Raw genomic sequence first — 138307 nt, forward strand, 5'->3', positions numbered from 1 at the left:
TAAGACAGATGTTTTTAATGAAGAACAGACATGAACTTATCTTCTAAATCAACAATTTCTTCTTAGGTGTTATTTTCAGTTTGTTGTTTTAATCACTTTTAACATATAGCAGAAAAATCACAGGTGTAGATAATAAGATAAGTCACCTGCTAGTATTAGTATTATTATTAATAGGATTATAATGCTTTAGGATCATAATGACAGCTTATATGGAATGTACTTAAAAGGCATAATCCTAACCCACAATTAAATTACAGTACTTCTCTATGGGAGAATATGGAGTTTGAGATCATTAACAATATTTTATCAGTATAACGACATGGGAAAAGTGTGTGTGAGCATGTATGTACTGTAACTACACACATGTATAATCTCACATGTTTATGTTGTGATTATACTGTATGTTAGGCTGTTTATGTAATGTATAATGACTAAAAAGTTATTTTGTAGTAACAACAGATATTAATGATTGATTAGGGTGTTTTTTTAAAATTCATTTTAAATGCTGTTACAAGTGATAGGATTAAGAGCTCACATAAATAAATATTAAAAAGTAAAAATAAACTGTGTGCTGTGGAGAAGTAGAACAGTCAAAGCTAAACCCCGCTTTATCCTGCCGACTGCTACAATGGCAGAATCGTTTCTGATTGATGGCAGTGCTCTGTGACATAAAGTTACCGACCTTTGTGACCCAATTTTGATCGAAAGGTATACCTGAAGAACTGTGTGACACTTTATTCTTTACCTGTTGTGGTATTTCAGCTTTGCATTCATGAGAAACATACAGACAAATGCATAGTCTGATGCATAATTACATTTCTCTGATTTTATGTAACCTCATAATTATGAGATGTTTATAGTGTAATAAGGGCACACCTTGAAGTAAACATTCACTCACTGGATTTATCAAGTAATATATTCAGATTAAATTCAAATGTATTCTTTGTAATCAGGTTGTTACAAGTGTTTACACATACTGTTTGCACATATTTGCCCTAGGAAGTTTATCCTGCTTATGGAACATAAAGATTGGCCTGATATCTTATAATATAATTTTCCAGGGATTTTTTTTAGGATCAATAACACACTTTTGATGCTTCCACACAAGAGACTGCTGCATACTGACTTGTAATACAAACCTAGAGAGCAGGGCCTCAAGGCAACAGTGTGGTTAAAATAACTACACCTGATTCATATTAAAATCTCGCTTGAATTACAGAGTTAGATGTCTTATGTAATACGGTTCATAGGCATGCTAGCATAATTAGACAGAGTCCTATATTTAGACATAATTACAGCAATAATGAAGCATGCAGTGAGTATTGCAATATCAGATGTAACTTTTAGTAATGCAGGATTGATGCACCCTTACCGATTATGTCTAACAGTCATGGATGTTGTGTATTTCTGCTCCACACAGGTGCAGGTGTGCAGTGTAATTCTGCTTGTTGTGAATGTGTCTGAAGGGGCTTGAATAGTAGGCCTATGTCACAGGCATGTTCTGAGCCACATGTATATTTCACGCAGCATCAGCTGTCATTACAGAGTTATAACAGGGCTCAGTGGGAGAAAACCGCTTGATGTAAGTGATGCATGTCAGTGGAAGTGGACGCCTAAAGAGATGACCGTAACTGCTGTGATGATGTTCTCTCAGTGGCAGTCATGTGAATAAGGTAAGAGAGCTCTGGGCTGACATGGCTGTAGAGCCTGTCAAAGGGTTCAGAGATATGAGTGGGCCCACAGTCCCTGACAGGGGCTATGATTTACAGCCGGGGAAAAATGGTAAATGAATATTTTATTGAAAGGCTGCCGTATGCTATTGGTCACAGTAGTGACAGGCTGCCATGCTCAACTTTTTAACATGGAAGTTCAAATAACCTAATATGCATCACAAGAGTATACATTTTTATTTACTAGATGCTAGAACCCAAAAGCATTATCACTGACTATGTGTCTGCCTCACACCAATGACACAAACTATGATTTTCACTTCAGCCTACATCTTTTAATAACTGTGATTTTGCTTCTTGACACATTTCAATAGGGAAAACTGTGAATATGTTCTTATAAATACACTTTGTTGTTCATCTCACTTCCATCCCACGGCACATAAAAAGACTGGGGGTTTCCTATCTGAGCTCCCAGCTGCTGTCTACCTACAGTATAAGGCCACGGTACTAAAAGCCCCCCACATCGTGTCAACTATAAATTCTTGTCCGTGTGAGTGATGCTTTCGGTAGCTATGGTAACCTAATATAATAGACACCCCCTCCCTCCCTCCGTCCCTCCCTCCCTGTCTCTCTCTCCCTCCCTCTCTCTCTCTCTCTCTCTCTCACTCTCTCTCTCTCCCAGTCTCTGCCTACGTCTCTCTCCCTCTCTCCATCCAAGCCAAAGCTCTTTAGGCTACTTTGCGCATGTACAGCCAGTCAAACCGAGCATTGCATCGACTCCAAGATGGCGAAAACACGTCTGGCTTGCCTCCTGACTCTCCTCTCAACTCACTGTAAGTACTCAAATAATTCTAACGGGCAACAATTTCCCTTTTTTCCCCCCTAGAGGAACACAACCGTCAAACGCTGTTTACTTCTGCATCTGTTTGGTTTGAAATGTTCCCCCGCTGCTCTAGCTCAGAAGTATGTGGACGCAACTAGCGTTAAACTCAAGCCACACTGACAGCAAGCGCTGGCTCTTCGACGTGAAGTAAATATAGTTGTTATTTCTGTGAACAAAATGATGAATATAGTCGCCATTGTTTGTATAACTTGCTGTCAACACGACTGGTAAAATGTGCGGGTCGAGCAGTGCTTTTAAGCAGCTATTGTTTCATCAAATCCATCGCTAACTCCCCCCCCTCACTGTTTTAATGGGAATAATACCGCCGTAAGTCAAATAAACTGTCTCTATGTAGCTGCATATTAGCATAGCAGGGACTTGTTTGGGCTTTAGCATCCATAGCGGTACATTTTTAGAGTGAGGTAAACCACGTTTTTTTTTTATTGTGTGTGTGTGTGTGTGTGTGTGTGTGTGTGTGTGTGTGTGCTCACTTTTGAAAAAAAAGTTTTAGCTTCTCAAGTTTTACAGACTGGCTTTGTGTGTTCGTGGATTAAATATGAATAAATGTCGTTTCCTTACAGTTTACAGTTTGGCGCAGTTAACTATTTAGCTTTGGTTAGGAACCGCGAAGAGATGTTGGAAGTAGTGATGCGAGATAACGGGCTTTTTTCCTGCGGCGGAGTACAGCAGGCTGTCCGCGGGAGGAGCCAGACCAGCTAGTGTCCTCCTCCTCCACCACCACCACCACCACCACCTCCTCCTCCTCTTCTACCTCCTCCTTCTCCTCTTCTTCCACCGGCTGCCTTTGCTGCTGGACCCCCCCCCCCCTAAAAACGCACCAGAGCCGAGCTGGTGAACAGAAACAGCCGTCGGAAAATCAATTCAGCATCAAAGATCGTCTATTTATCAAATCGTACAGTTGGAAGAGATAAACGCACACCTGTAAGAGCGGGGCAGCTGTTTTATTCACGTCTCCTTATCACGCTGTTAACTACTTGAAAGAAAAGTAAAGTTAAACCATTACTTATGTGTAACAATAAAAATGTATAGTTACTCTGCTGGATTTAGTGACGCAGTTTTAGAGGAAAGCAATGGAGCCACTTGTTGCAGAGATTTTTGTGGGCAAATCAATCCTGTTGCTTTTTTTTCTTTAAGCTTCAGACTCATTTTCTCCCTTAATTATTATGTATTGTTTCTAAATTCAGCGCCATTCACTTTACACATTGTGCATTTACATATATTTACATGGCTTATTTTGAGAAACTATTCATCCTAATTAAATAACTGGTGGTCAGCAGGGATTTTCCTTTTATAAAGTTTTATAAGTCTCATAATTAGGGCAATGCAGGTAGTTGGTTTGGCCTAGTTTGTGGGAAACTCAAGGTGTTTTGTTTGTGTAATGCATATTTTCTTTATAAAACAGTGTTAGGAATGCAATTACAAACTTTGTACTTGTTTTTCTTTTCTCCTCCTATCCACGCATGAATAAGCTGCACTGTGGAAATCACTTTCAGCACAGCAGCCTGGCACGAGATTGCGGCGCTTGCGTTTCTCTTTGCATTTCCCCTCGGACGCAGATATAAAGCGAGTTGTGAGAGAGAGGATCGACGCTCAGATCAAAGGGAAGCACAGACATAAGAACCTGCTGTGATCTTTCACGTGTGCACCAATTGGCTCATTCTCTCCTCTCTCTTTTTTTTTTTTTTTTTGGGCTTTAATTAGGAATAGCAGTGGAAGCTCGTTTGAAATCTGTTGCTGTACACACACTCCTCTCCACGCTGTCTCTTGACATACCTCGAGGATGTGTGTGTGTGCTTTTTCTTTTTTTTTTTTTATAAAGCGATACATTTCAAAGTCAGTACTCTTAATGATGTTCCCCTCAGCAAATCTGTGACAGGGCATTTGGTAGCAGCACAATTGACATTTTTAGTGGAGGAGGAGGGGATGTTTTTGGGGGCAGTGAGTTGGCAAAGATTGAAGAATTTCTTTTGTCTTGCCTGGACAGGGTTTAGCCATGTGGCCCACTGGCTCCCAGCCAGCGTGGACACTGTCTTTAGAAACAGGACAGATCTGGCTGGACTGAAGCTGGCCAAAAGCTGTGTTATGAATTACTAATTGCCGCTGATAGGCTCTGGTTACTAATAGGTACTGACTGTAATTAGAATGCTTCCTGTATTTTTGGAATAGCTCTGCTCCTAATTTGGTTGAGAGAGAGAAACGAGTGTGTCATTTTGCTTTTTTTTTTCCATCTATAGGTCACACACACACACTATGTTGTTATTTTGGTATATCTGTTAGATGCGCCTGTTATTTTCAATTCCCGGCATTCTTTTGGGTTAGCGAAGTGAAGGCTATCCCGGGCACGGCTGAACCTAGCTGCAAATATCAGCCTCGGTCATCTGCCGAAGAACGGGGGGCCATTGTTATTTTAAGTGCACTACGTTCACAGCACAGACTTTCCAATCCCACCTAATGGAACGGGTTGACATTTACCATTGTCGGCCTTCACCTGAGCTGTTCTCCCCGTCTAAAATATTCCAGAAAGAAAGTGGTACGCATTAGTAAGAAGAGGGAACGTCTGCCAGAATCCTCCTCCTCCTCCTCCTTCTCCTCCTCCTGCCAAGAGCGCGGCCAAGATATGCGGGGAAGCTTGGAAGATGCTCAAAGTGGATTAAAGACTGAGCAAATATAAACTTTGAGATCAGCGTTCTGACTTTTGTTATAGGAAACACCTGTGGACGTCTGCTGGTTTCAGGAATATTTTTGCAGCAACTTCATAAAAAGATGCCTCTCATAATGTTTCAGACGCGATTAATCAGCTCAAGCGTCGAAACCGCCTTCCTGGAAAATTGGCGTTTTTATAGCTTGACATTATCTTGTGTTTTCCCTCACGGCTGTCGGCCCTAATCAAATTAGATAGTCAGTGTTTATCTGAATGAAAAAGATAAGGAGGGAAGCTGTCCACTAGATGCTTGTTGAGCCTCTCTCTGTGTTCTCCGCTGATAAGATAATGGGACAGCTTTGAACGTCGACGTTACCCAGCGCGCTCTCTCTTCCAAATGACTTTTTCTCATTGTCTGGCATGTGCCCGCTGCGCCAAAAAACAGCCACAGCGGGACTCTGCTCACTACACCCCCCCGAAATAAGTGCCGATAGCGTCTCCCCAGAGGGAGCCGCGCGTTGTCAGATGTTCCCCTGCCCACCCAAAGCTTTGCGAGCAAATGTTACCGAGCGCTTTCTCTTGAATGGCATGTACGGCCCCCGTGGGCAAGTCACATACAGTCTGACATTTTACTCTCAGAGACAGTAAATGGCAGAGTAGAACAGGACGGGGGGACGGGGGGTAGACAAACAGCAAAGCAAAAGGAGTCACTTGATGCTCCAGCGTTTATTTATTACAAGTGAGTAGTTCTTCTCTTCATGAGGTTGTGAGTGAGAGGCGTCGGCGGCGTCACACTTTTACGATAGCTGTCATTTTGGTGTCAGACGTAACAGCGAGGGGAAGGCGTGTTTTTAGCTTATTGCCTCACAGAGCTGTGTAATCATTCCGTTTAGCTATGTGAATATTTGTGCAACAGCAGTCACTCAGTGGGGATGAAGTCAAAGTAGCACATGGCCCTCGCTGTGGAATGACCACCCCCCTACACCACCCCCCAAAACAGCTGAGCAGGAGTGGGCGGAGGCCTTTTTTACCCCCTCTGTTGAGGAGCAATCGCATGCGTAACCAGAAATATCCGCGGCGTCCCCCTTCCCCAAAAAACCTGAGCGTGCACACGTTAGCAAATGCAGCATTCCAAACAGAAAACACATGGAGGCAGAGAGAGCTCCCTCCTGGTCATATGCACGCGCTGACTAACAATCATAACCACCTGTTTTCCCTGAGAGATAAAAGGCACCCCTGTTGATGAGTTGGCTGAGGTCAAGAGCAGGGGAAAAAAAGGGAGGATTTAGGAGGGGTGGGGTGGAAAGAAAGCTCAGCAGTGTTGCTTGTTGAAGGCGTTCAGAAATAAATAAATAATTTAAAAAAACACACACACAACCAGGATGCTGGGTGTGACGATCCATCCAATCCACTTTAACTCGACACAGACCAGGATTCAGCAACTCGTTCTGCTTTTATCTTTATTTTTCTTTCTTCTCAGCTTGTAGCAGACACCAAGGTTGAAAGGCAAACACTACTAACACGCTCACGTTCCAGAAATGGCATCGGCATGTGCATGCTTCAAATGTCAATAAGATTACCATGTGAAAGAACCATCGGTCATAAAGTAGAAGCAGCCTGCGGGCAGCGCCGAGCCGCCCAAAAAACACCATGTGAAAATATTATAAAGGCCTCGGTGTGGAAGAGGAATGCCTCTTTTTTCTTCTTTTCTTTCTGATAAACAAACAGATCGACAATGAGAGGACTGGACAACAGCGAGATGGAAATGATGGCTTTTTAAGCAGGCTAAAGTAGTTGTTTGTTTTGACAAGACATTATTATTGGATGTTTTAGGCCACTCTAGATCAACAGGATAATCCTCCAAGATGCCTGTGTACTGGCTGTGCTGAGCTCTGGGCAGCACTACAGTGGCTTCCTGTTTGATGATCTTTATCTGTTGTCACATGGTCCCTGGAGGGAGGAAGCGCCACAGCAGCCCTCTCCCACTCCCGCTCCTGCTCCTGCTCCGGCTCGTGTGTCCACTGGATACTGACCGGGGGAGTACGTCAATAGGTCAAAAGAGAGCGACATCGATCAAACATCGGGATGCTGTCAGCTTAGTGAAATAATTAGGCTTTCATTAATGACACTGGGCCCATGCGATGAACTACACGTGGCTGAACCGCTGTGGCGGAGAGGGAGAAAAATGGAGGCTGTGCTCCTGCTGAGAGTCATAACCAGATAATCGCTCCGGATTCATCTTTTGTTTACCGCCGCTGTAACAAAAGGGCAATTACTGTCTAAAAATAGCCACGAGGCACACAGTCATATGACGACCTCAGGTGTTTGATCACAGTTCATTCCAAGCCATCAGGCCCACACCAGCTTTATAATATGATTGTTATTGAAGTCCCAGAAAACTTTGTTGAATGTGTGTGGTAATCACAACCAGAGCTGCTGCCGCCATTATTTTCATTATTGATTTATCTGTCGATTATTATCTCGTTAGTTGTTCGGTCTAAATGTCAGAAAATGTCAATCAGTGTTTCCTAAAGCCCAACATGACATCCTCAAAGGTCCCCACGACCCAAACATAATCACTTTACTGTCATAGAAGACTGAAAAAAGCAGGAATTATCACATTTCAGAAGCTGCAATTTGAGTATTTGGACTTTTTATTTCTTTAAAACACCAAACAGATATTGGATTATTAAAGTATTTGACTAGTTTACCTCCTGTCTATCAATCAATCAATCAATGACTAATCATTGCAGCAAGAACAAAAACAATAGATAGAAGATAAGATTACAGCTCAGCCTGTGGGGCTTTTAAAGACCTACTAATGACAGGAAGCAGGTTAGCCTTTCAAACTAAAATATTAAAATCAAGTCTAAGGGTAGTCTGTCTGGCTAAAAGCCTTGCTGCTGCAGTCTGAAGGAGTCAGGAACATGAGGAAGGCTTTTACCTTTCCTCAGAGTTGACAGAGTTTAACTAATGAAAAGAAATAAAGCAGGAGGACTTCTGGGATGAAAGAGGATGTAAAAGACATTTCTTGGCAAGAGGAAATACGACTGCTGATCTTTTTGACCCTTCATCAGGAATGATGAAATGTGGATTAAAAAACTCGACTCAGGATTATAATGAATGGAATTCAGCTCATCTGATGACACATGGGTGTGATAATAGGGAGATATCAGAGTGGGTTGATAAACACAACAGTGTGTACGTGTGTTACCTTGGAGACAAGACCTCCGCTCTCCACCTAAAGTTCCCAGAGATGTCGAACATTATGTCCTGCCTCCAGCACATGTCAAGAAAGCTGAGGACTTTCAGTTGTTGTCAGCGTGGAATTTTTTGGAGTCTCCCAGTCTGTGTCATTCCAAATTCATTATTCCAGATACCAATTATGCAAATCAGATTGCTATAACACCAGTTATTATTAAAACAAGAGCTCTCTCTGTTAATCAGGAGCAGCTGTGCTGGAAGCTCATTTTCTTTTCTTACATCTGGTAGCCTGTAATTACCACACCTCCATCTACAACCTCCAGGCTCATGTCAGGCCCGCAGCGCGTTACTGCGGAGGCGGTCGTGGGTGTGGACACACCTGTCAGGCATGTGGCTTTAAAAATAAAAAGCAGCGAACATGTACCGGTTAAAGAAGTCCAAGTACATGCTGTGAGGATGTTCGACAGGAGGGTACATTAATACAGCCAGTTTAGCAGACACAGTAAGAGTCACACAGAGGACTGGATGGTGAATTACTGGCATCGTCTGGGGGGGAGTGCAGAATGAGTTGAAAACAGCACAGCATAGAAATGATAGATGAGGCTCGGTCAGCACAGCAGACTTGGACCTTGATGTCCTCAACTTAAAAATAAATAAAATGAGGAAATTATTTATCACATGCTGGCCAGCTCTGTACTTTCAGAGTGCAGCATTGACATGAAAAACAAGTTTTAGACACTGAAATATATCTTTAAAAAAATACAGTTTTAATTGACAAAAACAAACGTATCATTTAGTGGTTATAAATCCATGTTAAAGCATAATCTTAAGACTTGAAGTCATTAATGAATGAGTGAGTCAGTAGCTCTACACTTGGCAGCACAGTGTACAGAGAGGAGGTTTCAGAGTGCTCGGGGATACATGACACACAAATCCTGCTGCTCATTCATATGAGTTATTAGTCAAGATTAACAGGCCCGTCACATTCACTACTTTTGGACAATATATTGTACCAGGAATAATGGCAATATACAGTATTATTGTCATTTTAAGACCATTTTATGACACTGATATAATTATTATACAATAGCATTATAATGCAAGTTCAGAGAGCAATGGACTTTCAAATGGGAGATTCTGTTTGAATAGAGGAGACGTTGCCATTGAATGGACGTTTTTGTATGTTTTATTTCTTTCATAAACCTATACTAAAGGTTTGTTTATTTCAAATCTCTGTCAGACACTGTGTCACATTCAAGCTCACTTAAGGTGGATTGATGTTTAAGGTGGACCAGATATTCTCATTTAGTGCCAGTCTCAGCTGCCCCTAAACAGATAACTGAGAAACGTTGGCTGCGGTTGCATTGGGCACTGGTGATCTCACAGGGTGATTATAGGACGATCTGACTCTGGATAACATCGCCCAACTCTCATGGGCACTATGACTCTGTAAAAACCCAGATGCTTATCACGGGCCAGGGCGGAGTTATTTATGGTTAATGTCACATGAGCGGTATGTGCATAAAGAGCAATGGCGGCAACTACTTAGCCAAGGTGATGTGAATAGCCTATTAGTTGCCAGTCTGGAATGTGACAATGTCGAGTCTGAAGAAGAGCGAACATGAACTTTTAAAATTTGAACAGCAGTAATTTACTCATTGAAATGTTTCCTGCTGGTTCTACTGTATTTTAATTTGGTAGTTCAGTGAAACGTTCAGTGTTGAGACATAATAAGGGACACACTCATCATCATCATTCTTAACACCATCTCAAGTTCAGCTTAGAAAATATATAACACTGCTGTCTTGAGGCAAAAATAAATCACAAATTAGATTTTGGTTCAAATGAGTTTGCTGCAACAGTTTTAACTGCTCCACCGTCTGATACATCAGTGTTAACAACCTTTGACTACACTGTTACAAGACAATACACCCAGGAAGATGTTCCTATTTGACCTCAAAGACACATTCTAATGAATGACAGATGTATAAAAAATATATTGCTGTATTTTACCTATGATCATTAGGGATGGATATTGAGTATTGGTACTGAATTGGTACCAGTTCCTTACTGTTCAGTAGTGGAATATTGATTAGCTCAGTGCTGCTGTCTGTATTTATGTAACGTTAATTCATTCTAGCTGGCATAGGAGGCTGTAATGCAACTTAACTTGCCATAAAATGTAAAAAAAAAAAAGAAAAAAAAAAAGAAGAAGAAAGTGCCTCACAGCCAGCGACCAGGATGAGTATGAAACAGAGGCAAAAAAATGTTGCCGACACTAAATATCAACATGAAATCACCCGCTAAGTAGTTAGCACGTATTAGCTTGGAGGGCTAGCTTGGCTTGTTTAGTATATTGTGTGGATGTCAATATTTTCTTTGGTTGACTACAGCCTGAATGGTTATAACAGTAAGTCTGTAGTTATTAATGAGGACACTGCATTACTTTTAAGCTCTTTTAATTTCACTGTGGTGTTCATATATAATTAACAGTAATAATAACTGTTGAATCTCAGACTTTGTCAGGTCATGTTTCATTAAGTATCACTATCAGTAAGCAGTATCAATATCAGTATCTATAACTTCCTAACTCTACTCATCCCTAATCATGATGAGCTGTAGTGCTGCAGACGCTCCAGCAGTGTGGTTGAGAGTCAGCGTGCATTCAGCTGACTGGACAGATAGAGCTGGCAGACTGTAACCAGACCATCTGGTCATATGGTGCGAGGGCTATCCCGTCTGGACGACTCAGTGGTAAATATGTTGGGATTGAACTGGAAGTGATATCACTGTTGGGCTGTTTCAGAGTTTGCCAAATATATTTGGGTAGAACGTAATCCAAATGGCATTGATCAGAGTGGTATTGATCTCTCCCACCAGTGATTGTAAAAGTCCAGACAACAAGATGATTGTGAAGACCCACTGCTGGGCGTCCACCAAAACTCCAGCAGCTCTTTGAAAAACTGTCCCTGTGGAAAATGTTGTTGGGACGGAACAGGAATAAATATTTAAAGAGATGAAACTGTTGATATGTAGGAGCATTAATGGAATTTCCTGATCCTGTCAGAAAAGATCACGGGTGCCCTGACGCCCTCTGCTTTTTAGGCTTTGCTGTGAATCATATGCTAGAGTGAAAGCTCGGACACAGTGCTCGCACACAGGGCTGTTGCCACATGTGTGTGAGGGCATACTTTGGGTAAGTAAGTGCCTCAGATATTTGTCAGGATTCCAGACATAGGCGACGAGTTTGTAACATGGTGGCTGGCCCCCTCCCCCCCTGTCTGAGCTCCAATAGGAGAGGGGGGGGGGGCTCTGCATGTGAGTCTCTGTGCCATAGAAAGAAGAGAGAGAGAGTAATTTGGGTGGATTTCATCATGAGTCAGCGCTTTGTCAGGCATTGCTCATCATTGTAATAGGTCATTCAAACTGGCCAGACTGCAGCCTCAAAGCCAGTCACAGACTGAAGTATTAAGTTGAGATTGTCTTATCATTTTAGTAACAGAAGCCTAAAGTAAAGACTGTCCAGCTAACAGGAGCACTTAGTGAATCATAGCAGTTAAAATATCATTTCTATTGACTTGGTTTAAATGACGGAAAACAAGAAAGGAGGGGAGGAAGTAATGAAGCAGAGCCTTAAGATGAGTCGGTTGATGTTCCACAGCCCATCTGTGTCGAGGGACTTCCTGAATTTTATGCAGTTAAGGTTATAATGAAGCTTAATTGTCAGTTTCTCAACATTTAAAGCTCATATCCTGTAAGAGAGTCGAGTCATTCCCCCAAAACGGGCACCCTTATCTAACTCGGCCATTTCCTTTCACAAGACCCACTCCACTTATATATTTATACAACGCTCATTATCAAAGCTCACAAGGTAACCGTACGAGGGCCCAGCTAGACCTTTAGAGATTATTCACAGAGCCTTAATAATAACAGTGACTTATTACTGGGGATTTTCCAAGACTTAAACCATTTCCTCACTGGGAGGAGAGATACCACAACAGATGAAAAAGAAAAAAAAGAAGTTAAGCCACAGCGACCGTCAGAGATATTTCGTGGGATAACAACTGTATTTATTGAACTGAAACACGAACAAGCACTTACTAGGTTTGCAGTAATATGACTGCATTCATGTCCCTTGTGAGTTTTTATATTGAAACGATTTATAAAGGTCAGGAAATGAAAATAAAAATGAAAGCTGGATAATGAAACTGCTCTTTTTTGAGCTCGCTTGCATGGACTCGAATGAAAAGACGCATTTTTAGCTTAGATTTTTTGGGAAATTGGACACAAAAACAGCACAGGTGTAGAATAGTACAAGTGTGTGTACCTTAATTTGAAAAGTGAGCACGTTCTCCATTAAATTTGAGATGAAAATGTACTCCGTGATCTCGTTTAAGAGAGTTTTAACACTTGCACCTTGTCTTCCAGGTGCTTCTCAATCAGCCGCAGTCCACTGCTCGTCTAGCCCATCCCCTAAGCTCCATCTCATACTTATTCTCTCGAACCCGAAGAACACAGAGAGCACAGATGTGTGCTTCCTAAAATATTCAGCATACAAAAGCCAAAGAGCCAACAAATAATTTATTGAGAAAATAAAAAAAAAACAACAGCAAGAAAACAAGAGAACAAAAGCCATTTAGTCAGCAGGGGTAAAGTTTACAGTGTATGTGTGTGGGGCTTTTTTACATTTTTTTATTTATTTGTGGGAGGCGGACAAGAGGGAAAACACACAACAGGCCACCAACCTTTAACACCAGCCACACTCCACCCTAAAGTTGAACCCGGAGCTCCCTCGCAGCCATTTATTCTGGTCCGATCTGGTTTGAGCTAGAACAATGATCTTATGGTTTCATGAGCTTTCCGCCACACTTTCAGAAGGAATCTGTATCTCTGTCCTGATGAGTGTCTCTAAAAAAGGCCTCCGTCCAGCCAGCCAGCGCTCGGATGTAATGTATTCCTCCCTCCTCCATCCTCTACCCTTCCCTTCCCTTCCCTTCGCAGATGATCACTCATGCAGAACTGAGCAACTGCACGGTTTTTATCTCAGATCATCAACACTCAAGATCATCAGCGTTCACATCTGTGGGCGGCTTTCCTTTGGGGCGATTGTTAGCATGCGCAGCAATGCCGTTCAGTGAGAAACTCGGCTCCGTGGAGAGGGAAGGGGCCGAGGGAATGGTGATGTGCTCTGTATCCAACATAAAGGTCCGAGTCAGATCTTGAGCGTAACGGTCGTTATGAATGGGACTTGACCATTTATGGCCGCTCCATTTCATCTCCAAGATTGAAGCTGGTGTTTTGCTTATCAGGGGTGGGAGTCTGGAGTCTGGACACTCAGGCAGACTGTGACACTGACTGTAGTCTGTCATTTGGGCATGTATCATTTGGGTAGTGGAAAATAAGAGAGAAATACACTTGGTGAGGTTTGGATTTCGTTCCTGAATCAGGCGACAGATGTGTGCAGATTGTTGTTGTTGTTGTGTTTGCATGTGAACAATAGAAAGTGCATTATAATCTGCTCAGTAGGACATATTTGGTATTCTTACCTATAGGTGGAAGATTAAACTGAAACATGTTTTCATCAGTGTTGAAATGAAGTGAAGTGTCATACACATAACTACACACAGTAACACATTGCAGTCTGAATTATCAATGAAAACATACAATAAACAGTATAAAACAGAGCTATAAAAGCACTCAGTTATATTGCACATGTACAGGATGGTTGTGCTCATTATGAAAATGTAAACCTCTGTGATTAAGCAAATATTTAGGAAGGAAGCACATTTATCCTAAATTGAGCCGGTGAACGCACAGCGCAGCAGAGCAGATATGCGTGACGCAGGCACACAGACAGCAGGTGACCGAGGTCGCCAGCTGTCCTCTATTCTTACCATGAAAGCACTTTGGAACTCGGCCATTGTTTCACCCACAGCGGCGGGCCGCGCCGTACAAGCACACCTTTACTTCCTGTGTGAGCAAGGTTACTCGTGTTTGCATAGCTCCCATCTCAGAATGGGTGGCACGTAAAACGGCCGCCCCGTTTCGGCCCGTCTGATGCCTTTGTCTGGTATTTCCCACGGAAACCCATCGAGGATTCCTCTCGGAGCAGGTGACAGAAGTGCGGCTCCAGCAGAGTGTGGGGTGGTGGTGGGGGTGGTGTGTGTGTGTGTGTGTGTGGTGGTGGGTCAGCACGAGAGCCTCAGATGGTTTCCCACCCCCAGCTGTTGTTCAAGTAACATTCCCTGTCCCACAAGCTCAGCAAGCCTGTGCAAACTATTTGAGTCCAGAGTATGCTTTTATGCACATTTGTTGTCTGAGGGGAGGGGGGGGGGTTATGGGGTATGGGGGGGGGGTTTAGGGCCTGTTTGCAAATTCTTGCTGGGAAATCGCACACTTTGACGTCTCAATACTTATTTTTATTTTATCGCAGTCGCACACTGTTAATAAACAACTGTCTCTTACAACAAGCAGCAGCAGTGATTTATTCTCAGTTATGCGAGTTGCAAAACAGTATGTGGCTTATGACAGAGGGCGTCTCCACCCTTTTAATTAGGAGTTATTTCAGCCGTTTGAATAAACAACATTTCAACAGACAACCTTTTTTTTTTTGTTTATGTCGTTCATGTTATCTACAGATTGCGACGCCAACGTACTTTGAGTAAATATTTGCTTTATTACACTTTCATTCAAATTGCTTTATAGCTTTAATCTGTTCAAATAAATAAACCATTTTAATCATTTTAAACAAATTGTTTCCTCAGGGGAGAAAGTTATTTGTCTTTAGAGGGAGTGTGGGGGTCATGAAGTGACCGAGTCCCCCCCCCCCCCCCCCCCCCCCCCCCCCCCCCAAGTCCCCTCAACCACGCCTGCCTGTCAAAGCTTATTTCACCTGTGGTCAGTCGTCCCCCCACACAGTCACACACACATTCTGCACTCCTCTTCATGTACTCCACACCAGTGCTTACTAAGGAACAATGAAACAGTCAGAATTGCTTCCCACAGCATTATACAACAAACAGGGGGGGCTGGTGGACATAGTTTGCGAGGGGGCTGCTTTAAAGGAAATCTTTGTCAAAGAGTAGATCTTAACAGCGGTAACGTGTTTGACCTCCTGCCCTCTCGCTTGACCATGCTTTTTTTTTGTCAGTCAGATGGCAGCGCTTACTGTCTGCTGTGGTTCATGTAAAATGTGAGCAACAATCAGATTCATGTTTTTCTATATCAGCTGGAGACTGTCACCGTGGAGAACAGTTAACTGGAACGGCATGCGGGCCTTTCTCCGAACACAAGCAGGTTAGCGGAAGAGTCGTGAGTCATCTGTCAAAAAAGCAAAATTCACGCTAAGTGTTGCAAAACAGCTCTGAGGCATGAGAAAATATTTGATGTAGTAAATCTATTCAAGCTGGGGAACAATCGTCTCCGTCAGTAAGGCAGACATACATCATGTCAATCTCACTGGCGTGTTTCTCCAGCGCTCAGCCTGACACTGTACACAACATGGCTTTTGTTCAAGAGGGAAACAAAAAGAGCACTTTAATAGGCTGGACTGTGGGAAGCCAGTGTAAGAGTGTGACTTTAGAAATAGTGGGATTTGTCCAAGGCCTGCTGTTAGAGAGCTGATAGCATCTTGATGACTGAGCCGAACGCTTGCTGGGAGGCCTCATGATGAGGTCTTTATAGGCTTCCTGCTGCTATCTCATATTTATGTAGTTGCACGGCTCCAAGACACGAGGCTGCACTTTAGTTGTGTTACATTTGTTTGTTGGCGCTTGTGCTCAGTTTGTATGTGTCATTTAACCCTTGCATACTGTTCTGGGTCAAATTTGACCCATAACTATTGACATGTCTTTTAGTGAAATGAATAGTTAATAGTTTTCACTTTACATAAAATACATTTCCATCATTATTGCTATGTTATATTTTCATGTCTTAGGTAAAATAGGAAATGATATTGTGTGATAGGAGATGTTTAGTGGTGTAAAAGCTAAAAAATACACTCTCTCTGCTCTCTGAAACATGAATCAAGGTTTAATCACATTTATTGATCAGTCAGATCCACTATTGATGCTTTCTAAACACATCTGTGGTTCAACATTTGTTATAGACACTTTTTATGAGAGGATTCTTAGACCGCGTCAAAACTGACCCAGGGTGTAGAATATGAACAGTATGTAAGGGTTCATTTCAATGAGACTAGGTGAGCATTAGAAAAACACTGGACTCCTGTCTGTGCTGTAGAGACATGCAGGTGGGAGGAATGCGCAACTCATGAAAAGAGAATTAAAAGTCAGCAGAGTTGTGTAAAAAAAAAAAAAAAAAAGTTTTGTGTGTGTCCCTAAAGGCTGCATCACAAAAAACAAAAAAAGCACCCTTTCAGTTCGGCTCTTTTCAGCCCACAGCGGGGCATCCTTGCCTTGGAGCACGCAGGAAGTGAGGCAGATTAAACCTTTTGGACCCGCTAAGTCAACACGCCTCTGCCGTGCGGCCTCGCGTTATTGTTCAGTTGTCAGTCGAGCCTTAGCTCATCGCAGCCGGCTACGCTCGCCGTCCACGCACTCAACAATAAGCGCTTATCTCTGTGCGGACTGTGGCACAGTGGCTCATCTGGCCCCAAACAACTCCCCCCCCACCACCACCACCACCACCTCTCTCTGTCAGTGCCAAATAGGGCATTATTAGGTAAAGGAAGTGCTGGCTGGTCAAAAAAAAAAAAAAGAGGCATGTTAATATCCCAGCATCCAGATTAGCCAGATATGTGCAGATGTGAATGTTTCCAGATCTTTAGATGTAGTAGAGGAATTATTGGTTAATCCTGTGTGACATGATGATGGAAAGCTTTAGAAAAGGGTGAATATTTCTATTGAGGATGAATTGTGTGTGTGAGTGTGAGTACACAGGGTGGGGGAGGTTGGAGGTTTTGGTGTGTGTATGTGTGTGTGTATGTGTGTGTGTGTGTTGGAGGGACAGTGTGTTATCCAGGGATTTAACAGCATGTATTATTATCTGACCAGTTCATTGTTGACTCACACAGAGGATAGAGGTTAGTTCACAGTAGCAATAGTCATTTATAAAGACCCCACCTCCCCCTTTTGCTCCAGTGATCGGTTTTAAAATGGCGTCACCGGTCAAGCGGACTCTCCAAATCATGCAATAATATTACCCATAATCCAACAGCGGGGCCACACAAACGTTTATTTTCATCGTGCTCGGAAAAGGCCTGCGTGGAAATTGCATTCCTAATTAGGATTAAGGAAAGGGTCAGGCAGCCTGGACTAGAATGTGAAGCATTCGCAACGAGCGCCGCCGATGCCATCTGTGCCGAGTGCGGCGAGGAGCTAATTCTGGCACAGAGTGTGGCGCGATTTAACACAGATTTTCATGGCAGCAGCTCCAATTCGAATGCGGGATTTGACTTTGAGCGCAACTTCCCAACCCCCCCAAAAAAAAAACTGTTGCAGGCAGTTGAATTAGCTCCCCTCCTCCTCTCCCTCCTCCTGCTAGATCTCCTTTAAGCTGACGCCACGGAGCCCCCCCCCCAATTCATGTGGACATCCAACATGTGTGGCATGTCAGATTGTTCGCATAACAGAGATGCTGCGCCAGGGGAGGCCCACTCACCCTCTCGGCCTTCTGCTCGGATCTGTTTTGACAAGGCGTTCTCACTGTGTCCCTCACGAGGATGACCTGAGCTTTAAAAAAAACAAAAAAACCAGCAGCCAATTATTTCATCATGAAGTACGGTCACGGTTTCCCCTGGTAACCGTATAAGACAGGGAGAGGTACCACTGCTTACGCTCCTTACCTGGGAGGGATCCCAATTAGGAGGCTGCGTGGGCTCCAGCTGGTGCTGACAGCCTCTATAAATAGTGCCTGAGCATTTTAATGCTAACCTGTTCTCACTCCAGCCAGGAGCTGCTCGTAATTGTAGGATATCACCTGAGACGTCTACATCACCATCGAAGTGACACGGAAGAAGAAGTCGGTGTTGTTATACCACCTGTAGGCTTCAGCACTTGTAGATTTTGTATGGATACCATCAGTGATTGAGTGAGTAACAATTAGCTGACTTTATCTCAATTTTAAGGTTACGTTTTATTGTTAAGTTGTGAACAAGGGGAGGTCTTTTACTTTGATAGGACAAATTATTGATCACATCACACTAGCAGGAAATGCACCTCTGTTTTACAAAGAGAGAATCATGATTTGAGTTGAGTAATTGTTCAATATTTAGGAAAAATACCTTCAAGAAATCACCATCATTAAAATCAGTTTAAATGTGAGAGTTTTTGTAAATTAGTAATAATAATTTGTGGCCATATGGCAACTATATGCGATTATGGAAGTGACCGTGTGGATTCAACCTATTGACATTCAACCTATTGACTTACATAGCACTAGGCTACTCTGAGACTACATATATATATTATATTCAAAGCACCATAAAGTGACACAGTAAGCGGTGGATGTACAGATTCTTTTGTTTTTATTTCAAAGGGTGTGTTTTTGTTTTGTTTGTTGTATTTGTTTAAAGCAGAAGTTTGAGCCCCCGTCATGTTTCTAATGATCCACGTGCACACAGCAGCAGGCGTGGGCGCAGTTTTTCTCTGACACCGCACAGCATCTCAAATAGAACTCGGGCGTATCATGTTTTCCATGAGGTCTCATTACCGGATTTTTTTTGCGTATTAGATTTTAGCTCCACTTTTTCACAACGTGCACACTCGATGGTCACTGTGTGTTGTGTGCGTCCTCAGTCACAATAGCCATCGACCATTGTTGTGTTTAATTAAGCATTCATTCACTCCTACTGCCTGAAACTGTGTCACTAAACAAAGGTCTCCATTGGTCGGAGCATGTGAAGAGGCAGTGTGATTCCAAACAACAGTACTATTTTTATACAGCAGCCAGCATCTGATTATCTGTTTGCCAAGATGTTTCACATGACTTCATGAATGAGTAATATTATCATTGACGATTCAGTTAACATCAGGTCTTTGTAAATGCTTTACTGTCAGGAAGGACTTTGGCAGCATGGGAGAATACAGGAGCCTCATGTTTAGAAAGCGCACACTCATCTACAGTAGATGACACTATTGTAAAAGTAGTAAATTCATTTAAAATATACATCAGCAGTCAGACTGTCTGTCACTTTGTCCATAATGTGCTATAATGATAAATAGAATCAAAGAATGATAGTTATATAAGCATATAATATAAAATGCTTATATAATCTGCAATCAATTCTGTGTGTGTTAAAGAGTTTGACACCTTTGATCCGTTTGTTTTATGACTGGTGCAAATTGATAGAAATGCCTCAGGCTGTTTGTATAGACTGTAAACAAAATGCACATCAGTGCTGTCACTACATACTGTGTGACTGTGCTCACACTGTTAGTCATTAGTCATTAGTTTGCATTTATTATTTATTTTCATATAGAAGATATTGTTTAGCCAACTGTATTTTCCTGTTGTGATGTGGTGATGAATAAAAGGCCTAGATGGGAACTAGATGAACTAAACTTACTTAAAAAAGACCTGAGTGAGATTGGTGAAGCGTGAGTATTTTCAGTGAGTCTCCTGATGTGCAGTGATGGCTCGCAGTGGTGGCGAGTGAACGCGTGGAAAAAGGTGGAAAGTTGCTTCTCCCTCCTCTGTGGTCCAGTCCTGTGAGCTAGTCGTACTTTGCTTGAGGTCAAAGTGAGAGCAGGCCAGATGTAGACGCTAACACTGACACAAAGTGACAGGTTCCCAGGCATTCAGTGACACCATCGGCTCCTCCCCCCCTACCCACCGCTACTCACCCCCGTTCCACCCCCCCTCCACCCTCTCATTGGCTCAGGACTAGTCTTTGACCCCGCTGAGATCAGAGGGCTTCACCAGTGGTAAGGCACATGGGCCGGCCCCGGCCTCACCGGGCTCACAGATAACGGCCCGCAGCACCTTCATATGTAAATGCAGAATAAATGAATACACAAGCAGGCCCGCTGGGTGAAGATGAACCGTGTTTGAGTACACCTGGAAAAGATAGGACACATTTGAATTCAGTCCTGATACCAGGATACAAGTTGTAGTCAGACAGAATTAGTTTATCCAGCAGGGGCGGAGTGGCTGACATCACCCTCAGTTCAGGGTAAACACAGACACAGGATGTGTGTTGCTTTCATTATGAGGTAGTTCACCTTATAAGCAACCTTTAAGATGATAAAAAAGGAGCGTTTGGTATTCATGTGACTTACTAACATCCATACTTTACTTCTACTCTTTGCTTTGCCTCTGTGTTTAAAGCTGGTTGCATACTGACCACTTAGTATTCTGAACACAGTGTTAACTTGACCACTTTCATCTCTCAACATTATAATTCTGCAGGCTGTATGCTGCTTGGCCTCGGGAAGAAGCAAGAATTAAACAGCTAGTCTTAATTCATCAGCTCATATTCTCTTAATCGTTACACACTGATTCATGTCTATCAGTCATATTTAAGCGAGAAATCAGAAGGCAGGGAAGCGGTCTGAAAACTTTCCTGGAAACTGATCAAACTATGACCCAAATACCGACACGCTGTACTTAGCAAAGCAGGAATTCAGTGGACCACTCCGCCCCTGTTCAGCATGTGATACATTTATATGTAGGTTTAATATAGCTGCATATTTTACATACACTCAAAAGTTAGCTGCTCCTCCTGCAGTGACACGCTGCTGCAGGCGGATCAAAACGCGGTGACATTTGCTTGACAGCTGAAGGAGCGTGTGACGCATGTTTATTGTGGAGTTTCTTTGTTTTCTCACACTTTATGCTTTTGACACGGTTTCAGTTTTTTGGGTTTTTTTCATAGTGTTTGTTAAACAGATTTGACAGCAGACCCGGAGGCTGCTGTAGTCATGGAATAAGGTGTGTTTCTGTCCACCTGGTTTTTATCCACAGTTTGAAATCAAAAATAACCTTAGTGGAATATTTAAAAGATCTCCCAAAACAGCTTTTTGATTGGCTGACGGCTAAAATGTAATAAAGTGGAAACAGGTTTAGAGAATAAATCATGACACTCAAGCTCCACCTAAGAAACTAAAAAACCAGCAGATGAGAACATCTCAAAGATCAGCTTTTTATGCCTCCTTCCTCTGCAATGCTTTCAGATTGAATAAGGAATAATGATAATAATAATAGTCATCATTTTATTTGTATAGCACCTTTCATACAAAAAATGTAGCCCCCCAAAAAAAGAAGAAATTACGGCTTTGCATTAAAAGGAAGTCAAAAGAGCATAAAACAATGTTAGGCAAGGCAAGGCAGCTTCATTTATATAGCTCATTTCATAGACAGGGGCAACTCAATGTGCTTTACATAATAACTAAATATCAGGGGATGATTACACAGTACAAATTGGGAACATTAAAACATACAATTATAAAAGAAAACCCAATTATAATAAAAAAGAAAACTGAACAATATGAGAGTGCAGCATAAAATAATGATTTGCTTTAAAGTTATTCACTAATGTTAAAAAAAAACCATGAGTGTAATATAAGAGAAAAATAATAAACTAATACTTAGTAAAAGTAGCTCAAACTGAATAAATAGAATATATAAAATCAAGTAAGATACAGTTGAGTTTAGTTTAGCTTAGTTTAGTTTAGTTTATTGCTTCATTAAACTCAAATACACATGTATAAATTAAGTAAATAATCATATGTCCTTGTTTTCTTCATCTCCTTTAGAAATAGTGACAAACCAAAAAGGAAAAATAATAAAAACAACAACAAATAAATAGATAAATAAAGCAGTTTCTGACCAAAAAGGTGTAGGCTGAAACTTATAACACCGACCCTCACAGCATTTTAAAAGAAGTGCAGGAGTACATCAGTGTGAAGATGACTTCTAGAAAAAGCTTATGAATGTCCAGCAGTCTGTACAGAGCCGTCACACAGAGGTTAAAGGAGGTGTGAGCCGGGAGAAGAAAGTTGAACACACACTTGTTGGATAGGAAGAGTCTGACACAGTCGGATGACCACAGCTGTGACAATACAACCCCCGGGGTCATCCTCCCTGCCGGCTCAGCCCTAAAAACCCTCTCTCTCCCCTCTCTCCTCGCTGTCATTGTGTCACGAGGTTACTATTTTCATGGAAGAAGACTTCTGAGGTCTGTTTCAGTCACTTTCTCCCACAGCTACCAAAAAAAACAGGTGGGGCCCCCGTCTGGTGCCCGGTCACCAGTCACGGGGGGAGGGGAAGGAGGGGAGGGGAAAACAAGTAAGACAGAAAGAGAACCTAGTTACTATGGAAATATCAGCAGCAATATTGCTATGGGAACGGGAGCAGCAGAGCATGCTTTGTCTAGGATCTAGCTGTAATCGTCTCTCAGAAAGAAGCTTATGGTAATATGACGATGCTCTTATGAATTAATTTGTCAGGCTTTGTGTCCCGGCTGACATCATAGACTTTTATCAAATGGAAATTAGCATCTCCTCAGGGGGAAGAAGAGAAGAAGCAGCGCTGCAGCAGCACGCTGTTCAACTTCTCACTTGCTTCCTGTCAGCGTCACAGCGCATCACTGTAACATGTGTAATTACACAGACGCTTCACTAATGATTCACTATCATATCATTTTGTTTAGAACCCTGTCTTAACATGATACTCCCCGTGAAGATTGAAGATAGAGGCTACTAGATGCTTAACTATATTACATTCAAGTCAATAAGTATGTGTAAAACAACAATTACCAGCAGTTTAACAGTTTTTTAAAAACTTGATGACATCATTGTGACATAATCCCCTAAACCTATAATATTGATTGTTGAAGAGGCGATCGCTCATCTTGGTCACAGCTTTATTTTTTTGTCCCTTTAACTTTTTAAATATACCTCATAAAGTTTTTGCACATGTAGAATTCATACATAAAGGAAACAATGTCAGTACAGTACAACATTTAAAAAAATAAAAAGAATATAATAAATCTCAATTATAAGCCATCAGACTGTAGAACACCACAGCTCCCAGTACCTCCCTCTCCCACTAATAAGACTGAGGCTGTTTACTGTTTAATCCCAGGAACATTGCACACTTTTATATAGTAAGGAATTTATGTATATTGTAGATTCATTTAATAACAGATTATTTTAGAGATCGTTTATTGTATATTTCATTTTATTTAATTTTTATCACTTCACCATTACACAGCTACTGTTTGTCAAATTTGAATTTCCCCCTATATCAATAAAATGTACCTTACCTTACCTTACCTTACCTTACCTTACCTTACCTTATAGTAACACATCATCAACAATAATATATAATTCAATAATTTTAATAATAAAAAAAAACCTAACATTTTACAAAGTTAACAAGTGCTAAGGTGTGAGTGTCTTTCAACGCTTTGGAAATTCCTGGCTCAGCCACATATTGAACTTTTGCATACCGTAACCAGAATCTCAGCGTGTTGCTGCAGCAACTCATGTGTGCAGTGCCGGAAAACCCCCCCCAGCCTGTATGAAAAAAAATAAACATTTACACCCTTCAAAAGATGCTGTGTTTGCTTTTAGCAGAGAAATAAAAAACGGGGATGCACAAGTGAAAGCCCACAGGAGACCTGGCAGCCTCTTAACACACACTCCCATCTGAGGGCTCTGAAAGCACTAAAAGTCATAGAGCAAGAGGCTTTAACTGTGTAATGATCCAATCATCTACACTACACTCAGTGAAGAAGCTCCTCAGTTCCAACAAATAGTGAGATTTTGCAGAATTCTGAACTATTCAGCATTTTTTTTTATTTAAGTTCACTACCTGAAATGTATTAAACTGCAAATCTTATCATCTAAAAGTCTTGAGAACACACTTATAAATAAAACTGTATTAATGTTACGCTGTTGGAACATGTCTTACAGTTTTAATTAAAATCTAGTCTAATGAGTTTAGCTCGTGTTATATCAGCGTTAGGAGCCAGCGTTCTGTTTTTAGTCTCTCACCAGCTGCAGCACATTTACTGTAATGTTGTTAAAAATGGCGGCGAATACACATCTAATGAATCAAAGATGAAACGTGTTAAAAAGTAGACTTTGTTTATGAGTTGACAGTGATGTTAACTCATGCTAGACTCGCTGTCTTGTGATTGTCTTCATTTGATTATTATTAAGTCTCATAAGTCACGAGGACACACATTTATATTGCTAATAACCTGTCCTGTTTGTTTGCTTGCTTTTCATTGGTTATCTCTGCAGAGGTTATGGAGAGAATAAGCAGCACAGGACGATGCTGTGTTTCCACACGGTTGTTTGCATCCCCTTGTTTGCTCGTGTTTAAATTGGAAAACACGTCGCTGAATAAGTATCAGGAGTATCTAGGCCACGTTATTCATGTAACACAAGCTACACGCGGTGAATATGTAACACGTATGTTCTCATATCCACACGCCCCGGCCCACGACACACGTGTGCCCACAGACAATTTGAGACACACGCAGTATATTCTGTCACGTTGTCATTTTTTTATAAAGTATTAAAAAGCAGTTGGAGGACGCGGCCTTGGAGGAGTGAGGGGCGGTTTGATGTGACAGGGGTGTTTTATTGAGATGGCCGGTCATTTCTGTTGGACTAGAGGAAGGAAATTAATTGCTCAATCTGCACTTAGGGAGCAGATAGCATTCCTCTTTATGTGGAATCAGCTGAGAGAAGTAGTTCAGAATGAATAGAGTAAGAAAAATCCTAATAAATATGAATATTAACAGCTTCATGTCTGTCGACTTTCCGCGGCTCGGAATACGTGACGGGTTTCCAAACAGCAACTGGTGAAACTGTGCGTGTGTGTGTGTGCGCGTGTGTGTGTGTACTTTGATGTTTCAGCTTCCGAGGGGGCGTGGGAATAGTCTCCACAAGGCATGAGGCGTAGGTGCTCCACAGGGGAATATCATCTGGTTGCTTAATTGAACCTTTCTATTTATGATACGAGCCTCACCTCTCTGGATTCAGCGAGCAGCAGCAAGGGAAACAAAACGCGCTCTCTCTCTCTCTCTCTTTCTCCCAATGGGATAGAAAGAGAGAGAGAAAAAAAGGAGGGATTCATTACACAGTGCAGGCATCAAGAGATAACCAGCTCCTCTGTGCTTATTGTGTTATTCAGCAATGTTAAACCTAAGGAGGAGGAGGATGATGAGGAGGAGGGAGTTTAGGAGGGCATTACTGTAAGATTACAGAGAATAACCGGCAACCGTCAAGGAAGATTAAAAAAATAAAAACTTTGATACAGATTTGCAGATTGCCATACCTCACACAGCTGTGTCCAACTGAGTAAAGAAGGAAACAAACAGAAAGAGAGAGGAAAATCCCTCTATATGTAGGCCACTGAGCACCTGTACGGTTAAAAAAGTGAATCATCTTCCTCACACATCTGGTCACGCAACATTTTAGTCCTAGTGTGTCAGAGTGAGAACCGTCATGAAAGAAAAGTAAAAAGATGTCCCGTGTTAAACGAGTGGAAAAACACGGTTATATTATTGACCGTGTCGATGGAGAAGGGCGAGACCTCAGAGGCTATTCAAGGAGACAAGAACGCAGACAGGATGAGTGGAGGGAAGGATGTGTCAGACAGACTGGAGGAGAGATGGGGAAAGTCCGCTCTCATAACACGCAGTCAGCATTTCCCCACACTTCCATCAAGCTTCAGATACTTTACCGGCCAGGACGCTCCAGCTGTTTCTTCTTGTTGCCCGGTCGGATAAAGGTGCAGAGATGGTTTAGGAGAGGAGTGCTTTGATCATCAATCAGGAGGGGGGTCATCTAAATCCACTGTTTGTGTGTTTGAAGTAGAGGTTAACAACAGAGAAAATATGACTAACATCTGTTTGTGTTCAGTGAGGACATGATTTGTATGAAATGATGCAAATCACTGAAAGGATAAGTTTAATTAGAAGACACATCTGCTGGTCCATATCAATAAAGTAAACATAAAACGTCGTAGAAAATTAAAACTAAATCACAATACAGGGAGAAGACAGTACAGATATATACAGGGTCATGGCAGTGTTAAAACACATACAGACATGTGTTCTAATACCTTGTGTCACAGTGTGTAAGCTCAGTTAACGCCATTATGATTCCATTTTATGCTTCATTTAACAGAATCATAAATGTGTACATTAAAATGATCAACACAGCATGAAGGGTGAGCACATTTTTAGTAACAAACACACGACTTGAAGCTTAAGTAAGATAGTGAACGCATCATTAAATGCCACCTGAAGCTTCATTTGTCTTTGCTATCATTGCGCAATATGTGGGCTGTATGCTTTAAGAGTAAATAGTAATTGTGTTTTTACATAGATAGATAGATAGATAGATAGATAGATAGATAGATAGATAGATAGATAGATAGATAGATAGATAGATAGATAGATAGATAGATAAATAGATAGATAGATGGTGGTTAAGTTACACTGTGTCGTGTATCTCTGCTTAAATATTGACTCTCCAGTTCACATTTTTGAGTTTTTTTCCCCATTTTTCCCCTGGAAATAAACAATAAACGGACATGACTTTTGATGTCAGTCATCAGCGGTCTATTATTATGTTAGTTATGATATAGGCAGCCTTCAGTCCTTTAGAGTTCTGGTTTCATGTGGGTTTTTTTTCTTTCCTGGACAGCTGTTTCCACGCTAGACCTCTCAAGCTTTTTATCACTACGTCAAGCTCACTTAGGCACCTAATCTGCACTAATACCCTCCAGAACGAAGGATGAGGAGGAGGAGGAGGAGGAGGACAGGGACAGGGGTAATAAAACTCCTACAGCTCTTTCAGACACAGACACAGACACAGAAAAAAAAGAAAGAAACTAAAGCGTGTATTTAATGGAAAGCTGCAGCACTCAACCAATCATGAGGAATAATTTATCGTCAACTTTGGATTCTATTTCAACCTGGCGTATTCTGATATATTTTGAACTCTATGCATACTTGGCCTACTTTAGATATGGTATAAAGTTACACAGCACACGAGGTACTGTTGAAACCGAAGCCAGAAGTAAGCAGCGACATGCCTCACATACACTAAGCTTTTGTCAGAAACGGTGAAAATGGCTTTTTTTAAACATGATGAATTGAGGTCGTTGAATAGCAGGTATCTTCACCTCGGTGTAAACATGGATTCTGTCATGTTGCTGCCTTTTAGTGGAAAGAAAAGATTAGCCTTCAGTCAGTGTGCATTAAAAGACAGCTTACATTTATACTGCAGCACAGAGCTCACAAACTTTACTTCTCTCTCTTCTCTCTGCTGAGCTTTTGATTCTGACGGGTGTGTGTGTGTGTGGGTGTGTGTGTGTGTCTGTGTGTGTGTGTGTGTGTGTGTGTGTGTGCATGTAACACTGAAGTAGCTATTGAAGGTTTTTTACTGTCACATTTGTGAAATCCTCCCTACTCCTTTAAAACATATAGAAAATAGTCATGTTTTAGTTATATCCACATGGGACTGAGCTTTATTGTCTGGCTTGGTCAGTCTGGTGATGCAAAGCTAAATAAAATATCGGAATAAACGTCAGCAATCAGAACAATTATTATGAACAGTGAAACTATTATGGATTAGGGCTGGCAATAAGAGGGCATAAGTGTCTTTTCCTGCTTTTAAAGGCTGCATTACAGTAAAGTAATGTCATTTTCTGTACTTACCAGACTGTTCCAGCTGTTCTATTATTGGTTCCCCCCCCCCACTTTGTCATTATATCTAAATTATTGATGATTATTTTTCAATCTCAAAATCTCATTGTGTAAATATTTTGTGAAAGCACCAATAGTCATCCCTACAGTATTGTTGTGATATTGATATTGAAATATTTGGTAAAAAATATTGTGATATTTGATTTTATCTATATCGCCCAGCCCTATAAGAGCTGCACCCATTATTCTGGGCTGATACTGTACCCATTTTTATAATAAGAATTTGGCTGATTTAAAAAAAAAAATGTTTTACTACGTTATTATGTTTTGTTGTTATTAAATCCACAGGGAAACACAGAAATCATTGTAAAAGAATAACTGAATTGTTTTCTTTTTGAAAAACTAATGCTTCAAAATCCTTTTAACCGGCTTAACGAGAAGAATTGTCTTCTTTTTACTGATGTCCGATGTTAGTCAACAAGGAGGAATATGGGCAGATAGGATATTTGACCGATACATTGGTGCATCCCTAGAGATTATATTTCCCCACAAATAGCTTCACATGTCATACTGTACTTATATTGTATTATTTTGCTTGCGGGAAGAAAGTGTGTTGCCCGTCCTCTGGGAGGTCAGGGTCAGCTACAGACCCCCAGAGCTGCTCACAGAAGCATTCCACATGTTACTGTAAAAGGCTGCTTGAATCCCAGATTTCTAATTGAAAATATTCCTATTTACTGTTTAATATCACCTGAAGAATCCCATGTAGAATGAGCTTCTAAAAACAATGTTACAGTGTTAATACCTGTGTTATAGTCTTCTTTCTAATGAGCTTCCTGAGGATAGATCTCTTATTGTTAAAGAAGTTGTGACCTACTTTTGACCCTCGCACAACGTTGTATTACTGTCAGCAGTGGCTCAAAACAAGCTGCCGTCTTGTCATGATCTCCAGAAAAGACTGCGGGCTAATCAGCTTACCCTGTCTGCTTTAGCAGGTGACCCTTAGACACTGCTGTGGATCCAGATGACAGTTGGTGGAGGTCAGGTTATCCCCGTTTGAGCAATTTTCTTTAACTGAGGGGCCCAATAACACTTCCACTGCTAATTAGCAGCAGGCCGCACCTCCATACTGCTCCGTGAAGCATGACGTCAGGTGCTCAGGCCATGAGAATATGCTCCACAGTTGGTTTAGTGAAAATATGTGAAAACATAACGGGTAACTGAGATGTAGCATGACTTTAGAGGTCTGTATGCTGTATTGTAGATAAATGTGGATGCAGATTCTTGCTGATGTCTACGTTCAGTTTAAAAAAAAACTCAAGACAGGAGCTCATAAATCTTATCATAATTTAACTACAACTCCATTTTTAAGACTCAGTCCAGAGTTGGCAGCAGTAGTGGAGTTACACAAATGGAGATTAGGCCTTCAATATATTTTCAGTGCCAGCGACCCTGCATCCAAGAGCCACACCATCATTTTATGTCTGTGGAAGTGTTCACCAGCGTGTTCTGTCTTAACATTCATGTGGAAGTGACTTTGCGTAGATGTGTTTGTGGACTAATGGCTGTCAGGATGATTCAGCAGTGCCCCCCCCTCTCCCAAGGCCCTATCCCTCCACCGCATAACACAGATCTTTCCAGGGTGCTTTTGCACCATTAGTCCCACATGGGCAACAGCATCAGGCTCAGAGAGAGAGAGAGACAGACAGAAAGAGAGAGAGAGTGACAGAGACGGGAAAGGGGAGAGGGGAGAGGGAGTGAGGGAAAGCGAGACAGAGGAGAGAGAGAGGGAGGAAAGGGCTCGGCAGGCAGTTGAACTACTGGCATGGTGAGCTTGCCCTGAAAAGGGCACATGCCTCCCTGCGCAATTATCCACTGTGCATAGAAACAGCTCCCCCACCCTCAACACACACACACACACACACACACACACACACACAATGGTTTAACCAACACAACTAAAAATGGAAGATGGACAGTACAAGGCTAAAGAGCATCAACATGTTAAAATGTAGTGTTGATGTATGGTTGACATTTTTACTTGACTTGAATGAAGTTTGGGGAAATTTTAAAAAGGTGTGAGCAGGGTTATAAACATCCCCGAGGAGCGGGTCAAAGCAAGCGCAGCACATCAGTGGACGTCAGCCAGTATTGTGCATAGAGTGTGAGTTCATCACTGTATCATGAAAATTCCTGCCACGCAGAGTCTCATGTTGCATCGTCCTCCTCTCTGTCATGTTTTACAGGCTACTTCAACGTGTTGGCAGTGGTGCTGAAAACAAACAACGAGGCGCCGTGGACCGACGAGTTTGACAGTAAGAGCCAATCAGCAAGCACCATCACACAAGAAAAAAAGAAAGCAAGAACAAGACATGTAGTTTCCACATCCGTGTTGAATTCACTTCCTGTCCTATTTCTCTGTCTTGCAGAAATCGAGTTATCATGTTTGATCGAATCCATCTCAACGAACAATCCCAGAATCGAATGGAAGAAGATAAAAAACGGGGGGCCGAGTTATGTGTACTTTAACCAGAGGGTCTCAGGTAAAGTGTGAAAGCCACAGATTCAAAGTGTGTCTCAGTCTACACATGAATAAATAAATGACGTTGTTGATGTTTTCCCTCCAACAGGTGACTTGGAGAACAGAGCGATGATCAGAGAACCCGCCACACTTGTCATAACCAACGCCACGAGATCAGATACAGCCAAATACCGCTGTGAGGTCACAGCCGCTAATGACCAGAAGACCTTTGATGAGATTACGATTGACCTTGTTGTAAGAGGTACTGAACTGCCTGCATCATTGATTAATCTGTGCGAGTGTGATTTAGGCTGAGAAAAACATGTGAGTCAGAGATATGAGAACGATTAATGACAATATGATACGCGGGATTAAAAAACAAGCTATTATTGTGGCCTTAAAAGAGAGACCTTGCTCAGTGATTCACACTCTGGATGCAGTAAGATGACACCGTGTTGTAGGTCGCACCAACCCTTTGGCATACATGCGAGGATGTGTTGTGACCAGACCTGCCCAGCTGCAAAGGCGTGTTCTAGGCTATAAGAGGAAACCTCTGAAACTGCATCTGCTCCGAATTGCAGTGCTAAAGAAAGCAAGCGCCGCGTGTTTTGGTGGCGTTTTTTGGCACGGCCCAAAAATCATGTACCCGTCCGGTCCTGTCAATGCTGACAGTCCGGTGAACCATAAGCGGTCAGGGTGACATTGTTTTTTAAAGCATCGTGGTCAATCATAGGCCCAGCAGCATCATGAAAGAACAGTGTCAGTGTTGTTTTTATCACTGTGATGCAAACAGAACATCACATCTGAAGTGTTCAAGCTCCCTGTGAAGAGTCAGCATCATGAATGTGTTCATATGTTTTGTGTCACCGCAGTAAAGCCAGTGGTGCCAAAATGCAGTGTCCCCAAATCAGTGCCTTTTGGGAAGTCAGCTGAGCTGAGCTGCGTGGAGGACGAGGGCTTCCCCAAGTCTCAGTACCAGTGGTTCAAGAACAGAGAGGAGATCCCTGAAGACCCAAAGAGCAGCCTCAAGTTCTTCAATTCCTCCTACACGCTCAACTCAGAATCAGGAACGCTGGTGAGTATATGCGGGCACGCATTTGGACAAGGACACGCATGAGTAGCAAGGGCGGGGCAGCGGGGACGGTGGCCTGACGCCCAGGGGTGGGGGCAGATATTTTGGGGAGACAGTTGATGGTGCGAGAGGGCATGAGCCACGAGGGGAATCTGCTGTCCTCATTTGCACATTCCTCAATTCTCACTTGCTTTCCAGCACAGCTCGGTCCTCTCAGTGGCTCGCCTCAAACGCTCTCCTGTCAACCTCCACGACGGCCTCTAAAGATGTGACACGCCACAGCGTAGCGTAGTGTTTGTTTTCACGTAAAGTCTAGTACAAGTTCACCAGAACAAACTGTTCAAGTTTACAGTCGTAGCTGTAAACTGGCAATGTTTTAAGGAGTGTTTTTCTCCTGGGGTTATCTCATTTTGACATATTTTTAGACCGTTCACTCCCCTCTGCTCCTCTCATGTGGAATCAAAAGATATAGAGTGGAATTTACTGGAATGTATTTGTATTTTAGATTAGATTAGGTTACAGTATTCTGGCAGGAGTTCCTTCTTCACTATTTTGTCTGTCTGTCATTTCACATACACAGCCCAGAGCACAATTTATTAGTCTGACTAATGAATTTATTCTTCTTGTTGTAAGTTTCCCATCATTTTAAAGTATGCATGTATATGTTTTTAGAAATAATACAATGTAGAAAAACTGTATAATTCAGTGTAAAGAAAAAACAATAAATGTGTGATACAGTCTAAATATTGTAAGACTTTATAAATTCAATTTGTGATACAGTATAAATATAATAAGAATGCAGAAATAATACAATGTAAAAAAAACAAACAATAAATGTATGATACAGTATAAATATTGTAAAACTGCAAAAATAATCAAATGTAAAAAGCTTGTAAAATTGTGGTTTTACAAGAAAGAAAACAACAAGAATAAATTATAATTAACAGGTTTTCATAGTTTTAATGTTCTAATAATCTATCATTGTGATTTATTCATTCGAACATTTCTGCTTAAACGTAATGTGAGTGTAGTAGATGTGAATGTGGATCATTGCACAGAGCAGCAGTATAGCCACTGTTTTTATGTCATTATTAAAAGCTAATGTAATATAGCACCATAGACTTCTCTGGTATGTTGCTTTAAGATTGACAGCTCTATAAATAGAATTCATTTTCATTTACTGTGTAAAGATATTTACTGTATGCACCTCCCTTTTTTCACTGTATGCCAGAGAATTAAATCAGATATCAGCGAAGGTCACATCTGGACACTGAATTAGCTCATTTGTTGACATTTTGTATTAAAAAAAAAAGATCCAGGTGTGCTCAGTGTCAATATTTAACTGACATGCTAATGACACTTAGTCTGTCAATTAGTCAAAAAGAATGCAAATTTGGTATCAATGTCACTCCTTCTAACTCCTACTGACACAGTAATATGCTTACTGCACCTACATCCAGCCTCATTACTTTATACTCACTTTAAAATAACCCCACTAAAAAACAATAGTTGCCTAAAAAGCATTGACAGAATCGTTTGTGATGTCTCCAAATGTAGAAGTTCGTCGCAGTCAGAAAAGAAGACGCAGGCAATTATTTCTGCCGAGCAAAGAACGATGCAGGATACGCCGAGTGTCCACCTCAGAAGATGGAAGTCTGTAAGTGTGTCAGTCGAACATCACACTTATTATCCATCACACTGTGTCTAAAAGATCAGAACAACTAAGTACGAGTGTTTGGTTTGTTCTCCACAGATGATATCGACGTTGTGGGGATCGTACTGGGAGTGCTGGTGGTGGTCATAGTGCTTTTATGTATAACAGTGGGGATCTGCTGTGCGTACAAGCGAGGTTACTTCTCCACCCAGAAACAGACGGGGAACAAGTAAGACACATGAACACATCCTCTCAACTAAGACATGATAATCTGACCCACTGCATCATCTGTAAAAACCTTCACCTGCTTTGTGTGTTTTAGTTACAAAGTTCCAGCTAAAGGAGACGGAGTGGACTACGTCAGGACGGAGGACGAGGTTTGTACATAGGACGAATAAAGCTCATTTAAATTGGTGAAGGACAGTGTGATGTGAGTGATAAGTGTGTCACATCAGTCTGACGCATATAATATACGGTCAACGGTCTTGCAAAATGTGTAAATTATGAGTTAATGAGCCACACCTGGTCCACATCTACCAAACAGCAGAGGCCAGATGTGTATAAACAACACACATATGCCATCTTACAGAACATGGCACATCAGCAATCACATTTAAGCACTTGAAGGTATTTTAGAAGTTTTGCTTTTGAGCAGGCTTGCAACAGACTGTTCCTCATCGTGGGGGACAGAGAAGATGGAAGGCATAACAATACAAAATGAAACATAAACATGTATGTACATACACATGTGGATATACATTTGGTACATCTACATACATACATATAAAATGCTTGCATCTTCTATAATCTGATCAATCTATGATCATAATGAAAATAATAATAGCAGTAGACTATAAGGCCACAGTTAAAATTAGCCCCTCCAGAAATATCATAAAGCCCCAAATCTTTTTATAAGTATTATATTTCCCCTTTACTATATATGTAAGTTTTCCATATAAGACACTGCAGTAATCCTTCAACCCAACTCTGTTTGCTTGGTCTATGAACTGATTTCCATGACGCAGCAATTTTATGTTTAGCTTCAAGAAGATAAAATATGACCATCTTCTTTTTGATACTAAGTGTACAGTTCACTGGAAAACAACCAAAAATACAGAGTTGAACTTGCCATCCTTTTATTTCCCTATGTAAATATTATTTGAACTGTATCTTTAAGTATGAGGGTGTTTCATTAACAGCGCTAGAAAACAAAATCTTAGATTAACTCGATGCGACAACGAAGATACGCTAAGGACAACTGCTGCGTCGTCGCTGTAGAACCTCGCCGTACTTCTCTTCATTGACAGGTCTAAAGACAGAAGTATTGATATTGGAACAGCTGATGAAGGGCGAGTCGACATCTATTTACGGTTAACCGTATTTATGGCACATGCTGTATTAATGGCACATGCACCCAGAGATTTATAAAACAGTATAGAGAGAGTTGAAGTGGTGAATCTACACAGTGTTTTACACATCTGGCCCTTTGCTGTGGCTCATCACCAGGCTCACATGAAATCTGGTCTGCACACTTCCACACTTCCACAGATCTTTCCGCAGATTTTCCACCAATAAAAATGCCGTTTGTAAATCTCAAAATGTTAACACCCAATGAAATGAAACTTACTTTTTAGCTGCTTATTTATCTCTATAATATGCCAAATATGTCATCAAATCAGTATTTTTACATTATTAGGTCTTTTCTTTAAAATAGTTTTAACTGAATGTGCTCTGAGGCATTTACAAAAGTTCACCCAATCAAATGTGAGTCATAGTAGTTAATGGAGAAATATGAACAAAGACAGGAAGAGATGTGTTTTAATTTCAGTGAGCAATAACTTGTTTTCATTTCCAGAACAATGTGTCTGAGCTCTAACTCATTTCAAGCAATCTTTCTTATCTTAAATAAATATTATGTAAAACATTCCACAGAATAACACAGATTTCCATTCTAGACATAGCTGAGAACTCTTGTTACTTGTTACTTATTCCCATTTTGTAGAGCTGTAAATTGAAAGTTGTTAAACGTTGCCTCCGTCTGCTCTCCGCAGGGAGATTTCCGACACAAGTCCTCCTTCGTGATCTGAAAAGGGAGAAGACGACGATGGGGGGCATCGTGCCGAGTAAGAGACATGAGACGCGGGACTGCACTCCAACGCTGTCTGACCACGGAGCCGCCGCAGCTCATGCTCCGAGCTCTCGTCACGACCGACATCCAGCTACTCAAAGTTTGCCAAAGGTGACAAAGATAACACAGGACTACAGTATGTAAAAAAACTGATCTCACATCGCATACGGACTGAAAAAAAAAAACATTCGTCGACTTTTATCACCACCTACGAATTCTTTTGCTAAATTATGGAGTTGTTACTTTACAGTTACTTGCATGGTTTTAAAAAAAACAACACAAATGAAGGAGTCAAGGTGGAGGAAATGAAACCTTTCTTTGTTCTGCCAGGTAGAAAAAGGAGGAGTCTCTCTCTCCTCCTCCAGAGTCAGTCTATCATGACGTGTTTCTACTGTCAACATTTTTGCTTCAAACCTTTTTGTCATTTGTATAACATTTCTTTTCTACTGTTGAAATTTGTCAGACTATTTTTGATGGAATATATTTTAAAATGCCTATAGATAAAGGTTTACTTTTTTAAATATTTGTAAAATACTAACATGTGTTTTTTTTGTTTCTTCTTTTTTTTATTTGGTTGTGGATAAAAAAAAATGTAACACTTTAACCACTTTGCATCGAGCTGTAAGCATTTACACCTTTTGCAATCAGAAGGAAAAGGAAGACAAACATGACTTGTGTCAGCATATCGAGGCGTGCTTCTTGATCAGCGGTCTTACATATTTAATTTTTTTTTTTTTCTTCCCGCTGGGGGTCGTCACCCAGTATGTCTGTCGTGAGAGACTTCCATGTTAATGTTTGTAGATAGTCTTAGTAAAGAGGCTTTGAAGAGTGCCAGTCAAATGCTGTGAAACACTGTAACACAATCAGTGCTGCGTTTTCTTGATTTTAAGTGTCCTTCTATGCTTGCTGTTCATCTTGTATATATTGAATTTATTGTCCAGGATAGAGTTTTTTGCTGTCATACATACATACGTTCAGTATTACACTATTATTATTATAATAATAATATTACAGGGTTTGTAAGTTAACCTTCCAGACCTAAACTAAACTAGAGGATATGTGATAAGATGCTAGATATGGTACTATCAGATTCCACTGTGCAAAAGCTTCTAAATAGAAAAGACTCTGTCATTGAGTGACAGTTAAATTGGTTATTTTAACTGCTTAGTCATCTATTTTTAAATAATTAATAAAGGTACCAAACTCAGTGAAAGTTGACCAATTCTACACACAGTATTTGCCAATGTCCAGTGTGTTTACAGTTAGTTTTAGCAGGTAGACTCCACTAACATTTCTAATATTTAGTTGTAACTAAATGTTTTTAAAAAAGCAGAAATTAGGTGTGACTGAAGTTCACATTGTTCTCAAAGCCCACGCAAACAGAAAACGATGTTACACTTCAGTTGGTTACACACAGCTGGGGTCTGGAGGGTTAACAGTTGTACTGATTGTATATAGAGATTTGTTATAGAATTTTTTCTCTCTCTCTCTCTCTTTCTCTCTCTCTCTCAAGATTATGTAAAGTGGTGAAAAATGTAAAGAATTCCTATTTGAGGCTGATATGAAACTCTTTCCATTTGTAAGACTGACATAAAAAAAGGGTAACAATCATTCATAACGCTGAAATGAGAGCTTCTCGACAGCCGCTTGACATTTTTTATCTGTTCCTCGTCATCTTTTTTTTAAGATTTCCAAGATGAAATAACATCTGATGTGTGTCCAAAGCAGCTGGATTGAATCTGCTTGTTCAGGTGTTGTGAATGTTTTCTAATCGGCAGGTCTGGTGAAATGTTAACCGAACATCAGTCATGGTAGAGACGATCTGCCCGGCATTTGCACATAGGAATTTTGTCAACACCGCTCAAGTCTTTATTTTATTTTTTATTTTTTTCTTCCTCCAGGTTAACATGTTGCATTCAGGAACCGAGAGGAATATCCAAACATTTCTAACCGAATTTAAATCACAAGTCATGCAGCTCACAGATAAACATTTCCCTTCTCTTCATTTGTACAAACTTCATTCCTCTTAAGTGCCTTCTGCCTTTAAAGTAGACCAGTTCTCTCTCTCTCTCTCTCTCTCTCTCCCACCCCCTACATTTCTTAACATGCTGTCTGAGGGTTTGTGTTTTTCGCATTCATTTACCCACGAGCACTGGCGTTTGAGAGGAATGATGTCACACCGATAAAATTTCCACCTCCCGTCTTTACATATCTGCAAATTTTGTAAATAGCTTCTTTCTTTCTTTTTCCATAGATTTGGAAGGTTTAGACACGTTGAAGTAGACGTAGAAAATATATTAGTGCCTAAATATAGTGGGAATTATTTTTTTGGTAAAGACACATGGCACTATTAGGCAAAAAAAAGAGAAAATATAAAAAGACGAGTACCAAAAGCAGGATTCTGGTTTTAAAAGAGGGGGTTCTATGAGCTCTTCAGTATTTAAACCAGAGTTCAAACACTGTGTCAACCACAAAACATGAAGGCCTACATTTACCCCCACAGTGTTCAGCAATTTGGTGATAGAGATGATACTTTCACCGAGAGATGCTTTCCAGAGTGTTTTTGTATTAGGGGGAATGGGGGGGGGGGGGGGGGGGGGGGGGGGGGCTGATCTAACTCACTGTTGTCTTTCACCTGGACGATCCAGAACTGTCAATAATCTTTCATTCTCTTGACGACTGGTGCATCATCATGTAAGAACCGAACTCACATACAGTAGAATGTCCATTTATGGCCTGCTGGGGGTTGTTTTTGTTAATTCTAGATCCACTCTATTTGTGATTAATAAAACTCACTTCTAATATTACTTGAGACTTTTGTTCTTTCTTTAAAAATGTTTTGCTGGTGTGTATGTGTGTGTGTGTCAAGAGAGGGATTTGGTGCGATCCGTGCTGCCACTTCCAAATCCTTTCTCGACCGCTCCCGGAGTCTCCCGCTGCCGCTTCAGAAAATCCTATTTGGTATGGAAGTCCATCAAGTATCCCACTGACAGCATCTTTGTTGATCTAAAGCTGTAATCTATTATTGGCAGTTAAAGCCATTTCTACTTTCTACACCGAAAACAGCTTTCTTGTTCCTTTTTCTGACGAGCCGTGCCAACTGGCAGAGAGCTCCTGGATAAAGAGCATTCTAATCAATGAGCTCAGCGGGGATAATATATTGTAGTTTGCAGCAGAGCCTGTGGACACTTACTTAATTCGCAGAGAAATCAATTAGAGCGCGGGTCAACTATTTCGCTGGACGTGGGATGAAAAGACGCCTTTTTGACTCTGAGCCTGATGACTCATCTCAGATTATCATTAAGTGAATGAAGGACATTTTCAAACTTTTTGAGTCAGTGTTTTTATTGGCTGGATGGAAGTGAAAGTTCAGGACGCTGACTCATTGTAGCTGCACAGTGTTCCTCTGAAAGTTACACAATGTTTCTGTTGAGAGTTTTTGCTGGATAATCAGATAAAATAAGGAGTGTCTCACAGTTATGATCAACAGTCACATCTGTGATTTGTTATGATGTGCTGTGTTAGTTTATACTGCCAGTAATATGCTACCTCTCCTGTATCCTCCTACTGTCTTACAACAGAGTTTATATGTTGAGTAAATTCCACAAACTGTTCAGTAGTGAGGAATACATTTCTTGTTCATATCTGTAGTCGAAGGATGATGCACACTGTGTGAAGTCAATGGAGTTAATAGTTAGAATCTAATCAGCAGCTGAATATATAATAGATGTATATTTACAAAAAGTAATTTAAAGAGGTGCAATTTCAATGTTTTTAGGGCTCACAAATTTATAGAACTTAAGTGTTCAAGTAGTTTAATAAAATATAATAAATTCAGTCGGTCATTTACACATCTAAAAATTCAAATTTGTCAAAAAACTCAAAGTGGATTTTCAGTAAATATATTTCCAATGAGGATATTCACATGTAATTTTCACCAGACTTTGGGATTAACTCAAAAAATCCACACATATAAAAATATCAAAACATTAAAGTCTATAAATAAAGTTATATGTGATTAAGTGGAATGACACAAAAGTAACAAACACTAAGAAAAAGCAGTATGGAAAGGCAAGGAACCAGCTGAAATCCATGAGTAGTTAGAAAGTAATTCTACCTCCTATCTGTGCACATTAATATCAGCTGGGTTAGTACATGTTGATGAGCTATAAAAAGCTTTTTGTTACCAAACATTTCAATTGGTTACAGATGTATTTCGAAACTTGTGAATCTTCCAGTAAGGACTGTTGGGGCAATTATCTGGAAGTGAGAGGAGGAACATCACTCCACCATCAACCACACACAGGAGCTCCTCTCAAGACAGTCAGAGGAGTAGCTCAAGAGCCAAGGAGCATTCAGAAGCAACTTTTTGACAAGCCTATGAAATACTGGGTGAATGTAGTCTGGTCAGACGAGACCAAAGTGGAACTTTTTGGCCGTCATACTACACACCGTGTGTGGAGGAGAAATGACATCGCACCTCACATCACAGCATCTTGAAGCTGCCATTATAAACAAAGGAGTCTCCACTAAGTATATATTGTTCAATACTTTTTTTCCTGTGTTACTTATTTGTGGACTTTAATGTTTTGATTTCTTTATATGAGTGGATTTTCTTGAGTTAATACCAAAGTTGACCGTTCAATACTTATTTCCCCCACTGTATATTAGACAGTGTATCATATGAACATAGAGGGACAGAACCTCATCTGTCTAGGCTGATCACTTTCACTCAGGCTCGGCTGATAAAGCATGGTAGTCTGAATGATGAATTTAACCAATCAAATAACAGAAACCTGATTTTTTTTTCTTTTATATATCATGGGTTGACTTTTTTATTTTTTGATGCCTCAATAAAAATGCAACATCACACACACACACAAAAGAACAATGAAAAGCATTTAAAATCAAGTTTTTGAAATTGCACCTATTATGACCTATCGAAAATGTCAAAGTTATAAATTTAAACAGGTGTTTTTCAAAGTAAAAACATGAACAGTCAGTTGTATTTATCCTCACAAGCCTATTCAAATATTTCATTATGGTGTTGAATGGAAGCAAATCCATCACTAACTCTTTGGTTTTAAACCCTAAACATTAACCATCACTACTTTTTACGTTTGTTACTCTGAAATAGCTGATTTCTAAAAAAAATAATAATAATTCAGTGACAATAATATATCACTTATGTCATTGTTATCATGTAGGAAACACCAGCTAGACTTCATTACATTTGACTGAAACTGTGTATGTTTTGAGTAGTAAGAAAAATCTTCAACATTTTAATATAACATTAAAAAATATGATCAATATATTATCAATAGACATTTATAAATACTTTTCCATTTTTTTCTGCAGCACATGATATCAAACAGAGAAACCTGAGCAGAAGCACTGAGTGTATCTGACACCGGAGTGAGGTGAAAAGCAGACGGGAGGAAATCGTACTTGACAGAAGGATGAAGCCTATTTAGAAAATATCACAGCATGATGTGATGAACTGACACATTGACAAGATATCTGTCTGTAACCGAGGAGGGCTACAGCTGCCCCAACTGCTCCCAACTGTACATAAATAATTGGGTTTCAGCCATTTCAGGACAGCTAGAAGGCTTCTTGACTGTTAAAAACTCTGAAGTCATTGGTCCTAACATGAGAAGGAGATGTAGAGTTAACCACATGACACTCTCAAGATGTCCCAGTACGCCACTGAGGGACAATTTTAGGCAGAAAAAAGTGAGTCAGTGTTCTGAAAGGAGGAAGTAAAAAAAAAAAGGCCCGGGGGGAGTTATTTCATTGTTGTCAAGTTTGATCATAAAAGCCCTCATAAATGGAGGATTGTTATAATGTGTTTTCATAAATCACCACAACTAATTACACCGTCATCTGTTCTCGGACGAGCCTTGTTACTGTAAAATACACACACACACACACACACACATATACAGATATATGTAAACAATTTCTTCCTTCATACACATGATAATTCACATGCTTTTCAGTAAACATCTGATAGAGCCCTGTGCACACTGTACTTTCAGGTTTCAGCTGCTTTACCCTCCTCTCAAGAATTACACTGTTAGGTTAAAAAAAAAACACACAAAAAGTTACTCGTAATATGGTTGAGGATTAATTTTTGACATGGACATTTTTTTTAAATGCTGAATAATGGCACAAAAATATCAGGAGCTTAAATGTAAAAGCCCTCTTAACTCAAGTTGAAGGAAGGCACTCAGGTTGATGGTGTCCTGCTGTGGTTGCACTCTGCCCTCTAGTGGCGCAGCGCTGCCAGCACACAGCTCTCACTGTCTCTTCTCTCTGTCATTGGAGAGATAATGAGCTCGAGTGAATGCAGAAGAAATAATGAATGAGTTGCATGTTACTGTTGGTAAACACATGCATTCATTTACATTGTGACCTTTCCACAGTAGTTCTATCACTACAATGATCTTAATAGAGTTTGTATGAGAGTGTATAACTGTGCACTCCTGACCTCTTGTGCTTAAAACTAGTACAACATGATGTCAGTGTGTGGATAGCTACAGTGGATGTATGGAGTTCCTTTCTTTTGGACCTGCTGTAAGGACATGGACCCCTCAACACAGAAACATCTGGACCCCAAACTCAAGTAACAAAGTCAGAAACAGACTTCCAGGTACATTTATACACTTCAGTCACAAAGTCAGAAGATTTAACTTAATTTCTTCAAGTTTATCCAAGGATATTTACATTTTTATATAATTCTAAACAACTTCTTTTAAAGAATTTGGAGACGTTTAGTTGAGTCAAATCATTTTAAGTACCAACATGGAACTCATGGTTATCTTTTCTGAATGTTGATGTGATCTGACATGACAATGATATGATGAAATATTACAGAATATTAGATTTATTTTACACTATACTATACTTACTATAGAGAAGTCTGATCTAAACACGTAACAAACGCCACAAATAAAGAACTAATGTTCTAATGTTGATCACTCATATTTCTAAGTCATAACAACCTATAATCTATGTCTTATGTCAAAAAGTGTAAGTAGTATTTTTAAAGTGTATGACAGCCTGTCTGGCCCAGAGAGTCAGTCCTCTGTGTACTTAATGAGTGTAATGTGCTGTAAGTGCTGGATGATATTTTTGGTGTGAAGAATCATCCACTAATCAGACTCTGCCTTCATCTCAGTGTAGTGTACATGTGTACTACTTTATAATGCTGATATCAAAGTGAGAGATGCATAGTGCCACACATCTGAAGAGGTTGAGGTTGAGGTTGGTTGTGTGTGTGTGTGTGTGTGTGTGTGTGTGTGTGTGTGTGTGTGTGTGTGTGTGTGTGTGTGTGTGTGTGTGTGTGTGTGTGTGTGTGTGTGAGCCACTAAAGCACAAAAAATGTCATTACAACTGGTAAACATGCAAATTAAGCTATTTATTAATTATTAGCAACAATAAAACCTCTACTGATGATGATATACTGTTTGAATGAGGTCATTTGCTTAAAACTCTTAAAAGCTTAAAGTTTAGACATAGTTTTTTAACCATTCGGAGCAGAAGAAGTCAACATAATCTCTACTTGTATTATTAGATTGGCACAGATCGATAATAACTGATACATTTAACCACATAACAAAATAAAGCAGCATCATGAGAGATACACACATCCCAAAACACACAATGTCAAACAGCTGCAGCTGATTAATAGTTCTAATAATTCTCTTTATAGGTATCTTATATATACACGTTTTCATGTGTCTGGTACTGCTTCCCCTTCTTACGTGTTAAAATGTATTGTATAAATCAAGCAGCAGAGTGCTCTCACATCAGCAGGAGGGGAGCTATCTGTAGTGCACTGCCCCCCAGCATGGGAGGGCCAGGACTCCCCATGAGGTCCTAAAATAAATCAGGGTAATTGACTAGATAAGAAAGAAATATTTTTTCCCCTTTACATATTTTTTTAGCTTTTTATTGGATGCAGTCACCTCTACAAACTTCTAGAAATTATTTTAATGAAACATCTGAGAGAGAAAAAGACTCAGTTGAACTGCTAATAAGTTTAAGGCCAAATCCATATATGTTAATGGAGAGGACAAAATATTAAGAACACCATTTAATAGCCTACAATACAGCCTAATACACCACCATCATCCACTATGACCTCAATAATAAACATAAAGTAGAATTACAACTTCTTGACAATCTCAACAAAAACTGAACATTTATAAACTTAATAAAAGTAGAATGTATAGCAGAGCTGTTGTATTGGATTGAATTAGATTGCATATGTGTACCTAATATAGAGGCCAGTGAGTGTAGGGTGGATTAGGGTAATATTGGACATTGACTGATGTGGGACAACTAAACTCCAGTGCATTTATTTTTTTCTATTCAATTATTCTAAAGCTAACTAGTATATGTGTGCTGTGTAAGTTATATTGTTTAAAATGACACGTGAACATACAGGCTACTTGTTTTTTTTAACCTAAAAACTACAGGTACGCACATTAAAAAAGTTTTGTCAGATATAAGGCTGCTTTCTATAAATCAAGGTATTTCTAAGCCTAAAAAGTAGCGTCCCACATTACTAAATTTACAGAAGGGTCATGTTCCTTTTCAGTACAATATCCAAAAAATTGTCTTCTGATTTAACAAGCAAACATCTCAGGGATTTCATAATGATATAAGGTGTTGATATAATGTATTGGATTCATATGTAAATAAGGTAAACAAGTCAGAATTGCAAAAAAATGTCCCACATGACCCTCATCTACCCTATATGCAGACTACAGAAGGAGACAGCACCTGAAAGACTGCGCTCCGGGCAGCAAATACCCATACACACTCACACACTCATGTTCTGCCTGTTGATACTGCGCATTAAAACCGCAGACACATTATAACGATATTATGACTGTCAATTATTATAATAAACCACGTATTAGTTTCATCTTATTAATGAGAGTGTGGCGTATATAAAAGCAAAAAGACACGGAAAAGAAATAAAAGTCGTTCGATAAATACAGTTTTCATTCACATGACTTGTGTACGCATGCGCAGTCAACCGGTTGTAACTCGAAATATTGACTAATCTGGGAAGCAGTTTGCACGGTTTGCTCTATCTGAACATCTCACAGTGAAACGGGACAAACTCTACCACCGTGCTGCTTTCACACACAACCGGAGACACATTTTCCCGCTGCTGCAGGTTCCGGTGACGGAGGGGTTGTTTTTTTTTTAATAACAGCGAGCAGCCATGAGCTTCTTCGGTTTTGGTCAAAGTGCGGAGATAGATATAGTTCTGAATGACGCCGAAACGAGAAAGAAAGCAGAACATAAAAGCGAAGACGGCAGGAAGGATAAATATTTCCTCTTTTACGACGGTGAAACGGTGTCGGGAAAGGTGAACGTGACGCTCAAATACCCGGGGAAGAGGCTGGAGCACAACGGCATCAAGATTGAGTTTATCGGCCAGATAGGTGAGCGGCTGGCGGGCCTGCGCTTCACTCTCAGCCCGCCGACAGAAGCAGCACAAAGTGTGACAGGAGGTGTTATAGGAAGCTAGCTCACACGGTGGAGTTTGTACTATTAATATAAATAGAACTAACATGTTAACAACAGCAGCCCACCGCAACAACAGCAGCTCTGTTATGTTGTAACAAGTGTCAGTTAGTAGTGTCAGGTCTCGTGACAGATGTGAGTGCACGGCTAACACATCAGCTGACACATCATCAGCCATTGGCTATACGTCTTTTTGACCTTTCACCCTTATTATAACAAATGAAGGTAACACTAAAAATAGATATAGTCACATTACAAGGAGTTTACTAGATGAAAGTCCAAGCTGGAGTTACACATGATAGTGATTATAGTGTGAGGTTGGGAATAAAAGTTGCTGTTGTGCTGTCTTTCAGCAGATTGAGCCTGGATGGTTACAGATAAGAGTGCTGTAGTTAGAGTTGTAGCAGTTAGAAACATGCTCTCCCTTCTCATTTTTAATACATCCATCATGATTGCAGATAGAAGCTGAATCAACAAGTAAACACCCGCATGTGTGGTAGATATCATGGTGATCGGGAATGGAGGAGTGCAAGATAATGATCTGTGTCATTGTTTTAGGTGTTCAGAGGTGAGGAGTCATGTGACTGTACTACCTACACTGACAAAGCATTAGGATTATGGTCGACCATGTATCACTGTTTATCATACACAAAAGACTCCACTGGAAATTGATTGTGTAAGCGGCAGAATGAGGCAGGATCAGGTTCCAGTGATCCGTTCCAACATCAAGTAACATAATCAAATTTTAGGAACTGAAAGACAGAAACTAAATATATAGTACCCAAAAAAAAATAGGCCTGGTATAAAAAAACAGAAAAGACAGGAACCTGCTGTCACTCTCAGCCTGATTGATGGTGTAAACACAGACACTGATGTGAAATAAAACTCATTAGGAACAGAGTAGAGGTTTCTGGCACAACTTCACCTACTTCCAAGGCGCATGGAGAAGGGAAAAAAAGTCAAAGCTCCAGCAACACTTGTAGTATAGAAGAGCTTTATTAATAGACCAATGCATTTCGGCTTGCAGCCTTCATCAGGGTCATCATAAAACACATTACAAGCATTATTTAAATAGAGTATTTAAAAACTACTAAATAAAAACTCATTTTAAGTTATTAAGGTTTTCTAATGGAGATTGTTTGTTTGGCTGAGAGGCTCTCATATTGTTTTAGGGACTGTAATGATATATAAATAAATAATTTATTTCTATTTATTGTAACTGTTCAGGCAACACTAATACCTTACATTTATGCTATTCATGTAACATTTCACAATTGCTGATAAATGCAAACTTTTATTTCCAGGCTATTTGGTAGGTAGGGCGCATGTAGGGAATACAGCTACATACATGTAATGAAGTATTGTACTCAAGCTCAGTTTTAAGGTACATTACTGGAGTATTTCCATTCTCTGATTCTTACTTTTTTTACTCCACATTACATAAAGTAATTCTAATAAGTTCCACCATGACAGCCTGCAGTATTAAAAGGCTTAATACATGTTTATGCATGAGTTATAATAACCCCACTGACAGAAGTACTGTTATTTTGATAGTACTTTAAGTGCAGGTTGTTGATCATCCTTCCATACTTCTACTTCACTAAGATTTTGAATGCAGGGCCTTTACTTGACTTTGTTGTATACCTACTTTTATTTCAGTAAAGGCTCTAAATACTTCTTCCAGCAGCATTATTCCGGTTGCACCTTTACAATAAGCCATCTGACCTTTCAGTCAAATAAAACAAATGTACTGATTCCTGCCTTGACTTTGTTACAGTATCATAACTCTTACAAAGTCACTTTGTGTGTTGTTAAAGAATGAGGTCCGCTTCACATGGTGAACTTTCACTTTCAGTAAATGTTTTATTTGAAACCTGGAACTAATTACACAAAGGTCACAGTGTGGAAAGTCAGCCTGAGGGCCCACTTGATAAAGAAAAGATCATCCTTTCCAGGATACGTGCTTTCTATGTCTTTATTTCTTTTTTTAAAGATGCAGTCAGTCTATTTAAGGTTGTTACGGGTTAAAGGTGCAGTGTGTAGAATTTAGTGGCATGTAGTGGAACAGACTTGGCAGAAATGGATGATAATATTTATAAGTATGTTTTAATTAGTGTATAATCACCTGAAAATAAGAATCATTGTGTTTTAGTTACCTTAGAATGACCGAATATCTACATAGAGAGTGTGTCCTCTTCAATGGAGCCTGCCATGTTGCACAGCCATATTTCTACAGTAGCCCAGAATGGACAATCTAAACACTGACTCTAGAGAGGGGCTTTCATGTTTTTTGGAGTTTCCTGACAACTGTAGCTTCTCCTACATACTTGGAAAAGGAGGAAAAGATGAGTTGTATTCAGTTGATTGTAATCTGCAACCTCACCATTAGATGCCACTAAATCATACACACTGGTCCTTTAAACACACATTCTTCTGGGAATTTCTCTTACTCTGTCCTTGCCAAACACTAACAGCATAAATGCATTTTAAAAATGTAATTATCATAGTAACCCTCCTTTCCCCATCTCTGTCTTAACCGCTCTTTGTCTCTAAATTACAAGAAGTACTTTTAAAAGGGCAGCCTGAGAGTTTTCCATGTTAAAAAAGCAACTGAAGTCATCAACATGTTTATAATGTTTAGAGCTGCAGTGGATGAACTATGATGTCACTCCATCATTAACTTAATGGTGCAGGTAAAACACTTAAAGGCTTTGTATAGTCTGTAGTCAAGACTGTTATAGAATGAATAAAATAGGCTCCTCTTGCAGCTGTCTGATGCTACTAATGTGTCTTTTCCAGAGCTGTACTACGACAGAGGAAACCACCATGAGTTTGTGTCTCTTGTGAAAGACTTGGCTCGACCGGGGGAGCTCACACAGTCCCAGACGTTTGACTTTGAGTTCACGCATGTGGAGAAACCCTACGAGTCTTACACTGGCCAGAATGTCAAATTACGGTGAGCTACTACTACTATTAATTGTTGTTAGTTTTGAGCAGTTCAGCCTATCAGTGACACTCTCTGGCTATAATAATATGATCTTATTTCTTCTCTATTTGCTTGCAGCTACTTTCTGAGGGCCACAGTAAGCCGGAGACTGAATGACATCAGCAAAGAGCTGGACATAGTGGTCCACACGCTCAGCACCTACCCTGACATCAACTCCTCCATCAAGATGGAAGTGGGGATAGAGGACTGTCTACACATAGAGTTTGAGTACAACAAGTCCAAGTATGATATTGTTTGTACAATAACCCATTAAATTATTAATTTTCTCTTTTATCTGAACTGTGCTTGTTTGAGAAGACACATTTTACTGCCCTGCGTTTTGATAGATGACACTATTTGCTTGCAGGTATCACCTAAAAGATGTGATAGTAGGAAAGATTTACTTCCTGCTGGTGAGGATTAAAATCAAACACATGGAGATCGACATCATCAAGCGGGAGACGACCGGGACAGGGCCCAACGTCTACCACGAGAATGACACCATGGCAAAGTATGAAATCATGGACGGTGCACCAGTCAGAGGTAATAATAAGGGTTGAACTGTCTGCAGTGGGTAATTAGCTCTGTCTATGTTGTGACTACATCTGTTTGTGGCTTGTTGTGCTACAGGAGAGTCCATCCCCATCAGGCTGTTCCTAGCAGGCTACGAGATGACGCCCACCATGAGGGACATTAACAAGAAGTTCTCAGTGCGGTACTACCTCAACCTGGTCCTCATAGACGAGGAGGAGAGACGCTATTTCAAACAGCAGGTACACATGCTGCACTATGGCCTCATAGTAACACAGTGTCTGGTGGTGCTTCATTTAGTTTCCTTAATGGAGAACACTTGTATGATGGTCCTCTGTGACTGCGAAGGGACTTGATGTCAGTAAGGTCAGAGTGAGACTGAACATTTGAACAGAAAGCCTACATCACAAACTGGAGATGTGAGCTTTTGATAGAGGGGGGTATTAGGAGGAAGGAGGGCCTATTGAGTTTGCATTGTGGGAAATGGAGGATCCAGCAAGACTGAAAAATCAGAATATCTGTGTCTTTGCTGCTTCAGTTTTGATGCCTTTGTTTTCGACTTTGTGGAAGTGCAGTTCTAATCTGCTGGAATGCCACTTTAATCTGCTGAATGTTCTCAAGAGTATTTTCCATCAGTTTTGTTATGATTTATCAATTTGTCAGAATGAGATGCACATTAATTCCTGTGGAGCTGCAAAGATTAGTTGATCAACAGAAAATGAGTCATCAGACTATTCTGATAATGGTTAATACACTTCAGTCATTTCAGTCATTTTTCAAGTAGAAGTGCAGAACACTCTTTGGCTCCAGCTTCTTTAGTGTAAAGATGCTTTTTCTCTGTTTTATAACATAGTAAATGAAATATGTTTAGGTGATGATGTCGATAATTATTTTATTGTACAATAAGCGGACAACATAATTATTGTGACAGGCCTAGACAGGGCTGGACAATATGGACAAATCAATTATCACAATATTTTTGAACAAATACCTTGATATAGATATTGCGATTTTATTGGAGGAACGACTTTCACAAAATATTTACACTGTAAGATTTTTGATAGATAATCATCAGTAATGTGGATATAATGATTAAGTGGGTAAAAGAAAATAATAGAACAGCTACAACAGTTTAAGTTCATAAATGACCTCACTTTACTGTAGCCTTTAAAACCAGGAAAAGACAACACTTATTACCACATCACGATATTATGATATCCAAAACTTTAACGATATCTAGTCTAGTATCATAATATCGATATATCGCCCTAACACAAGATGTCCTCTACTTCACTGTGAACTCCATTCTCAGTGTTTGTGCACTCATTACACTTGTGTAAGTTGCAAACTGGACCATGATTGGCTCCAAAGTTGTGATGTCACAGACGCTTAAACTAAATTGAAAGTGAACACAAAGAAACTTTTCTTCTGAGTGGAAGGGAACTTTAAATTGTACTGAAAAAAATAGCTATCATGGCTTTTATTTTGTCAAGCATGTCATATATATAATTCAGACTTTAGAAAGTTTGATATTTGTTCATTTCTAAAGCAACATTGTATCAGGGTAGATATGAGGCACACTCTCTCTCTATACCATCATGTATGTAATGCATCTTGTATGATGTTTCAGGAGATCACCCTGTGGAGGAAAGGCGACATCGTGAGGAAGAGCATGTCTCACCAAGCGGTCATCGCCGCCCAGCGTTTCGAGGGTTCCTCCAACCCAGAGAGGACCCTGACCGAAGAAGACGACGACAGCTAAAGCCCAGCAGGCACTCCACCCTCGAGTTTAGTGTGTCGGAGCGAAGGCAGCGCAGACATTTTCAGTAACTTCTGAATGTGAATATTATCTGTTTGCATCAAGATAGAATGTGCTGCAGCGTTTTTCAGGATGTGTGTGTGTGCGCGTATGTGTGTGTGTGTAAGAGAAAGAGAGAGAGAGAATGAGCGAGGCTTTGAAATATGACAGTATGTGCGTGTGTGTCGGGAACAAACAGTCAGACCAGGCTCAACGTACTTGCAAGTAATTCTGAGTGTTTGTTTTAACCACCTTGAAGTATGAGCCGGTTGGAGTTTACCGCATAAAGACTGATTAGACCGTGTCGGCTAAAAAAGTGCTTAACTTACATTCATTGGCATTTGTTATACAGTTAAATGAGGCAAACTTCACCCATTAGATGCACTTAAATATCATTTGCAAATGCTGTTTGACCAATATCTTTAATTCACGTGTGTGTGTGTGTGTGTGTATGAATGTACAGTATGTATTTCTAACATGATCTTTCCTCCAAACTACTTATCCAGCTGGAAGATGGCGTTGTGCAGAAGATTTATAAAGTAAAAAATAGCTCCTAAAGTATATTTCTGTGTCTCCTCACAGGAAGGTGACGTGAATTGATTTAAGATTAATTTGCCATCATGTTCTCAGCTAAGAAATGAGTCCTCCTATTTGGTTTTAATTTAAAAATGCTCTACATGAAGAAAAAAAAAGGTGCATATTTGTTTAAGAAAATACTTAACATCTTTTCACACATTCCAAGGCTTTCATCAGAAAAAGGCACGCTTATTTTTCATTTTGAACAGACTGCAGTTTAATCAGCATTTTTTTCTACATGTTAGATGCATCAGCTGCTTGTGGTTGGGGTGTCAACACTCACCACCGCTAAAACAAACATGGCACTTGTGAGTAGAGCTGAAACCATTCATCTATTAGTCGGTAATCTGTTGTCACAATCAATTAAATCAGTGAAGGAATTTTTTTCAAGAATAAAATGATCAGCTGGTTTCATCTTTTCAATTTTAATAGACAGACAAAACAGGTGGTTTGATAGCGTCACCTTGAGCTCCAGGAAATTGCAGTCTTCATTTTTGAACTCTTTTTTTTTTTTTTGGATACTTCACAGATCAAATGATGAATCTGTGAAAGTGAGCTTCAGTTTCAGCTCTACTCCTGAGCACTGTGAGATGTTTTCATTCCAGTCGGCGGTCTCTGACAGCTGGACGCCCCCGCTCGCTTTTCTTATTTGCACTATGATCTGCTTCTTGTGCTCTCAGTGCTGCTCATGAACTGGACGCAAACACAGCAGGGTTCAGGAGCAGAGTCTTCCTCCCCCCCCCCCCCCTCACCCACCAGGCATCACTTCAAATAAAATATAGACAGTATTACACCTGTGTTTAGTGACTAAGCCGACACAGATGCTTGTGAGTCCTGCCTGTTAACAGTCTGTAGGCGGCTGGGCTGGGACCGGAGTGACTGCACAGTTGGTTAGTTAGCTGTGTGCCTACAGGGTTTCTTGCCAAAATAGTTTCAGTGCAATACAAGGGAACAGCTGCTGGTGCACTGCCACGCCCCTTTCTCCCCATATAGACTGTGCTCATCAGTTTATTTGCTACAGTCACTTTTATGAAGTAAAAAAAGGGGTTTAAATAATGTTCGGTTAAAAAATAATATATGAATGTATAAAAAACGCATCTCAATTTTAGGAAAAGTTTCAAATCTGAAGGATCCCAAACTAAATATATTTTCTAATAATCATGTTGAGTAGATAATGAAGTTCCTGTGCCATCTTTTAATTTAGTCTCCTGTTCTAAAGTGTAATATTTTCCATGTTAATAATAAAAGCACACTGAGTATAAAGTGTGAAGCACTGAAACTGAAGCCAAGCACTCAGCTCGCTGCCCTCGCATCGCGCTGCCTGCTTCCTGCTCCACAAGCTTTGAATCTATCACTGTGTATCATATTCTAGTTTATATCATATTTTTTCTTTACAGTTACAGTCGTATGTTTTTAGTATGCTGTTGTTGCACTAAAGCAACTAACTGTCACCAGACTGCTGTTCAGGTAACTGCTAAAATATAGGAAAACGTTTAGGATGACTGACATGTGTTTGAGCCAATAAGAAGCTTTTATTTAGATTCATGGAGCTTCTTGTTAAAAAAAAAAAAGAAGAAGAAAGAAAACCCTGCCTTGTAAGCTCTACAGTCTCAACTGGAACTTTATTTGCATTAAAAATGTATTGTGCATTATTTCCCTGCATTGCTCCTTTAATTTAGCAGTTACCTCTATTGACACAATTACACTTACACCTTTCAACAAACCCAAAGCAACTGGAGAATATACAATACATGTTTTTTGTTTTTCTCTTCATTGTTGTTGTTCTTTTATGTGGCTGTGATTTTAATATTTGCCAGTACTGGTAAAAACAAACAGTAGCTAAACTAACCCAGCGTGTAATAGAGAGTAAAATGAGATTAAAAAATAGGAAAGAATAATGAAATGTACAGTATAAAATGCACAATGTAAATGCAACCCTCCTTCCTTTTCTTTTCTTTTTTTTTTGGTTATGTTAATGTCATTTTCTCCTTCCTATCTATAAATGTTGATTTTAATCATTTTATATTCATGTTTTTTTTCTTCTTTGAATTAAAAGGGAGTAAGTGAAAAACACAGACTCTCTGTTTTTAACTGATGCCGATCTGCACAAAGTGAATTTCAAACCTCCTGAGGGTGTTTGTTTCAGTCGCTGGACTTAACCAGATTTCACAAGTTAATGTTCTTTAATGTGACCTGGATGCAATTATGTTGTTATGTGTTTTGCATATTTTTAACCCTGAAACATCAAAATCATAAATATTGGACTCACATTTTTACTTAATTGAAACAGACTTGTGCATAAGCTGCAGTTTCAAATGCACTGTTTACATCTCATTTCAAAGTATAAGATGTAGAATTACCTTAATAACCAAAAGTCTGTTGAGACGCACTTCCCCCCATGGTGACAGGCTCATTAGGGGTGTAAGTTTTGGGGGATGGTTTTGCTTTTATTAAACATTTTACTGCAAACTTGGAGAGAGATACAGGGAGACAACATGTGACACAGGTCCTCAAACTGAGTTCAGTTGGAGATGCTGCAAATATGCATGGATCTTTGAAAGATGAGTTATTTTAAATTCATATTTAGGCACTCAAAGCTATTTCTAAACTTCCATTTTTACCCTTTAATATCAATTTACCCCTTCTTTAAAACTAGCTATTTTATAGCTGGAAAAGCACCCATGACTGTTTTAAATAACTCTCACAGTAGTAAGCACATGCCGCCACTAGAGGGCAGGCTTGTATCAAGTTCCTCTATTTACCACATTATCTGGGCAGATAGTACTTTTTTGTAAGTGAAGGCAGTTATTAATGTGCATGATTTAAAGGGAAATGGATTGTAAATTAGAAAAATATGTGCTATAGAGATCTGCAAGGAAATACATGAGTGCAAAACAGACCTTTTTTCCTCTGAAATATTACAAAAACATCACTACGGGGAGGAAATCTTTTCTGTGGTATGCAGACAGCTCAAACTTTCAAATTATTATAAAAGCAGTTGAACGGATTCTGTAGGAATGATATTGTGGTGTGGTATTATGTGATAAATGTGCCTCCTCCATATCTAGACAGTGAAAAACAACCTTAGTGCTAAAAATAAAAAAAAGTTCCTGAATGAATACAGAGTGAAGGATCCATTATCTGCTGGAGACATTGCTTCTATTTGACAGACAGGGCTGGAAAAAAAAATCTCTGAGTAGTTACAGTTACATGCTGGACTTTGTTCACAAGACTGAAGTGACACCTGCCAGTTATGGATGTAGTCATAGATTGAATTAAGCAGTGATATCTAAACGTCTTTAGTCCTCTCATGGATCATAACACCCAAATGATTACCTCTTTGTAATAATCTTTGCCGTGAATATTAACAGATTTAATGACAACATGTCTTTAAGCTGCCAGAGGAGCGATTAACTTAGATGTAGAATGTCTATTAAAGTGAGTGGATAATATACAGTGCAGTTATTCAAGTAGATCATGTTGTGCAGGCTTATTGAAATATGACTCATACCATTATGACTGACATTATGTGACTGACTCAGCCTGTATATCCACTGTACAAAGTTCCAACATTGTGCTGCATCTGCATTGTCTTATATGACAATAGATGTGCTGCAGGAGTGTGGGTGTTTTTTAAGGTACCCTCCTGACAGTCATGCTGTCCAGAGCGGAGCCATGAGTTGCTTCCTTCAGGTGCACAGAGGGCTGCTGAAGGGAACATGAGATGGGGAGTTGTGTCGTCCTCACCGACGTCAGGAAATGCTGACCAAAACATATCTTTAACTGGGGCAGAGAACACAATTATCCTCGGTCAGGAGAAGAAGCTGCAATGTGTGCTGTTTCTGATTTACATTTTAATATCGTGAGTCATTTGCAGCATAGTCAGAGTCAAAGAAAAACTACTAGAGACTCAGAAGGAACAATGGAAAAGAGGAGATTTGCTCGAATCGAAGCAGATTACCACACAGAACCATATATAGACTTTAATTTACAGAGAGGGCAGAGGTCCCGGCAGTTAAGGAAAGTGTTCCTGAATAGCAGCGTTTATGTGTTTAACAGGACATTTCTGTTTTTTTGTACATGTGGAACTGTGTATTATAATCTGTTCTGTAGTCATTGAGGTTGCTGCTGCTGCTTTTCTAGAGTCCTGCAAACCCTTGTGAGGATCAATCTGCTGCAGGACACTCTTCTAAACCAATCAATGCTCATGCAGAGGTTCTTAGTGACTCTAGTTGTTTTGTTGATTGTGCATCTTGAGCTAAAGGCCAAACTCATACATACAAAACGCAGAAATCCTTTACTGGTGGCAGCAGGTCGTTTCTCTCGCTGGGAAACGTCTCTCCGGGCCGACAGAACCGACATTAAGATTCTTCTCGGTGAAGCCTGCGAGGTGGACGGTGACTTTAAACACGTCTGGGAGATGAGATTTAAACTCCTTCCTTACTTTTTTTTAGATGATCCTATAGTAGCTCCCTGGAACTATACGAGGGATTTTAATGATCCTCCATCTTTCTGAGGGGAAACTACCTCACCAGACAGTTGAACTATTTCCCAGCCGTGTAGAATTACTTTAAGTCCTAGCTACCTAACTGTATTTCACCGTGCAAAATGAGGTTATAATTTTCAAAGGGCATAACCTAAAAATGACTAATAGCGTGCATGTGGGGGTTTATATTCTCTGTATTTGATTATCAGACCTGCACAACAGCTGAAACTGATTTTGGACCTCTCCTCTTTCCCGCACTGTTTCAGATCAATGATAATTGGGAACATCTTGCATGAATGGCCTGCTTCTGGTGATTGGACATATACTGAAATATGAATTTTGATTATTTCACGTTCCTCTGTTGTAGATTAACTTCTGTGGAACGGCCTCTGTTCTTTCAAACATAAGAGGAACTTTGGTTTAATGTTGCTGGGGACACTGGGGCTGTACTGTAATAAAGACAAAGGATGTGAGGGTTGTAGAACAGAAGAGAGATGTGAGTGACACTGTCTGGTGAGGTGAAATTGAGGCCAAAAGCTACTTTGTTTTTATCTCTCTTATCTGTCTGCAGGACTCAGATGTGGCTTTAAATCCTCTGCAGGGAAGCACATCACACTGGCTTTGTAGCATCTGTGTGAAATCTTCCCACATTTCTCATCATCTTCACTTTGCGTTTGACAGGTCCAAGTCCCCCAACCTCTAAAATCTGCATTGATAATCACCACCATTCATAACACACTGACCCATGTAACACAGCTTCCCCCAGGCTGACCAGGACACATCACACCTATGTGTCCAAACTTTGGTTGCTTGTTAGTGTTTTGTATTCATTGTTACTAGTTTTAAAGCACTTTGTGTGTCTTGCATCAGCCTGCTCGTCTACTTGTGTGAACCAGAATGGCCCCTCGGGTCCTCTGGCACCAGTCCTGTAGTTGTTCCAAAGTGCAGGACGAAATGTTTTGGTGAGGCAGCTTTTTGTTGTTATGCTCGGCTGGAGCAGCGAGCCTGAGGATGTGAGAGCAGCTTGATGTGTTGATATTTTAAACCTCTCTGGCCTGACTTTTGATTAGAATGTTTTCCGGCCATTATTTATTTTCATCGTATTCATGTTTTAAAATCCTTTAATCCCTTTTTATCTGCTTTATTTGTTATCTTATCATCTATCCATTGTACTGTTGTTTAATCATTTTTTTGTTTATTATTCCACTTTCATATTTTTCTTCTCATTGCCATTAGTCTCAATTTGCTTTGTTGTATCAGATTCTCCATCACACTAACCGTTTGTGCTCTATAGAGAAACTCTGAGATGCCTTCACTAAAGAAAACCAAGTCTTACTTGAAATTCTTGAACTTGTCAACAGAAGTATGATCCATGCTCATCCCAGACACTTTAATGGTATGTTCCGCACTTCATGGTGTTGCAGATGGCAGCTCTGTTATATTGCTGTTCAGCCTTCTATAACAAATATAACCTCTTTCCCCCCCTCTCCTCTTTCTAAAGCCTTCAGGTGATGTAATGTGCCCTCCGGCAGCCACATTGGAAGTCCACAGCTCTTGGCCGTTAAGCCTGAGAGGAGTAGCGTTCATACATATGCATCAAGGCCTTTGATGGCGAGATCTATGTCTACACATGCTTGATTTCTGTGCTGTGTCTGGCTGGTTCCTGACAGTCTCAACACAAATTAAACAAACTCATGCTTTTACTAAAACACAGGAACAGCACTGTTTGCTTTTATAGTCTGGGTGATGTATTTAATTTGCATTAAAGTTTGCGTTAATGTGTTTTGGCAACAGCTAAATCAGTGGCCAGTCATTGCACATTAGCCTAGCGTGTTACCGGTACCATTGCTACATGTGCATACTAATTAGCCAAGAAAGCTCATCCAACTCTATATTTAGATGAATTGAATTGACTCTTATTAACTAATGAAACAGTTTCAGAGTAGACTGGAGCTACAGATTACTGTCACAACAACTAACATTTAGGGACAAAGATATGAAATGTTATCCTCTTATACAGTAAAATGTATATATAATTCCAATGTTATTTTATGGAGTTGCAACCTCAAATCAGGTCTGGTTTTGTCATTTATTTGTATATTTTTTTTTCAATTACTAGGAAATGGCACCAGCCTAATCTGTTTGGATTTCAAAACCAATCCCTTTTCTTTGTTTATGCTGGCAATGACAGAACGGATACCCTGATTATTTTAAAAATGAATGTCTTTGAAGGTCCTTTATCTTCCTGCAGCAGAAGCAGATGAAAGGTATGAACGGGAGAAAAATACTCTTCCGTTAATATATCTAAACAATGTTAAATTAACTATAATATTTGCATTCCTTGAAGAAAAAATGCGTGTGATTGCTACATCAGCCCAGCTTCTGAAAGAGTCCCCGCAAGAACTGCTGGTGGCTCACATCTGAGGATACCACTCAAAATTGGTGGTAATTGAATCATGCCTTTAAGAGTTATGGTGATGTTATAATAATGGCCACAAGGTGAAGATGTATTATGCAATGCTTCAATATGTCGTGCACATGCTCATGGAGAACTCGTGTACCAAGTTTCATTTAATAAACGACGACATAATTGGAGCAATATCATGTTAGATTGTTACTGTAGCGACCTGTTTGTACAATTTTATCAAATGTGATTTAAACATTGTTATACGGGGTCATTTAAATATGATATTGGAGAAGATTTGATGAAATATTTGTCAAAAGAGGCAACAAATGTGTTTACCACTAAATCCAAAATGGCGGGAAAAATGTGTATGCGCAGGTAGGCGTGGCCTATATTCAAATCAGCTTCATCCAAGTTTTTGTTGGGCCTCAAAGTTCATGAGTCATTAACCAAAAGGTAATATGCTTATAACTGACCACATATATTCATGCTTTAATATGTTTAACACATGGCCATAGAGCACCTGTGTACCGGGTATTAGGACTATAGCATGTATAGTATTTGAAATATAAATGAGTAAGTGCTCTCCCATAGTCATTCATTCAAAAATGAGTACAGTAAAATATTAATATGTCAGTTGCCTCCATGTAACAGACATCAAAAAGAAAATAGCCACCATGACGCTCATACGCCTTACATGTGAAAATTTGAGTGGAAATGGAAAATTGGATTATCTGCAAAAATATGTGAATGGATGGATCCAAAAAAACGAACGAAATCAAATAAAAAAGAATAATAATAGGGAGCAATGATAACCACACAATTAATGATTCGAATTTAAATAGTCTTAACCCTTTTAATTCATAGACAGACGTGTCCATAAACCTCCACTCCTTGGCAAGTGGAATATGATAGCGAGCTGCTTCTTTTCCCCGTTGTATGAATCACACGGTTGAAACATTTCCGGCAGTCCTTGAAGGCAGCACACAGATAGCGCTGCTCCTCTGCTCCAGCAACCAGCCTCCTCCACTCCGAGGTGTCCTCTCCGTTGAGTTGCACACGGAGGAGAGCCTCCAGACAAGTTTTAACGTGGAAATAAATGTCATGCGACTCCGGTAAAAGACGAATGTAAACTGGCTTTTGTTTCGACAGGCGAGGAACAGTTCGCGGGGAATATAGTAGTCTTTATTTCCCCTGAAAAGCAAAAAGAGACTGACTGAGCGCTGCCCGCCAGCCTTGCCGTCCCGAGGGGAGCCTTTTTGTTTGGGGTGAACCTAACTGTGAGTGCAACCGTCGGCGCGGTTATCTTCAGTTTGGAGAGTGATTGAAAAATATTCTCAAATACTTTCTGCCTGACGTGTGTGAGTCTGACGGGTTAAGCTGTGATGAAGAAGGACTTTAACAGGGGTGAAGCGCCAGACGGAGACAGCGAAAGCTAAGGCTTATCTCACCAACCAAACGACCACAGCCTCGACCACAAAAACACAGGTACACACGCTTTAAGTTAGCACAGTCATGTTGTATGCTAGTGATGCGTGCTCTGCCTAATTGTGCATTACTTTGTTAGATAACGTTGTGTAGAGCTGTAGCCGGTGTTTAGTGGGTAGACAGTGAAATCTGCTAATGTTAGACGGCGGGCATGGGTATTGTGTGTGTGTGTGTGTGTGTGTGTGTGTGTGTGCCTCTCTCTCTGTGTGTGTTTGTTTGTAGAGGGGGTATTAGTCAAAGCGACAGTAACGTTTAACCAGCTAGTCATGGCTTGCTTAGAGTTGGCTAATCCCCCGGCAGTGTAGTGTGAGATAATTATATGCAGAACCTCATTCAAAAATGGGTCAATTTAACGCCGCTTTGCCTCAGTTCTGCGCTTTTCCCCCAGCACACACATCAAAAAGGTATTTCAGTAATATTTAAAATGTAATTCTCATTCGGCTGTACAAGCAACTCCAACTAATCAGGATAACTAATATTGAAAGTTTGATCTAAATATTAAATAGCTATGTTCCAATGCTGCTTGTTGGATGAGATGATGCAGCATTCACCTGGTAACTGTATGTACTCAAGACAGGTTTTTATTCATGTGTTTTTAGCTGTTAACTGTCAACCATGGCAAACACTAAAATGCTTGATTTTTAAATGGAGTCTGGGTTTGTTTATCTAATTCTGTCTCAAACCATTTATTTGCCTATGTGTTGCTTTACCTTTTTTAAAGTCCCCTAACAGGAACCACTGAGTGCCTCTGTTTCAGTGATGAGACTGCATCTGTCAGAGAGGAGTGGGTCTACTTTTTTGGCATTCTCTTTTAAAAGGATTTCATCTGAAATGTTGAATTCTAAATTAGGCGTGATCCACGAGAGACTGTGTGAAAGCTACCCACTCCCCGCACCAGTCATTTGATCCACAGTTCCCATGGTCGACTCATCTGATGCCTATCTCCCTGTATTAGGTTCCGATTTAATCAGATATGCATGGATGCCTTTAATCCGTATCTAACTATGCACACCAACTACAAACAAGGAGGCATGTGCACATACACCCAATACAGCAACAGCATCAAACAAAGAAAGATTTTGGTTGTAGGTACATTGCTCGTGGGCACGCTGAGTGTAGTTTTTAGGAAGTATTTTCCTATCATCTCCCTCGTGCACCATTTCCCGGTTAGCATGACTGAATTAGTTCAAGCAACACGCCTCTGAACCACATTACATCGCTGCCTCCACCATGATTGGGAAGGAACAGTTTACAAGTCATGCTTCATTATGGATTTCTGTGCCAGGGTCACGGTTCAGTGTGTTTTCAGTCCAGCGGGAGGACACATATCTGGGTCAGTCTGTGTCAAATCAAGACCGAATCCAGGAAAGCGGTTGCTACACACTGTCTCAGATTTAGTTAAAAGTTTTCCTATGTAATGTTCAGGTTCCCAAAACCAAAGCCTATCAAATATTTTTGTTCAATTCCAAAGTTTTTATATCATTTTTTTGGCCCTTGATATTTTTAAAATTTTGACACTTTGAAAAACGCCCCATTCTGGGAAGTCACGTTTGGGCGTTAATATCTTAAAGTGTTAATCTGAGCCTCACCGAACTTTGTAGGATGGAAGACAAACATGTTCTGAGTATGACTGAAGCATTCAAAGTTTGCTGCATGCCTGTTGATTTTCTATGAGGCTCTAGGCACCCATATGTTATCAATCATTATTTTTTCTTTAAATTCAACCTTTTACTAATTCTGTGCCCATATTTGAGGTCTCTACTACTAATGGAGATGAAGGTATTATGAATACAATGAGGTGTGGTAGCATTTTTCATTTTCATAGGACTCAAATGGTATGTGGGGTCGCTAGAAAGAACATGAAAATATTTGTGGTAATAACTTAATATATGTTCATATAGTGTTGAGAGTACAGTGTCCTTTTATGTCCTAGTCATAGATAAATACACATATTAAAGGCTTTGTTTTAAGTCCAGGAAAAAGCATCCATAATGTGGAAGCAGAGTCTTCTCTTATTATCTGTACTGATGTGTTACAAGCCTCAGAAGTATTGATGTTTTTTGTAGGCTCATTTTATCACAGGTCATTAATGCAGCCTATATTCTTTACTATCAGGGTGTATAGCTCTCTAACATGCACACTGTAAAACACATTACACGTATAAACACATCCAAACCTTTCATGTGGAAACACATTTAGATACTCCCACTGGAGCTTGAGAGGCCATTTAGTATGCCACTCTTATTCCTCTGTGTACCAGAGGTTTTATCCAAATATTTCACTTATTTTCAATATCCAGGACATCACTGGAGACATAATTCCCATCCAATACTGAAAACATGTTTATCCTTTATTTCTTCCAGTCCCTGTGACTCAGAAATTCAGTAATCATGGAGATATGTAATGTTGAAATGGATGTTTTTCTGCCACTGGTAAAATACCTCTCATATCTGTCTGTTTTTTTGTATGAAGGAAAAACTGAAGGACATTGGCACTTGGTACCCTTAATAACCAAACATCAAATAATGTCCATGTACATTTCTATGTTCCTACTAGCGACCCCACATACTATTTTAATCCTATGAAAATGACCGAAATATGCTACCACGCCTTGTTTTATTCCTAATATCTTCATGTCCATTAGCAGTAGTGAGCTCAAATATTGGCACATAAAAAATAACAGATTGTATTCCAAAAAAATGTAATGATTGATACCATATGGGTGTAAAAAATGGGTTTATTATACAATGACAATAATGTTTGTCTTCCATCCTATAAAGTTTGGTGAGGCTAGGAACAATACTTATTAAGATATGAATGCCCAAACATGCACAGATAAGGTGTTTTTGAGGCTATAAAAATGAAATAATAGACATAGGATTTGAACAGAAGTGTTTTCACAGGTTTGTTTTGGGATCCATTCATGATATAGACAAGCCTTGAACAGAATGTGAGATGATGCTGCAACAATCCTAATCTGATTTGACACAGAATGGTTCATCTGTGCCAGCCAGGTTTTTTTTTGTTTTTTTTTGCGTATTTGTGAAAACAAACACCAACGTTTTATCTGTGCTAACATTCCTATCATGTCGCTGCTTGATGCTATTCTGATTCAACCTATTGTAGTTTGTCACATTGCATATGAAGGAATTAATCAGGTTGTACGCTATCACAATTCTGGATTGTTGTACGTGCTGCTATGTGATAGGCAGGAGAGTAAGCAGGTAGAAGTGAGTGTTATTTCTAATCAAATATGATATTTCAGCGTGGAGACCTTTGACCACATGACACATGATCTGTGTGAATATTACACCTCTCTGTTGGCCTCCATAAAGATCATGTCATGTGTAACCGCTCACACAGCCATACAATTATCATAACAATCAATTTCCATTTCAATCACGACTTCATTTCTCTTGTTCTGAGTTTTATAGGCAATCAGTTCTTCTTTTGTTGCAGCTTTTAGACAAAAATGTCTTTTCTTTGGAGATTTAGCTGATGACTCATGTTCAGTGATGCTGTAATAGCTATTATCATAAGTATTCTGTTGTTAGCTGACGAGCATTAAAGCCACACAATTAATTTTCATTGTTTCTTAGATTCTTCTACTATAAAGGAGAAATGTTAGAGCTACATACATATAGTAGACACAATACTAACCATTGATTACTCATTATATGATACATCATGAATGTGACTAAGCGCAGATATGGTTACATTTACAGCAGGGTCCAAAAGTCTGAGACCACTTGTCAAAATACGTCAGATACTCAGTTTAACAATTTGAGTGAAAAGCTGAATGTGAATTTCAGAGTATTTTAGTATTTCTGTGTCATTCACTGGAGCTGACGTAGACGCTACAGGTCTGTGTAAAACCTGATGAGTCATGTTAACCATGATGTCATGATGTGACAATGTCTCACAGAGCTTCTTGTGATGTCACAGATTGCTCAGCTTTTTAGTAGTAGCTTTATTGTCATTATATTGAGGGTCAGATAACAATATAAGGGAAGTTAGATAGCACTCCCTGAGCCATAAGAACATTTAAGACAATTAAAAACAGTTTAAGACATAAATAAAACATTGATAATCTATAAGGGCAATAAAGTGCAAACAGCAGCAATGCTTGTTGTAACAGCAGGCCATAGGTAAACAATTGAAACAATTTAAGGCACACTTTTATATTATTACACAAAAAGAGTCTAGATTTGTAGTCCTCCTTCAAGTGTCTACATAAAAATGCTCAGTGGGGTTTAGGTCAGGTGACTCAGGAGGAAAGGACAGTCAGGACTCCTTGGTTTGGGGGTCATAATCCTGCTGCAGTATAAATTCAAACCAGAGGCTGTAGCATGAAGAATAGAGAGCTGCTTTTCCTTCAGGGTGGAGTCAATATGGTGCAAGGTGTCCCAACTCCAAAGCAGACAAAACACCCCCATACTTGAATATTCCCTCCACCATGTTTCATTGTGTGTTTGATACACTGCAGTATCACATTACATTTACCCTTCTGTTACTGCCATCATCTCTAACTTGGATTCATCAGTAAATGGGATGTTTCCCCCCCCCCCCAAGTCAACCACTGTGAAATGCTGGTATCTCTTAGAGCCCACTCTAAGTGTTTGGACTTGTCTTGATAGGTGGTTTAGAAGCTGCTACTCATCCTGAGTCCACAACAACCCAGCCTTCATTTAAACAGTACGTCTGGTGATTGGAGTCCTTCTTTATTTAACAAATTCTGAAGTTGCTTTTCAATCTGTCAGTAAACTAATAAGTGTGTATTGATCTTCTGATGGTGATCTGCCTGATGGTTTGGATACACCTGATCCAGTTTCTGTAAAGAGTTTTACAGCTCCATGCAGGCCCCCTTATAGACCCTCTTTGCTTAGAATGACAATCTGACACTTACTTAGTTGTGATGTCATGTTTCCTACTATCATATTGCTACTTAGTGAGCAATAACCTGCTTGAAACGTGAAGCACACCCATATTTATAACAGGTGAACACTGCGAGTAATGAGCTAAATGCTTTAATGGAAGAGATACAACTCAAAGGAGTTCAGTTGGTCAGTGTCACACATTAGTTTAACTTTAACTGCTGACATAGAAATAGTGCAGAATCTTGAATATTTCTTCTTCATTTTACATCATAACATTCATTTTTGAACGTTTCTGAATCCTCACACTTAAAGGTTTAAACTGTTTGAGGTTTTTCAACATGGTATCAGACTTTTGGACCCAGCCTGTCATTGTATGAGGTGATTAGAGCCAGCAAACCGGCTCTCCTGCTCTCTGTATTAGTGTTGGTGGAGCAGATGAATGCGACTGGTTTTAAATGACAGCTGAGAGACACATAAAAGCAGCCACAGCCTCTTAGTTTAACTACACATGCTCGACTGAGTTACAGTCACAAAACTCTGTCTCTTTGCATAATGAATACATGTCATATCTCTTCTGCTCACTTTTCGGACCCCTCCTGCATAAAACGAATATAAGATATAGATATATTTATACAATTGTATTCCTGGTGAGCATAAATCTGTGAGATTAAACTAGTTTTCTCAGCAGGACTGTTCTCATTACATGGAAATGAAGGAGGAAAGTGATGCCGCTGTTACAAGTCTGGACAGCCAGCTGCAGCTGAAATAACAACACACTCTGCGGTGGAATAGATAACACTCAACCATTTCAGATTTACTGCAGCTGTAACTTCAGGATTAGTCCTATCTTCACACACAGAGGGGACGAGGAGTTGTCGCTGCGTACGGCTGATGGAAATCTCAGAGACTGCAGCACGTCTGTCACACAGGTTCACCTCTTTTTATCGGAGTCTGAGATTCTGTATCTGTGGAAAAGTCAAAGGAACAAATGAGAGAGGAAGAGAGACAGAGAGGAGAGAAAATACATAGCTAGAGGAGCAGGGCTGTGAAAGTGAAAAATGTAGAAGGAACTGCAGAAAGTGATGTGAACATGCTGGTGGTCACATCCTCCTTGACTTTGTGTTTTCGGGTTGACTTGGTGAGCTAGTTCAAACTTTTGTAACCCTATTCAAACACTTCATGTCTATGTCAGTCTGAACTAAATGGATTGAATGGATAAATGGTATCTGGGGCTATGAAGTTTGGTTCTTGCTCCTCAGATGATGAATTGTACTGTTGCTGGCGATCCTCTGAATGTCCAAACTATTCCATAAAGGGTTCATATGGCTACACGTTTTCATTTTAACCAATCAGGAGCACACCAGGCGTGACTTGATACCATGTAGTAAACATCTCCTGTCAAACGATATCTGCAATCCATCCTTTTTGCACCCAGAGCTAGAAAATATGTCTATTTGTATGGACTTGCTTACAGTCAATCAACACAATCCTTCTTCAGTTAATAAATATTAATAATTTGACGACTTTCAAAATGCATTTGTGTAATAATCAGATCATTTATATGTGGAGGAGTGGTGGCTTCTATTCACATGATGAATATAGAATGAAGTACTCAGTTGGTATCAGTATCACTTTAAGTGTACTTGGCTTGGTACTGGTATCATCATTTTTAAAACAATACGCAGCCTTACATACCAACATGCTAAACTACAATGGTCAACATGGAAACCATTAACTTGCTAAACACCAGTATGTTAACATAGTCATTGTGTTAGTATGTAGCTCCAAGCACAGCTGTGTCAGCCTCACAGAGCTGCTAACCTGACTGTAGACTCCTGTTATGAAAGCATTAATGAGCATGCAGTAATGTTAACTGTGTAAGTGATCACACACAGATGTTGTGCTCTTTGTTTCTAACTAACATCAGTGATCTTGACCTTAATTTGAAGCTGGTAGCTCTGCTTGTTTCTTTTCTGCTCTCTTCTCAGACTCTTTTCCTCAGAAAAGTCCTGGGCTACACATTTCTGTTGATGTGCTGTTTTTACAGCTGTTGCATCAGGCGTGTCACGAGCTCCTACTCATCATTCATCTGTCATCATTTTTTATTTTGCAACGTGTGCATCGTTCAGTGATGAGTCATACTTTGACACAGTTCAATAACTTGAATTTCCTTGGAAATGATCATTCTCCATCAGTGTTTTGCAATGTTTGAATCCCCTTTTAAACAAATCACCCTTAAAATAAAGTAAGATGTAGGTTTGACATGATTAGATTAGACATTAATATCTGATATATAGTCATTTACATAAGAGAGGCAGTTATAAAGTAGAACCAGGTTGTATGTAAACTAATAGTAACAGACTTTTGCACTATGACAGCTCTTCCTATGACAGGTTTAGAGTCATTTATTAAGTATTATGAGATTAAATCAAACAGAATTGAAAGTGGTCTTCCTCATGTTACGCAACCAACCGCTTTCTTTTGTTTTCTGGTTGTGCACATGAAAACCTCTCCTGCACTCTCAAAGCTCTCCTTGTTTGTCTCCATCCTCTGCGGCCACGCACACAAAGCCAGACGTCGACCTCTGACCCCCCCTTCGGTCTCAGATACTGACGCATTGCGCGGGGGCTGAGCATCCATTGTGTCCCCCCCCCTTTTCTCTAAAAGTTCATTAATGATGCATAATGCATACGCCACTATCCTCAGGCCTGGTCCACACACACACACACACACACACACACTCTCCATTCTAAGCGTGAAAAAGCACCTCTTTCCTGGCTCCTCGCGGCAGTCGCAGGCCTCCGAGGACGCAGCGACATTCCCAGAGGAGATTCCATTCCCCCGTAAACAATCCTGGCATTGACACAGGCGCTGATTAGTGAGTTGCCAGGGTATTCCCACAATGGCGCAGCGGAGGATAATGAGATGGCATCGGCTCATTCAAGACTTCGCTGGCAAACAAAGTTGTGTGAAACTACTCAGAAGCTTTGGAGGGGAAAGTCAAGGCCCGCAGACGACAATTCAACAGATTGTTTTGACAAGGTTCAAAAAGCGTACCTGAGCTCACTGATCTCTCGCTCTCGTTTTTTTTTGTGTCAGCATTTACTCAGGAGTTGTAGGAGGAAGGTGCAGTAAAAAAAAAGAAAAGGAAGTTGAGCCTCATTTGCCAGTCTTTACGACGAGCAGGAATTTCATCGATCCTCAAGAGGAGGAAACTGAGTCATTGCAGCAAAGTACAAAGCCGAGAAAGAGAGAGAGAAAAAGTTCTATAGCATATGAATACAGGCAAGAGCTCAAATGCGGTAAAGGATATAAATAAAATATAACAAAGTGAAATATTTAAGATATAGTCACATGTCACCCCCACGCCCCCCCCCCTCTTCCCTTTGTCTTCAGTGACTTTCCTGTGCCTCTCTTTTTCCTCATAAAGACAATGGCTCATTCATATTATTAGAAAGCCTTAAATAACTACTTACTTCTAAGGTTCCTTTTTTTATTTGTATATACAAATCCATCACAGAGGACTCCAGTGTATTTACTCTGCTTCTCTCACACAATACATTAATAAGTGAGAGCGTGGGGGTCAAGCTTTTACTCAAGCACACCTCTTCTCCAGCTTTTTTTCCCCTGAGCCGTTAAGATAAAGGTGAAACAAAATAGCTCCCTAGTTAAACTTTAAACCCAGGGTGTCGAGTATATTAGTTCACAGGGCAGCGCGGTCACATGTTCACGCTGAGAGGGTCGGCCTGCATCAGTTGACCAGTGCTTCTTATTTTTATATATGACAAAGGCTTCTGAGTATAAGGTGTGTTTTTTTTTTTTAGAAGAATGAGATCTGTCCATTAAGGAGATTATTGCAGACAGTTGTCAATGTCTGCGTTTCCTGTTGTGTTGACGTGTCGCCTCATTTATTTTTCTGAACTCCTTCCGAGCTCCAGGGGCGCCGTTTAACCCCCCGAAGGCTCCAGACACCAAAGGTCTCAGTCAAGGCGAAAACCCCCCCCACTCCCTAAAGCGAAGTGGGTCTAGTGGGTCACACTTGCTCATTCGCTGAGACCGTTCATTGGACACCCACTTTTCCAACCCCCACCACCCTCCTCTTCTCCATTCCACTAATTAGGTTGATGGGTGTCAAGTTGTCCGAGCGCATTAAGGTCAAATTCACCTATCGTGTCATAACAAGACGCCTGTCAATACCTTATTTGTACAAGCAAGAGATGCCTGGTGCATGTTTTTGCTGAAGGATTATTTACTGAGTAGAGCTCAGATAAAACGCCAGTGATCCTTTTGGGTGGGTTAAGTCACAGAGGCAAGAAAAGAAGGCAGAAAATACAGTAAAAACAGGGATGATTGCTTTTTTTAATGTTTAAATATGTGTAAAAATTGAGTTTATTCTTCTCTATTGTCATCATTTAAGTTGAGTTAAACTGCTTTTATCTTCTGGTTAGATTTTCGTCCCCTCTTTTGTTCTGAGGCATCATTTTATAAGTGATGTACTCTCAGTAGATATGAGGAATGTTACCTTCATAATCCTGGCTTTTAATACCAGTTATTTTCTGTGTTGGCTTATCTTGTTGCTGAACATGAACTCTGTGTTCTCTCCTCTCCGTCAGATTGTCACAAGATGATTGGATGTACTGTGCTGCCCATGTTATCCTAAAAAGAGCCCCTGTGAATATAAAACCTAGTGTTGCATTCACTGGAGCAGGACAGCTTGTTTCAAAAGGCTTTTATGTAGTTGTGTAACTCCAAGTCCTGATGCAACAGAGTTAGACAGATTGTTAAAGTTGAAAGAGGGTTTAAAGTCTTCTTCCACTGAAAAAAATATGTTTCTCTTCTTGTCCCTGTAGTTAAATGATGTTCTCTTCTCTGTGCAGAATGATGTTAGTTTTCTTTTATTCAGGAACATTTCTCCGTGCTCATCTTAAATCTGAGTTTGTCCCTACCAGCCTTGTACAGGAGACCCAGTGACAGATGGAGGGCCTATAACCTACTTTTTGACAGCATCCAATCCTTCATTTTCTACTTCTCTCTTTTTTTTTTTTTTACATCAAGTTGAAAGAGTAACTTGATTTAGTAAATTAGTAAATATGTACAGTCAGTTTATTTCACTATCTATCACTGCTGTTCTCAGTCTTTAATGTATATTGCACAAGACTCCCCAAGTCATATAAATAGAGGACTGAGCTGTCAGCAGTGTGGAGAAAACACACAGAGAGCTTGATAGTATGTGAACCAAGACTACTAGTACTACTACTAGTACTACTACTGCTATAACTACAACTACAACTACAACTAGTATCTTACTAGCTGTAGTTGTAAGCTACAGCATGTTTTTCACTACGTCAACATAATGTACAACACCATGATTCTCCTCAAGAAGATAGTCCTGTATCTTCATGAGAAAAAATCTTGAATTGAACATTATGAATCGATTCAGATATGTTAAGACAGTCAGCAACAGTATGTCAGTCATTTACTGTATGTGAAAAGGCAGATAATCACATCACAGCTATGTAAAATAGGAACACCAAGTAAATAATTAATAAAATGAGGTTGAATATAAATAATATTGAAAGAAAAATAATTATAATATCAATACCTTAATGTATCTTAATCATGAGTTCATGTGTACTATATACAGATTGAGTTCAACTAAAAAAAATTTGAAATTTGGGAGGGACTTAGAGAACTTAGCCTTTTTATATGTAAACTTTCCCTTTGGCAAGTATAAGCTTTGTCATGAAACACAAAGGTTTATTGTCAGATTCAAATTTAGTCATAATGTTTTAGGTATACCTAATTTGAGCAATGCCCTGTGTCTCTCTCCCTTGTATGATAGCTGGATTTTCACCCTGCCTTCCAGTGTGGCTATTCTAAACAGATATGAACACTTTAACCTTTAAGATGTGATCCAATGTTTTAGGAAGTAGACCTTTTGTGTCTCTTTGTCCAGGCTCACAACCTTCTTTCATTTACAGTTAGGAAGGTTTCACACTGAGCACTGAGCCTCATGTAGCAACACTCTCTTACATTTGTGTTTAAGAGAGAAGATAAGGCAACTTAACTCCAGATGCACCAAACAGTCTTAACCAATCCAAATCTGCTCTTAACCAGGTTGCTGAATGATAAATCCAACTTGATCTTAAATTGGAGGCATGTGGCCAATCATTTATTAGCATAGGTAACACCCACTAAACACTATATAAGGGACGATCTGTAAATACTCTGGCTCATGTCCAGGAATCGGAGAGATGCCACAAAAAATGCAACAAGAAGAAGAAGAATTTTATCAGTAATGAAATTGACGTACTGGTAAATAAACTTAAACTTGTTATTCATGGGTGGATTTATCTGGGCAGGTGCAAGGAGGCTCTTGAGCAGTAAGGGGCCCTCAATGATGGGAGAAAAAAAATGTGCACGCCCCCCCCCCCACACACACTTTTTTTGTGGGGCTTGATAGAAATACGACACAGGGCTCAACCCATTCTCTTTATGTCAATAATTATAGTCCGTATCGTAAACCTAGTATGTCCATAACCAAAGATGAAGTTACAAGGTTTCCACCAGATAGCAGTGTTATCCAATCGGGATAAAATAAAAGTTAAGTTAAAAAGTAAAGTTAACTATGTTGTTATGCTTGGCCCTTGATGGGAGGGTCAAAGGGATCCATGCACTAGGAACCCCCTCAATACTTTTATACCTGTGGAAATAAAAACAAAAAAAGGTTTTTATTGTACTGTATATAAGATATTTCTTGTGACTGCACTTGATAAAAGGAAATAAAAAGAAGTTACAAAAACAAAAACCAACGTTAAAATGAGAGGGGGACATGAGCTTCAGAGCCCATGGCCCCCAGAGGTACTAATGCAGCCTTACTTATTATAGTCTTAATTGGGATCAATTGACCAATAGTAGTACTTAAGCCCACAAATTTAATAATCCAGTTATTATTAATTTACCTTTCTAAAGTTAGCTAATAGAATAGCAAAAATTAGGAAACACTGGGAAATTCCAGAAATATATATATATATATATATATATATATATATATATATATATATATATATATATATATATATATATATATATATATATAATAAAAAAAATCATAGATAGAGACAAACAAAAATCAGGAATTAGTTGTTCTATGTCTTCCAGGCCCATTGTTTCTCAAACAGTTGTATTTGTAGACAGCGTGCATAGGCTGACTGAACAGAGACACACTGCATCAGCTTCACTTTAACTCACTGAGTTTGCAACTCGTTCATCCCTAGACAGCGGCGGCACAGCTCCATGTGCTTGAAATTCCATGTGAGTGATGTTTACAGGCCGAGCAGCTCCGGCTCAACAGCAGCTGATTTGGTTGTAACAACAGAGTGACGGCCAGTTGGCAGCAGTCAGAGCCATTCACTTCCTTATCATGTGGCACATCGCATTAAAACTGTCCGGTCAGTGAAGCACATTGTGTCTCTCCCTGCCTGCTGTTTTTTTATACTCTGTGTTATACTGCAGGCCTCTAGCTCCTAATACATTTATTATTTCCTGCCTCTTTTCAAAAAAGTGTCTGATTCTTTGATTTTAGCTCCTGTCTTCAATCTTTGCTTTTTTTAATCCAGAAGCTGTTAAATATGAGCCCCCCCCCACAGGAAAAGTAGAATCAGTCTTACGTGGGTGTTGAATAGCTTAGAATTGGCAAATGTGAGTGGAAACCGACTGTCCTGTTGCCTAATTGCTTTTTCCTTGTTGTGGTTGAAATCTCTCGCCAAGATTCAGGTACAATTCAGGACACACACTGCTCTGAATTCCAAGCGTGTCTGAATGTGCGCGTCCTTGATATCTGTGTGTGTACTGAGCCAAAGAAAGAAAAGCTCCACTTTCTTTTCTCTGACACCTACAAAGCTTCATAAAGGATGTTTTTCTTTTTTGGCGAAGTTAGAGATTTAGTCTTTTCAGTGCGGTTTAAGGACAAAAGGACGAAAAAGTAGTTGGTTATTTACATTTGACTCCACATCTGTGAATAAGAGGAGATGGAGATGCACTCAGACTGTAGATTAACTGTTAACTTCACTAAAGAACAGCTCATCTATCTTGTGTATAAGAATAGAATTGGACAGAACTAAAGGTCACATTTCTGAGGAGAAGAGGAGCTTGCATCGTCTTTCATACCAAATCTGCATTAGTTTTTTTTTTTTGGAGCAGCAGAAGCGCATTATGCCATCAGATGATCCAGTCCTTGTGTGTTCTCGATCAACATTGTCATTCCATTTTGCTTCCCCCGGCCACCGGAGGAATGTAACATTTTTTTTAGAGCCCTGGTTTGGTCTGGATTCAGAAACCACATCTCACATTTATTTATTTTTTCAGCAGTTTAAATAGGTTCTGCTGTTCATGTGCTCATTGACGGCTGTTTGTTAGGACTGAAGAAGCAGTTGACCTACATCGCTATAGCCGCCTCGCTACAGCCAGCATTTCTTTGCTGTTCAAGCTCCTCTTAGCTTTTTGTATTCATTCGTGTGTTTGTAAAGGAGAAGCTCTGAATGGATACAGATGTTTCAACTTTAAAATCACTCTTATTTTACTTCTTACATCGCCCCTCTGAGATTAACTTTACAAAGTGTTAATGGATGAGTACAGCGTTTTTTTAACGCTGTCATATAACAATAGTTGAAACCTGTTTTTCTTGTTGTAATGATTCCTCCTGTTCATACTGACCATTAGAAGATCCCTTTCATAATGTACTTACAATGTAAATGATGGAGGACTAAACCGCAGTCCTTCTGTGCTAATATATATTTAAAAGTTGATCTGAAGCTAATATGAAGCTTCAGTCGTCCAAATGAGTCAACTCAAGTCTTCTATGTTTCAACATTACAGTGTTTTTAGTACCAAAGTCTTTTTGTTACTATACTTCCACCACAGCTCAACAGAGAAACACAAAGGGACTTTTTTTGTACTAAAAAGACTACCAATGGAAGGTATCCACTTTCTTAAACTTAGCTCAGATGGCCGAAGCCTCATATCATAACTTTTAAATACATTTTTGTTCTAAAACAAAGTTGAAATGCTGTGAACACATTCTTTAACCAGTTCCAGTAGCTGTGGTTGTCCATTGATTTGAGGTCGGTGGGACTTTTTTTTACATGCTTCTGATTGGTTAGTTCAAGCAAAACTAAGATGAGTCAACATAATGGGAAATGAACTTGGTCCATCTGGGTTTTTTTTTAGATGTGTGACTCGCCCCTCTTGCCATTAGTTATTTACATTAGCTTTCTGTCCTTTTGTGCTGGCTAGTTAACATACAATACTAAGTAACCAGGGTAAGATAGTGACCTGAAATGGCAGCCTGCTATTGGCTGGGACTGTTGGCTGCATCCACAAACCAGAACAATGAGCTGGAACTGTGTGAAAGCTGCTGTTGATTCTCAGTGGGATAGACTGCACTACCAACCTTTCAACATCACAGGGAGTCATTTCAAAGTTGATATCAATGATTCAGTTTTAATATTACTACTACTACTACTACTAATAATAATAATAAAAATAGCTTTAGTCCGCTTTGCTTACTGAATGAGGCACAAAAACTCCAGCTTGTGTTACCCTGAAGGTGTGGAGCTGTTAGTCTCCAGCAGTGCCTGGTGCCTGTGTCTGATATGTGATACCCAACACCGCCCCTCTGCACACAGACTTTATATTCATCTAATGAAGGTGAATTGAATTAACAAGGTCACTGTCATGACATCCAGTTCCCAGCGGCCTGAAGACAGTAGACTTTAGAGGAGGCATCAGATGACGAGCATAAAGAGGCGCAGCGCTGGGAAAAAAAAGAACCATAAAAAAAAAAGGCTGCGTCACATTGATTTTTGTCTCGAGTTTGTCCCGGGACAGCAGAGCTCAGACTGTCTGACTCCAGCAGGGACACACGGACATGTGGACCTCAATATGGCACCTCGGCCTAATGACCACATCTGATTTACTTCTTCTTTTTTTTCACTCACCAGATGAATTAGCAGCTGAGAAGTCATCAGAGAGAGTAAGCCGAGATTACAAGCTGCCATTACAGCTAATACCCAATGATATATATATATTTATATACATATCACACTTCTTTTGCATTCACCAGCATTTTCTTTTTTCCCCAAACTTGGACGCGGGACTGCGGCACACGTCCTGAACCGCAGCGAACAACAAAAGGTGTTGTCAGTGAACGATGCTGAGCACAGACTGCCTTGTCATGGCCTAATTCCTGTAAAGCTCCAAATTACCTCATGAATATGCACCACTGGAGGAATTAGGGTCATCGCCTGTCAGTACGGTCAATATCAAGCCGGTTTGGTTAGCATGAGAACAAAACAACAGTAGGAAAGCGTATGAGCAAACACCGCGGGGTTGCTCTGTAGTGCAGGCTAAAATCAGCACAAGTAACTAGTGATGAGACTCAGTGATTTAAATGTAGAAGGATAACAATGGCTGATTAACTAATAGAATATAAAGTGTAAGTTTCTGAGACATTGGAAGTTCAGAAAGGCACTGTGATACCTGCTGTGTCTACATACCATTAAATCTCATCCTTCTTTGATTTAATGATTCTAATTTTACAGGCTGTCCCTCTGCCAGCATATTTCACACCGCTCTCTAATTTAAATTTGCTGCTCGTCTAGAAAGTAAAGTCACATCTCCCGCAGTCTCCTGCTTCAGTGTGACACTGCTGAAAAGCTTGTTTTTTTGTTCTTTATTCAAACTCTTCTTAGCTTCTCACATTCATTTGTGCATCTGCAAAGGACAAGCTCACTATCTTTTTTTTCTTTTCTTTCTCCAAAGGTCTGAGCTGTGGGTGGTCACGCTCAGCTCATATAAATTATTCATCCAAAAAACCATAGGAAAAACTCTTAAAGCTGTCACAGAGTTAAAGTTTGAATTTGTCCCTATTAGTGATGATTATGTTTTAACTGTAGTAGGTTTAGAAAACGTTATATTGCCCAATGAAAGAATCCTATGGAGAGGATGTCATTTTCATCTTGGTTAGTTTCCAAATACAAACTTTTATGATTGATTTTACATCATTTATATATTTTTTAAACCATTTGCATACCCAAACACACACTTTATGGTTAATGCCCTCTATCAGCAGGTATTATAAAAAAGGTTAGAAACTGTCTGTTTCTTTTCAGCTCTTTGTAACCTTGAACATGTTAGAGCAGCTGATTTGAATTACATTTCTAGTATCGTCCATTGAAAAGCTAACAGTGGCATTTCTCACATCTCTCTTACATGCTGCATCTTGATGAAGAAGACGAGAGCATACTTGAGAAAATATGAACCTCTCATTATGAATATTAATACTCTCCTCTCTACACATAGTTACATGGCAGCACTTTGTTTGATTTCCAGTGTAACTTGGTAGGTGGTGTGAATGATGCTCAAAGCAAATACATGACTAAACAGGAGTGTTAGAAGGTTTATTTTCTTCTCCTCTCCGGCCTGTTGAGGATGTAACATTACCAAGTTGTGACAAGCAGAGCATTGTGTAGAGGAGGAATCCATTGTTTTTCACTGGAGAAAACAGCTGCGCTCCGCTCAACAGCTGTGCAAGTGAAACTGGCACGCAGCACCTGCCAGGTTTAATACCCAGTGTTGACCTTTGACCTGAGAGGAGACTGACCTCTGTAGGGCTTGTACCAGTAACATTGAGGCAGACAGGAGGTGACTGCACAGGATAATAGTAACCCACAGCGTTGTAACACAAACACTATAATTATATTGGGGGTTTATTGGTTAAACAAAAGTCACAAAAATGCAACAGGATGTGGATCCTAGGTAAAAATGTGTATTGTCTGTTCAGCTACTATTCTATACTTTCTGATTTAAGAGAGCAAAACTTTACTTAAAGTTCAACCCTGCATGTCCCTTGTGTGTTTTTGGCAACTTATAGATAGTTGTCAGCTAGATTATTGTAACTAAACTACTAAGTTAGACAAGTTATTCTTCTTCTGGTTTTTTTTAGCAGCTATCAGACAGGTTCAGGTTCATTAGGTTCAAGGTTCAAGGGTATCTTTATTATCCCAGAGGGGCAATTCAGTTTACACCACTCTCAGGACCGGACTAGAGTTGGTCCTGATTAGCAGGTATGTAATTAAGTGTAAATGACGTGTAGCTTCAATCACTTTTGGAATTTACCTGGATATGAGACACTGATAGATGCAAATAATGACAGCCTGTAATTGATTGATTGATATAGATATTTGGTGTGATTTAGTACAGAATGACTAATATAACTAAAATAAAAACACATGTAGATAATAGTAATAGTACAGCAATTAGAGATGTATTGGTGAGATTGTTCATGGGGAATTTATTGTAGCATGGTGAAACAAAATGATGAAATTTAAATTTACACAGAGGCACTGAAAGTCTGGCTTCATATAATCAATAACAGGCTGCCATATGTTTAAAACATTTCACTCATGTTTCTCAACCAACATGCGTTTATTTTTTTAGTTTCTAGTGTTTTGGCAGTAATCAATATGATTTCTGAAAGCTTAACAGGATTTCCATAACTACCCAGCAGGCAAAATTCAGGAACCACTGAGAAATAAATATTTCTTACATCTGCCTAAAAGTTGTATACAGTACCATTAAAAGTACTGTTCACTTGAATGAGAAAAGGTGTCCAGACTTTTGATGAAGGACTATAGGATTTGAGTTGTGTTTGTGTACCTTACAGTACACAGAGCAATGTAAAGCTGAAGTCACTACCTTGAAGTTCAGACTACATGTGACCCCGTCTGTGCGCAGGTCATTCCATAACTTCTCATCCAGATTTATTCTCCAATCTCTCCTCCATCTTCTTGTCCCAGATAATCTGAGTCACACACAGAAGAGCTTTATACAGTCTAGAAATAGCTTTATAGAAAGGTTGATCACTGTCATAAAGTTCCACTAAGTTTTAAAGTTGCCTTTCAACTGTTGATAGTGGAGAAGAAGCTTATTAGAAAATTAAATTAAAAGAAATTAAATTGCTTAAAAGACATTCTGGTTGTAATGTCCTCTATGGCTGATGCCTTTTATACTAAGTTCCTATTCTTGAAAATCACTGGTAGTAGTAGTAGTCCAAATTTGCTGGAGTACATCATGCATGGACTGTATTCATTAATAAAGGATTTGATTTTTAGAAGACATTTTGATACATTTGGAGTCCCGTTTGTATAAAATATTGATAGGGATCACCTCACTCATCCCCACCCACTCAATGAACCTCATAAGTTATTAGTATTATTACATTTCTGGGATTCACCAATGTTTTCTTCTTTTTGCTCTTTTCTAAGATAAGACACATGAATATCATGTAATGTAAAAAAGTATAATAATAATAGGTGTTATTTATACAGCGCCTTTCACAAACCCAAGGACGCTTTACAATGGATAAAACAAATAAACAAAAAAAGTTAGATTATGTTTCAGAGTAATTATAATAATTGGATTATTAAATTCATGGGTTAAAGAAATATTATTGGCCAATTGATGCCAATTAGGACTATAATACATATAAGTTTATTTAGCAAGTACATCCATGTAATTACTGCTAAAGTTCATCTAATTCTTCTTGCTACTTTTTTTTGTTGGTGGCATCTCTCTGATTTAGATGGTGTTATCCATGGTTATAAATGAGATCATTCAGCACACCTGGGTAAGAGCAGATGTGGGTGGTTAAGAATGTTTGGTGCATCTGGAATTGGCTTCTTTTATTTTTTCTGTTAACGGAAATTTCAGAGAATGTTGCTGCATGAGGCTCAGTGTTAGTATCAAAGAGTTTCAGTAATGAGGTTTGATCACAGCTTAAAGTTTAGTCTCTTCAGGCTGACTCTGGATGTTTTAGAACGTCAGATAAAGTATCTGAGCTGTTTGTATGGATGATGTTTGTTGTTCATGTCATTAGTAAATCCATACAGATGAAGTGTCTGAGGTTAATGGAGTAAAACATGCACCTGGTGTGTGTTATGGATTGTGGTGTGAGAGGCTGGTCAGCGATGCACTGGTGCTGACAGAGTGACAACGTACAGCCATCCTGCCTCATTAATCAGAGCAGGAGGGAAGGTAATGAAGACAAGACATGCAGGGAGAGCATCCAATCAACAAGCCATGTGTCTGTGCAAGCATGTCTTCCTGTTGTTGCAAACACGTCAAAGTTAATTGAGAGGAGGGGGTGAAGACGCCACACTCGGACAGAGGATTAGTTTCTGAACCCAACCTGTATTTCCAGGAGATTTATGTGGAAGGATCCCTGATAAATCCCTTATTTATTTGTGTTTGTCACAGTGAGTCAGCACACCGCGGCGGTGGGGGGGCAGGATGACGCCCTCTCCTCCACACAGCGCCGCTGACACACCTCAGCAAAACACTTCTCTCTCTCAGGCAGGAGTCATTCCACAGCAGGACTTTACACAGATGGACTGCAGAGGCCATAAAGAGAGCAAACGTGAAGCTCCGGCCTCAGTCAGTCACCGCTCCTCTGTCCTCTCTCTCTCTCTCTCTCTCTCTCTCTCTCTCTCTCACCCCCCTCTTCTTATCTGCTTTGTTTCCGGAGTGCCGAGTAATTACAACATACAGCTTTTGCCAAGTCAACATCGCAATTAAAATGATAGTTTCCAGTAAAGCCACACTGAGTGGATGTAGGATGATAAGTCTGTTTGAATAATTCAAACAGCAGATAGAAAAACAGCTCTTTAATTTCTTTATTTATTTAATTTTACTGTTCCACTCCATGGAGCTTACAAGCATTAAGTGACATCCTGAAGAACTGAGTGATTTGTTAACATGCAGTTACATTTTGTAGACTGAGACCAGAGGCTTTGCTGGAGCTGATATAAGTGACAACCCCCCCTCCCTCCCAGCAGCTTTATAGTTTTTACACCGTTTTATAGAAACAGTCGTAAATCTGAGTTAACTGTCCTCATTTAACTTCAAAATCCGTCCTCTAGACCCCAATAAGAGCTCACCTGCCTTCACATCGCTTCCCATTAAACTTGCTTGACAGCTGATGGTTGAGCTGGGGACTAGAGAAATAAAGTCAATTGGCTCAGGGATGAGGGATGAAAGGTATGATGTATTTACTATACAAAAATAATAATAGAAAAAAAACACATTTAAAATGAAAAACCTCTCAAGAGGATTGGCAGAGTGGCTAAAAAAGTGGAACAGCACAGTGAAAATCCTCTCGGACAGACTGTCTGTTTCAACAGCTTTCAGTCACCATGTGGCACTGTCGAAAATATTACATCAGTGTTGATTTAACACTATATCACTGATGGAATGCACATCTAAAAATGCTCAGTTTTTTAGTTTGCAGCAACTTTCTGCTTCATTTTCTATTCTCATAGCGTCAAGAAGTTGTTTTCCTCTGCATGCTGACACTGCTCACTGCGGTTTACAGTCAACAGTGTCCTGTGCTGGCTGTTGCACTCGTCTAGAATGATAAACACAGGCTGTCAGCAGGTTTTGCTCTTTGGTTCGTCAGATAATGTTCAATATGATTCCTATTCTATCGTGTGTACACACAAAACAAAACCCGATGACTGTGAATATCCAGATCGTGGGAAATAGCTCAGTTCAGATGTTACGAAAGGTTGCACTGTCCCAACATCTGCCCCACACATCTGTCCCATCATCTCCACTAACATGAGTTTTAGTTTTTAGGAAGTTAAGAAGCCTGTGTGAGTCTACAGTGTAACAGTTAATGTGTAAAAGGAAAGGAGATGGATGTATTTAGTGTTGATGGATTCAGGCCCTCTTACTGTTTATTTAAATAAGAAAGGAGGATTTTGCCATTTCCTCCAAAAAATATGTCTCATTTTTCCACAGCCGCTCGCCAAGCTGATCCTTCTTCAAACAATCCAACTTTGCTTCATGGTGTGACTCGTGTGCACGCGAAGACTCAAAAACAGAGCGAGGTGCAGCCAGGCAGAGCAGCTCACGTGGCAAGTAACTTTTCTAGAAGATCCAGCTCCACATCTCACCTCTTTTTTTTATTTTATTGGATGGCTTCTCTGATGATTCACTGAGCCTCATCAGTGTGCTGCTGCGAGTGGGTACCTTATCAGATTTTAGCCCGATAATTACCAAGATGAGTTTTATTGCTCTGCTCCAACTCCAGTGCTGCTAAATCAGCTCCAAGGTCGTTCACGTCTTGTGTGTGAGCCTGTGTTCTGCCTGTTGAGTGCCTTCCATCCTGTTTGCTTACATTTTTTTAAAAGGCCAAAAGTTTTTTTTTTATCTTAAAGATTTTCTCTCTTTCAACTCCTGTATTCTCTGAGGTCAATATATATATATATATATATATATATATATATATATATATATATATATATATATATATATATATATATATATATATATATATATATTTTTTTTTTTTTTAAAAGGTTAGGATCTGTTTCGAGGCTCCCGCTGCAAACTTTAGTGGGTGGTTTGAGAGATTACTGATGTCTGCTGCACACAAAATGATGTTTTAATGAGCTCATCTCCAGCTATGATTCACAGTAAGGTGCTAAGTGTGTGTGTGTGTGTGTGTGTGTGTGTGTGTGTGTGTGTTTGTGTGTGTGTGTGTGTGTGTGTGTGTGTGTGTGTGTGTGTGTGTGTGTGTGTGTGTGTGTGTGTGTGTGTGTGTGTGTGTGTGTGTGTGTGTGTGTGTGTGTGTGTGTGTGTGGGTCTCACACTGATCTAGCTAGAAGTCAAATGAGGTCAGCCTCATTTAGGATGATTTTTTTTTTTTTAATTATTGATTAATCTACAGATAATTTTCTCAGTTAATCATTTGCTTTATAATATGTGAGAATAGTTCCATTGTCCAACAACAGTCCAGAACTAAAAGATATTTAATCAGCTGTGGATTTAGATTTTTTGATTATTGGAACAGACTTGGCAGAAATGGGACATAATATTCATAAGTATGTTTTAATTAGTGTATATTCACCTGAAAATAAGAATGTTTTTGTGACCTTTAGAATGAGCTCTTTATATCTACATAGGACGTGGGTTCTCCTCCACAGAGCCCACCATGTTGCACCATCATGTTTCTACAGTAGCCCAGAATGGACAAACCAAACACTGACTCTAGGGAGTTAGTTTTTTGTAGGGCTGGGTATTGTTTAAAAAATGACAATACCAGTATCAATCCAAGTACCCTTAAAGTGATACTAATAGAGTACTTCATTCCGTACCCATCATGTGAATAGAAGCATTATATTGCATAAAATGTCACCACTCCTCCACATCAAAATGATTTGATTTATACACAAATGCATTTTGAAAGTCTTCAAATGATTAAATGTATTGATCGAAGAACGCTATTTTGACGGGAGACGTTTCCATACTACTTGACATTGATTTATTTAGGTTGATACCTTTTTAAAGGTATAGAGTACTGATACCCCGCCCAAGTTTTTCATGAGTTTAACAGCCACTGTTGTTTCTCCTACACGCCTGAAAGGACTCCCTACACCATGTGTAGAAGAATACAGTTTAGTGTGCTAGCTCCTACACTGCTACATCCCACTAAATCATACACACTTGTCATTTAAGAAGCTAGAACCACAGAATGTTTGGCATTCTTGCTTAAAATATTATTATTTTTAATTTATTGCACACAACAGAAATAAATACATAATAAATGAAACACACATAATACATGCAGAGCATTGAGATTAGGAAAAGAGAATAATAACTAACAGAAGAGAAATGTGCAGGAGGAAGTGATCCTTCTATTGTAAGACATACAACATAAAAACGCATACAAAGGCAAAGGCGTGTGTTATAAGTGTAACGAGAAAGGTGACAAGTTAGAGATGGAATATGATTGTGTGAGCAGTTATTACATTGATCCAAAAAGAAAAGTATGGTTAATTTCTTTAATGATTTTAGACGGGTGAAATTTCTATTCTGATTTGGTAAACAGATCCAACAGAGAGGAACTCAGAATCTAATTGAAATTTTGAAAGAGTCCTTAAGAAGGTGAGGTGGAGATTATTGGCTCATCCTGCATTGTAATTAAAGATTTACAAGTTTTGAAAACGCCACGTAGTTGACTTTCAGAGCCTGAATATGTGCCTCAGTTTAATGAATCCGTTGGTGATTGATTTAACCAGTCCTCTTTCATAGCTTTTTTTTGTGTGTCTCTTTCCTTTTTAACAATGCAAACGTATCAATAGTCAGAGCCAAATGAATCGAGGCTCTGTTCTCTACACCAGCACTGAAACGTTCATGCTAGACTTGTTTGGCTGGCAGCCTCTCATGTTCCGCTGCCTGTGAGATTAGCTTTCCCGATGCTAACCCAAATGCAGTGTAGATCGTCAAATCCTCTGCTTCATCCCCCCGAGACCAAACCACATGCCAGTGTATTAAACGGGCTTCTATGACTAACCGGGGCTTTCAAACCAAGCACGGCATCGCACAGAGGAAGACCATTGTTTTCAAAGCAGAACGCAGCGATGCTTTTCTAAACTTCTGCACAAAAGTGATGGTCTAGGTTTTCCACCAGATTCTACGCTCTTAATTACATTCAACCGGACTCTGCATGAATCTCTCTGTTGTTTCTGGTGTGGAAGACCAGAAGAAGAAAAGCAATGACTTCTATAAGGCTGTGCATCTTCTAATGCCACTTTATTCACATGGGAATCAGACACTCCCCTCTATGAAGACACATTATAGAGGTTGTTAACATACCTCAAGGATTTTTTTCTGCTTCTCCTGCTCAAATATATCATTTCACCTCTCTCTTTTCTTTCCCCAAGTCTCTTCAGTAGTTTCTGCTCCAGGTCACACTTCCTCACTAACTCGTGACTGGTGTGTCATGAAAAAAAAAAAAGAAAGAAAAAACCAGTAGGAGGAATTGCTAAGTCACACATTTTCATGGTAGACGGAGCGCAGCATACTGTATGTCAAATCACGTCTTTCTTTAGCTTTCTTATGCTCACCTGTATTTCACTAGTTTTAGATGCTAGTACTTTGATTTACAGTCAGTGGATGAGTGCAGGTTCATTTTCTTGCTCAGGGACGCTTTGACAGAACAAATATTTTTCTCAAGGATCCAACAAGTAACCTTTGAGTTATGTGGAGTGACCTGTGAATACTGCACAGTTTCTCTCTAATCTGTTACTTATTCGCTGTACTACTGCATTGCATATAGACAGCCAGTTGGATAGAGAATAAAATGAGTAAGACTGTAAGTTAATCTAATAGCTACCATCACAATGGTTTGGTATGATAACTTTACTAACTGTAGCAAATAAAGACATTCCAGCACATTTAGTATTCTGTACACTGTAGCAGAAACATTTCAGGGTTGTTGCAAATGTTGAGGAGGCTGCAGAAGCTACAGAGCTCAGGGTTTGACACAGTTAGAGGGATGTTGAGTGATGCTCTAGTCTCATTTAACATTAAAGAAGAAGAAAAAAAGCTATGTGTCAGTGTAAATGTCAAGGTCTGACAGAGGCACGGTAGAGTTACAATAATCTGCTTAAGTAGAATTCAGTCCAAAAATGTGTTTCTGGAATTTATGTAACTTTAGCTGGAAGGCTTAGATACTCTGATTACTACTAGTGGAATCTACTGGTTCAATATGAGGTGTTATTTGTGAACTGTGATTGTAAGGGGATCAGTAATGTGTGCATTCAAAGGTATTAGCTACAACACAATACAATCAATCATTCTTAGTAGTTCTCAAATCCCATTTTTTTCACATTGGCAGATGCAAGATGAAAAATAAGATAGCGTAGTCCTTTATGAGTCCCATGATGGGGAAATGTACAGTGTTACAGCAGCAAGTGGATGGCAAAAATAGAAAGAGCATCAATAAAAGGAATAAATAATAAGCAGGTACACAAGCAATAAAAACAATGGTCATAAAAACAAAAAATAGCAATATATACAAGAGTAATATTGTTGTTGTGAGATTGATAATATACTTGAGTCTGATACTGATATTCCACAAAAGTGAAAAATAATATATGACACAATTAAATGGTAAATAAATGTGTAATGTAGAAGCTCCAATGTGATTCCAAGCCCTCTCTTGGTATTTAATCAGAACACGCTTTACAAATTGCTTCACCATCGTCCATATTAGAAAGCATGACATATCTACATACTGCTGACATTTAAGCAGGCAGCCACACACACACACACACACACACACACACACACACACACACACACACACACACACACACACACACACACACACACACACACACACACAGTCACACAGTCACACTCTCAGAGAGCAGTTCTATGGAAAGTTGGACTCTGTTGCTGGCTGCTCCAACAACCGTCCCACTAATGCCCAGGTGACATCATAGTTTAATTTACATATCAATAGCTTTTAGGTTTGAATAGTCGGTGCTTTCAAATAAGGGGTGAGGGGTTACACCGCAGTCATCGTGCTTTCTGTACACGTCCCTGCTTAATGTTGAACAACAGGAGACTGATTTAAAAAGGCACAGTGACACGTTGTGGTGCAGTAGCCGGCATCTTCTCTGCAGTGCATCTTTGATAATAATTGAAAAGTGAGTCACTTCAAACAGAGCGGCCTTTATATTATGTTTGCCCATAAAGCAGAGCTGCTGAGCTTCATAACTCCTGTGAGGTGTTTTTGTTCCTCCAGGTGTTTGACTCAAAGTTCAGCGTCTTTTATATAGAAATGCTCTTTATGATTCATCTTAACCACCTTCTCAGCAAAAAGTACTTCAAGTATCTAAATCATTAATTATGTGTTAATGATGGTTAATCTTGCTCAACTGTCTACACCACCTTCACATGAAACTATATTATTTTGAAGTAATTCACAATCATTTTTTACAGAAGTACTTTTACTTGAGTTATGTTTTACACAACTACTCTTACTTTTATTTGAGTCATTTTTTGTACAAGTACCTTTTACTATTATTTGAGTCATTTTTTGCACTAGTATTTTTACTTTTACTCAAGTCATTTCTTTTACTTTAGTACAATTCCACTCAAGTCACAGTACTTCTACTTGAGTAGGACATTTCAGTACTGTTTACACTTCTGAATACCCGCTGGAACAAACTGATAAATAAATAAAGCAGTATTAAGCACAGGATTGCCGTTCCACTTGAAAATGAAGGTCTGGCATGTCGCCACTAACTGACTGACTATAGTGGATGCACTGCTTTTTTTGGACAAACAAGTAGCACAAATGGTTTAATAGGTGTAGTGTTAAAGACAACATCTTATTGATCGGTTGCTTTTTATGTTCTTGCGTCTGAGAATAAAATCCATAGTTCATCTGAATGGATGTAAGTGTAGCAGGAAAGTCTCCAAAGGATCCAAAGCGATGGTGGAGTTTAACAGTAAAGCACACTGCATTAGAAGCGCTGCACTGCTGCACTGAATATATTCATTTGATGAATTGTACATCACAGGTTTGATCATTGTTACTAATAGTGATCATTTGTCTAGTAGCAATAGCAGGCCTAACACAGTGAAAGCCTACATTTAGACTGATGGTCAGGGCAGCAGGAATTAAGAGAAGTCACACACCATCTGTTGTTTGGGTGTAGTGACATGTTTCCATCTCAAATTGTTTTTCAATTTCAATGTCATCAGGGAATTAAAGCAAAGCTGGAGGAATAGCTGCCCACCTCCTAGATAGTGAAGTGAAAAACATCCACTGCAGGCACGAGGCCTTGTTTATAGCACGCGTGGCAGTATTCTCTCTTTAAATCTTAGCTGCCGTGTCTTAAACTGGAAGAGGTCGTTTAAAGTGATCTTCTCCTTCCTGGTATTGATTTCACACACACACACACAGGGACCTGTGTGCATTTACATGGCTCATTCCAAGACTTCAGAGCTGCTCTGTTTCTGAGGGAGGAAAACACAAGATTTATTCTGCAGCGAGAACTGAAAAAGTAGTTTGAGTCACATTTTAGTTATTAGATTTGTGTGTGTGTGTGTGTGTGTGTGTGTGTGTGTGTGTGTTTCATGTCAAAAATAGAGATATCAGTCTAGTTTGTGTCAGTGAAATCTTCTAAAAGTGTACACACTTAACAGGCTTGCTGGTGTGTTTCTCATCTATTGGGAGGTTGACTTTTTTAATACCACACTGGTTCAAAGTCATTACGTCACTTTGCTGTGCAGTAATACAATAGCCTCAGTATATCCAGTTGTTATTCCTGAACTCATGCTGTTTGATTAGAGCTTCTTGCTCAATCAGGGTAACACCCATATACACTATGGCTCATGATGAAGTTAACATTAGCTTACTTTCTTTTTATAAGTGTCTACATGCTGCCTGCATTAGTTCATACACTTTTTGTCTAGATTTCAGTGGGAGTGATGCTTTTCTCCTCCCAAGAACCATTAACATCAGCTTACATTACATTAACAGAGACCTAATGTTACTGAAAGTCATGCTGCTGCTTATTAATGCAACAGGTTAATCAGCTAAATCCACTTCTGAAGAGTCAGTAGTTTTAGAGTAATTGAATAATACTTTATATTGGAACAGTATATTTTTTGTGTATTAGTTAAATGTATATATTTTGAAATATTGTCATAGTGACTTTTTTATTTAGTTTTGGTCTCATTTTTGTCATGAAGAAAAGTGAATATTTTTGATCATAGTTTTAATTGACAAAGTTAACACTGCTTATATGACAAAAAACAGATTGGTGTGTGTGTGTGTGTGGGTGTAGGTGTGTGTGTGTGTGTTTCCAATGTGAGTTTTCTAACCAGAGCTGCTCATTACGCTTGGTATCATTTCCACTGAAGCACACTTACAATACAAATATTAGAAGACACATTGACGTGAAGCAACCACTAATAACACAAAACTTAGTGTTGTTGGATTCTTCTTAATGTCTTTGTTCTTAATGAAAACTCCATTGTGAAGTTCAACAAGTTTAAATCCTCCTGCTTTAAACCAGGATCTTTTATTGTGCTGGAGAACATCTTAGTGTTTAGTGATTCTGCTGTTTACTGTGTAGAGACTCTTCAGCCTTGATTTTTAATCTCTTTGGAGCCGAGGCCCCGTCCTCTCTCAAGGTCGGCCATTTTATGGGTTTGTGCTGCATCAGGTATTTGTGTGAAGCTCAGCCTGCTTTGCCCCTGCCTGCCTGCCTGCCTGCCTGCCTGCCTGCCTGCCTGCCTGCCTGCCTGCCTGCCTGCCTGCTTGCCTGCCCGCCCGGCATACACAAACTCACTTCCTCTTTTAACTAACGCTCACCGATTCATTCCCTCTACACACAATAATAAAAAGAGATGTGTGTATTTTCACACGCACGGTGTTAATGTCACATCGGTGGAGCTCAGTCCTTCCTGTGTGACCCGCAGCTATGTGTGGGTTATTTAAGAGCAGTGGTTTACAGTAGGACGGGGACATGAGATGAATTTCAGCGTGCGGCCTAGTGTCAGCGTCCACACGAGTCACCGTACTGCTCACTCTGCCCCGCAGCGGTCCATATCAGCACACGCTTCTGCAGCTGTCCGTTCAATACTGCGCCGGTTTAAATAGACCAGATCTCACCCAGAGCACGTCTCACAGCCCCGCAAGTTCTTTCCATCCAGACTCACAGGCTGCCGGGGGACGCCTGGATGTTCTTACACCACCACCACCACGCACAATCACAGGTCAAAACAAGGACACGTTCATTTCTGATTGGTCCATAGGGAAGCTTAATCACTGGTGATTCATACTGTCGCCCTGTTTATTTTTAGAACAAAACATCCATGAATCACTTTGAGGGAGAAACTTTTACTTTTAAGATGTCACAAATTAATTTGAGCATTTAGAGGAATTCCTGGAACGGTAAAAGAAATACATAAAAGATAAATCATATTTGCTGTGTCTGTTATTAAACGTCTTCTCTCTACAGCAATAATTCAATTCAGTTTTATTAGTATAGCCCAACATCACAAATCACAAATTTCTCTCATGGGGCTTCACAGTGTGAGCGTCTTCTATCCTCAGGTCCTCTATATTAGACAGTATGTATGGTGCTTTCTTGGCTAAATTGCACAGCAGAGAAAACCCTGGGGATTACATATGACCAGCAAGTCTCCCCTCAGATGTACAAGCAGCTGCTTCAATGTGGCCTGTGAGGATCCTCTCTCCTCCCACGCATCTTCCTCCTGTGCCCCAGCCCCCCCCCCCCCCCCCCCCACCTTTCCCTCCACATATCTCCTCTTGGCGTCATCCCTCCGGGGATTACAGCGCATAGTCATTGACTGCCACAGAAAACAAGGCTGCGAAGGACTCAACTCTCCCCTCCTCTCTCCCGTTTTATTGAGTTGTTCCCGCTCCCGTCGTCTATTTTAGTCTGCTGAAAAACGTTACATGTGGACTTGATTGGGAGGTTGTCATGTGGTGGGTGGTATTATGGCGGTAATACCTGAGAGGATGTTTGCTGCTGTGATTATGGGTACAGCAGTGATTCAGGCAGTTAGGAGCGGAACACTGTGGATTAAAACACTGATGTTTAAAGTAGTGAAAAACTGCATTTAAGAACTGAAACTGAGCAATTAACTCAATTAACTGATTAGTAAATTGACAAACAATAATATGCAACTATTTGAATAATCTGTGAATTCCTTAGTTTCTCTAATGTGAGAATTTTCCTCACTGTCCATTTTTAAAACTCGTCTTAAAACCCATTTTTATTCCTTGGCTTTCAACCCTGCATGAGACTTTTTTTTGTGTGTTTTTAGTTATTGTTTTATTGTTTTTAATTAGTTTTAAAAACAATTATTTTAGTATTTATTTCTTGTTTATTGTTTTATGTTCCTGTGTTTTATTTATTTGTGTACAGCACCTTGTTTCAGGTGTGGTTGTTTTAAAGTGCTTTATAGATAAAGTTAAGTTGAGTTGAGAATTTGCTCTTTTAAAAAAAAGTTATAAACTGAATCTTTAGGTTTCCGACACTCAGTTGGTCAAAACAAGTATTTTAATGAATAAATATCACTTTGGGTTTGAGGAAGTTTTCACTATTATCTGTCACTTGACAGACTAAAAGATTTGATAAGTTTGATAACAATAATGGTCAGTTACAGCAGTACAATAAAGCAAATACATACCAATATTGAGACTTATTATTTTGTCCTTTCATAATAAAAGCACTGATAATTGTATCTGTGGGAATAATGGCTTAAAAAGGAAAAAAAACACAAATATACAATAATGGTTTGATACGGTCAGGCAGTCCAGGTGTACTGTTGGGTTAAATAATGATAATGTTATATTAAAGTCCTTCATTACCTGCTGCCTCTCTTCCCCAAACAGCAGCTTGAAAGTTCACATGATGTGTTGAGTTGTGGAAAAGTTGAGTATTTCTCAACACAGAAATGATAAGTGAAACCACTGCAAGGTTCAGATCATTAAAACTTCAGATCCCACTTTAACTGCTATATTTAATGTGAGCTGTAATACAATCTCCATATGTTTTTGGAAACAAAGCATTGTGGTGATTTTATGCATGCTCACATCATATCTGACCCACATGCTTTGTTTGTGGGTGAAACAAAAATGTACATCTTTTCCAAGCATTGGTTATGTTGGGACAAGGTTCACTGACTTTCTGCTGGGGGGACTTATATTTGCTGACATAAAGATATTTTAGGAACAAACTGTTGTGCTTCTTGGTTGTCAGGATGTTATTTTACTGTAAAATGTATATTGCACAACAAGCTTGAGTTCATAACGGGTGTATTCCAGTTATTGGTGTGGTTCTTAGTTGGGAAATAATTTGCAAAGTGGGGGGGGGAAGCTGAGAATGTCTAAAAATATAATATAATATATGAGATTTAAAAGAAATGGGCTGGTTGGAAGATTTAGATTGGACCATTGAAGTTGAGAGTTAAGGTTACACCTCAGTGAGCTCAGTCACCACAGTATAGCAGGCTGCCGGTGTCGGTGTGTGTGACTGTTGATTGAACCTGGGACGTGTGTGACAGAGCCTCCACGTGTTAACACTGAACTCAAATCCTGTTGTGCAAAGCTCTACCAGCACCATTTATTTGATCTCCAGACTCCACACACAATTAATGATTTTTTTTCTCCTTTTTTTCTCTCTCACCCTCGCCCCCCCCCTCCCTCACCCCGTTCTCTCATCCTGCTGCTCCCATGCCAATCTTCTCGCTCACTTTCCTTTTTTTTACCCCCCTTTTCACCACATGTCTTTTTCACAGTCCTGTCTCCTCTCATTATTCTGCACATTCCTCTCTCTCCCTCTGCCCCCCCCCTCCCGCCTCACCCGCCTCGTCATCCTCCCTCTTGCTCCTACATGTGATTTCTTTTATCTCATTCTTCTTTCTCCCTTTCCGATCTACCTTCACATCCTCCCTCTCCCCTCCCTCCCTCCCTCCCCCACTCTCTCTCTCTGTCTCTGTCTCTCTCACTCTCTCCTTCTCTCTTTCTCTCTCTCACCCTCCCTCCCCTATCCACTTCTCTGGCAGGCTGCTCATTGCAGTGAGTCAGTATCATGGAGGCAGGCAGCGGGGCTGCCGCAGCGGTGGGGAGTGCAGCACTAGGACTGCTGGGAGCCACAGCCACGTCCAGCCATGACATCTTGGACAGGTAAGAGGACGGGACGAGGCCTGCGCATACACCTCAGGATCAAACTCCCCCAAACATTTCACATCGCAGTGAGGAGTGGAGAAAGAGTGTGTGTGCATATGTGTATGTGTGGAGAGAGGAACCACACCTAAGGTTGTTGTTTGATGAGCATGCTAGTTTGTTTATAGTCAGAGTAGGGGGCATGGAATGTGTGTGAGCATGTGTGTGTGTGTGTGTGCGTGCGCGTGCATACTCACACACAAAAATCACATGCTCTCTGTGTGTGTGTGTGCTCCTCTGTGTCATCACACTCACTGTAATGCACTCAAACGCTCAGCCTGTGACAGTTAGGAGAATATGGTGTGTGCTGGATTGTATGAGTGTGTGTGTGTGTGTGTGTGTGTGTGTGTGAGCGTGCATGTGCTGGAGTGTGTGTGTGTTGATAGAGGAGGGGTGTTACTTGGCGGCTTCTATGCCTCAAGGAGAAATGACAGCAGGGTATGCGCAAGCAGGGGAGGAGGAGAGAGAGAGGATTGGGATGGGGGGGCAACGGTAGACGTGCCCGAGCGCTACAGCTGAGCTGATAGGGCGAGTTTGCACAGTCACCATCCCACCCCCTATTTAACCCCCACCCACACCCCGTCAACCCCATAGCAACTAGGCGACAGCCATCACTAACCGTCACTGCTGGAAACCCCTCATTGAGATTTCCTTTATTGACGTAGCCAGTCAACTCCCAGCTCCAACCAGCACCACCACTGCTGCTGCTGCCGCCAAGTGTATCAGCTTTCAGCGAGTTACGTCATCGCTACAGCTGTACGCCCACACCCACATGCCCGTGCACTGTCATCATACACACACACATACACATACACATATACACACCCACCCTCGAGCATTTACATTCACAAGAACACACATGGACTCGTATCCAGCACACACACAGACACACATATATACGCTTCACATGGGGGTGTTTCAGGCCGAGCATCGCTCTCACTGATAACACACACACACACACACACACACACACACACACACACACACACACACACACACACACACACACACACACACACACACACACACACACACAACAAACACCCATTAATCTTTGTTGTTAGAGGCATCTCTGCATGTCCCCCCCCTCACTGTCATCATGGCAAGCGCTCTCATCACCTGGCAGGTGCTGTTGGGATGTCACTTATCTCCTCTACATTACAGTTGTTACCACTCTCCGCCAATGAGGCATAACTAATCTCCTACTCGTCCTGCTGGGGATCTCCTTTTTGACACATCCTGTACAATCAGAGATGGAAATGAATGCTTTCGCCGTGACTCATTGACTCACTTACTATCTCTGTTAGTCACCACTCATTTTCACCAGGCCTCTGTGAAATCATACCTCTGCATCTACAACTGTTACCAAGTCACCCAACCAGGTAGCCAATGGCTCCTCTGCTCACGTTATTGCTTAGGCGGCATGATGCAGGTTTATTCCCACTGCTGGATTACAGTGTGTGTGTGTGTGTGTGTGTGTTTATGTGTATATTTTTGCAAATGTATATTATTATCTTTTTTTTTTTTTTGGGAAGGTGGCTGACAGTAAAGGCTGCTCAGCCCCCCCTCCACTTACCCCTCGCACACCGCCCCTTCAGTCCCGAACTGGGTCTAAATCCTGCACCGGGGTTACCATGGCAGCAGCAGCTTAGCATACATTAGACAGCGGTCCAACATTACTACTAGAGTGAGTGAGTGAAAAGAAGAGAAAGGGAAAAAGAAAAAGAGAGACAGGGTGAAGAGGACGATGAAGGAGAGACGGGGGAAGCAAGCGAGAAATAAAGGAAATGAGATGGTCTTCTTTTCAATGCAAACGATGTATGATCATTGTTATATGCTGTATACATATTAGGATGCATTTGCTCAGCCTGCTTTATTGCAGCAGATTATTTGTCCTATCAGAGACGACAGGGAGGGCGTTTGGCCAGGGTTAGCGCATTATAAAAGTTGTCCGGTGAATCCCGGTGGACGGGCAGATGAAAGGATCAGCAGCCAGCATCGAGCAGGGAGGATTGGGGACACACACACAATCTCCCGCAGGAGGTGACATAGAGAAACAGATTGAAAAAGCTGTAAAACATTATGCTGTTTGTGATTCGCTAATCCGGTCAGACAGGTGAGCAAACAGCAGAGCAGTACTCTGTGGAAGGAGGACCGCGGCAGCAACCGAGCTCTCATCAATCTGTAACTAAAGTAGATCATGTAGCTGCTGTGAGGTACACGCAGGCTGCTCAGGGTGCAGTGCTCCATTTACTTGTACAAGCATTCAAGGTTAGTCATTTGATGTTTTTGGTATCTTGCAATTGATAGTACCAGTTTAAGGGAGGGTCTGTTGAAAGATCCTGCGTTATGGGAAATGTAGGATCCTAGTTTTTTTTGGAGCTTGACCTATATTTGAATCTTAAAATCAGGATATCTTTGCCTCTGCTGGTTTGATTTTGAACTTTTTTTTCTTCTCATCCCAATGTTATGGAAGTGTATTACTAAATCACTTATCAAAGACATGTACAGTAGTGGTCAGATCAGGTACGTTATGGGAACCTTGAGTTTCCAATACTTTCTGCAGCGCTTCTTTTTCTGTGATGGAATGATTTGAATACATACGTCTTAGCCACAAAAAGCATTCATGTATTTTGGTTTCTTTATGAATGTATTACAAGTCTTCTGGAAATATAATGAAATCTGCTGCGTAAAAATTATACATAAAACTTGACTTATCAGTCTTGGTGATGTAGAAAGTTGTGTCGATCAAATTTGATTTGTGATATGGCCTTTTAACTTCTTGTGAGTGATTATGATTGACTACAACTGAATTACTTCTCTAAGCCCATTTAAACAGGGTTGTTTGATACACTCATTAGACTTGGCCACAAACAACTACAGTGGGAAAGTCTAAGGAGCTAAGCATGGATCTCAAAAAGCGGATCACTGACTTGAAGTTGGTAAAGTTAAATTTTTTAAAGCAGCTAAGGGTCCCAAGATCAACTATAAAGTGCATTGCACAGTTGTGTGACACGAAACAATAAGGAAGGAAACGCACCTATCACTTGATGCTGAAGAGTGAACCAAGAATCACCAGAAAGCAGGTCTGTGATCAATTAGAAGGTGCTGGAACACATGCGTCACTGTGCACAATCAAGCATGTTGTACATGGCCATGAACTGGGAGGCTGCCATATAAGAAGCCTTTACTCCAGGAACAGCACTTTAACACTAGACTGCTATTTGCTGTTGAGCACATGGACAAAGAAAAGGCCTTCTGGAGGAAAATTCTGTGGTCTGAAGAAAATAAATGGAGCTATTTGGCCATTATGATCAGAAATATGTTTGGTGGAGAGGAGGTAAGGCCTTGACCTACCACTAAGCATTGTGGTGGTAGTATTACCCTCCAGGGCTGTTTTGCTGCCAGTGGAACTGCTACTTTACAGAAAGTAAATGGAATAATGAAAAAGGAAGCTTACCTCCAAATTCCTCAGGAAAACCTCAAATCATCAGCCAGAAGGTTGGGTTGTAGATTCAGTTGGGTGTTCCAACAGGGCAATGACTCCAAACACACATCAAAAGTGGTGAAGGAATAGCTAAATTGGGCTAGAATTAAGGTTTTAGAAAGGCCTTTTCCAAAGTCCTGATATAAACCCCATAGAGGACATGTGGAAGGAACAAGAAGAAACAAGTTCATGTTAGAAAGCTGACAAATTTAGTTGAACTGCAACACTTCTATCAAGAGGAGTGGTCAAACATTCAACCTGAGGCTTGCCAGTAGCATGTGGATGGCGACCAAAAGCACCTAACTGATGTGAAAATGGCCAAGGGACATTTAATCAAATATTAGCATTGCTCTATGTTTATTTATGACTCAGCAGATTTAGTCACATTTTCAGAAGACCAATAATACATTTATAAAAAAAACAAAATTCATTCAAGTAAGAGTTGTAGAAATGGTTGGAAACTCAAGATTGCCATGTTCTTTACAAGTCTATGTAAACTTTTGACTACAACTGTATGTTAGTCCCTGGTCATTGCACTGTGGCTGGATAGGATGGGTCAAATGCCAGAGGATCAATAAAATGCTTCATCCTCTGGAGATCCCATTATAAAGCAGAAGGTCTAAGACTAAGATCTACAGAGAAAGAAAAATGTCACTTAATTTGGAACAATGACATTTGCTGATGTCTAATTTGACTGCGGAGGTGTACAATCCTTCCTGTAGTACTCCATGGGTATTGTAGTTCATTGTCGCTTGGTGCTCTATAGATTTTGCACATTGCGGAAGAATCAAAGGTTTCAAAGTCACCGCTTTGAATGTCAAACCTTTTAAAAGATTAAATTTGTAATGTTTTTTATGTTGCATCACCAGTAGATAATTTGTTTCATTTTGTCTTTATTACAGTGTTACACAAGGATTCATACAGTATTTTACCCATTTTTATTTACCAAATGCTTCTTTTCATTAACTGAACCTTGTAATACAAATTCCACATTGAGACAACAAGCATGCAAAACCTTTTAAAGCAGAACTTCTAATCAGAGCATGTCATCTTCACAGTTAATATTTGCATGTGTCCTGTCCATCAGTATTCTCCAGCCACATCAAACACTGCACTGTTGCAAAAATGCAGCTCCTCCACAATTTGCTTTTCTATCAATCAATGCGACATACTGCTGTTTTTGAATGAACAGCTACAAATTCAGTAATTCATTAAATCCATGCCTGAGCTCTGTTGAGGGAGAAATAACCATTGTACTGAGTGACCATGGAAATGTTGAGTCTTCTATATACATTTGAATCAACAGTACTGATATGTATGGAGACATGAAGGCATAGTTGAGTTAAACATAAGTACAACTAGAACACCACAATATACCAGATTAGATTTCCTGGGCAGTTTCCCCTTGTACGATGATATCAATTCATTAAGTTACTAGAGTAAATGTCTGGATGGCAGAAATTAATAGAAACAAGGCTAGATAGACTGTTGACCCTGTTTTGTCTGCTACGCCATATGCAGTTCAGATAAAGTGCCTCAGTGGGACAGAAGCTAAACTGCTGGCTGACTAGAGAGACTTCCAGCCAGTGGACAAGATCCAGAACATGCATAAGGTCAAAATCCCGTGCATTGCCTACTAATAGCTTCCTCCCAGTGTTTTTTTTCTCTCTCTCTCTCTCTCTCTCTCTCTCTCTCTATGTTTATTGCAGCTTGTTGCTTTCCAAGACTTTTTTTCCATCGCAGTGGAAATGAGCTGTGGGGCTTTTGATTATTTACTCGAGAGAGAGGATACAACAAACTCATCACATGTATCTTTAGAAACAATGTAATAAGTTATATCTTATGCGCAGAGACTGTCTCAAACGTTTCACTCTTTAGTGGAGCTGAACAATTTGAGTATCTATATCTAATTGCCATTTTGTGTTATAAATTCAAATTAAATCGTGGTTACTTACTGAATTAAACTACAGGCCTGTATTTGTTTGTACAAGTTATAATTGTACTAAACATTATCAGATACTTGCATCTATATTAATAAAATAATGCAGTCGCTTGTTGTGGAACTCCAAGGGTTCAAGGATAAGTAAAATAGCCTAGTTTTCTATAGAACTCAACAATATTCAAATACTATGATTCAAACAGATTTAGTTAGTTATATATAAAGGTAACAGATGCATTTTGGTCAGTCATTTGAAGCTGATAAGTTAATAAGTCACATATGGACTGACATCCCCAAATACATCACCAATACCAATACCAGCCCACAGAATGAATGTTAATTAGCTACAGTCAATTTACAGACGACATTGTCATTATAGCCAGTGAAATCAATAGTTGTCCACTAAATCTTTCACTTGATACAGCTTATTATAATCCTATTATTAAGACTCTGTTAATTGTGTGAGTTTAAATTAAAATTGCCGCTCTTGAAATATGAAAATTGCTCTCTTTCTAATTGTAATTCTGTATTAAAACAATGAATTGAGCAGCACTAGTTTAAACACTCTTGCCTGTATAGTTTTATACTCTAGTTGGACATGGGCATTACTACAATGTGTACACCAGATTGTTTGGGTTGTTGGTTTTAGTCTTTCATTCAGAACACAGTAATAACCTGTGAGATATGTTTCAAGGTTCATTTTTAAGAAGACAATAACCGCCTGGTCCAGCCACATAATGGCTCATGCTGCAACCTGAAGCATCTTTTTTGTTCTCACATATACATGGAGCTATATTGGTTTTGCTGCCAGTGCAGACGAGAGTTAACAAGCATCTGCCTTTTAGCTTTCCTCCTACTTGGTCACAGCAGCAAAGAAGCTCAGAGATTTCAAACAATGAAAGTCATGAAGAGTCTGTGCTCTTTGACTGATTTATATCAACTTAACTGCTGTCTCCAGCAGGGAAGTACAGCCTTCTCCTGCCACTGATTGTCTTTAATGACCACCGAAACCAAGCTTAGATTTCACCCTCAAAAATTCTGCTGTCATAGCTTCAGCCAGAGGCAGTGAGTAGAAACCTGGTTACATTACAGCAACGTCCAGCCTAAAATAAGTTTCACTTGTCATTCTTATGACACTGGATATTTTGGCCTAGATGTTCATGTGCTAGTGTATCTCCCAAAGCAGGAAAAAAAACCAACCAACACTATTGTCAGGCAGTGGTTTTTGGAGCTGCTTTTTTTGAGGATCAAATATAAAATGATTGAAAAATGTAACTTATACACATCTTGTCTGTAGCATTATGTAACTTGAACCCCAAAAACACTGATGTCTAGTCCAACCAAGAAGGGAGACTTCTTGCACAATGTTTGATCCATTGTTAGAAAACCATATTTGTCCACCCCCAAACTCTAGTTATTAGCAGCCTGCTTCAGTCCTGCGTGTAGATTCTCTGTGACTCATTAAAGTCAGTCAGGTTCAAGTATGATTCCATAGTTCAGTTTGCTCACAAATCTGTTGTGGATTCATAATGATGCATTTGTTTGCATTTCTGCCTTGACTGCTCCTCAACACCTAATATTAATGTGAAGTTATGCTGCATTCCATTCACCTTGGAGGTTGGAAATCAGAGCTGGGAATGACGTCACACTCAGAGTTTCAAGTGTTCCAGTTCAAGAAGTCAGAAAACCTGGTCTAGCCAGGTTTGCCACTGATAGCAATACCAGTTGATGAAAATGCATTTTACTGTTTTTTTTGTGCATACAAAAATGGTAGCAACATGTCCACAGATAGAAGTTCATAGAACCTTCTGAGTCAGAAATCTGACTTCAGGGAGCATTCCAGATTCAATTTCTGACTGGGAACTCGGAGTACAAATGGAACGCACCATTACTGCAGGAAGCCCAACATGATAAACAGTTATGGGAGTGCATTGATTGTTTTTTGTTTTGCAGTGTTTACCAGAACCATACCTTTGGCTCGTATAGGCAGTAAGTCCTAGCCTTCGTAGTCTTTCCTGGTCTTTTGTGACGTTTCACTTGGTTATGCTAATTTGAGGTGTTCAATTCACAAAGTAACACATTGCAAAGTAAAAAAAGGTTCTTTCAATGGTCGTAGTGATAGTCTTTGAATCCAGCTCCACACAGCCGACTGAACAACACTTTATGCTACAAGCAGTGTGTGGTTCTCACAAATGGGGGTGGATGAATGGATTTGTTCTTCTTCCAAAACTGATTAATTACAAGAATTTTTTTTAGGCAGGATCGCACGCAAAAATTCTGATTCATTCTTCACATGGCCAATTCAGAGATAGTCATTCAGTACTTTATCCCCTTTGGATAAATGATTGATTACAAAGAACAATTTGAACAAAACCAAAACAGCAGTTAATTGTCGTGGAGCTGAACATGAGGCTCTTCTCTCCCCTCAGTGTGTAGTCATTGCCCGCTGGATATCTCTTTCATCAGACCAGTGCCATGATAGTCTCTGGTGGGTATTATTGGCAGTTCTAAAAGTGGAATGTATCCACGTGTGTTCAGTCCAGTACAGAAAACATGCTATGCTCTTAAGAGTTGCTCTCATAAACATTGATCACAGCCACCCAAACTGGCAGCACTTGTTGCCTTGGTTTGGCTGAATTTATCCACTTTTTGCCTCTTTATTTACAGATAAAAGGTAGTAATGTGATATAATTGTGTCTTTCACATATCATCATTCTTAAGGGGGAAAAAAAATAAGTTGTTTTTCAGCTGCTATTGTGGCTGTTACATTCGGATTGTTTTGTATGTTAAAAAACTAAAAGGTAAGAGTGAACAATTAGTTATCTGCAGGAACTGTTTCTTATGACATATAACATGTTAACTGGTAGGCTGTTTTTTTTGGGCCAGGCTAGCTGTTTCCTTCAGAGTGCAATCTTTATGCAAAGCTAAGCTAATCGGCTTTTAACTGTAGCTTCATATTTAGCATACAGACCATACACTGTATATAAAGATGGACAGAGCAAGGCATGAAGTCACCCATTGATTTGTATGGGATCCAGTTTAAAACCCAGAGTTGCCACTTACGATCAGTGCCATCTTTTCTGTTTAGGGCTGTGACCTTCCAAATAAGGAGTGCGAGTATTTCTTTTCACTCTCTGGAAAACACACCCCACTACCTCAGACCCAAGCCAATGCTAACTTACCAGGAACACTGAGGTAGTGCAGACTTGTGCCAACATTAACTAACTAACACGACAGGTATTGATATCAAGTAGCTTTAAAAATACTGCGACAATAGTCCGACTTAGTGGGAGTCCTGGAGCCTGGGGGGTGAACTTTCAGTCACATCGCCCACATGGCAGAAACCAGTCATTTCCAAAATGACTCCCAGCACACTAATTAAAGGACCTGAATTTAGAGAGAGTGAGACCAAAATGACTCATTGAAAGAATTTATCGACTTAGTATTTCATGAGAGAAGTTAATGCTTTTTGAATGTGAGTCTGTTGGAGCCAGCATCTAGTGGCTGTTGGTGGTATTACACTAAGGGATTTTTGCACTGGCGTCAGTTTCAAGCTGGGGTTGTTGTGCCGCTTGGTACATGAGAACTGTATCAATGTTCTAATGTAACTCTCTGCAAGAAAGTGCATTCTTCCACAATATCACTGACATCAGTTGTTATTGTTTACACATGTAACTCGTTTTGTAAACTCTTAATTACAATGTGCTTGTAATCTGAAGTTTGGAAAACATAATCTTGTGAAATGATAACACAATATGGTTCTATTGAATATTACAAAGCAAAGCAAATTGACATAACACTAAACCTGAAGGGTAGTAGCTACAGTATACTGCAAGTGACAATCTTAGTAGTTTGAAATAGTTCAGCTTCATTAGTGTATCTGGCCCTGTTGTGATGAGCCTCCACACATCACCTGTATACTGGACTTTCTACAGGTGACTGTGCTCCACAGCATTGTGCATCACAGGTTGTACGACAGTGGGACTTCCTGAGGCACATTTATATAGCAGAGTCTATAGAGTATATCTAAACCTGTTGTTCCGTGTAAGGGGAAGACCTACACTACACTGGCTTCAGCAACTGTGTGGAAACATTAAAGTGTGAAACTCTTGTGATTTCTGTGTCAGGCGCATATGTTGAGTCAGGCATTCAGTGGCAAGGCAGGCTAATAGTAGAGAAAATGGTGGCTGCGGATAAATGCAGAGAGACATTCATGGCCTTCATTTTCAGAGCAGCTGTTGCTGTTGCTTTAATGCACAAAAATTGATAGGGTGTCAGAAATGCTTTTGAAATAGTTGAGATTGAAATATTTTCAATGTGTGAAATGGAAGGTTTTCCCTTTTGCATATTATAGAGCTAGACTCAGCAGGCCTGAAGCTTAGAAAAATGAGAGGGAAGTCTTCCTCCTCCATTCCTCAAGTCACTTTCTCCTCTTATCTGCTGTTCTAAAAGGTCAGAGTGCTGCTAAACACAAGGTTAAAGCAAGGTCTTTGTGGCTGCAGTGTTATTAAGAGTGTTGGGAGCAGGTGCTGGAAGGAGCAGTTCCTTTTTCCTTACATACCTCCTCACCAAGGAATGCCGGGAATGCCGAGAGTGCGCCGCTCCTGAGAACAGAGAAGGTGATACCCGGCCAGTGAAATGCAGTGTGGAAGTGGATTCTTTGGCTTTTATCTCCAGGGTCTGAAAGTGTTTCACACTGCAGCAGTAGTGCTCAAGACTTCCCCCCCTGGTAAGTGGTGCTTATAGCATGTCATTAGGGTCATTGTGGCTGAGGGATGTCAGTCAGTGAGGATCTTCTGAGAAATTCTTAATGCTTCTTCACAAGTTATTTCAAATCACTGTTTCATGTGACGGGAAACTACTTTCTTACACTGTTTTATTAAAGTTGTGCCTCCCTTCTTCTGCATGCATTATGAGACATTTTGAGCACATACAATGCTATTTGGAAGCACGTACATCATATTTTCTCCCAAACTGTTAGCGCTACACTGATAACTCCATATATCAGCCAGCATTAGCTTATATATTGGGATCGGTCTATATGTTGGCTGATGCACAACTAGAAACTGCAGTAGAGAAATGTCAAACTAGAGATACTTTAAGATAATTTACATAGTGAGAGCTCTAAAAAAAAATACCCTGCTTATAATGCATCTTGGCTCATTAAACAAATGTAATGGGTCTGTATATCATTATAAGATTCTTTTTTAAACTTCCAGATATTAATATCAGTATGCTTGCTCTCTCATATCTGCTCTGTGCACTCACTCACAGTTTCCTTCGTGATCACTCAACCTGTCAGAGCGTCACAATTAGCTACAATTGCAGCCAGTTCTGATTTTTTTTCTCCAATCAGAAGGCTAGAATGAATTGGTTGCTAAGGACATGAGGAAGCACTGGAAGAGTGGTTACATTTCTTTCCGCATTCATTTGAATGAGAAAGTGGCTCCAAACTTTTGACTGGTTACTGTAGTCTGTTGTTTTATGAACCTTTAGTCTCTCCTTCATTATTGTGATTGACAGCCATCTTAACTTCTGGCTGTAAAGCAGTTGTTTATTAGCAAGTGACACAGCCAAAGCATTCTAATCATTAATGTAGTTTCTTAGTTAAGTCAACCATTAGATACGGTTAGTTACTCTATCCACCATGGGGAAACTGTGAGATTCATACATACACATATCAAGATATAAGACATGACAAGTCACAGATACCAGTGTATCACAATATTACACAAGCCCTAATTTCAATTCTAATCTAACCACAGTTTTGCACATTGCAGTGTTGCACAATCCTTTAGTTCAATACTAGTCTACCCACATTATTGCACATAGACAGTATTGCACAGTCTCTTGGTAAAAATGCATTAGTATTACCTTTGTGCCAGTGCCAGTACTCCCCATTAATCCTTCATAACAATTTAGATACATGACAGCTGATCAGAAATGACTTACTGCAGTTATCTGATCTGGCTGAAATGATGGCACATTATTGATACACAAGAGCAAGAGGGAGACAAAAGTGCCAAGAGATTTTTGTCTTTTTAAAATTCTATTTATTTTTTTTTTTTTTTTACTATTTCTATTATTTGTGTATGTCATCTGGAGCTCAGGATTAGGCACAAGTTTAATGCCATAAACATGTTTTGCAATAGTGAGAATCCAGGTCAAGTTATTAAGAATGGAAAACCCAAGCTTAAAGATGTTTCTGTTGTTCATTCATTACCAAATCACCCTGATGTTTAGTCAAGGTGCTAAATATTCATATCATATATAACACATAATGACAAATGCAACACCTTTTTTCTTTTTTTTACTAATCCAATACAGTTGGCCTGCAGTTACAACTAGCTACGAGGTGTCCTTTCAAATCTTAGTGTTTGATGTGTGATATTGAACACTTAGATGTGATGCCCTTTAAGTGAAAAGAGTCGTTATTTGAATCCTAACTGACTGCAGCCACATAAGAGACAAACTACAATCTACAGGGAGGTTATGATAATAAAACAGTTTTAAGTGGAGATACACAATTCAGACCGTCAGATGTCCAAGCCAAGATTCATCAGGATGAATATGAGTTAGTGTTTTCTTGCCGACCTGCTGTTCAGTCATTTCTGATCAAGGTTATGTTAATAACCTTTTGCTTCCCAATGCTGTGAAGTATCTGCAGCATTTCTAAAGCTTCTCAGTGATCTTTTCTCACTTGCACACCTTAACAAGGTCCACCGGGAGTCCGGCTGTATCTGTGTGTGTGTGTGTGTGTGTGTTCAGTACCTTGTGAGTGAGGATCTGGCAAAGAAGGCAATACAAACTAGCCTCTCATATCTACTACCTTTTATAAAAAATGGATGCATTTGCACAGCATGTTATTTGTCTATGTGTATGGATCAATGTGTTGTATGAAAATGGTGATTTCATTTTGATTAAAAGGGTTGAGTATCTGCCTGTTTTACGATCTATAATTACATGCAACAATAATTAAATCCTCTTTTTGTTTAATTAAATGAAACTTGAACTCGATCACTGGCACCACTATAAGGATGTTGTCTCATCTTTCTGAGAGCTATTCGATTCACCGTTTGAATTTTAGTCTCTTTAAATATAATGTCTTACAGAATTGTTCTACTGAGAAAAAAAGTGTCATAATTGGCAGAATTTGACAGAATGATGCTGTAAGTTGAGTGAATAGTATTTTAAAGGAGGTTTGCAGAGCACAGACTAGAGAATAGCTCATTACTAAACTTTACTGCCCTGAATCTTGACTCAGAGTCTCCGGCCCTTAAGTCCAATTATCATAATGCATAGATGTTGTTTCAGTGTTGGCTAGATGTTGTCATCCTGCATCTGTTACATATTGTTCCATTCTCTCTAAAACTCTCTCTTTCTCTCTCTCTCTCTCTCTCTCTCTCTCTCTCTCTCTCTCTCTCTCTCTCTCTCTCTCTCTCTCTCTCTCTCTCTCTCTCTCTCTCTCTCTCTCTGTGTCTTTTCTGCTGTCTGTTCCAGTTTATTAAACTCGTGTAGGTATAGAGTCACCGCTGCATTCAGGATGATGGTTAAAAATGGTCCTTGACGTAGTGTTTGTGTGTGTGTGTGTGTGTGTGTGTGTGTGTGTGTGTGTGTGTGTGTGTGTGTGTGTGTGTGTGTGTGTGTGTGTGTGTGTGTGTGTGTGTGTGTGTGTGTGTGTGTGTGTGTGTGTGTGTGTGTGTGTGTGTGTGTGTGTGTGTGTGTGTGTGTGTGTGTCACTTTGTGGATTGCTGCTCATTCCATCCCCGTTTTTATGTTTCCCTCAGTGTTTCTGGAAACAAGAGCAGATTAGACTTTTTTTTTTTCCTGTTGCTGCTCCCTGGATGCTGATCACATTATATTTAAATGTCCTGCAGACACTGGAGACTCTACAATTCTTCCCTGTGGAGTCTTAGTGTTTGCATCTTAACTATATCACCAATAAGGCAGCTAATGATTATGTTCATGATCGATTAATCCTCAATTTGATTGCGTGGTTTATACAATTTTGAACTGTAAAAAGTGTCAATTAAAATAATAAATAACAATAAATAATATATTAATATATAATAATAAGTACAAAAGCAATAATAACACAAAATATAATAAATAATAGTAACATTATGTACAAAAGTAAATAAGTAATGTTGCTGTTGAGTAATAATATACCTGAGTTGAGATTGCTGCTGCACAGGTTCAAGGCAAGAATATATAAATACCGCAAAGCTGAACTGAAAGGAGAAGTAGACTTAAAATACTGATACTAATGGATATGTGTGTATGTGTGTGTGTTGGCTATAGGGGCTTGAGGCCTGGACGTCACCTGGAAGAGGACGACATTGTGCCTGAACTGGCTTACATTCATCCCAGAGACAGACCAGACTGGGAGGAAACCATCAGTGCCATGGTGAGACAGACAGACACACACACACACACACATTCTCTGATGTTTCTGTTTTTGCATACAGACACATGTATGTGACTCACCATTTTGAATACATAAGGTGCATTCATCAATTTCCTTTTCTCATCTAAGCTCCAACTGAAGCTCGTACTGTCATTCCTGACCTGTCAGATCCACTGATAACACCACACTGCACTGATCAGCCTGTCTCCTACCTGCCACATTCTTATCAGTGTCAGTTTTAAACCCAGTGGATTGATTAGATGTCTCTCTCCCTCTCTCTATATCCAAACCGCAACTCCTGAAACACTACCACACATTCATGATTAATGCGGATGACTCCCGGCATCCGAAAGGCAGCGTCTCTAAACTCTTTGCATTGATAGTCATCTACCTGCCATCTGTGTCTGTGTCTACAATGTCTGTCTGTTTATTCCTCCCATCCCATTCACCAGAACAGCATCATTCATTATTTCCTTTCCTCCCCGTCTTCGGTTCGGGTCTCGCTTCTTGCATCAACAGCACGGTGAAAATGAGGCCGTCTCCATGGTAACATGCAGAGCCACCCGTGGTCGGCGCGTGGTTGGAGCCCTATCGCGAGCGCTCAGTTCGATCGGGCAACGGAGAGAAAGAGAAACAACAATCTCACTAGGCTAATGAATATTGATCATAGAGGCGGAGTTTTAATACTGCATGTCTGCTATTCTTTGTTCAATATTTGATACAGAGGGTGGGGGGGGGGACTCTGTACTGAAGTGGCCATGCATTATGCATTTCTCCGGTGGTTTGAGGAGGTGATGAGAAGTGCTAAGCAACTTAGTGTAAGCTGTCACACCAACGCCCTGTTGCACTGTGTAGGAGATGATATTCTACAGAGCCATGCAACACAAACCACTGCAACATGATAATAAAATGAACAGTGGGATCTTCATTATCATTATAGGTTATAATAATTGTTGCTTTTATATAGTGTACATTTACATCATGGGTTATTGATTTTTAATAGAAACAACTGAGTCATAAAAAGCTTTCACACAAATTTATAACATTGGAGTCACAAACTGCATTTGGATGGTGCTTCTTATGGGTTACACACACACACACACACACAAAAGAATACATAAATACAGTATATATGCTCTCTTTCACTGACAAAGTATTAAAGAAACTCAATCAATATTTCATGTAGTTTTGAACCCCTGGAGTGTTTTTGTGTTTTCGGTGGACTCACAAAGCATTAAAGTGTACGTGAACTATTAAAACGACAGCCGTGTGTGAACAACAGTTGTTTCTCGTCCACCGACTGTCCTAAAAAAGCAGCGCCTCATCTGCATACCACCTTTACTGTCACCTTTACCGTCCGAAGTAAAAAAAACAGAACTTTCGCAGCTCTCGTCCGACTCCTCTTCATCTCATTCTCACCTCTCCTGCCCAGCGGCTCTTTGGAGCAATTCTCCTTTTACAGAACCCTTTTTTGCATTATAGATGTGTTGCAATTCCCTTCCCTCAGATGTGTTTTTCTATCTCTTAATCTGTTTTCTTTATCTTCGTTTTTTTGGGGGGGTTTTTTGTTTGTTTTTTAAAGTGACGTTGTTTCCAAAGTGGTTTCCAACAAACTGCTTTCAGATTAAGGTTGACGTGCAGGCACTGAAATGAAAATTCCACATTGAAAACATCCACCGATAAAAATCAACAGATTTCCCAGACTGTGTGAAGGTTTTATGGACCACAGCTGCATTTTATTTTCAATGGAGTTTAAGTGAAATGAAGGAAGTAAGATGCTTTGTTAGAAATACTCCAATAACTGAGGAAAATGGCTGATTTGAGCTCCACTGTAATGAACTGATATATATATATATATGAGTAGTGTATATGATGTCTCAACATGAGCACAGTAGTTTTGAGTTAATTGAGTTCATCCTAGCAGAGGAATGTTAGAAATGTCATTGCTGAAATCAGCAAGGTCATTCTAACATCATAACCAACTAACATTTATTCCCTTATAACACAATGAATCAATACCAGTAAACACAGAAATATGCTTCAAGCAACATTCAAGTCTATCGCTTTAATAACACAACATATAAAACGTAGATCTTGCAGCGGTGACGCACAGATCACATCTACTGGATTTGGGTATCGGCCAGGAGTGACGACCCACATCCACATTACCGGTCTGCCTCATCAATGTCATTATAGAATTCAGGGTGTCCACTATCAGTTACAATTATAATCAAGGCAGACTGCCAGATTAGTGCCATTAATCCCTCGCCTCATGTTACCTTACATAAAACTGATCCTGATGAGTTCCAAGCAGAGAGATAATAGAAATGGTTTATATTTGGAAAAAGATCCAAATGGGAATTGTGTAAGGAGAGAAAAAAAGCTGCGTCAGTTTATCCCTACCTTGCACATTTAGTGGTGAAGCAGTCGACATTGAGTTTCATCTCTATTCTGTGTTAAGGGGATACGCTGTCAGATCAGGTTTAGAACACAAGTCTAGTGTTGCAGCGGTGCTATCAATCAAAAAACACCATCAAAGACTGTTAACCCCTTCAATCCAGCTTTATTAGGAGTCATTAAGTCCTTGCATGTGTACTCACTTATGCACCACAAGCACAGGAAGTCAGGCTTTGAAGCATCTTAATGAATATAAAAAAGAGCAGAGATGTAATGTGATGGAGAGAAAGAGGAAAAATGGTTTCCATTAAGATGCTATTAAGAGAGGTTTGTACTACCTTAATAGTAAGCAATGGTCCGCTCATAAAAACAGCTTTCAGATAATAGAGCAGTGAGATGCACTAAAGGTTTGGTTACAAGAGACAATTAGTCAAAAAAGCTTTAACAATTTAGCTCCTGAGCAGTGCGTTGAACTACATTTGTAAACATTTGTGATTAATTTAATGGCATGCAGTTGTAGAAATTGTATGTCATTCACTTCACTGAGTAAGAGCGTTTTAAATAAAGTCGGAAGTGATTCAGATCAGCATCACTTCAGCTCGGCAGGATGCAGGATATCCTCCATTTCACCTAACACAAAGACCAAGAAGACGTTTCATTTTGTCATCACGCTCCACTTTTGCCAATTTGAATGTCAGGGTGAAGCAAAGCTAAATGTAAAGTTGTCCAGCTGTGTAACGGTGATTTGATACAGATGTGTTTGGGTCCTGATATTTGCGTGTGAATTTTTTACAGGCGAGGAGCGCAGAGATCCCCGAGCTGAGGACGGACCCCCTCATGCGCTCCTGCAGCAGCAGCACGGCCAGCATGAAGGTCAAGAATGTCAAGAAGTGAGAAGACACACACACACACACACACACACACACACACACACACACACACACACACACACACACACACACACACACACACACACATACTCTCACTCACACACACACCTGCCTCTGCCAGTCTGCTCCACCTCTCTCCTTCTTCATCTCTATTTATCGTTCTTCTACTTCACCTATTTTATCGCCTCTGTTTCCTGCTCGAGTTCCTTCCATTCTCCCAGTCTATTTCTGTGTTCTTCCTCCTCCCTTCACTCCCTCTGTTTGCTTCTTATAGTCACACACACACACACACACACACACACACACACACACACACACACACACACACACACACACACACACACACACACACACACACACACACACACACACACACACACACACACACACACACACACACACACACAAAGTACTACAATGAGCAGAGGATGAAGCGCTAACCAAAAAACTCTCTCTCTCTATATGTGATGTTTTTTAGACTTTGCTTCACCAAGGGCCACTTCCCCAAACTGGCAGAGTGCGCTCACTTCCACTACGAAAATGTGGACTTTGGCACAATTCAGGTAAACAACTTAGAGTTTTTTGTCACTTAATGCTACACCCAAATGATGATGGATTCAACCCGCGGCTCTAACCATCACCCCCGTCCCAGAGCAGCGTGTTTGCTTTCAAAAAAAGCAGTTTGAAAAATCACAGTGACATGGATGTCAATCACAGAGCAGACGACGCTTTGAACTTAGCCTGACTCATGTTCTGTGCTAGTTATCCCCCTGCAGTCTGACGCTAAGAAACAGAAAGATGATGCTCATAAAGACAGAAGTTTGACTCGCACGTCTCTTACAATTCACATCAAGCGGAATATTTGCCGTTGATATCAGGAAGGCGGTAGTTGATCTGCATTGATTTGATATTCGTTCTGTAAGGTCGCCGTCGGCTACGGCTCGACCTGATTCACTCCAGCTTCACACAACACAGATCACTGAGGGGGATTTGTGGCTGTTCTTAACTACCACTGGCCTACCTGATAATGAAACAAGTATCAGCTCTGATCAATGCTGTTAAAATTGCATTCTGACATCAATATGCAACTCTCAACCCTTCACTCAACTTTGAGTTTTTTTCCCCTCTCTGACATTTATTGACACTTTGGTGCAGATTTCTCACAGAGATCACAGTTTCTCATTTTGCTTTCACATCAACATGTTTTATATCTCATAGAACTGTTTCTGCTCTACCTCCTGAGACGCCATTGTCCACTTTTCAAAAGATTGGTGGTTTGATTCCTGAGTCTTCCAGTCCACATAATGATGTGTCCATGGGCAAGATACTTAACCCCAAATTGCTCCCGATGGCTGCACCATCAATGTATGAATGTGTGTGAATGGGTGAATATGACATATAGTTTAAAAGTGCTTTGAGAGGTCAAAAAGACTAGTAAAGTGCTCTATAAGTACAGTCCAATTGCTACCAAAATATCTCTCACAACTTTAATAACAGCAAATTGAATGACTTCAGTTTTCTAGCTAAAATATGTGTCTAGGTTACGGATTTTGCAAGCGCACTTTGTTAAGGGGTATTAATTGTCTTCTAGTTTGTCTGGAGTCTGAGTGTACAGCTAATTAGAGTCATTAATAGCCCAGTATTTCTTGAATCAGTGTAAAACAGAGCAATTAAAGATTCCCTGCACTGTTGTCCGTGCTCTATTTGCAGATGGAATGGTTCGGTTGTTCTACATTATGCTTTGCTTTCTTTCATGCTTGGATAGGCTTCAACCCCTTTGTGATGCTGAACAAAGAATCGCTAGGTGTACATAATGAAAGAATGGTCATTTTTCTATAGCCAGGACTGTTCATGGGTCTTTAAAACAATATATTATGTACTACTATAGTATATGAATGTTCAAAATGAGGATTTTCTTGCTGAATTTTGGCTTCTCATCATCGTACAGCGTCTACCCAGGATTCTTACCTTTGTTAGACAACTTTGCCATTATGTTAAGAGACCAGTAGGGGTCAGCAGTCCATTAAATTTATCCCATGTTGCAGTGAGGAGAGCAGAAGAAGCCCTCCTCCACTTTACCTGCAGTATATGTGTTGAAAGAACTCAGGTTTCAACACAGAACCTGTTTGTTTATTCATAAAGGAAACTCCTCTAATATGAACGCTCTTTACTCAGTCAATCGATTGGTTCTGCTTTTGTTGTGTGTGTGTGTGTGTGTGTGTGTGTGTGTGTGTGTGTGTGTGATCATGAGCATGACGGTCTCACCCATTGTGGTTTTTCAGATAGCTTTCAAGTAGCACTGCTTTTTTTTCTCCTTGTTTGCTTCTCTGTGGTTTTAACATTCATCACAGCTCCTTCTTCTTCTTCTTGACTGAAGAGAACCCCGAGCAGTTTGTTTGCCACAGGATTAATTACTCTGTATTTGCTCCCTGTGTGTCAATCACTATATTTTTCTGTATAATCTCACCACGACCAAACATGTTTGCTTGTTTAACGAATCGGTCACAAACTGTTTATTTGGCCCGAGTGATTCCGACACGATATAAATACTTAAACATTTGCTCAGTTTAGTGTTTACTCCAATTAAAAGGACTACTTTTCTGTTCAAAAACGATCCGTATTTTTCCACTGAGCTCTACATTCTTGGATCAAGCCTCACAGATATTAAAGTGCAGAGTGCCGGGCTGAGGCAGGGTTAGGACCTGGACTCAGGCTGGCACAGAGCCTACTGCTGGAAGTACACTGACATATTCTTTCATTTCCAGAATAAAAGAATAAAAAAAAACTCGCCAGAGGAGAGTTTGAGTCAGACAAAAGTTTTTGTTGTGGAAACATTAGGATCGCTTAGTCACAGAGGGGATAGAGAGGAGTGTGTGCAGCACTTGCGTGGCAGGTTTTCCCCATCATACTGGTATTTTAGATCATATTTGACTGGTAATCTGCCAGTACTGTCAGCAGAGAGGAATGTTTTTGTTCATCAATTCAGTGGATTTTTAGATTTGGAGATTTTGTTACTCTGCAAGAGTTTCATATCTTTCTGAATTACTGTTGAGGAAGAAGTTTGATCATTGGAATGTAACCCTTACATACTGTTCATATTCTGACCCAGCTTCCTTTATAATTGTGCCTGTACAACATTGTACCACAAATATATTTTGTGTTCATGTTTTCTTTAGATTTGACACTTTTCATAGTGAAAATACATTCACAATCACACTATATGATCTTACGTTATCTAAAAATGAAAACATAACAGCGTTAGTGATTTATTTCAAGTGAAGGATTCAACAATATTTGAATATCAGGCTTCATGGTAACCTTTAACACCCTCTATGTGCAAAAATAGATGATTTTAAAGTAATACATTTCCATTTTTGGACATTGTAAGCCCCTATAGAAAAAGTTGTAGCAGCTAATAAGGTAATAATGGTAGATAACATAATAACAGTCGATAACTTAATCATTTTACCCGCAAAAGTCATACAATTTCAGGCTTAAAGAATGTACTCTGTGGTGTTTAATTGCTTTCAATTGTGAAAATGGGTCAAATTTGGCCCAAACAGTATATAAGGGTTAATGTTTTTTTGTATGAAGATTAATCGGGATCTTGATATTTTCCTCTAAGGTGTTGCTAATAAGCTACTGTTGTTGCTGCACTGAGGTGAGTCTCTGAGCTTAGACTGGCTATCATCGACTAACAGATATCAGTTTCATTTTAATGCAGTGATCTGGCAACACTGAAACTCACCATCTGAACATGTATTGTAGGCTTACCTGTATCTGTATACAGTAACATACTGTCATCCTGCCAGCTGAGCTATGAGCGTGCCGCTACATCTGACGGCAGATCGCCTCCCGACGGAGCCACTCACCGCAAACACGGGCGTACAATTTCATGCAGATCCGAGGTAAAGTGTCTGCAAATGACATACGTTAAACGGCACACACACGCCCCCTGGCTGTGCATGAGTCAGCTCAGCCGCTAGCGTCACATGCACTTTAGGCATATAGAGCAAAGTGAATGAACGAGAATGAAATACGATCATTGTCATCAGTGAAAATGATATAATGACTGTAGTTTCCATTCTGCAGCACCACAATTATAGATAGAGCCTCTTGAAAGAATAAAACAATTTATGATGAAGCTGTGCCATCACACATAATTGTACAATCAGGCTGCCAGTCCAGTGTGAGAATGAAGTTCACCGTCATGCCTGTGGGAGATGAACTACTTGTAATTCTAAAATTCTGAAATCTCATGCTGCTCTCGAGAAACAGTTTCCTGTGTTGATGAAGGTGATTAGTCCAGCCGCACAGTAGACTTGGCAGAAATATTTGCACCTGGGTTCTCATTTATCAGAGCATGTAGTTCTTTGTGTGAACCTAATGAACAGTGATAAAACTCACCTGTTTGTAAATATACTGTACATAGAGAGGTCCATTAGTTATGTATCATACATTACACATTCCTTTAACCCTTATATACTGTTCTGGGTACAATTTGACCCACATTTTACACTTGAGAGAAGAAAAAACACCTGAAAGACGAAAATGGAAATTTCTAAGAATGTTTTTGCATGCATGCATCCGATTTAAAAAAAAACCAAAAAAAACATTTAATATTCATTGAAAGCGTTATGTTCCCCAGTGTTATGTAACATTGGACCATTATATCGTATAATTTTAAATATTTTTCCATATCTCTCTCTACCCAAACTAAAGAATACACTCTCTCTACTCTCTGAAAGCTTCAGTAATGATTAATCACCAATTTATTAATGATTGATGAGGTGTTCATGAATGATTTGAGGTTCTGAAATGATGTATAGAGAGGGATGCAGCGAAGTGCCCTAATATTAACAGTATGTAAGGGTTAAAGTTGCAATACGCAACATTCAGCCACTAGATGTCGCACTATAGCACCCACATGTTAGACCTAAACAAACGTGTGTGTGTGTGTTGTTTAATCGATAAAGTTGAGGGGAAAAAAGAAGGAAAGAACAATTCACCAAACTGAGTTAAAAACTTCAAACTAGGCAGTGCTGATTAAATATGGATTAATAGTCTGTCACTGCATTGACTGTTTCTCACCTGGAAAGTTCTCAGAAACATATTTTAGTGAACTGTTTAGTTGTAATGTTAGGAAGTTTGTAATGTGGCCACCATTTTGGAAATGGAACAGACACACCCAGATAACACACACAGAGGCAGTGTGGCTTTATTCTCTGCTCAAGTCACCATTACTTCACTACATAGCAAATAGTTGTAAGCTGATATCTAGTGAGGCTGAATAGTGTTTATTGCACCTTTAAAGTTGCACTTGTACTTGTTTTAGTTAAGTCAATGGTACCAAAATCCAGCAGTTACTTTAGATTACAATAGAGTGTCTTGAGTGGATCATGTAGATAATGAAGAGTATAATATGACAGCAAATGTCCTCACCCCAAGTGTTATATATGTAAAAAAATAAATAACTGGAATGTATGAGTGCAGGGAGGATACTTGACAATCTATAAATTATACTTACATGGTTGAGGAAGAGTTGGCTTTTTGTCTGTAATTTAGTAATCGCTTTACCCACAAAACCTCTACATACCATTGGGGGGTTGTTGGTCGTCATGGTGAGGAGTGGATCTAAATGCACGCACCAGGAGAAACTGCTCAATCACAGTCTGAGCGTGTGCATGGGTTTAAACACAACACTGTGTGGATGCATGGCTTAGAAATGAGCCATCTCATGGCTTCATTGTTTGTGTTATTAGGAAAAATATATTTCGGGACACATTTTCAAGAACAAAATAAGTAGCACAGCTGTGACATCAACTACAGCGAGGCTCTGTGTAATTGCACAGATTTATAAATGACTTAACAAACATTGCAGAGAAAGCAGTTTGTCTGACAGAGTGATGGCTGTAACATGTGTCGGCTCTGCTGCTCTCATCAGGCCGAGCCTTTCCTTCAGTCCAACTCACTGCAGGTGCTTTTATGCATCAGTTAAAAAAATAAAAATCACAGTATATTATGACTAAACTGTTCTGGAAAGGTTTTTGTACTAATGAAGATGTTGAAGTAATCATACTCAGGACAGCTGTGGGAGTCTCTACTGATTTTGGAGCTGTAATGTTGATGCAGGCCATGGAAGCATATTGAATGTCAAAACGTCTGCGTGGGACAGCTTAAATCCTGACAATATAGCTGGAAACTATCCAAAGAGAATGAATTTAGGTCCCTGCAGTCTTGCTACATATTGTCTCTAAAGATGCTCCATTAGCTTGAAGTCTGGAGGAGGTAGAAACCACTTCAGCCACCTGAATTCTCTTTTGTGTCTCTGTAACCTTCATGAGAGAATGAATTCTTTCTGCCAGTACACATAGTCTGCCAGAAGTATGCTTTTGAAAAAGTTCTAGTGACGTGAAGGGACACAGATGGTCATGAACAAAGCTTAGGTACAGTCTGGCACTGAGAGGAAAATACAGATATATACCACCAGTCTGTTCCACTGATACAGCACAGAATGGATCCACAGAATTATGCTGTTTATACTTAACTCTGACTCTATCATGCATGTCACACCAGACCTGATTTGCCAACATTGTTTCTAATATGTTTCATTAACAAAAAGGTCATACATCACATGAAACTAAAATGATTTTGATTGATCGCTTGTAGGGTAAAAGAATGTAACATCATATACCTCCAACCACTCACATACGCACACATACACAAACACATTTCACAACATTTAAAAAGAGGCAGCCGGATGATAATAAACTGTGCAAGACTGTCCCATAGCTAGAATCTTCGTCTGTAAAGGTGGATGGTATCAGTCAACATATTAAACCACTGATGACGTAGCAAGGTGTGATGTCACCTGTTGGTGTCATTGGATCCAGTTTGAAGCCCAAAGTTGCAGTTTACGGTCAGCTCCATCTTTTCCATTTGGAGCCAGGACCTTCCATATAAGGAGTGCAGGGTGTTGCCTTTCACACGTAGTGCTGCACACTTGGGCTTAAGTTTGCTACTGAAGGTACTAAGTTGGTACTAAGTGCTTGCTAGCCTGTGAACAAGCCTTAGCAATGTCTTTCAGCAGCTAATGCTAGTTTGGAGCCTGGGTATGACAGGAGGAGTGGACCATAAGTGTGTTCATGTTTTGATTGACAGCCATGAGCTCCTACTCTTGACTTGGGCCTTCTCTGATTGGTTAGAAGGGTGAGACTCACTTAAAACTTGAGACGGGAAATATCTTGTGTGCAGTGAGCCTGGCTAAGAGACAACAGCTCTCTACATTAGGACTGTTGTAACTCACTATTGTTTGCTGGATAAATTCCAGCTCACAGAACTTCTGCAGGCTGCATGTTTTTTATTTGTTGCTTTACTGCATCATTCCATTTGTGATGGAACTGTCACAGTTCTTGGCAACAACAATTAACAAATAAAATCAAACAATAAACCTGTTGACCCGCTCCACATGCTTCTCATATTGAGTTGCAGCCACACAGTTTGTTGTCAGAATGAAATGGCTGTTTGCCTTAACAAACATGTGTATCTAATAAAGTAGCCGCTTTCTTTAAAACCTCACTTCACCTCATTCTCCCCCTTCTTCTTTCCTAGCAGTATTTTTCAGCGCGTGTTGTATATCCTCCTGACCTCCACAGCCTCTGCACTACTTGATGTCTCTCTTGAATGACATCCAGCTTTTCCTCTATTCCTCTCCTCTCCCCTCAGTCCTCTCCCAGCCCCGCAGGCCGCCGGCTGCACAATCCAGTCAGCAGTCAGACAACAGGAAAACAACTTTATTGACTTCAGTACTACTATCCCACTGTGCCAGTCGGGCCCGCTCTTCCATATGGTTTATGTGAAACCTAGCATTTTTGTCCCGGCCTTGTCGCACATAGACCACGCTGAGGTTCAGGCTCTTACACGTTTTACTATTACTGGCGTTCCAAACCGCATAAGCTGCTTCTGTCCAGGAACTCAGGGTCGCAGTTCTCAACTACTGAAAAGTTCTTTAGAGGTTTTTTTAAAGATGTTATATATCAGCTACCTAATTAATCATAGAGCCGTGTCTCAATTTGTAGGCAGTTTGCAGCTTTTATTATCAAACTGACGTCCAGCATCTATCATGTCCCTGCTGTTTGTTTCTATTTTCAGGGCTTCCATTGTGGTGCTAAGGTCACAGCCTGATAGGTAGTCCTTCAACACAAAAGCTTTCTCCTCTCATCCAGACAGCCGAGAGGCCATTTAATGGTTGTGCGTGCAGGAAATATCATGTAGCATTGAAACTGATATGAATTCAAATTTGAGACAAGAATTTTAAACCGCATTATGCAAATGTTTTAAAGATGTTTATGTTCTGAGATATAGATCAATAATAAACACAGAGCGTGATGACTCGTCCGAGATATTCTGTGTGTGTGTGTGTGTGTGTGTGTGTGTGTGTGAGAGAAAGAAAGACAAAGAGAACAGTGCGCTGTATCCAGCCCTCCGACAATAATCACGGTAATCAATCTGAGTTTAACAGCTGTGAAGGAGTGCCCCCCCCCCCCCCCTCTCTCATCTCAAACAACAGTGCGTGCACTTTTAAAGGGTGTGATTCTTGTGTGCGGGTGAATGAGGGCCGTAGCTCGTGTGTATGCGTGCGGCCACGCGTGTGATGAAGAGTGACACCTCCTCCTCTGCCGTTCTTCAGGCCAGCTCGCTGCGTGTCGCTGTACGGCTGATGCGTCTCAGCTGTCTCCACCTTCAGACTCTTGACGTGACAGAAGCAGTCTGGATGTGGGGAGGGGGGGGCGCTCATCATTTTTATCCGTGCGCTTACGCATCTATCTATCCATCCATCCCTCCATCACTTTTCCTGCATTAGCCCCTGCTGGCCGAGCATCGTGACACAATATGCTCCCACTGCCCACTCACCCCCTTTTTTTTTTTACTCACAAAGGAGCAGGAGTGATGCATAGAATGAATTCCCTCCCCCCAGTGGGAACCAATCCATCAACTAGCAGCACCACACTGAAGACAGCACTGTCCAGGCCCAGCACACACCCAGCCATGCTGCCCTTTTTTAAAGGCGCATGGTGGCAAAACAGCAGGAATACTCAAGACAACACTGTGCATTTTTTACAGGATGTAAAAGAAAACCAAAGACTGGTTTGACATCTATAATTATATATGCATACATGTGTGTTAGTGTGGACAAAGCAAACTCAGAGCCTTGGCCCACAAAAAGATGATGTCAAACCCCTGTCACATGTTCACGCAGAGGTCCTCTGACCACTCCTTGTGAGCAGGGGATGATGTAACGCTTACATTCATTCTGCCCTTGTTAGAGGAAACAAAAGACCAGCCACACACACACACACACACACACACACACACACACACACACACACACACACACACACACACACACACACACAACCCCTCTCTCTCTCTCTCGCTCTCTCTCTCTCTCTCTCACTCGCTCTCTGTCTCTCTCTCTCTGTCTCTCTCTCTCTCTCTCTCTCTCTCTCTCTCTCTCTCTCTCTCTCTCTCTGTCTTTCTCTGTCTCTGTCTCTTATGGTTGTTATTGGAGGACAACACTGTACAGCGGTCGGGTTGAACATATGATGCTGTCTGTTAAGATATAATTCAAGAAAATAAGTCATAACATCATCAGTCATATCCTGGCAAATTGTATCATGACTTTTAATACAACGTCAGTTTGTATTTTACTGTGGAAGAGTTGTTTTCATTTTCAAATGTTTGGGTTTGGGTCTGAACATCGATGAATGAAATCTGGTAGACTGTGGAGAAAAGAAATGACAGTGAGGTGAAGCCAGCATGAGGGTGTGACACACACATCATTCACAATAAAGGAAGGTCAGCTGTGACTACATGATGTTAGGTCGTGTAAGAGTGTATCATGTCAAAACTTGCTTCTTACATCTTGACTCTTAAAAGCAATGCAATGTCTATCTGCATTGCATAGCTCTTTTTTTCTGTATAATCTTGCAACCTTATCTTGTAAGTGATCTTGCAGTGCTCTGTTTTACAGGTTAATCACTGCTAATTTAGACAGACTTGAATTTTAAAGTGGTAATACTTAAACTTTTCAGGGGGCAGCATGTAGGTGCAATTAGTCATCATGATTGACTGTCATTTATTTCACTTAAGTCCACTTAAGGTTCACTTCGATTCATTTTTGCCGACTTTTCTATTCATTCATTTTTTTTCAGCACAACACATCAACAACTTAGTATATTTGCCAAATGATAAAGTTTCCAGGAAACCAAATTGCAAAAAAAATGACACACAAGCTCATATAAAAATGTACGAATCTTTAGTGTTAATAACCGAACATTTTATTATAGAGCAGTTCAAGGTTTTAAAACTATTGTCAATACATCAGAAAAATGTGTTAGAAATAAAACTGCAGTGTCTGTTTACATGTTAACATTTTATCCCAACTCTCTTCTGTTTCTTTTTCATTAAACACATACTGTATATATGCAGCTGTTAACTAGTGTAAATACTAATAATTCACATCTTAAAAAGTTTCATGGGCATAAATGAGATATTGTGCCCCACATCAGCTCTTTGAACTGGTTTTCAGCTTGAACGGTAGTCAAAAGATTAGAAAAACGTTATCTAAGTCCAGTCCATTTACCATTTGAACAATATAAATCCAGTTTTGTTACTATAAATAAAACAGTGTATTAACAGATGAATAGACAGAGGATTTAACTGCGACAATTTATGACGTAGATCGTCTGTGTTTCATGGTGCTTCTTATACCTCCCACTGAGCTGCAAATATAAAACACATCACTTCCTGCAGGATTTTTCCAGGGAAGGCCCTCTGTGGCACTAACTGTTTAGATCAGCAAATGTGAAACTTATGTTCTAAACATATGTTTGTGTTAAGGCTGTATACAGATGTACATCCTCACTCAGAGGGATGTTCACGTTCTCCTTCACTGTTTGCGATTCGTCAACTGAACTGACATCCAGCCAGTCAGCGAGAAACATTACTGACCCAAAACTCTGCTCCACACACTCTCTCTTGTTATGGCACTTACAGCCAGACTAGACTGATTTATTTAACTTTCCTCCTTCACACTTGACAAACCCTCCTGTTTTCTCCTACCTGACTTGGATGGAGGGGGGTTGGGGGGGTTGAGGTGGGGTTGGGCCTCCAGCAGGGAAATGCCTGGAACGTGGGAACATTTTAACTGCTGAGCTTGACCGCTGGAGTAACCGCTTCACTCCAGGAGCGCTGAAAGCATGTTTGGAACGTCTTTACCCCCTCTCTCTGGCCTCATGAAAATGAAGCAGGGATAGAGGAGACAAAATTACTCTATCCCTTTGACATTGAGATGTTTTTATTGTTTTCTGCATTCCAGTCATTTCTGTAAAATAGTTTCTTGAAAGGATACAGTCCATGTAGCTCCTGCATCCCCACCTGTGTTTGTGAATTCCACTCTTTTTGTACATTATCTAACACATTGGTGTGTGTGTGAATGTAATGGGCCACAGATAACAGCAGTGTGCAGAGTGGCCTCAATGAGTAGGATGCACATATTGACAATAAACTCTCTGCACTGAGGTGGAAATCCATTTTTAGCCTCAGTGGGCTCTATCATCTGAGAGTTACTCTGCATTAGGTCACTCTCTCCTTTGAATCTGATTGTGCTTCTATGTGTGTGTATGAGAGTGTGTGTATGTACAGTAAGCTAATCTATCTCAATGGGATTTGTTTGGTGAACTTGCGCCAAGTCATGATCTCATTCCCTTTTTTTTTTTTTACAAGCGATCTCTCTTCGTTTAAATCCCTCCGCACTCCTCAGACCTTTACTAGAACCATTTTTATAGCTTTAGTAATGATTTTAGACGTAGCTCCTTCACACTTCCTCCTGAAGTACTGCGGCAAAGCCCTACAGGCAGCCTCGCACTTGAAAAAAACCCCTCTAGTTCTGCAGTCTGACAAAAATAACGGTGTGAAAATAGTCATGGGAGAGCAGCCATTATTTTTAATCGCGGCATTACTCTGCAAACTTCCAACCCCCCGCAGTTTTGAAAATAACACATTAATGAGAGGCTTGGACTTATGTTATTCATAATGGGTGTAATGCTGTATAGCAGAGCAGCTGATGAATCACCAAGAACAATATCCTTGATTTAGAGTTGTCATATTCTTAACTCAAGTCAGGCTGACAGTCTGGATAATTAATTGACTTGTTTTCCTATAATCAAATAAGTTAAAAAAAAAAAAAAAACCCGCTGTGAATTTATATCACATCAGAAATTCTAGCACTCAGTAGCTACACTTTAGTATACAGTGAGAAAATGTGTAGCTCTTTGTCTTTGGTGTTGAGTTTGGTTCTGATAAGATTCTGATGAAAATATAATATCAAATGTAAAGTTTTCATCATTAGTTATGTACATTTGTTACCCAGTGTGAAGCACAGTGTAACTTGGGTTTTGAAAAGTGCCCTATGCATTATTTTTACTATCATTTAATGATAAATCCTCAAGGTCTCTGGTCTTAAATGAGGTCTGAAGGGTCATGTGACCCTGGTAGCTCTTCTAGTACTTCTGCTGGCGCAGTACTGAGATCATTTTATTAGCCACACCAGCAGTGTATCTCTGTGAATGGCAATGTCATTCTGTCAGTCAGACACTTTGGTCCAGACGGAAATATCTTGGAAATGTTTTGGCACAATATTTTGTACAGACATTCATGGCTGCCAGATGATGATGATGATGATGATCCTTACGACATTGGACGACCCTGGACTTTTCCTCTAGTGCCAGAATCAGGTCAAACTGTTAATGTGTTATGACCAAAAGCTTGCAAAGCTGATCACATTCCCATTAGCCTCAGCTGTACTTGTGTTTATGGCTAAGTAGCAAATGTTAGCAGGCTGGGTAGGGTGCCGCTGCTCAGCCTATCAGGTGATTATTGCCAGTGGTCATTTGCGGTATTGCATTGAAAAATTTCCACTGCGGCCCAAAAAGCATTTTCCCCATAGACCACCATTGTAAAAGAGACATCTGTAAAACTCCTGACAGGACACCTCGATCTGTAAACAAGGTCAATTATGACTCTTTGTTTTATGAATATTTGATCCATGGAGGTTTTTTGTTTGTAAAACGTTCCCCGAGCCGAGAACCAATTTTACAAACAATGATGTCATTACAATGTAAAGTCTGTGGGCCGAAGAGGAACACTGAAGTACAACCCGGAGGCTACAGACTTTCTTTGGCGTATGCGCCAGCCGAGCCATTCTTATAGGACTGAATAGGCACCATTTTTGGTACGGTATCCAGCTCTTATAGTACATCCATGGCTGAATCTTAATCTAGCATTTTCACTATGAGCATGTTAGTAAGATGGCACTGCTCTGGATAACCCCATAGAGCTGCTAGCATGGATGTAGAGGTTTAATCTTGTTTTTGTATCAGTTTTGGACTCCCTGCATGTCAATTAATTAGTGGGTCACTACTAAGCCTGAGTGATCTTCAATCACAGAAGTTTGGTGAAAATCTATAACAGAATAATCGTATTCAGTAATGAGGAAAAACCTACTCTGTTGTCTCCTATAATAAACAATACCTAAATTACATGTAAAGCTAAGCTGTGGTGATTAAATGTGTGCCACGAGGGAAGATGCTTTTTCTGTTTTCTTGGGAATTTTTCTCTTTTTACATGAATTAGAGTGGAGCTTCAGCTGTGGTTATTCCCCGGACCACATCTGACCTCCCCACATGTGGTCCAACCTGTCGCGGAGCAGAGCGGAAGCCGAACGATGAACTGGGTCATCATTGGATTATCATGCGATATTCATAAGCGGAGTTGTGTCGGAGAATGATTAAATGCTCCGGCAGCCAGTTAAACCAGATATCCCAGTTGCAACCAGTGGTTCCTCGTTGCTTTTCCTGGAAAGCTGGAAACACTTCAGGGCTCGGCGGCGACTGTTAGCAAATTGACACTTTGCTGCATTTCTGCTGTAAATGCTCAGCAGCAGGTGTGGGTGGTGGGGTTTTCTGACATTTTTATCACATAGTCACTAGTCAGGAATGAAGGTTGCAGCAGTAAAAGTAAGCAAATTATGTTTGCGATGTTTAAATCTGAAGTTTACTCGGAATATGTGGATGTTTGATCTCATCTGCTGTTGTTATTGTAAGATTTTCTTTCTCAAGTGCCACATGGAGAGATTCGGTGTGATTCAGCTTCAGGTTGCACGCAGCTCAGCGGCCCCTCTTGTCTCCCACATGTCCTCCTCAGTGAAGCTTGGTTGGCTGCTCTCCTCTCCACCAATAATTCTTTTTTTTTTTTTTTTTTTAATCCAGCTCCTGTGTGGATGGCACTATATGAAGTCATCACAGCTGATGCAACCTCCACTTTTTTGTCTCCCCTTTTTTTGTTTGAGGTATTTGGCTGCAACCTGAGAGCAAGGCTTTACAGCAGAGGGGAGGCTCAGGTTATATTTTTGGTGACTCTATTTCTACTTTGCAAGTGCGGTGGAGTACATGCTACCACATCCATGCTTATTTATTGTAGGGCGAGTTTTTTTATTTTAAATGCAGGGGTCCTCTAGAGTTTAAGAAGCTTCCTGTTTTTGTTGCATTTGCAAAGATGCAGAAAAACTGATGTAATGAATGCATTTAGATAGATTTGTCCTTTGACTCTGTTCATTTTCTACTTGCAAGAACTGGAGCCCTCTCAGTGAAATGCCACTCTGTAAGAGGACAGCCGATAGAGGGACTGCACATGTGGAAGAAAAGAAATGTGCTCTCCTGCAAGTGCACCCCCTCCTCCCCTTTTATTTCTATTACCTCCTGCCCTCTCTCTCTCCCTCCATCCCAGCTCTTTGTCCCGGGGAATGTACCAACCAGAGAGGAGGAAGAGGAGGAAAGAAGGGGGGAGGGGTGAGCCAGCATGTCAGACAGTGGAGAGAGGAGGAGAAAAAAAAAAGGGAGAGAATAGCATGTGGCGGAGGGACAGAGAAAGCAGACGGCGAGGTCGGCAGAGGATCAACACTGAAAGAAAATAGCTTTCCAAAAAAAAGAAAAAAGAACAATTGGGTGTTCCCACCTCTCATTATTTCCTGCTGCTAATCAAATTTGGTGTTAACAAAGTTCTGTTGGGTGTTCGCCATCAGAGGGAAGGAAGCCAACAAAAGAAAGAAAGAGAGAGAATTCAGGATGGGGCATCACAATGGAGGGATGGGAGAGAGGGCAAAATGGAGGAGATGAAAGCTGTCCCATTATGGAATCCACCATACCTCCACCAGCAGTAACACCTCTCATCCTCCAATAGTGCAGCAGCTAATATCACTGCCTCCCTCCCTGCGTCTGACTCCCTCTCTGGGAGAGCTTACACTGTTATGTGAAAGAAAGTGGAGAGCTGACATTTACGTCCAGCCGAGGGGAATTGTGTTCCGGAACTGGTGAAACAGGACGAGGCGAGACGGGGATGTAAATTCTCGAGGAACACGCTCGCGCAGAGAAATAGAGAGCAGGGGGACAGGTGTTGGAGTGTTAAAGGAGGGGCGAACTCTGAGCGCCAAGCTGCACGGCATGAAGGGAAGCAAAGTGTAATAACTAAAAAAGAAGGAAGGAGTGCAAACCAGACAGCTGTGAGTACAAAGTGTCTTTCAGCCTTTTTCTCACTCTAGCTTTTTGTTCTTCTCTTTGACTTTTCTGCTGCTGCTCTGCAGTTATCGAAGCAAAACCTTCCTTGCTGTCCTTGTGTACCTGCAGGGCTCATTACAGTTGCGTCCGTCCAAAATACGTCTGTTGGGCTGAGCTTTTTTTTTCCTCAGCAGAAACCTTTTGTTAGAACTGTTCAACTTAAACTCTGTCTTTTACTTGCTGTCTTTGTAAAATGAGCACAGTGAATGGGATTTCTTTTGCTTTTAGGAATTGAATGACCCCACTCTTACAACGATGTAAACAAGGAGACAGTGCAGACCACCCATTTATGTGTATTTGTTTTCCAGTCTGACCATATACAGCTGGAGGACAGCGAGATCAGGAGCCCTGAATAAATCTGGAAGCTATGGTTTTATAATTATAAACAGTGCTCTGTCTGGTTGTCGCGGTGATCTTTATTGAGGTCTTTATGTCTACTTATTTTTCCCTTGTTACTAGACATATGTAGAGTTTGAACTTTAACATCTATAATTGCTTCTTCTTTTATATTTAGCTTGTAGAAAGTCAACCTGCGCTCACTTAACTGTTTGCACGCTTTATGGTTTTTATTGAAAATCCAGATTGCAGTCTCACCTCTGCTGTCTCTGGCTACAGGGACGATGTGTGCTGGTGCAGAGCAGGTTGAAGTGAAATCAAATTATAATGTGGTGCGTGGCACGTATCGCACAAAGTAATTCTCAAGGCTGTGACAAGGCCCAGAACGGCTGACAAACCTGTCTGTGTGCCATGTCAGTCCGGGTGCACGGTCAGGTCTTATCATAAGTTGTAATTTGGAAAAGAACTAACGGCTAAAAGCAGAAGCACTCGACGACTTTTGCTGCTAGGCGCCGATCTTTGTATTTACGTTCTTCTACTCCACTAAGAATGTTTCTGCAACTACCAACTACAGAATGTTAAAAAAAAAAAAATGTTTGTAATTCAGTCCTGTTATTATGCAGTTGGCAGCCAACCTGCAGTTCGCTTCCTCGCTTCCTCGCTCGCTTGCTTTCTTAAATGCCATCCATAATTTGTAAAGCGCTCTGTCAGCAGATGTACTGTAGACTGTTGAAGTCTTGGCACTAATGGCTAGATATGTCTTACACGTCATTCTCACAATCTGATATGTGTCTGCCTGCAAAATCCATATGAAGGGCTGTACATGTTAGTACTGTGTTGATGCGCTGTATCATATGAAGGGTAGACCACTGAGATGTACAGGTAAGCAATTGTAATGACATGAACATTCTCTACAGAAAGGATAATGAATGTCATGTCACCCTCTGGTGGTAGTAGTCCTATATGTGGAAGTGTAGAGGGAGCTGGCTATAAAGTACCGAAAATAGAGAAGAAATTTATCTATTTTATAGTATTTGTATATATATTTAAGTATTAGTTTCTCACAAGAAGTTGTCCTCTGTAATAATGCTCACAAAGTGCTGAGTTAGATCTTCACTGTTATATTTTACTATGTTTTTGTCACTTTGCTACCAGTCAAAAGTTTGGACACACTTTCTTATTGCAGTGAATGGAAAGGTGTGTCCAAACTTTTGCCTGGTACTGTATATACATTGTGGTTACTTTAGCCCCTTTTACAAATTTAGTACCATCTATCTGGGGCGGTGGGGCTCAGGAGGAAGGGCAGGTCGTCCACCAATCGGAAGACCGGTGGCACCTCCAGTCCACATATCAATGTGTCCTTGGGCAAGATCCTTCACCTCAAATTGCTCCCGATGTCTGCGCCAACGGTGTATGAATGTGTGTGAATGGGTGAATGTGACTTGTAGTTGTAAAAGCGTGTTCGAAAGACTAGAAAAGTACAGTCCATTTACTATTTCCTAGCAGCAGTAGTTGTTCCCCACTTATGTTATTCACTACTGTCCTTTTTCAGTCATTCATGGTGGTTCTGAGCATGCTGAGGTGAGCCCAGATGATGTGTTAAAGATGCCCCACACGAGGCCTCATGTCAGCCAAGGCCTCTTCTGTGACTGCCTGTTACCGTCTGTCTCAACCTCGACACAATTTACGAGTTTTCAAACCTTTCGCCTCCCTGTTGCCAGAGAATCCGAGAGAAAAATGTTTCTTCCCAGAGTCTCTTGTAGCTTTTCACTTGAAAGTCCACATGAAAGTGACAGGAACACCGCTGAGTCTTTTTTTGTGTGTGTGCTGGACCCCGAAGTCTCACAGCTTTCATCACAAAGGAAGACTCAGTAATAGCAGATATATCACTTAATAAGCTGTTGTTGATGCTCCTGTCAACACATGAGCACCACATCAAACATTTCTAGATGATATCTAGATGGAGCTGCACATGTGAAGGCACTTTCGAGATCTAGTTTCCCCATATGACATATTCATTTAATAGAAAAGCGATACTGCATGAACACCATCATGCATTATTAACTCACATACACAACACTTTAAAGTAGAATAGAGTAAAGCTTTGAAGTCCCTGAGGGGCAATTAGGCTTACATACAGCAGTCAGTACTAATAAAGACAGAACAGTGCAGCAGTTGAATGACAAAATGACAATTAAATCAAGAAAGAACAGAGGTTAACAACAACTTCATTATTCTCAGTGTCACTTACCAAACCAGCAGATCATTTAAAATGCTTAAACTGACTTTACAAAGTATAAGTCACCTGTAACAGAGACTTCTCACTATTGAAACATCTAACCTGAAGAACAGTCTTAGTTTGTCTGTTTGATACTGAAATCAGTGCAGATATTTGTACTGCTGAACTCCTTACTGATAGTTGAACAAGAGAAGTAAACCTCTTGGGATCATCTCTTTGTTCTTAGAAACGTTCAGCTATATAAAAGACTGATCACACCAACTGACAGATTCTACTCATTGATTCTCATCTCTTGAGTCCAATCCCCAAAACTCCTATCTTCAGAAAACTACCTCTAAGATGACTCCGACAGTCGACCTTGCTGAAGATAAGAGTTTACTAGACAGAGAACCATTCACTAAAACACACTCAGTGATATGATAAAACTATGGTTAGAATCTGACAGCAGACTATGTGCAAGGACATGGATCTGCTTACAATTAGAAACTGAAGAGAAGTTAAAGAAGTGTTATTTTTGCAGAATATTCCAGAGAACGAACATGTTGTGTTTTGTAATGCTTCTCTTGGCTTGCATGTCTCGCAGCAGAGTTCAACAATCACTCTTGTCTCATCAGTCACAGTTGGTCATCGCTTTTTCTTCATTTCCTAAAGCAGAAGTCCAAACCAATAAACCCAAAATCAGGGAAAGCCTTTTCAACGATCTACTTCGAATGTTCTGTTTTTCGGTTGCGCGTCGACTGCAAAACGTTTCTGTGTTGCTCAGTTCGGATGCTGAACAACAAAGAGGTAATTAGGTCATTTGCTGTCATACTAGTGTGTGGAAAAAGAAGCAGAGCCACAGAAAAAAAAAGGATATTGTTGTTCCGTGAAGCCTCTATTTACCGCCACCCCTTTATTAACAACTCTCTTTAAATCAAGCCTCTTTTAATGGGAACAAAAACACTTCCACGTGTTTTCCTCCCCTCACTGGCACCATGACATTGCTCAGACAATATCTGTTTAGTGGACCTTCGAAGCATGTAAATACCTTTGGTCTCAGTTGTTGTGCTTGCTGGTGCAGATTTAACCTAATAAACTTAACCCAGTAGAACAGAGTAGCCAGAATTACCAATGCAGATGTGTGTGTGTGTGTGTGTGTGTGTGTGTGTGTGTGTGTGTGTGTGTGTGTGTGTGTGAGTGTGACCAAGATGTGACAAACATGTAGAAGCCTGAGGAGCACTGAGAAGCAGATATGATGATGCCAGGCAGAGTTTTAGTGACACTCAATATTATGACCATTGTCCCTGATGGAGACCCTCTTCCAACTTGCAACTAGACCTCACCCACCTGGCAAGCTAATATGTTACATCATATTCATCATCTTCTTCTAGTGTTATAAGCTCAGTAGATGAAACTCTGCCTAAGGAAAGGCCCATTACACTGAAAAGAAGCAGTGATTGACATATGTCATGCTCAAAACTTTGTTGTCTTGTTATACATGTGAATATGAGAGTCTGTAACTGCCTACAAACTGTCTTTCATGATGGGAACTTAGTGACCCATAACCTGAACTCTGAACAACCTATAAGACTTTGGTTCGGTCTTGTGTTTTACAAGCCAGAACATTTTGGATAAACATCTTTGAAATGACCACATCATTTCTCAGAACATATTTATTTCATTTTTATGTGCTGTTAGGTAGGGTTGGTCAGTTTACTTTCAAAGTCTCACAAACTAACGCTTATGACTCTTAGGACAGTGTCAGTATCAGTAAGCTGAAGCTCAAAGAGGGGCAAACACACTCAGATATTCTGAGTAAAGACTTATTATAATGCAACAAACTTGTAGTTATTATCCAAACACATGTTCTGCTTTATTGATCAGGAACTTGATCCCAAATAGGAGTACAGGGGAAACAAAAGCAGACCTCCTGACAATGACGACATGTTCAGTTATGGGCCATTAAAAGAGTTGAGGTGATACTTCGTGCCTGAATCGAAGAGATCTTGTCAGCAAAACAAAATATGTCAAAATTCTGTCAAAATGCATTAGTGGCTGCTGTGGATTACGTCTTTCAAATAATGAATGTATGCAGTAGTATGGCCTGTGAAATTGCAGAGTCAGCTAAACACAGTAAGTAAGGTAGCAGTAATTTACATTGACCTGAAATAGATGCTGTCTCAAAAGACAAAGGAGAAAAAAAATCCTGCAGTAGATAGAAAGCCAATCCACAGCCACTGTCTGGTTAACAGTTCATCAGCTGATTAAAGTAAGTCAGTTTAAGCTAAAGTATTGATCCATATACCGTAATACAGCGATGATTAGAAATGAGTCATGGATGATGTTACACTGGGAAAACGACCTGATTAGTCTCAGCATCAAAGGTTACCATGGCAACACTGATTCTGAAAAATATATAAATAAATAGCTTTGTTTTGAGGTCATTTATAATTTACTATGCACCTGTAAGAGGACAAAGAACGGGGCTAACCGAGGTCAGTAGGAGTAAACGAGAACACAGGATCATGCACTGTGATAATATAGAAAGGATTCAGGGGGTTTGAATGTTGGAGTTTACTGTGTGATTTCTTTAATGCACCTGAGTTGAATCAAATAGAGTCAGTTATGTTCTGTAAGGGTGATGATTTTTCCTTAAAATATGCCAATCAGTGTTATTGGGGGGGGAAAAATAAAGAATGTAGAAAAAGGGCATTTTACATCTGAAGAGAACACATTTAATCAAATAAGTCTATATACTTAACTCAGTTATATTGTGTTGATATTTGGATTCATGAATAAAATAATCAGCTGTCCATATGACTCTGTTAAACCCTCTGTACTAAGCAGATGTGAGCTGTGCCAGCGCACGCAACTCCATGCTCGTTTCCTCATCTATATTTCATCAAGATGTGGGCGGTCCGTGCTGTCCTACTGGAAACTTATGACTATAATCATCATCATATACATTATCTTTTATTTTCAGAAGCTTTCCTTGTGTTTTCATGTAGAATAGATCAGTTCTGTGGTTGAACGCGGTCTTTCCTCCTTGCTTGGGCTTGAAAGTGATATCAGAAGGAAAATAGAGGTTTCCTTTGAGTCACAATATCTTGGACACCTGAAGTAAAGTAACCTAATATTCTTGATATTGCCTTGAAAGCTTCAAAAGGCTTCTTCTACACTATCACACTGATAACAGCTCATATTTGTTTTAGATGCTGTGCCAGCACTTCATTAAAGCTCCAGCATGTTACACTTATGACTGAAACACTCATGGCTGCATCACTAAATTAAATGAAAGAAAAAAGGCCACAGTCAGAGGAAGGCTCAGGGTCATAATGTTATCTAAGTCACCACCATCTAGTTCTATTTCTTTTCTGGAAATAACCCAATGGATGAAAAGATGTGTATGTCTAATGCTTCAACCGCTCTCTTTTTTTCCTTCAGTTGACCCTCGGGGACGAACAGTGTGAAGTGACACGAAACGGCTACGAATCTAAAGAGCTGGTGTACTTAGTTCATATTTACTGCCAGGTAAGATTGCACTTCTCATCGAACAGAACCATACAGAACTCCAGATATATACCTAAAGTCCCACAGGCACGCATACACTTATATACAATTATACATGAACACCCACACACACCTGTTCATTTTTAAAAATCTGTATTCATACTTTCAGCCTTTTCTCTATACTTGTCTTAAGTGATTTCCATCCCACGTATAATGCATCAGTATAACCTGATCAGATACTCAGCTTTGAGCAGAGCACTGGCTCAAATTCAAACATTTCTGAACACTTAACTTATTGTTTCAGAAATCTAAGTTATGTGGGAATTTGGAAGTGAATTGAATAGAGCTGTGGATGAATGCCAGGATGGGTGAGCGATTCTGAAGAATGCTGGATCAAAACTGAATTCTTCAACCCCCCGAGCTTTAACACAGTACTGTACATGTCTCTGCATAGTTTAGGTAGATGTTACCTGGGCTGGACTACTTGGATTTAATCGATAATGTGTTTTATCTGTAAACGACACATCTAATCAATCATTGCAAAGTATCATTTTGTCATTATCGTGCAGCAGAGTTGGCGCAGAGTGTTCCCTTCCTCTTACAGCTGGTTGTGCATTCCTTGTTTAGTTTTCACTGCAGGGGTCTCCTCAAACTAGGAGAAAGTTGGCTTAGTCATCTTCAAAATTCCCTTTTTAGGGTGGGATGTCATAATAAAGTAACAAGCAAATTATTTACAATTACATCACACACTCGAGTTTTGCAAGATATTTGATCAACACAAAAATTTGGACACGAGCTTGAAGAAGAACACACACATGCACACCAGCTGCTCAGAAGCTTTGCCCCAACCTCCGCCAATGACATTTTTGATTCTGGTTTCATGCGTTTTCCCCTCTACAGATCATATTCCATTTGCACGACCTTGGCAATGCCACACAAGTATGCGGCTGCGTACTTGGAAATTCCAGCTTCTTACAGCCATCGGAAAACTGCTAAATCTACACCAGTTTTTTTTTTTTTTTTTAAAGAACAAAAAAGAAAAAACTGGCAAAGAGTTTGGCTCGAGTTCTGCACTCAGAGCTTTAAACAGAGAAAGTAGCACAGCAAAGTGAGATTGGTTCAGTTCCACAGACCCCGAAAGGAGAGGGGAAGGGGGGGGTGACTAGAATCACCGTCTGAAAGTGGGGCAGGAAAAGCATAAAGAGTTCCCCGAGCCCACAGAGCCCTCCCAGCACTGTCTGTCCCAGCCAGCACTTTAAAACACCACCAGAATCAGTGTGCTGAGCAGTGCACTGCAGTCCTAGTCGTGCAGGCCCTGGCCTCGGTACAGACGGATGTTTCTAGGCCAAATCAAAGCTAAAGATTTTTTCCACCACTAGTTTTTCTCAGTGGGTTTTGAGGTTTGGAGCATCGTCTTACTGGATGAAAAAGAGACAACAAACCAATGGAAAAACTCACTTTATTTTAAAAAAAAAGTGAAGTTACATTTAATGTGGTGGATTGAAGGGCAAAGTTCTCTCGGTTGCACTTGCACTGTTGGCATTTAATCACCGCATTTGACTGGGAAGGGCTGAGTAAGCTGTTGCTGTTGTTTGTTTGTGAAGACATTTCCGATATCAAAGCGTACAAGTCCACTAGAGACTTAATTCCCTTCTTTAATTCATTTTTTTTATTTTTTTGAGACAGCGGCATTGTATTTGAGGTATGAAAAGACGAGACAATGCCAGGCGATGCCAAAACAGATGAGACAAAAAGCACAAGAGTCACAGCAGTGTGGGATGGGATTTTAAGTACTGGTAACACATTTTTTGGAGCAGTGGCACCAGAAGAAACATTAAATATTCACAATAGAAGGATTATGTTCATTTGTTAGGTAGGTAGACATTCAAGTGGGAAAAAATAAACACGGAGATAAAAAGGAGGTTAAAATGACCTAATTTGAGAGAGTTTCATTTGAAAATAACATGATTGGACAGTATTCTGTGGCATCAACAATTACACCAAATAGTCTGCTTGATGTTTTTTGACAAAGCCTAATCTGCTGTCAAATTGATTGGTAGACATTTCTGTTTCTTGGTCATTAGTATGATGTCAGATTTATAATTTGAAGAAATCTTGTGGCATTTAATGTCATTAATGCAGGCAGGAAGACTCATTGCACTACTGGAGTCATTGGATTGTAGTGGAACATACAGTACGACTACATGTCAGTCACGTAGTAGTTGAAAAGGACATCCAGGCTTTGTTCAACTGATTTAGGTAAAGAAGGTACATTGAAAACAAGAGTGGGCCAAGTAGGGACCCTTGTGGAACACCACAGTTGAACAGACTTTCAGAGAAGTAGGAGATATTTCCTTTTTCATGAAGTTATTACACAGATTGAGAAATTGTATGTGTAACCAATAAAGTACCTTTACCTTTACTGCAGATCATTAGATTAGTAAAGGACTTTTTCCTACCTTCCAAGCAGTCATTTGAGTTGCTGTTGTACAGTCTGCTCTTAAGTACTCAAGTGATAGATGCTTTCACTGACACCTGAACGCACCAACCCAGAAGAGTCTTCAAAACAGATTCAGTTACTGGATTACCATCTTGTGAAGTGAAGGGAAACCATTTACTACCTGAAGAGTAGGAAATCACATAAATCAAACTAAAATGTTAATCTTTGCTTTAGTAACACTTGCCAGCAATGTAAAGTATACACAGTGTAGTGTGGGTAACAGCCCTGCTCTTTAATGACGTCTGCCTCCCCCACAACTGGAACTGTCTTCATAAACTGTTTGAAACAGCTGGAGTGTCCTCAAGTGTCGGACGTGCTGTCACTACCACTTTTAAGGTTTTCATCTTGAGTGCTACATACATGCAGCAAGATGTTTTGTGTCAAGATTTGTTTGGAAAGTATGAAATATTACCGACATGAGGGAACACTTTAACAACAACCCAGCTGGAGTTGAATGTTGTGAAGTCAGTCATGTTGTAAAAGCTGTTGTTTTGACTGAGGTGTTCTCTGCATCTCTGTATTTGTTGCTTTATAGTTTGTTTTTTTTAACTCATTTTACATTTTTCTTATGGCACTAAAGGGTCGAAGCTGGATTGTGAAGCGCAGCTATGAAGACTTCCGCGTCCTGGACAAGCACCTGCACCTCTGTATCTATGACCGACGTTTCTCACAGCTGCCTGAGCTGCCTCGATTAGACTGCCTAACTGATCAGTTGGAGGTAAGCAGTGGAAATACACACATCTACACACATCTCTGACTGGAAACCCTGGTTTCCTGTCTTCAAAGTTTTAATCTTGGTCACTGGAGCTTTGTTTATGTTCTCACTGAGCCGTCCAGTGCTTAGTCATCTCCTAAATCAAATGAATGATAGCATTTGCTGCCCATACACTACTAAAGTACAAGGTAGGAAAGTATCAAGCCATCCAGATAAAACCTATTCCAGTTACTGTGCTTTGATATCCAGTGTGATCTGCATGGCTTTTGATATTTTTCCAGTCATACCCCCTTCTGCCCTCCTCTGAAATGTACTCTGAGTCAGGCGAAACTTTTATGGTCAGATTGAGGCTCTAAAAGGAATGCAGAGGTATCAAACCAAACTCGCAAAACCAGTTTATCACTGAGGGGTATTGTGTGTGAGGACTCTTTCAGAATAATAGCCTTACAAGGCTGCCTGAACGACACTATTGTACCTTCACCAGAAGCTGCATTTAAAGGATTAATGGTTCCAACTAAATTTCCCTGGATTTTATGTTCCACTAGTTTTAATACACACACAGCCTCTTGACTTTAGACAAGAAGATCTCAACCACAACTTGCATCTTACACATTCTCCTCAGTAAGGCTTTAGTGTTAGCATTAGTGCAGATGTGGGGCACCAGAAACCATAAAAGTAAATTAGCCTTGTAATATGAAGTCATTGCTGCAATTGTCATTTCAAGTGCTGTGCTGCCAAGGAAAACTCTTTAGCTGCAAAATTAGCTGTATTTGTCACACAGCAAACGCGTAACAAAAGAAGCCAGTTACTGCTAATGGTGATTAGCAACACAGATGGAAAGCAGCTTTAGCTGAAATTACACACTGTAAAAGCTAAGTTTAATATTCAGTGCGTTGGTAGTGGATAAACATAGTACTAAATGGTACTATCTGAAGTAAATGTAATGACTTAAACTCGTTTGTGCATTTTCTTCCATGTTAGTCAGTTTCCCAGATGTTGTTGGCTTACCTCTCCCGGCTCTCAGCCATCGCTGACAACAAGATCAACTGTGGGCCTGCCCTCACATGGATGGAGGTAAGACTGTGCTGTCCTCTCTCTGAAAGAAGTACACTGACACATTTGGCAGATATGAAATATTTTAAATTATCTTGCTGGCTCTTATACAGTAATTGGATTTTAAAGGTGCATTGTGTAGGATTAAGTGCCATCTAGGGGTGAGGTTACAGATTGCAACTGACTGAATACCCGTCTACGCTTTCAAGCATGTACTGTAGTAGAACCTACAGTGGCTGAAAAAAGCCCTTTCTATAGCCCCTTTTTTGTGTCCATTCTGGGCCACTGTAGAAACATGGTGGGCTTTGTGGAAGAGGACCTGCTCCCTATGTAGATATAAAGGGCTCATTCTTAAGTCACCAAAACACACAGATTCTTATTTTCAGAAGATTATACCATAATTAAAACATATTTATCAATCCTATAATCTATTTCTGCCAAGTCTGTTCCACTAGATGCCACTAGATTCTACACACTGCACCTTTAAGTCTTGTTTGCCAAAAGGTTGGGGGTACAACTTAAAATTAATATAAAGTGTTCAAAAGGAAAAACACTGTAGTCTTCTTTTCTTGGTACCAAACTGCAGGGTACAATGCAACACAATATAATAGCCCCACAGTGGTTGCTGCCTGAATTGCTGCAGCGCTGCTGTCAAACACTGCAAAATTATGTAATATTTAAATATGCGGCAAAGTGAAATTTTTAATTTCTTTACACACCGCAAACTACATCCACACATAGGGAACAGTAAGACAAAAATAGGCTGAAAGATTCCCTTTTTTTCCCCATGTTTGCTTTTAGTGTGAATATGAAACACACCTCAGGGCCCTTGCTCCTGACTGGGGACTAGCAGTGTTCTACTTCTGTTATAAAAGATTAATATGGGGTTTGTATGAGTGCAAGATTACTGTAAAATATTACAGTATTGCTGTAGGATTACTAGAATCTTGTAGTAGATATTTCCAGTCCTCCCAGCTAATAATTCATTCTTCTCAACAGCAGAAATACTTGAATAAGATGGTAGAAGATCAGTTGCTGAATTATTTTTTCATGAGGTGAACAAACAAAGAAAATTATTCCTATAAGCATTCCATTTTTGTAAATATGTTACCAGTTTGAACATTTTTGAATATCCAGTGTAGACATTACAGATACCCCATTTCATGGACTAAACACAGCACAAAGATGAATACAAAGTTTAACAGTGATGTGTGTGGAACTACAGATGGGTCTTGTGTGAACAGTGATGAACAGGTATTTATCTGTGGCCAGCAGTCTTGTGTGAAAGTCTTGTGTATTTGTGTGTGCACCAGGTTGACAATAAGGGGAATCATCTCTTGGTCCATGAGGAGTCGTCCATCAATGTGCCAGCTATTGCTGCTGCCCATGTCATCAAGCGCTACATTGCACAGGCCTCAGACGAGCTGTCCTTCGAGGTGACAACCTTCAACATCAACACTTCACACACAGACACGCACACTCTCTTTCTCTCTGTCTCTAGATAAACAGAGATTCCATTAAAATTCCTTCCAGATATTTCCTCATCTGTTGTTTTCGTCTGTATAAAGATTGCATAACAGTGAATTTGACAGACGGTGATAAAGAAAGAGAGAAAAAGAACTCCAGGAGCAATAAAGCTGTCTTTTCAGATACAAATGTTCGCTGTGAGCAAACTCGGCAGCTGAAAAGGTGTTTTTAGACATCAAGTCAGAACAAATTACTCTGCTCTGAACATTCCTTGCCAAATTATGGTCTTGCAATCGAAAGCGTAAGCCTCACTTTTACAATGGCTTCAATTTCCACTAATGTTTTCTATTGGCAAGAGGTAAAGGCTCAATCTCTGCTCTTTGTTGCTCTCTGCAGGTCGGCGACATCGTGTCAGTGATTGACATGCCTCCTAAAGAAGACACCACATGGTGGAGGGGCAAGCATGGCTTTCAGGTAGGTCAGAGCACAGAAAACACACAAACCTGTGCTGAGACACACACACACACGCACACACGCACGCACACACACGTTTTCTCTTTCGCTGTCTTTTCCTCCGGCTGTAAACTTTTGATTAGTTTTGCACTTGAGGTATTTCAAGGACAAAGACAGAATGTTGCTGTTGTAAAGCTAGAGTCAGTTCAAAGACAAAGCTTGATACAAATGCTCTTTTATGTGAAGCTTTTGAGCAGATTACAGTGTGTGTGTGTGTGTGTGTGTGTCTCCCCCTGTAACCCTGAACCCATTCATATTCCTACATGCTCTCCAGGACAATCCTATAACACTGAAACTTATGCTTTTCCAGTCTTTTGACCCAATCCCCCCTTCATCCTCACAGTTTCATCTCTCTGCGTCCTCTAGTCTAAGCATTGTGTTTGCTTACAGCTCACTTCTGACTGGAATTAAATTCAAAATCATCAATACTTCATAATTTGAGTATAAATATTTTCCAAGGGTTTAACAGCCTCTTGTACTGTATATTTTGAGAAATAATAGTTTGAAATGGAGGAAATGAAGTGTGTCTAGATTATGTTTGTGTGCATAGGCCTGCACCCAAACAAATATGTACAGAACACTGCGGGCCAGATTTTTCTAAGTCTTTTTTCAGACGCAGATGTGACGCATTCTGCCCCAAACACATGAGCCGTATCAAACAAACAAATACAGCATGCCACAGTCTAAGATTGCATGTCAGAGAGAGCGCCTCTCTCCTTATTGCACATGCATTTGAAGGAGGATCGTGCAAATATTAGGAGGAGTATATTACAATAATAACAAGTTTAGATTACAGAGATTAATTATGTATTTACTAACATCAAATGATGTGACATTTTTGTTGGAGAATTCTGTCTCTCTGAAAAGCAGATGTAAACATAGCACAGATGAGGTTTACACAAGCTGGAAGGTTCTAGTGATGAGAAGTAACATGAATATATACAGCGCATCATTCAAACAGTTATTATTATTAATGAGCAGAATGTCTGATTACTATAAAAGTAAAGAGAGGACAGTGTGTTATAACTTGTGTTTGAATTTGATGTTCAGTGAGCTGTGAAATCAGTACAGGCTGCAACAGCAACTCTGGTTGCTTTTGATAAGACTCACTATCTGCCTCCATCTCCACCTGCACCTGCTCCTCTCTGAGCTGCTGGACCGAACGCTACATGAATATTATCACTGCATCTCCTTTATCTTTCAAATGAACATATTTAATGCCTCCTACTGCTTTAATAATTAGATGTATACATTATAATTTTTTCCTTCTATTAGTGATATTTAGTGTTGTAACAGTTTCAGATCATTAGATTCAAGATTATTTCTTCTCTGAAGTCTGTTATCTCAGACAAATCCCACCGCTGAGCTGCACCTGCTGAGCTCCCCTTCATTCACAAAATACATCAGAGGTCAGAACCAGGTTCAGTCCAGGAGCTGACTGTGAATCAGAACTATTCAGTGCAGCAGCATACTGTAGTCTTGATTTAGAGGCTCATGTCTGGCTGAACCTCCACTGACCTGTTTCCTCCCCACACACACACACACACACACACACACACACACACACACACACACACACACACACACACACACACACACACACACACACACACACACACACACACACACACACACACACACACACACACTGCCCTCTCTCCTTTTGTGTGTTTTGGCTACCTTCAAGAAGAAGTCCTGACATTTAGACTCACTGGCAGGCTCGTAGCCAGCAGGCAGATACTAATCAGCTCACTTATATTTCAGACAAATAGTCAGTAGATGGACTCCCCTGGTCTCCTCTGGATTACAGAACTTCTAACAAGGCCCACCACACTCTGGAAACCTGACTGTTATAAATACATCACATCTTCACATTATAGGCTCACACATGGCAGGTGTTATGGAATTTACTGATGAGCAGCAAATGTGCAGAGTGAAGTAACACACCTACCTGCAGTACCACATATGTCCATTAGGTGGGGAGTCAGTGAGTCAGTGAGACAGTCAGTGATGCCAGAGGTGGTGTTTGTTTGTGCAGCTTTCCACTGGGCTACATCTGGCACCCTTATACTCTACAATTTAGACCTAAAGTTAAAGTCTTTAAAAGAAAACACACATGTAGCAAAGAGATATTCACAAGAGGAGCAGGTGCACACATACACTTATTGACCTGTATGTGTAATGTAATGTGAATACAAACGTATGTAGGGAAAACTACATGAAATGAAAATGGAAAATCCTAATCAAAGGGACAGAATTAAGAAAGAAATGAAATAAAGGAAAGAAAAATATGTTTTAAGACGATTCCTTCAAATATCAACAGACATTTTCAGGTAAACTTTTCCACAGTGTGAGTGCCACAGCTGAGCAGGACCTGCCCACTGCCTGTGTACTACACTCATTTTAGAGGAGGAACTAAACACATACACACTCTACATGCCAGTGTTGTGGTCGTT

The 138307-nt window shown here is 40.1% G+C and overlaps 2 protein-coding genes across 2 annotated transcripts; both read left to right on the forward strand.

The window, feature by feature from the left end:
• Positions 1–2431: 2431 nt before the first annotated feature.
• jam3b (junctional adhesion molecule 3b) lies at positions 2432–35792 on the forward strand. The gene is made up of 9 exons (XM_062433393.1): positions 2432–2503; positions 30299–30367; positions 30482–30595; positions 30683–30835; positions 31446–31648; positions 33203–33302; positions 33399–33528; positions 33622–33676; positions 35351–35792. The coding sequence occupies exons 1-9, from the start codon at positions 2455–2457 to the stop codon at positions 35384–35386; spliced, it is 909 nt and encodes a 302-aa protein (XP_062289377.1). The 5' UTR covers positions 2432–2454; the 3' UTR covers positions 35387–35792.
• Positions 35793–44498: 8706 nt separating this feature from the next.
• Positions 44499–52441, forward strand: vps26bl (vacuolar protein sorting 26 homolog B, like). Its single transcript, XM_062433348.1, has 6 exons — positions 44499–44894; positions 47776–47932; positions 48041–48205; positions 48330–48505; positions 48593–48735; positions 50124–52441. Exons 1-6 carry the CDS (start codon positions 44672–44674, stop codon positions 50253–50255), a joined length of 996 nt encoding a protein of 331 aa, XP_062289332.1. The 5' UTR covers positions 44499–44671; the 3' UTR covers positions 50256–52441.
• The last annotated feature ends 85866 nt before the right edge of the window (positions 52442–138307 follow it).

The sequence above is a fragment of the Scomber scombrus genome, chromosome 14 (assembly GCF_963691925.1).
Source record: "Scomber scombrus chromosome 14, fScoSco1.1, whole genome shotgun sequence".
NCBI lineage: Eukaryota > Metazoa > Chordata > Actinopteri > Scombriformes > Scombridae > Scomber > Scomber scombrus.

Bases quoted from the DNA above. Each gene is read 5' to 3' on its own strand.
- jam3b (XM_062433393.1), top strand. From the start codon at position 2,455: ATGGCGAAAACACGTCTGGCTTGCCTCCTGACTCTCCTCTCAACTCAC. The intron at 31,649-33,202 runs GTGAGTATATGC...CTCCAAATGTAG, and splicing joins ACTCAGAATCAGGAACGCTG to AAGTTCGTCGCAGTCAGAAA. The intron at 33,529-33,621 runs GTAAGACACATG...TGTGTGTTTTAG, and splicing joins CAGAAACAGACGGGGAACAA to TTACAAAGTTCCAGCTAAAG.
- vps26bl (XM_062433348.1), top strand. From the start codon at position 44,672: ATGAGCTTCTTCGGTTTTGGTCAAAGTGCGGAGATAGATATAGTTCTG. The intron at 48,206-48,329 runs GTATGATATTGT...ATTTGCTTGCAG, and splicing joins TTTGAGTACAACAAGTCCAA to GTATCACCTAAAAGATGTGA. The intron at 48,506-48,592 runs GTAATAATAAGG...GTTGTGCTACAG, and splicing joins GGACGGTGCACCAGTCAGAG to GAGAGTCCATCCCCATCAGG.